The following is a 143,842-nucleotide window of genomic DNA, read 5'->3' as shown; positions in this document are numbered from 1 at the left end:
TTATGCCTGTTTCTGTGCTGTACACACTGTTTCTGGGATATACAGCCTGTTTCCTGGCTATACAGCCTGTGTCTGTGTACAGCCTGCTTCTGTGCAATACTGCATGTTTCTGGGCCAAACAGACTGTTTCTGTGCTATACAGTCTGTCTCTGTTCTATACAGCCTGATTCTGGTCTAAACAGCCTGTTTCTATTCTGTACAGACTGTCTCTGTTCTATACTGCCTGCTTCTGTGCCGCACAGCCTGTTTCTGTGCCATTCTGCCTGTTTTTGTGCTATACCCCCTGGTTTTGCGCTTTGCTGCCTGTTTCTGTGCTATACAGCCTATTTCTGTGCTGTACTGCCTTTTTCTGTGCTATACCACCTATCTATGTGCTGTACAGCTTGTTTCTGTGCTGTTCTGACTGTTTCTGTGCTATAAAGCCTGTTTCTGGGTTTTACAGCCTGTTTCTGTGCCGTTCTGCCAGTTTTTGTGCTATAAACCCTGTTTCTGTGCTATACAGCCTGTTTATGTGCTGTACTGCCTTTCTCTGCACTATACAGCCTGTTTCTGTGCTGTTCTGCCGTTTTCTGTACTATACAACCTATTTCTGTGCAGTACTGCCTTTTTCTGTGCTATACCGCCTATCTATGTGCTGTACAGCTTGTTTCGGTGCTGTTCTGACTGTTTCTGTGCTATAAAGCCTGTTTCTGGGTTTTACAGCCTGTTTCTGTGCTGTACTGCCTGTTTCTGTGCTGTACTGCCTTCGTTTGTGCTATACAGACTATTTCTGTGCTGTACAGCTTGTCTCTGTGCCGTTCTGCCTGATTCTGTGCTATAAAACCTGTTTCAGGGTTATACAACCTGTTTCTGCGCTGTACAGCCTGTTTCTGTGCTATACAGCCTCTGTGTTGTACTGCCTTTTTCTGTACTATACAGCCTGTTTCTGTGCTGCACTGCCTGTTTCTGTGCTACACAGCCTGTTTCTGTGCTGTACTGCCTGTTTCTGTGCTATACAGCCTGTTTCTGTGCTATAAAGCCCGTTTCTGGGGTTTACAACCTGTTTCTGTGCCACACAGCCTGTTTCTGTGCCATTCTGCCTGTTTTTGTGCTATACCGCCTGGTTTTGCGCTGTGCTGCCTGTTTCTGTGCTATACAGCCTATTTCTGTGCTTTACTGCTTTTTTCTGTGCTATACAGCCTATTTCTGTGCTTTACTGCTTTTTTCTGTGCTATACCGCCTATCTATGTGCTGTACAGCTTGTTTCTGTGCTGCTCTGACTGTTTCTGTGCTATAAAGCCTGTTTCTGGGTTTTACCGCCTGTTTCTGTGCTGTACTGCCTGTTTCTGTGCTGTACTGCCGTTTTCTGTACTATACAGCCTATTTCTGTGCTGTACTGCCTTTTTCTGTGCTATACCGCCTATCTATGTGCTGTACAGCTTGTTTCTGTGCTGTTCTGACTGTTTCTGTGCTATAAAGCCTGTTTCTGGGTTTTACAGCCTGTTTCTGTGCTGTACTGCCTGTTTCTGTGCTGTACTGCCTTCGTTTGTGCTATACAGACTATTTCTGTGCTATACAGCCTGTTTATGTGCTGTACTGCCTTTCTCTGCACTGTACAGCCTGTTTCTGTGCTGTTCTGCCTTTTACTGTACTATACAGCCTGTTTCTGGTCTATACAGCCTGTTTCTGTGCTGTACAGCCAGTTTCTGGGCTATACAGCCTGTTTCTGGACTATACAGCCTGCTTTTGTGCCCTACTGCCTGTTTCTGTGCTCTACAGCCTGTTTCTCTGCTGTACAGCCTGTTTCTGTGCTGTACAGCTTGTTTCTGTGCTATACAGCCTGTTTCTGGGCAATACAGCCTGTTTCTCTGCTGTACTGCCTGTTTCACGGCTATACAGCCTGTTTCTGTTTATGCCTGTTTCTGTGCTGTACACACTGTTTCTGGGATATACAGCCTGTTTCCTGGCTATACAGCCTGTGTCTGTGTACAGCCTGCTTCTGTGCAATACTGCATGTTTCTGGGCCAAACAGACTGTTTCTGTGCTATACAGTCTGTCTCTGTTCTATACAGCCTGATTCTGGTCTAAACAGCCTGTTTCTATTCTGTACAGACTGTCTCTGTTCTATACTGCCTGCTTCTGTGCCGCACAGCCTGTTTCTGTGCCATTCTTCCTGTTTTTGTGCTATACCGCCTGGTTTTGCGCATTGCTGCCTGTTTCTGTGCTATACAGCCTATTTCTGTGCTGTACTGCCTTTTTCTGTGCTATACCGCCTATCTATGTGCTGTACAGCTTGTTTCTGTGCTGTTCTGACTGTTTCTGTGCTATAAAGCCTGTTTCTGGGTTTTACAGCCTGTTTCTGTGCTGTACTGCCTGTTTCCGTGCTGTACTGCCTTCTTCTGTGCTATACAGACTATTTCTGTGCTGTACAGCTTGTCTCTGTGCCGTTCTGCCTGTTTCTGTGCTATAAAGCCTGTTTCTGGGTTTTACAGCCTTTTTCTGTGCTGTACTGCCTGTTTCTGTGCTGTACTGCCTTCTTCTGTGCTATACAGACTATTTCTGTGCTGTACAGCTTGTCTCTGTGCCGTTCTGCCTGTTTCTGTGCTATAAAGCCCGTTTCTTGGTTTTACAACCTGTTTCTGTGCCGTTCTGCCAGTTTTTGTGCTATAAACCCTGTTTCTGTGCTATACAGCCTGTTTATGTGCTGTACTGCCTTTCTCTGCACTACGCAGCCTGTTTCTGTGCTGTTCTGCCTTTTTCTGTACTATACCGCCTGTTTCTGTGCTGTACTGCCTGTTTCTGTGCAATACAGCCTGTTTCTGTGCTGTTCTGCCTTTTACTGTATTATACAGCCTGTTTCTGGTCTATACAGCCTGTTTCTGTGCTGTACAGCCAGTTTCTGGGCTATACAGCCTGTTTCTGGACTATACAGCCTGTTTTTGTGCCCTACTGCCTGCTTCTGTGCTCTACAGCCTGTTTCTCTGCTGTACAGCCTGTTTCTGTGCTGTACAGCCTTCTTCTGTGCTATACAGACTATTTCTGTGCTGTACAGCTTGTCTCTGTGCCGTTCTGCCTGATTCTGTGCTATAAAACCTGTTTCAGGGTTATACAACCTGTTTCTGCGCTGTACAGCCTGTTTCTGTGCTATAAAGCCCGTTTCTTGGTTTTACAACCTGTTTCTGTGCCGTTCTGCCAGTTTTTGTGCTATAAACCCTGTTTCTGTGCTATACAGCCTGTTTATGTGCTGTACTGCCTTTCTCTGCACTATACAGCCTGTTTCTGTGCTGTTCTGCCGTTTTCTGTACTATACAACCTATTTCTGTGCAGTACTGCCTTTTTCTGTGCTATACCGCCTATCTATGTGCTGTACAGCTTGTTTCTGTGCTGTTCTGACTGTTTCTGTGCTATAAAGCCTGTTTCTGGGTTTTACAGCCTGTTTCTGTGCTGTACTGCCTGTTTCTGTGCTGTACTGCCTTCGTTAGTGCTATACAGACTATTTCTGTGCTGTACAGCTTGTCTCTGTGCCGTTCTGCCTGATTCTGTGCTATAAAACCTGTTTCAGGGTTATACAACCTGTTTCTGCGCTGTACAGCCTGTTTCTGTGCTATACAGCCTCTGTGTTGTACTGCCTTTTTCTGTACTATACAGCCTGTTTCTGTGCTGCACTGCCTGTTTCTGTGCTATACAGCCTGTTTCTGTGCTGTACTGCCTGTTTCTGTGCTATACAGCCTGTTTCTGTGCCGTTCTGCCTGTTTCTGTGCTATAAAGCCCGTTTCTGGGGTTTACAACCTGTTTCTGTGCCACACAGCCTGTTTCTGTGCCATTCTGCCTGTTTTTGTGCTATACCGCCTGGTTTTGCGCTGTGCTGCCTGTTTCTGTGCTATACAGCCTATTTCTGTGCTTTACTGCTTTTTTCTGTGCTATACCGCCTATCTATGTGCTGTACAGCTTGTTTCTGTGCTGCTCTGACTGTTTCTGTGCTATAAAGCCTGTTTCTGGGTTTTACAGCCTGTTTCTGTGCTGTACTGCCTGTTTCTGTGCTGTACTGCCTTCGTTTGTGCTATACAGACTATTTCTGTGCTGTACAGCTTGTCTCTGTGCCGTTCTGCCTGATTCTGTGCTATAAAACCTGTTTCAGGGTTATACAACCTGTTTCTGTGCTGTACAGCCTCTTTCTGTGCTATAAAGCCCGTTTCTAGGTTTTACAACCTGTTTCTCTGCCGTTCTGCCAGTTTTTGTACTATAAACCTGGTTTCTGTGCTATACAGCCTGTTTATGTGCTGTACTGCCTTTCTCTGCACTACACAGCCTGTTTCTGTGCTGTTCTGCCTTTTTCTGTACTATACAGCCTGTTTCTGTGCTGTACAGCCTGTTTCTGGGCTATACAGCCTGTTTCTGGACTATACAGGCTGTTTTTGTGTCCTACTGCCTGTTTCTGTGCTCTACAGCCTGTTTCTCTGCTGTACAGCCTGTTTCTGTGCTGTACAGCCTGTTTCTGTACTATGCAGCCAGTTTCTGTGCTGTACAGCTTGTTTCTGTGCTATACAGCCTGTTTCTGGGCAATACAGCCTGTTTCTCTGCTGTACTGCCTGTTTCACGGCTATACAGCCTGTTTCTATTTATGCCTGTTTCTGTGCTGTACACACTGTTTCTGGGATATATAGCCTGTTTCCTGGCTATACAGCCCGTGTCTGTGTACAGCCTGCTTCTGTGCAATACTGCATGTTTCTGGGCCAAACAGACTGTTTCTGTGCTATACAGTCTGTCTCTGTTCTATACAGCCTGATTCTGGTCTAAACAGCCTGTTTCTATTCTGTACAGACTGTCTCTGTTCTATACTGCCTGTTTCTGTGCCGCACAGCCTGTTTCTGTGCCATTCTGCCTGTTTTTGTGCTATACCCCCTGGTTTTGCGCTTTGCTGCCTGTTTCTGTGCTATACAGCCTATTTCTGTGCTGTACTGCCTTTTTCTGTGCTATACCGCTTATCTATGTGCTGTACAGCTTCTTTCTGTGCTGTTCTGACTGTTTCTGTGCTATAAAGCCTGTTTCTGGGTTTTACAGCCTGTTTCTGTGCTGTACTGCCTGTTTCTGTGCTGTACTGCCTTCTTCTGTGCTATACAGACTATTTCTGTGCTGTACAGCTTGTCTCTGTGCCGTTCTGCCTGTTTCTGGGTTTTACAGCCTGTTTCTGTGCCGTTCTGCCTGATTCTGTGCTATAAACCCGTTTCTGGGTTTTACAACCTGTTTCTGTGCCGTTCTGCCAGTTTTTGTGCTATAAACCCTGTTTCTGTGCTATACAGCCTGTTTATGTGCTGTACTGCCTTTTTCTGTACTATACAGCCTGTTTCTGTGCTGTACTGCCTGTTTCTGTGCTATACAGCCTGTTTCTGTGCTGTTCAGCCAGTTTTTGTGCTATAAACCCTGTTTCTGTGCTATACAGCCTGTTTATGTGCTGTACTGCCTTTCTCTGCACTATACAGCCTGTTTCTGTGCTGTTCTGCCAGTTTCTGGGCTATACAGCCTGTTTCTGGACTATACAGCCTGTTTTTGTGCCCTACTGCCTGCTTCTGTGCTCTACAGCCTGTTTCTCTGCTGTACAGCCTGTTTCTGTGCTGTACAGCCTTCTTCTGTGCTATACAGACTATTTCTGTGCTGTACAGCTTGTCTCTGTGCCATTCTGCCTGATTCTGTGCTATAAAACCTGTTTCAGGGTTATACAACCTGTTTCTGCGCTGTACAGCCTGTTTCTGTGCTATAAAGCCCGTTTCTTGGTTTTACAACCTGTTTCTGTGCCGTTCTGCCAGTTTTTGTGCTATAAACCCTGTTTCTGTGCTATACAGCCTGTTTATGTGCTGTACTGCCTTTCTCTGCACTATACAGCCTGTTTCTGTGCTGTTCTGCCGTTTTCTGTACTATACAGCCTATTTCTGTGCAGTACTGCCTTTTTCTGTGCTATACCGCCTATCTATGTGCTGTACAGCTTGTTTCTGTGCTGTTCTGACTGTTTCTGTGCTATAAAGCCTGTTTCTGGGTTTTACAGCCTGTTTCTGTGCTGTACTGCCTGTTTCTGTGCTGTACTGCCTTCGTTAGTGCTATACAGACTATTTCTGTGCTGTACAGCTTGTCTCTGTGCCGTTCTGCCTGATTCTGTGCTATAAAACCTGTTTCAGGGTTATACAACCTGTTTCTGCGCTGTACAGCCTGTTTCTGTGCTATACAGCCTCTGTGTTGTACTGCCTTTTTCTGTACTATACAGCTTGTTTCTGTGCTGCACTACCTGTTTCTGTGCTATACAGCCTGTTTCTGTGCTGTACTGCCTGTTTCTGTGCTATACAGCCTGTTTCTGTGCCGTTCTGCCTGTTTCTGTGCTATAAAGCCTGTTTCTGGGGTTTACAACCTGTTTCTGTGCCACACAGTCTGTTTCTGTGCCATTCTGCCTGTTTTTGTGCTATACCGCCTGGTTTTGCGCTGTGCTGCCTGTTTCTGTGCTATACAGCCTATTTCTGTGCTGTACTGCTTTTTTCTGTGCTATACCGCCTATCTATGTGCTGTACAGCTTGTTTCTGTGCTGTTCTGACTGTTTCTGTGCTATAAAGCCTGTTTCTGGGTTTTACAGCCTGTTTCTGTGCTGTACTGCCTGTTTCTGTGCTGTACTGCCTTCGTTTGTGCTATACAGACTATTTCTGTGCTGTACAGCTTGTCTCTGTGCCGTTCTGCCTGATTCTGTGCTATAAAACCTGTTTCAGGGTTATACAACCTGTTTCTGTGCTGTACAGCCTGTTTCTGTGCTATAAAGCCCGTTTCTAGGTTTTACAACCTGTTTCTGTGCCGTTCTGCCAGTTTTTGTACTATAAACCTGGTTTCTGTGCTATACAGCCTGTTTATGTGCTGTACTGCCTTTCTCTGCACTACGCAGCCTGTTTCTGTGCTGTTCTGCCTTTTTCTGTACTATACAGCCTGTTTCTGTGCTGTACTGCCTGTTTCTGTGCTATACAGCCTGTTTCTGTGCTGTTCTGCCAGTTTTTGTGCTATAAACCCTGTTTCTGTGCTATACAGCCTCTGTGCTGTACAGCCTGTTTCTGTGCTGTACTGCCTTCTTCTGTGCTATACAGACTATTTCTTTGCTGTACAGCTTGTCTCTGTGCCGTTCTGCCTGATTCTGTGCTATAAAACCTGTTTCAGGGTTATACAACCTGTTTCTGCGCTGTACAGCCTGTTTCTGTGCTATAAAGCCCGTTTCTGGGGTTTACAACCTGTTTCTGTGCCGCACAGCCTGTTTCTGTGCCATTCTGCCTGTTTTTGTGCCATTCTGCCTGTTTTTGTGCTATACAGCCTATTTCTGTGCTATACAGCCTGTTTATGTGCTGTACTGCCTTTCTCTGCACTGTACAGCCTGTTTCTGTGCTGTTCTGCCTTTTACTGTACTATACAGCCTGTTTCTGGTCTATACAGCCTGTTTCTGTGCTGTACAGCCAGTTTCTGGGCTATACAGCCTGTTTCTGGACTATACAGCCTGTTTTTGTGCCCTACTGCCTGTTTCTGTGCTCTACAGCCTGTTTCTCTGCTGTACAGCCTGTTTCTGTGCTGTACAGCCTGTTTCTGTTCTATGCAGCCAGTTTCTGTGTTGTACAGCTTGTTTCTGTGCTATACAGCCTGTTTCTGGGCAATACAGCCTGTTTCTCTTCTGTACTGCCTGTTTCACGGCTATACAGCCTGTTTCTGTTTATGCCTGTTTCTGTGCTGTACACACTGTTTCTGGGATATACAGCCTGTTTCCTGGCTATACAGCCTGTGTCTGTGTACAGCCTGCTTCTGTGCAATACTGCATGTTTCTGGGCCAAACAGACTGTTTCTGTGCTATACAGTCTGTCTCTGTTCTATACAGCCTGATTCTGGTCTAAACAGCCTGTTTCTATTCTGTACAGACTGTCTCTGTTCTATACTGCCTGCTTCTGTGCCGCACAGCCTGTTTCTGTGCCATTCTGCCTGTTTTTGTGCTATACCCCCTGGTTTTGCGCTTTGCTGCCTGTTTCTGTGCTATACAGCCTATTTCTGTGCTGTACTGCCTTTTTCTGTGCTATACCACCTATCTATGTGCTGTACAGCTTGTTTCTGTGCTGTTCTGACTGTTTCTGTGCTATAAAGCCTGTTTCTGGGTTTTACAGCCTGTTTCTGTGCCGTTCTGCCAGTTTTTGTGCTATAAACCCTGTTTCTGTGCTATACAGCCTGTTTATGTGCTGTACTGCCTTTCTCTGCACTATACAGCCTGTTTCTGTGCTGTTCTGCCGTTTTCTGTACTATACAACCTATTTCTGTGCAGTACTGCCTTTTTCTGTGCTATACCGCCTATCTATGTGCTGTACAGCTTGTTTCTGTGCTGTTCTGACTGTTTCTGTGCTATAAAGCCTGTTTCTGGGTTTTACAGCCTGTTTCTGTGCTGTACTGCCTTCGTTTGTGCTATACAGACTATTTCTGTGCTGTACAGCTTGTCTCTGTGCCGTTCTGCCTGATTCTGTGCTATAAAACCTGTTTCAGGGTTATACAACCTGTTTCTGCGCTGTACAGCCTGTTTCTGTGCTATACAGCCTCTGTGTTGTACTGCCTTTTTCTGTACTATACAGCCTGTTTCTGTGCTGCACTGCCTGTTTCTGTGCTACACAGCCTGTTTCTGTGCTGTACTGCCTGTTTCTGTGCTATACAGCCTGTTTCTGTGCTATAAAGCCTGTTTCTGGGTTTTACAGCCTGTTTCTGTGCTGTACTGCCTGTTTCCGTGCTGTACTGCCTTCTTCTGTGCTATACAGACTATTTCTGTGCTGTACAGCTTGTCTCTGTGCCGTTCTGCCTGTTTCTGTGCTATAAACCCGTTTCTGGGTTTTACAACCTGTTTCTGTGCCGTTCTGCCAGTTTTTGTGCTATAAACCCTGTTTCTGTGCTATACAGCCTGTTTATGTGCTGTACTGCCTTTCTCTGCACTACGCAGCCTGTTTCTGTGCTGTTCTGCCTTTTTCTGTACTATACCGCCTGTTTCTGTGCTGTACTGCCTGTTTCTGTGCAATACAGCCTGTTTCTGTGCTGTTCTGCCTTTTACTGTATTATACAGCCTGTTTCTGGTCTATACAGCCTGTTTCTGTGCTGTACAGCCAGTTTCTGGGCTATACAGCCTGTTTCTGGACTATACAGCCTGTTTTTGTGCCCTACTGCCTGCTTCTGTGCTCTACAGCCTGTTTCTCTGCTGTACAGCCTGTTTCTGTGCTGTACAGCCTTCTTCTGTGCTATACAGACTATTTCTGTGCTGTACAGCTTGTCTCTGTGCCGTTCTGCCTGATTCTGTGCTATAAAACCTGTTTCAGGGTTATACAACCTGTTTCTGCGCTGTACAGCCTGTTTCTGTGCTATAAAGCCCGTTTCTTGGTTTTACAACCTGTTTCTGTGCCGTTCTGCCAGTTTTTGTGCTATAAACCCTGTTTCTGTGCTATACAGCCTGTTTATGTGCTGTACTGCCTTTCTCTGCACTATACAGCCTGTTTCTGTGCTGTTCTGCCGTTTTCTGTACTATACAACCTATTTCTGTGCAGTACTGCCTTTTTCTGTGCTATACCGCCTATCTATGTGCTGTACAGCTTGTTTCTGTGCTGTTCTGACTGTTTCTGTGCTATAAAGCCTGTTTCTGGGTTTTACAGCCTGTTTCTGTGCTGTACTGCCTGTTTCTGTGCTGTACTGCCTTCGTTAGTGCTATACAGACTATTTCTGTGCTGTACAGCTTGTCTCTGTGCCGTTCTGCCTGATTCTGTGCTATAAAACCTGTTTCAGGGTTATACAACCTGTTTCTGCGCTGTACAGCCTGTTTCTGTGCTATACAGCCTCTGTGTTGTACTGCCTTTTTCTGTACTATACAGCCTGTTTCTGTGCTGCACTGCCTGTTTCTGTGCTATACAGCCTGTTTCTGTGCTGTACTGCCTGTTTCTGTGCTATACAGCCTGTTTCTGTGCCGTTCTGCCTGTTTCTGTGCTATAAAGCCCGTTTCTGGGGTTTACAACCTGTTTCTGTGCCACACAGACTGTTTCTGTGCCATTCTGCCTGTTTTTGTGCTATACCGCCTGGTTTTGCGCTGTGCTGCCTGTTTCTGTGCTATACAGCCTATTTCTGTGCTTTACTGCTTTTTTCTGTGCTATACCGCCTATCTATGTGCTGTACAGCTTGTTTCTGTGCTGCTCTGACTGTTTCTGTGCTATAAAGCCTGTTTCTGGGTTTTACAGCCTGTTTCTGTGCTGTACTGCCTGTTTCTGTGCTGTACTGCCTTCGTTTGTGCTATACAGACTATTTCTGTGCTATACAGCTTGTCTCTGTGCCGTTCTGCCTGATTCTGTGCTATAAAACCTGTTTCAGGGTTATACAACCTGTTTCTGTGCTGTACAGCCTCTTTCTGTGCTATAAAGCCCGTTTCTAGGTTTTACAACCTGTTTCTGTGCCGTTCTGCCAGTTTTTGTACTATAAACCTGGTTTCTGTGCTATACAGCCTGTTTATGTGCTGTACTGCCTTTCTCTGCACTACACAGCCTGTTTCTGTGCTGTTCTGCCTTTTTCTGTACTATACAGCCTGTTTCTGTGCTGTACTGCCTGTTTCTGGGCTATACAGCCTGTTTCTGGACTATACAGGCTGTTTTTGTGTCCTACTGCCTGTTTCTGTGCTCTACAGCCTGTTTCTCTGCTGTTCAGCCTGTTTCTGTGCTGTACAGCCTGTTTCTGTACTATGCAGCCAGTTTCTGTGCTGTACAGCTTGTTTCTGTGCTATACAGCCTGTTTCTGGGCAATACAGCCTGTTTCTCTGCTGTACTGCCTGTTTCACGGCTATACAGCCTGTTTCTATTTATGCCTGTTTCTGTGCTGTACACACTGTTTCTGGGATATATAGCCTGTTTCCTGGCTATACAGCCTGTGTCTGTGTACAGCCTGCTTCTGTGCAATACTGCATGTTTCTGGGCCAAACAGACTGTTTCTGTGCTATACAGTCTGTCTCTGTTCTATACAGCCTGATTCTGGTCTAAACAGCCTGTTTCTATTCTGTACAGACTGTCTCTGTTCTATACTGCCTGTTTCTGTGCCGCACAGCCTGTTTCTGTGCCATTCTGCCTGTTTTTGTGCTATACCCCCTGGTTTTGCGCTTTGCTGCCTGTTTCTGTGCTATACAGCCTATTTCTGTGCTGTACTGCCTTTTTCTGTGCTATACCGCTTATCTATGTGCTGTACAGCTTCTTTCTGTGCTGTTCTGACTGTTTCTGTGCTATAAAGCCTGTTTCTGGGTTTTACAGCCTGTTTCTGTGCTGTACTGCCTGTTTCTGTGCTGTACTGCCTTCTTCTGTGCTATACAGACTATTTCTGTGCTGTACAGCTTGTCTCTGTGCCGTTCTGCCTGTTTCTGGGTTTTACAGCCTGTTTCTGTGCCGTTCTGCCTGATTCTGTGCTATAAACCCGTTTCTGGGTTTTACAACCTGTTTCTGTGCCGTTCTGCCAGTTTTTGTGCTATAAACCCTGTTTCTGTGCTATACAGCCTGTTTATGTGCTGTACTGCCTTTTTCTGTACTATACAGCCTGTTTCTGTGCTGTACTGCCTGTTTCTGTGCTATACAGCCTGTTTCTGTGCTGTTCTGCCAGTTTTTGTGCTATAAACCCTGTTTCTGTGCTATACAGCCTGTTTATGTGCTGTACTGCCTTTCTCTGCACTATACAGCCTGTTTCTGTGCTGTTCTGCCAGTTTCTGGGCTATACAGCCTGTTTCTGGACTATACAGCCTGTTTTTGTGCCCTACTACCTGCTTCTGTGCTCTACAGCCTGTTTCTCTGCTGTACAGCCTGTTTCTGTGCTGTACAGCCTTCTTCTGTGCTATACAGACTATTTCTGTGCTGTACAGCTTGTCTCTGTGCCATTCTGCCTGATTCTGTGCTATAAAACCTGTTTCAGGGTTATACAACCTGTTTCTGCGCTGTACAGCCTGTTTCTGTGCTATAAAGCCCGTTTCTTGGTTTTACAACCTGTTTCTGTGCCGTTCTGCCAGTTTTTGTGCTATAAACCCTGTTTCTGTGCTATACAGCCTGTTTATGTGCTGTACTGCCTTTCTCTGCACTATACAGCCTGTTTCTGTGCTGTTCTGCCGTTTTCTGTACTATACAGCCTATTTCTGTGCAGTACTGCCTTTTTCTGTGCTATACCGCCTATCTATGTGCTGTACAGCTTGTTTCTGTGCTGTTCTGACTGTTTCTGTGCTATAAAGCCTGTTTCTGGGTTTTACAGCCTGTTTCTGTGCTGTACTGCCTGTTTCTGTGCTGTACTGCCTTCGTTTGTGCTATACAGACTATTTCTGTGCTGTACAGCTTGTCTCTGTGCCGTTCTGCCTGATTCTGTGCTATAAAACCTGTTTCAGGGTTATACAACCTGTTTCTGCGCTGTACAGCCTGTTTCTGTGCTATACAGCCTCTGTGTTGTACTGCCTTTTTCTGTACTATACAGCTTGTTTCTGTGCTGCACTGCCTGTTTCTGTGCTATACAGCCTGTTTCTGTGCTGTACTGCCTGTTTCTGTGCTATACAGCCTGTTTCTGTGCCGTTCTGCCTGTTTCTGTGCTATAAAGCCTGTTTCTGGGGTTTACAACCTGTTTCTGTGCCACACAGCCTGTTTCTGTGCCATTCTGCCTGTTTTTGTGCTATACCGCCTGGTTTTGCGCTGTGCTGCCTGTTTCTGTGCTATACAGCCTATTTCTGTGCTTTACTGCTTTTTTCTGTGCTATACCGCCTATCTATGTGCTGTACAGCTTGTTTCTGTGCTGTTCTGACTGTTTCTGTGCTATAAAGCCTGTTTCTGGGTTTTACAGCCTGTTTCTGTGCTGTACTGCCTGTTTCTGTGCTGTACTGCCTTCGTTTGTGCTATACAGACTATTTCTGTGCTGTACAGCTTGTCTCTGTGCCGTTCTGCCTGATTCTGTGCTATAAAACCTGTTTCAGGGTTATACAACCTGTTTCTGTGCTGTACAGCCTGTTTCTGTGCTATAAAGCCCGTTTCTAGGTTTTACAACCTGTTTCTGTGCCGTTCTGCCAGTTTTTGTACTATAAACCTGGTTTCTGTGCTATACAGCCTGTTTATGTGCTGTACTGCCTTTCTCTGCACTACGCAGCCTGTTTCTGTGCTGTTCTGCCTTTTTCTGTACTATACAGCCTGTTTCTGTGCTGTACTGCCTGTTTCTGTGCTATACAGCCTGTTTCTGTGCTGTTCTGCCAGTTTTTGTGCTATAAACCCTGTTTCTGTGCTATACAGCCTGTTTATGTGCTGTACTGCCTTTCCCTGCACTATACAGCCTGTTTCTGTGCTGTTCTGCCTTTTACTGTACTATACAGCCTGTTTCTGGTCTATACAGCCTGTTTCTGTGCTGTACAGCCAGTTTCTGGGCTATACAGCCTGTTTCTGGACTATACAGCCTGTTTTTGTGCCCTACTGCATGTTTCTGTGCCCTACAGCCTGTTTCTCTGCTGTACAGCCTGTTTCTGTGCTGTACAGCCTCTTTCTGGGCAATACAGCCTGTTTCTCTGCTGTACTGCCTGTTTCACGGCTATACAGCCTGTTTCTGTTTATGCCTGTTTCTGTGCTGTACACACTGTTTCTGGGATATACAGCCTGTTTCCTGGCTATACAGCCTGTGTCTGTGTACAGCCTGCTTCTGTGCTATACTGCATGTTTCTGGGCCAAACAGACTGTTTCTGTGCTATACAGTCTGTCTCTGTTCTATACAGCCTGATTCTGGTCTAAACAGCCTGTTTCTATTCTGTACAGACTGTCTCTGTTCTATACTGCCTGTTTCTGTGCCGCACAGCCTGTTTCTGTGCCATTCTGCCTGTTTTTGTGCTATACTTCCTGGTTTTGCGCTGTGCTGCCTGTTTCTGTGCTATACAGCCTATTTCTGTGCTGTTGATGCACCATCAATAACTCACAGTGAGACGTAAGGCGAGATATCGGCTTTTATTGACTGGAAGAAGGAACCAGGAGTGAGTGTCTATCATACAATGTCTTGGAGACTGAGGCCGAGCGTCAGGCCGCAGATCTCCTTTATACAGGGGCCTGTGGGAGGAGCCACAGGAGCAGTTAGCAGGGGCGTGTCCCGACAGGCACATAGTTCACCACATTCACCCCCCCTTCGTTTGAAAAAAAAGTCCTCATGTGGCGAAGTTTCTTACAAGTCAAGTCTATCAGGTGGTCGAATCTGTCGCTGCGATCTACGTAGCACCGGCTATGACTGCATAGATGCCGGCAACATCGGTGATTGCACAGGGGACGGTGGTTGCGCGTGTTCTTGCCCACTAGGCGCCGGTGATCCCTCATGCATGTGGTATAAATGCGTACGAAACGCCCGGTATACAAGTGTCATGAGGAGTCTGTGTAGGGCCTGGTGAGCACGGTGTCAACTCTGGTGCAGGGTTCATAGTTACCGGAGAGCCTTCAGGGTAGTGGTCTGCTGCACCTGCGGGTGCCAGATCGCGGATGGAGACCGTGTCCTCCCGCCCATCAGGTAAGACCACGTTAGCATACTGGGGGTTCGCATGTAGAAGGTGAACCCTCTCCACCAGCGGGGAGTATTTATTGCTCCTCACATGTTTCCGGAGCAGCACTGGCCCCGGGGACGTCAGCCAAACTAGTAGGGTGGTCCCAGTGACAGACTTCCTGGGTAAAGAGAATACGCGTTCGTGAGGGGTGGCATTGGTGGACGTACATAACAGAGAGCGGATAGAGTGCAGTGCCTCAGGGAGGACCTCCTGCCATCGAGAGACCGGCAACCCTTTTGACTTAAGGGCTAAAAGTGTGGCCTTCCACACTGTGGCATTCTCCCGCTCCACCTGGCCATTACCCCGGGGATTATAACTCGTGGTCCGACTGGTAGCAATGCCCCTAGCTAGCAAGTACTGGCGCAGCTCCTCACTCATAAAGGAGGACCCTCTATCACTGTGGATATAGCAGGGATACCCGAACAGAGTGAAGAGCTGGCGCAGGGCTTTTATGACGGACGTGGCAGTGGTGTCGGGGCAGGGGATGGCAAAGGGGAACCGTGAGAACTCGTCGATAACACTGAGAAAATAGACATTGCGGTCGGTGGAGGGAAGGGGGCCCTTAAAGTCAACACTCAGGCGTTCAAAAGGGCGGGTGGCCTTGACAAGTTATGCCGTGTCAGGACGGGAGAAGTGCGGTTTGCACTCGGCGCAAATTTGGCAGTCCCTGGTCATCGTCCTGATGTCCTCCAGGGAGTATGGCTTTCACAAAATGGTAAAATCGGGTGACCCCCGGATGGCAAAGTTGTGCATGAAGGGCGTACAGCTGGTCGAGCTGTGTGCTAGCACATGTTCCCCGGGATAGGGCATCAGGGGGCTCATTGAGTCTGCCAGGCCGGTACAGGATATCATAGGTGTAGGTGGAGAGTTCTATCCTCCACCGCAAAATCTTATCATTTTTGATCTTGCCCCGCTGTTGGTTGCTGAACAGGAACGCAACCGAGCGCTGGTCGGTCAGCACAGTGAACCTTTTGCCAGCAAGATAGTGCCTCCAGTGCCTAACAGCCTCCACTATGGCCTGGGCTTCTTTCTCCACCGCGGAGTGCCGAATTTCGGAGCCTTGGAGGGTGCGAGAAAAGAATGCTACTGGTCTGCCTTCCTGATTGAGGGTAGCAGCCAGAGCGAAATCGGAGGCATCACACTCCACTTAGAAGGGAGCGGTCTCGTCCACTGCATGCATCGTAGCTTTGGCAATGTCCGCTTTAATGCAGTTGAAGGCCGCGCAGGCCTCAGCAGAGAGGGGAAACGAGGTAGACTTGACCAGGGAGCGAGCCTTGTCTGCGTAATGGGGGACCCATTGGGCATAATAGGAAAAAAAACCCAGGCACCGTCTGAGGGCCTTGAGAGTGGTGGGAAGAGGGAGTTCTAACAGGGGGCGCATACGTTCGGGATCAGGGCCAATAACCCCGTTTTCCACGACATACCCAAGTATAGCAAGGCGGGTGGTACCAAACACACACTTGTCCCTGTTATAAGTAAGGTTCAGAGCTGCGGCCACTTGGAGAAATCGTTGGAGGTTGGCGTCGTGATCTGGCCTGTCGTGACCACAGATGGTTATGTTATCCAGATAGGGAAATGTGGCCTGCAGTTGGTACTGGTCCACCATCCGGTCCATTTCCCTCTGGAAGACAGAGACACCATTCGTGACACCGAAAGGGACGCGCAGGAAGTGATAGAGCCTGCCGCCCGCCTCGAAGGCGGTGTAGGGGCGGTCCTCTGGGCAGATGGGGAGCTGGTGATAAGCGGATTTCAGATCTATTGTCGAGTACACCTTGTACTGAGCTATCTGGTTGACCATATCCGCGATGCGGGGTAGGGGGTATGCGTCAAGCTGCGTAAACCTATTGATGGTTTGACTATAGTCCACCACCATCCTATCTTTCTGCCCAGTCCGAACAACAACTACCTGGGCCCTCCAAGGGCTTGAGCTTGGCTCAATGATCCCCTCCCTGAGCAGCCGCTGCACCTCCGACTGAATGAAGGCCCTGTCCCCCGCGCTGTACCTCCTGCTTTTGGTTGCCACAGGTTTACAGTCGGGGGTCAGGTTGGCGAACAGCGGTGGGGGAGGGACCTTGAGAGTGGAGAGGCTGCAAGTGTCGGTAGCGCAGCTGTCGGCATGGTGCTGGATGGGATGTGTGTGCCCGTGTTTGTGTGTGGTCAGTAGCGGGGTATGTGAAGAAGTCCCACCAAACTGAGGATTCCTGACAGTGAGTGGTGGGAGGGGCCCGTCGTATACCATAGTCACACTTTCGAGATGGCTCTGGAAGTCCAGCCCCAATAGCACAGGTGGGCACAGATTAGGCATGACCAGCAGCTCAAAGTCCCGATATTCTGTGCCTTGCACCACCAATGTTGCTATACAACCCGCCCGGATGTCTGTGGACTGCGACCCAGAGGCCAAGTGGAACCTCCGACTGACCGGCCGCGTTGCGAGTCCGCAGCGTTGCACTGTGTCCGGGTGAATAAAACTCCCAGTGCTGCCCGTGTCAAACAGGCATCCAATCCAGTGCCCCTCCACCTGGATGTCCATCATGGACCTTGCAAGCTGGTGTGGGGCGCTTTGGTTGAGGGTTACAGTGGCCAGAGACCCGGTCAGCATCGGAGGGCCGGGGGCGGGGCATGCTGACGCCGACAAAGATGGCCGCTCACATCCGGGGTACCCGGTAAGCATCGGGGGGTCGGGGGCGGGGCGTGCTGACGTCGACAAAGATGGCCGCCCACATCCAGGCATGCAAGATGGCGGCCCCCACGTTTCACCCGCAGCGCTGCACTCCGCTCGAGGTTGAGACTTACAGACCTTGGCGAAATGGCCCCGCTTTCCGCAGCTGGAGCAGGTCGCTTCTCGCGCTGGACAGCGTTGTCGAGGGTGTTTCTTTTGGCCACAGAAATAACACATGGGCTTCTGACAGGCCACCGCCGTGGTCAGGGTCTGGGAGCTCGTGGAATCGCGACTGGCGGCGGCGTTGGCGAACTCGCTCCCGGGAGCCGGCGGTGGCGGGGTCTGAGGAGTCCACGGAACCGGCGGGGAATCGCGCGACTGGACAGCGTTGGCGTTATGCAGCGCAGCTTCTAGAGCATTGGCCGTCTCTATCGCCGAGCTTAAGGTAAGGTCTGAGTTTTCCAGCAGCCGCTGGCGCATGTACACTGACCTCAGTCCCGTCACAAAGGCGTCTCGCACCAGCAGCTCCGCATGTTGTTCTGCCGTGAGCGTCTTGCAGTCGCAAGGTCGGACGAGTGTCTGTAGTGCTCGGAGAAACTCAGCGCACGATTCGCCAGGCCGCTGTTGCCGGGTAGCTAAACGATGTCTTGCGTAGACGGTGTTCACCGGCCGCAGGTACTGTCTTTTGAGGGCGTCCAGTGCCCCATCGTAGGTCGGCAGGTCCCGGATAATGGAGTAAACTTTGGAGGAGACCCTCGAGAGTAGGATTCTGTGCATAACGGCGGGTTCAGTCGCACGAAGCTCCGCCAAGTACGATTGGAAGCATGCAAGCAAGTGTTCAAAAGCGAGAGCTGCGTCAGGGTCTTGAGGGTCCAAATCCAACCGGTCCGGATGCAAAACGGGCTCCATGTTTTAAAACTTCCAGTCAATAAAATTGATGCACCATCAATAACTCACACTGAGACGTAAGGCGAGATATCGGCTTTTATTGACTGGAAGAAGGAACCAGGAGTGAGTGTCTATCATACAATGTCTTGGAGACTGAGGCCGAGCGTCAGGCCGCAGATCTCCTTTATACAGGGGCCTGTGGGAGGAGCCACAGGAGCAGTCAGCAGGGGCGTGTCCCGACAGGCACATAGTTCACCACAGCTGTACTGCCTTTTTCTGTGCTATACCGCCTATCTATGTGCTGTACAGATTGTTTCTGTGCTGTTCTGACTGTTTCTGTGCTATAAAGCCTGTTTCTGGGTTTTACAGCCTGTTTCTGTGCTGTACTGCCTGTTTCTGTGCTGTACTGCCTTCTTCTGTGCTATACAGACTATTTCTGTGCTGTACAGCTTGTCTCTGTGCCGTTCTGCCTGATTCTGTGCTATAAAACCTGTTTCAGGGTTATACAATCTGTTTCTGCGCTGTACAGCCTGTTTCTGTGCTATAAAGCCCGTTTCTGGGTTTTACAACCTGTTTCTGTGCCGTTCTGCCAGTTTTTGTGCTATAAACCCTGTTTCTGTGCTATACAGCCTGTTTATGTGCTGTACTGCCTTTCTCCGCACTATACAACCTATTTCTGTGCTGTTCTGCCGTTTTCTGTACTATACAGCCTATTTCTGTGCTGTACTGCCTTTTTCTGTGCTATACCACCTATCTATGTGCTGTACAGCTTGTTTATGTGCTGTTCTGACTGTTTCTGTGCTATAAAGCCTGTTTCTGGGTTTTACAGCCTGTTTCTGTGCTGTACTGCCTGTTTCTGTGCTGTACTACCTTCGTCTGTGCTATACAGACTATTTTTGTGCTGTACAGCTTGTCTCTGTGCCGTTCTGCCTGATTCTGTGCTATAAAACCTGTTTCAGGGTTATACAACCTGTTTCTGCGCTGTACAGCCTGTTTCTGTGCTATAAAGCCCGTTTCTGGGTTTTACAACCTGCTTCTGTGCCGTTCTGCCAGTTTTTGTGCTATAAACCCTGTTTCTGTGCTATACAGCCTGTTTATGTGCTGTTCTGCCTTTTTCTGTACTATACAGCCTGTTTCTGTGCTGTACTGCCTGTTTTTGTGCTATACAGCCTGTTTCTGGTCTATACAGCCTGTTTCTGTGCTGTACAACCAGTTTCTGGGCTATACAGCCTGTTTCTGGACTATACAGCCTGTTTTTGTGCCCTACTGCCTGTTTCTGTGCTGTACAGCCTGTTTCTCTGCTGTACAGCCTGTTTCTGTGCTGTACAGCCTGTTTCTGGGCTAAACAGACTTTTACTCTGCTGTACAGTCTGTCTCTGTTCTATACAGCCTGCTTCTCTGCTATACAGTCTGTCTCTGTTCTATTCAGCCTTGTTTCTGTGCTGCACAGCCTGTTTCTGGGTTTTACAGTCTGTTTCTGTGTACAGCCCGTTTCTGTGCTGTACTGCCTGTTTCTGGGCTATAAAGCCTGTTTCTGGGTGATACAGCCTGTTTTTGCGCTATATAGCCTGTTTCTGTTTATGTCTGTCTCTCTGCTGTAAACAATGTTTCTGGGCTATACAGCCTGTTTTCTGGTTATACAGCCTGTTTCTGTGTACAGCCTGACTCTGCTCTGTACAGTCTGTTTCTGGGCTAAACAACCTGTTTCTGTGCTATACAGTCTGTCTCGCTTCTTGCAGCTGGTTTCTGTGCTATACTGCCTGTTTCTGTGCTGTACCATCTGTCTCTGTTCTATACAGCCTGTTTCTGTGCTGTACAGCCTGTTTCTGGGCTATACAGCCTGTTTCTGTGCTATACAGTCAGTCTCTGTTCTATACAGCCTGTTTCTGTGCTGTACAGACTGTTTCTGGGCTATACAGCCTATTTCTGTGCTGTACTGCCTTTTTCTGTGCTATACCGCCTATCTATGTGCTGTACAGCTTGTTTCTGTGCTGTTCTGACTGTTTCTGTGCTATAAAGCCTGTTTCTGGGTTTTACAGCCTGTTTCTGTGCTGTACTGCCTTCTTCTGTGCTATACAGACTATTTCTGTGCTATACAGCTTGTCTCTGTGCCGTTCTGCCTGATTCTGTGCTATAAAACCTGTTTCAGGGTTATACAATCTGTTTCTGCGCTGTACAGCCTGTTTCTGTGCTATAAAGCCCTTTTCTGGGTTTTACAACCTGTTTCTGTGCTGTTCTGCCAGTTTTTGTGCTATAAACCCTGTTTCTGTGCTATACAGCCTGTTTATGTGCTGTACTGCCTTTCTCTGCACTATACAGCCTGTTTCTGTGCTGTTCTGCCTTTTACTGTACTATACAGCCTGTTTTTGTGCCCTACTGCCTGTTTCTGTGATATAAACCCTGTTTCTGTTCTGTACTGCCTCTTTCTGTGCTGTACAGCCTGTTTCTGTACCATACAGCCTGTTTCTGTGCTGTACAGCCTGTTTCTGTGCTATACAGCCGGTTGCTGTGCTTTGCTGCCTGTTTCTGTGCTATACAGCCTATTTCTGTGCTGTACTGCCGGTTTATGTGCTATACAGCCTGTTTCTGTGCTGTACAGCCTGTTTCCATTCTGTACAGTTTGTTTCTGTGCTGTACTGCATCTTTCTATGATATAAAGCCTTTTTCTGGGTTATACAGCCTGTTTCTGTGCTGTACTGCCTGTTTCTGTGCTGTACTGCCCTTTTCTGTGCTATACAACCCATTTCTGTGCTGTACAGCTTGTTTCTGTGCCTTTCTGCCTGTTTCTGTGATATAAACCCTGTTTCTGTTCTGTACTGCCTCTTTCTGTGCTGTACAGCCTGTTTCTGTGCTGTTCTGCCTGTTTCTGTACCATACAGCCTGTTTCTATGCTGTACTGCCTTTTTCTGTACTATACAGCCTGTTTTTGTGCTGTACAGCTTGTTTCTGTGCCGTTCTGCCTGTTTCTGTGCTATACAGCCGGTTGCTGTGCTTTGCTGCCTGTTTCTGTGCTATACAGCCTGTTTCTGTGCTGTACTGCCGGTTTCTGTGCTATACAGCCTATTTCTGTGCTGTACTGCCTGTTTCTGTGCTATAAAGCCAGTTTCTGGGCTATACAGCCAGTTTCCGTTCCATACAGTTTGCTTCTGTTATGTACTGCGTCTTTCTGTGCTATAAAGCCTTTCTGGGTTATACAGCCTGTTCCTGTGCAGTACTGCCTGTTTCCGTGCTATACAGCCTGTTTCTGTGCTGTACTGCCTTTCTCTGTACTATACAGCCTGTTCCTGTGTAGTACTGCCTGTTTCCGTGCTGTACAGCCTGTTTCTGTGCTGTACTGACTTTTTCTGTACTATACAGCCTGTTTTTGTGCCGTTCTGCCTTTTTCTGTGCTGTACAGCCTGTTTCTGTGCTATACAGCCTGTTTCTGTGCTGTACAGCCAGTTTCCGTTCCATACAGTTTGCTTCTGTTATGTACTGCGTCTTTCTGTGCTATAAAGCCTGTTGCTGGGTTATACAGCCTGTTCCTGTGCAGTACTGCCTGTTTCCGTGCTATACAGCCTGTTCCTGTGTAGTACTGCCTGTTTCCATGCTGTACAGCCTGCTTCTGTGCTGTCCTGCCTGTTTTTGTGCTATAAAGCCTGTTTCTGGGCTATACAGCCTGTTTCCATTCTGTACAGTTTGTTTCTGTGAAGTACTGCGTCTTTCTGTGCTATAATGCCTGTTTCTGGGTTATACAGCATGTTTCTCTGCTATACAGACTTTTTCTGTGCCGTTCTGCCTGTTTCTGTGCTATACAGCCTGTTTCTGTGCCGTTCTGCCTGTTTCTGTGCTATACAGCCGGTTGCTGTGCTTTGCTGCCTGTTTCTGTGCTATACAGCCTGTTTCTGTGCTGTACTGCCGGTTTCTGTGCTATACAGCCTATTTCTGTGCTGTACTGCCTGTTTCTGTGCTATAAAGCCAGTTTCTGGGCTATACAGCCTGTTTCCGTTCCATACAGTTTGCTTCTGTTATGTACTGCGTCTTTCTGTGCTATAAAGCCTGTTTCTGGGTTATACAGCCTGTTCCTGTGCAGTACTGCCTGTTTCCGTGCTATACAGCCTGTTTCTGTGCTGTACTGCCTTTTTCTGTGCTATACCGCCTATCTATGTGCTGTACAGCTTGTTTCTGTGCTGTTCTGACTGTTTCTGTGCTATAAAGCCTGTTTCTGGGTTTTACAGCCTGTTTCTGTGCTGTACTGCCTTCTTCTGTGCTATACAGACTATTTCTGTGCTGTACAGCTTGTCTCTGTGCCGTTCTGCCTGATTCTGTGCTATAAAACCTGTTTCAGGGTTATACAATCTGTTTCTGCGCTGTACAGCCTGTTTCTGTGCTATAAAGCCCTTTTCTGGGTTTTACAACCTGTTTCTGTGCCGTTCTGCCAGTTTTTGTGCTATAAACCCTGTTTCTGTGCTATACAGCCTGTTTATGTGCTGTACTGCCTTTCTCTGCACTATACAGCCTGTTTCTGTGCTGTTCTGCCTTTTACTGTACTATACAGCCTGTTTTTGTGCCCTACTGCCTGTTTCTGTGATATAAACCCTGTTTCTGTTCTGTACTGCCTCTTTCTGTGCTGTACAGCCTGTTTCTGTGCTGTTCTGCCTGTTTCTGTACCATACAGCCTGTTTCTGTGCTGTACAGCCTGTTTCTGTGCTATACAGCCGGTTGCTGTGCTTTGCTGCCAGTTTCTGTGCTATACAGCCTATTTCTGTGCTGTACTGCCGGTTTATGTGCTATACAGCCTGTTTCTGTGCTGTACAGCCTGTTTCCATTCTGTACAGTTTGTTTCTGTGCTGTACTGCATCTTTCTATGATATAAAGCCTTTTTCTGGGTTATACAGCCTGTTTCTGTGCTGTACTGCCTGTTTCTGTGCTGTACTGCCCTTTTCTGTGCTATACAACCCATTTCTGTGCTGTACAGCTGGTTTCTGTGCTATACTGCCTGTTTCTGTGCTGTACCATCTGTCTCTGTTCTATACAGCCTGTTTCTGTGCTGTACAGCCTGTTTCTGGGCTATACAGCCTGTTTATGTGCTATACAGTCAGTCTCTGTTCTATACAGCCTGTTTCTGTGCTGTACAGACTGTTTCTGGGCTATACAGCCTATTTCTGTGCTGTACTGCCTTTTTCTGTGCTATACCGCCTATCTATGTGCTGTACAGCTTGTTTCTGTGCTGTTCTGACTGTTTCTGTGCTATAAAGCCTGTTTCTGGGTTTTACAGCCTGTTTCTGTGCTGTACTGCCTTCTTCTGTGCTATACAGACTATTTCTGTGCTATACAGCTTGTCTCTGTGCCGTTCTGCCTGATTCTGTGCTATAAAACCTGTTTCAGGGTTATACAATCTGTTTCTGCGCTGTACAGCCTGTTTCTGTGCTATAAAGCCCTTTTCTGGGTTTTACAACCTGTTTCTGTGCTGTTCTGCCAGTTTTTGTGCTATAAACCCTGTTTCTGTGCTATACAGCCTGTTTATGTGCTGTACTGCCTTTCTCTGCACTATACAGCCTGTTTCTGTGCTGTTCTGCCTTTTACTGTACTATACAGCCTGTTTTTGTGCCCTACTGCCTGTTTCTGTGATATAAACCATGTTTCTGTTCTGTACTGCCTCTTTCTGTGCTGTACAGCCTGTTTCTGTGCTGTTCTGCCTGTTTCTGTACCATACAGCCTGTTTCTGTGCTGTACAGCCTGTTTCTGTGCTATACAGCCGGTTGCTGTGCTTTGCTGCCTGTTTCTGTGCTATACAGCCTATTTCTGTGCTGTACTGCCGGTTTATGTGCTATACAGCCTGTTTCTGTGCTGTACAGCCTGTTTCCATTCTGTACAGTTTGTTTCTGTGCTGTACTGCATCTTTCTATGATATAAAGCCTTTTTCTGGGTTATACAGCCTGTTTCTGTGCTGTACTGCCTGTTTCTGTGCTGTACTGCCCTTTTCTGTGCTATACAACCCATTTCTGTGCTGTACAGCTTGTTTCTGTGCCTTTCTGCCTGTTTCTGTGATATAAACCCTGTTTCTGTTCTGTACTGCCTCTTTCTGTGCTGTACAGCCTGTTTCTGTGCTGTTCTGCCTGTTTCTGTACCATACAGCCTGTTTCTATGCTGTACTGCCTTTTTCTGTACTATACAGCCTGTTTTTGTGCTGTACAGCTTGTTTCTGTGCCGTTCTGCCTATTTCTGTGCTATACAGCCGGTTGCTGTGCTTTGCTGCCTGTTTCTGTGCTATACAGCCTGTTTCTGTGCTGTACTGCCGGTTTCTGTGCTATACAGCCTATTTCTGTGCTGTACTGCCTGTTTCTGTGCTATAAAGCCAGTTTCTGTGCTATACAGCCTGTTTCTGTGCTGTACTGCCGGTTTCTGTGCTATACAGCCTATTTCTGTGCTGTACTGCCTGTTTCTGTGCTATACAGCCTGTTCCTGTGTAGTACTGCCTGTTTCCATGCTGTACAGCCTGCTTCTGTGCTGTCCTGCCTGTTTTTGTGCTATACAGCCTGTTTTTGTGCCCTACTGCCTGTTTCTGTGATATAAACCCTGTTTCTGTTCTGTACTGCCTCTTTCTGTGCTGTACAGCCTGTTCCTGTGCAGTACTGCCTGTTTCCGTGCTATACAGCCTGTTCCTGTGTAGTACTGCCTGTTTCCATGCTGTACAGCCTGCTTCTGTGCTGTCCTGCCTGTTTTTGTGCTATAAAGCCTGTTTCTGGGCTATACAGCCTGTTTCCATTCTGTACAGTTTGTTTCTGTGAAGTACTGCGTCTTTCTGTGCTATAATGCCTGTTTCTGGGTTATACAGCATGTTTCTCTGCTATACAGACTTTTTCTGTGCCGTTCTGCCTGTTTCTGTGCTATACAGCCTGTTTCTGTGCCGTTCTGCCTGTTTCTGTGCTATACAGCCGGTTGCTGTGCTTTGCTGCCTGTTTCTGTGCTATACAGCCTGTTTCTGTGCTGTACTGCCGGTTTCTGTGCTATACAGCCTATTTCTGTGCTGTACTGCCTGTTTCTGTGCTATAAAGCCAGTTTCTGGGCTATACAGCCTGTTTCCGTTCCATACAGTTTGCTTCTGTTATGTACTGCGTCTTTCTGTGCTATAAAGCCTGTTTCTGGGTTATACAGCCTGTTTCCGTGCTATACAGCCTGTTTCTGTGCTGTACTGCCTTTTTCTGTGCTATACCGCCTATCTATGTGCTGTACAGCTTGTTTCTGTGCTGTTCTGACTGTTTCTGTGCTATAAAGCCTGTTTCTGGGTTTTACAGCCTGTTTCTGTGCTGTACTGCCTTCTTCTGTGCTATACAGACTATTTCTGTGCTGTACAGCTTGTCTCTGTGCCGTTCTGCCTGATTCTGTGCTATAAAACCTGTTTCAGGGTTATACAATCTGTTTCTGCGCTGTACAGCCTGTTTCTGTGCTATAAAGCCCTTTTCTGGGTTTTACAACCTGTTTCTGTGCCGTTCTGCCAGTTTTTGTGCTATAAACCCTGTTTCTGTGCTATACAGCCTGTTTATGTGCTGTACTGCCTTTCTCTGCACTATACAGCCTGTTTCTGTGCTGTTCTGCCTTTTACTGTACTATACAGCCTGTTTTTGTGCCCTACTGCCTGTTTCTGTGATATAAACCCTGTTTCTGTTCTGTACTGCCTCTTTCTGTGCTGTACAGCCTGTTTCTGTGCTGTTCTGCCTGTTTCTGTACCATACAGCCTGTTTCTATGCTGTACTGCCTTTTTCTGTACTATACAGCCTGTTTTTGTGCTGTACAGCTTGTTTCTGTGCCGTTCTGCCTATTTCTGTGCTATACAGCCGGTTGCTGTGCTTTGCTGCCTGTTTCTGTGCTATACAGCCTGTTTCTGTGCTGTACTGCCGGTTTCTGTGCTATACAGCCTATTTCTGTGCTGTACTGCCTGTTTCTGTGCTATAAAGCCAGTTTCTGGGCTATACAGCCAGTTTCCGTTCCATACAGTTTGCTTCTGTTATGTACTGCGTCTTTCTGTGCTATAAAGCCTTTCTGGGTTATACAGCCTGTTCCTGTGCAGTACTGCCTGTTTCCGTGCTATACAGCCTGTTTCTGTGCTGTACTGCCTTTCTCTGTACTATACAGCCTGTTCCTGTGTAGTACTGCCTGTTTCCGTGCTGTACAGCCTGTTTCTGTGCTGTACTGACTTTTTCTGTACTATACAGCCTGTTTTTGTGCCGTTCTGCCTTTTTCTGTGCTGTACAGCCTGTTTCTGTGCTATACAGCCTGTTTCTGTGCTGTACAGCCAGTTTCCGTTCCATACAGTTTGCTTCTGTTATGTACTGCGTCTTTCTGTGCTATAAAGCCTGTTGCTGGGTTATACAGCCTGTTCCTGTGCAGTACTGCCTGTTTCCGTGCTATACAGCCTGTTCCTGTGTAGTACTGCCTGTTTCCATGCTGTACAGCCTGCTTCTGTGCTGTCCTGCCTGTTTTTGTGCTATAAAGCCTGTTTCTGGGCTATACAGCCTGTTTCCATTCTGTACAGTTTGTTTCTGTGAAGTACTGCGTCTTTCTGTGCTATAATGCCTGTTTCTGGGTTATACAGCATGTTTCTCTGCTATACAGACTTTTTCTGTGCCGTTCTGCCTGTTTCTGTGCTATACAGCCTGTTTCTGTGCCGTTCTGCCTGTTTCTGTGCTATACAGCCGGTTGCTGTGCTTTGCTGCCTGTTTCTGTGCTATACAGCCTGTTTCTGTGCTGTACTGCCGGTTTCTGTGCTATACAGCCTATTTCTGTGCTGTACTGCCTGTTTCTGTGCTATAAAGCCAGTTTCTGGGCTATACAGCCTGTTTCCGTTCCATACAGTTTGCTTCTGTTATGTACTGCGTCTTTCTGTGCTATAAAGCCTGTTTCTGGGTTATACAGCCTGTTTCCGTGCTATACAGCCTGTTTCTGTGCTGTACTGCCTTTTTCTGTGCTATACCGCCTATCTATGTGCTGTACAGCTTGTTTCTGTGCTGTTCTGACTGTTTCTGTGCTATAAAGCCTGTTTCTGGGTTTTACAGCCTGTTTCTGTGCTGTACTGCCTTCTTCTGTGCTATACAGACTATTTCTGTGCTGTACAGCTTGTCTCTGTGCCGTTCTGCCTGATTCTGTGCTATAAAACCTGTTTCAGGGTTATACAATCTGTTTCTGCGCTGTACAGCCTGTTTCTGTGCTATAAAGCCCTTTTCTGGGTTTTACAACCTGTTTCTGTGCCGTTCTGCCAGTTTTTGTGCTATAAACCCTGTTTCTGTGCTATACAGCCTGTTTATGTGCTGTACTGCCTTTCTCTGCACTATACAGCCTGTTTCTGTGCTGTTCTGCCTTTTACTGTACTATACAGCCTGTTTTTGTGCCCTACTGCCTGTTTCTGTGATATAAACCCTGTTTCTGTTCTGTACTGCCTCTTTCTGTGCTGTACAGCCTGTTTCTGTGCTGTTCTGCCTGTTTCTGTACCATACAGCCTGTTTCTATGCTGTACTGCCTTTTTCTGTACTATACAGCCTGTTTTTGTGCTGTACAGCTTGTTTCTGTGCCGTTCTGCCTGTTTCTGTGCTGTACAGCCAGTTTCTGGGCTATACAGCATGTTTCTGGACTATACAGCCTGTTTTTGTGCCCTACTGCCTGTTTCATGTGCTGTACAGCCTGTTTCTCTGCTGTACAGCCTGTTTCTGTGCTGTACAGCCTGTTTCTGTGCTATACAGCCGGTTGCTGTGCTTTGCTGCCTGTTTCTGTGCTATACAGCCTATTTCTGTGCTGTACTGCCGGTTTATGTGCTATACAGCCTGTTTCTGTGCTGTACAGCCTGTTTCCATTCTGTACAGTTTGTTTCTGTGCTGTACTGCATCTTTCTATGATATAAAGCCTTTTTCTGGGTTATACAGCCTGTTTCTGTGCTGTACTGCCTGTTTCTGTGCTGTACTGCCCTTTTCTGTGCTATACAACCCATTTCTGTGCTGTACAGCTTGTTTCTGTGCCTTTCTGCCTGTTTCTGTGATATAAACCCTGTTTCTGTTCTGTACTGCCTCTTTCTGTGCTGTACAGCCTGTTTCTGTGCTGTTCTGCCTGTTTCTGTACCATACAGCCTGTTTCTATGCTGTACTGCCTTTTTCTGTACTATACAGCCTGTTTTTGTGCTGTACAGCTTGTTTCTGTGCCGTTCTGCCTGTTTCTGTGCTATACAGCCGGTTGCTGTGCTTTGCTGCCTGTTTCTGTGCTATACAGCCTGTTTCTGTGCTGTACTGCCGGTTTCTGTGCTATACAGCCTATTTCTGTGCTGTACTGCCTGTTTCTGTGCTATAAAGCCAGTTTCTGGGCTATACAGCCAGTTTCCGTTCCATACAGTTTGCTTCTGTTATGTACTGCGTCTTTCTGTGCTATAAAGCCTTTCTGGGTTATACAGCCTGTTCCTGTGCAGTACTGCCTGTTTCCGTGCTATACAGCCTGTTTCTGTGCTGTACTGCCTTTCTCTGTACTATACAGCCTGTTCCTGTGTAGTACTGCCTGTTTCCGTGCTGTACAGCCTGTTTCTGTGCTGTACTGACTTTTTCTGTACTATACAGCCTGTTTTTGTGCCGTTCTGCCTTTTTCTGTGCTGTACAGCCTGTTTCTGTGCTATACAGCCTGTTTCTGTGCTGTACAGCCAGTTTCCGTTCCATACAGTTTGCTTCTGTTATGTACTGCGTCTTTCTGTGCTATAAAGCCTGTTGCTGGGTTATACAGCCTGTTCCTGTGCAGTACTGCCTGTTTCCGTGCTATACAGCCTGTTCCTGTGTAGTACTGCCTGTTTCCATGCTGTACAGCCTGCTTCTGTGCTGTCCTGCCTGTTTTTGTGCTATAAAGCCTGTTTCTGGGCTATACAGCCTGTTTCCATTCTGTACAGTTTGTTTCTGTGAAGTACTGCGTCTTTCTGTGCTATAATGCCTGTTTCTGGGTTATACAGCATGTTTCTCTGCTATACAGACTTTTTCTGTGCCGTTCTGCCTGTTTCTGTGCTATACAGCCTGTTTCTGTGCCGTTCTGCCTGTTTCTGTGCTATACAGCCGGTTGCTGTGCTTTGCTGCCTGTTTCTGTGCTATACAGCCTGTTTCTGTGCTGTACTGCCGGTTTCTGTGCTATACAGCCTATTTCTGTGCTGTACTGCCTGTTTCTGTGCTATAAAGCCAGTTTCTGGGCTATACAGCCTGTTTCCGTTCCATACAGTTTGCTTCTGTTATGTACTGCGTCTTTCTGTGCTATAAAGCCTGTTTCTGTGCTATACAGCCTGTTTCTGTGCCGTTCTGCCTGTTTCTGTGCTATACAGCCGGTTGCTGTGCTTTGCTGCCTGTTTCTGTGCTATACAGCCTGTTTCTGTGCTGTACTGCCGGTTTCTGTGCTATACAGCCTATTTCTGTGCTGTACTGCCTGTTTCTGTGCTATAAAGCCAGTTTCTGGGCTATACAGCCAGTTTCCGTTCCATACAGTTTGCTTCTGTTATGTACTGCGTCTTTCTGTGCTATAAAGCCTTTCTGGGTTATACAGCCTGTTCCTGTGCAGTACTGCCTGTTTCCGTGCTATACAGCCTGTTTCTGTGCTGTACTGCCTTTCTCTGTACTATACAGCCTGTTCCTGTGTAGTACTGCCTGTTTCCGTGCTGTACAGCCTGTTTCTGTGCTGTACTGACTTTTTCTGTACTATACAGCCTGTTTTTGTGCCGTTCTGCCTTTTTCTGTGCTGTACAGCCTGTTTCTGTGCTATACAGCCTGTTTCTGTGCTGTACAGCCAGTTTCCGTTCCATACAGTTTGCTTCTGTTATGTACTGCGTCTTTCTGTGCTATAAAGCCTGTTTCTGTGCTATACAGCCTGTTTCTGTGCCGTTCTGCCTGTTTCTGTGCTATACAGCCGGTTGCTGTGCTTTGCTGCCTGTTTCTGTGCTATACAGCCTGTTTCTGTGCTGTACTGCCGGTTTCTGTGCTATACAGCCTATTTCTGTGCTGTACTGCCTGTTTCTGTGCTATAAAGCCAGTTTCTGGGCTATACAGCCTGTTTCCATTCTGTACAGTTTGTTTTTGTGATGTACTGCGTCTTTCTGTGCTATAAAGCCTGTTTCTGGGTTATACAGCCTGTTCCTGTGCAGTACTGCCTGTTTCCGTGCTATACAGCCTGTTTCTGTGCTGTACTGCCTTTCTCTGTACTATACAGCCTGTTCCTGTGTAGTACTGCCTGTTTCCGTGCCGTACAGCCTGTTTCTGTGCTGTCCTGCCTGTTTTTGTGCTATAAAGCCTGTTTCTGGGCTATACAGCCTGTTTCCATTCTGTACAGCTTGTTTCTGTGCCGTTCTGCCAGATTCTGTGTTATAAAGCCTGTTTCTGTGCTGTACTGCCTGTTTCTGTGCTGTACAGCTTGTTTCTGTGCTGTACTGCCTGTTTTTGTGCTATACAGCCTATTTCTGTGCTGTACATCTTGTTTCTGTGCCATTCTGCCTGTTTTTGTGCTATAAAACCTGTTTCTGGGTTTTACAACCTGTTTCTGTGCCGTTCTGCCAGTTTTTGTGCTATAAACCCTGTTTCTGTGCTATACAGCCTGTTTATGTGCTGTACTGCCTTTCTCTGCACTATACAGCCTGTTTCTGTGCTGTTCTGCCTTTTACTGTACTATACAGCCTGTTTCTGGTCTATACAGCCTGTTTCTGTGCTGTACAGCCAGTTTCTGGGCTATACAGCATGTTTCTGGACTATACAGCCTGTTTTTGTGCCCTACTGCCTGTTTCTGTGCTGTACAGCCTGTTTCTCTGCTGTACAGCCTGTTTCTGTGCAGTACTGCCTGTTTCCGTGCTATACAGCCTGTTTCTGTGCTGTACTGCCTTTCTCTGTACTATACAGCCTGTTCCTGTGTAGTACTGTCAGTTTCCGTGCTGTACAGCCTGTTTCTGTGCTGTACTGACTTTTTCTGTACTATACAGCCTGTTTTTGTGCCGTTCTGCCTTTTTCTGTGCTGTACAGCCTGTTTCTGTGCTATACAGCCTGTTTCTGTGCTGTACAGCCAGTTTCCGTTCCATACAGTTTGCTTCTGTTATGTACTGCGTCTTTCTGTGCTATACAGCCTGTTTCTGTGCCGTTCTGCCTGTTTCTGTGCTATACAGCCGGTTGCTGTGCTTTGCTGCCTGTTTCTGTGCTATACAGCCTGTTTCTGTGCTGTACTGCCGGTTTCTGTGCTATACAGCCTATTTCTGTGCTGTACTGCCTGTTTCTGTGCTATAAAGCCAGTTTCTGGGCTATACAGCCTGTTTCCGTTCCATACAGTTTGCTTCTGTTATGTACTGCGTCTTTCTGTGCTATAAAGCCTGTTTCTGTGCTATACAGCCTGTTTCTGTGCCGTTCTGCCTGTTTCTGTGCTATACAGCCGGTTGCTGTGCTTTGCTGCCTGTTTCTGTGCTATACAGCCTGTTTCTGTGCTGTACTGCCGGTTTCTGTGCTATACAGCCTATTTCTGTGCTGTACTGCCTGTTTCTGTGCTATAAAGCCAGTTTCTGGGCTATACAGCCTGTTTCCGTTCCATACAGTTTGCTTCTGTTATGTACTGCGTCTTTCTGTGCTATAAAGCCTGTTTCTGTGCTATACAGCCTGTTTCTGTGCCGTTCTGCCTGTTTCTGTGCTATACAGCCGGTTGCTGTGCTTTGCTGCCTGTTTCTGTGCTATACAGCCTGTTTCTGTGCTGTACTGCCGGTTTCTGTGCTATACAGCCTATTTCTGTGCTGTACTGCCTGTTTCTGTGCTATAAAGCCAGTTTCTGGGCTATACAGCCAGTTTCCGTTCCATACAGTTTGCTTCTGTTATGTACTGCGTCTTTCTGTGCTATAAAGCCTTTCTGGGTTATACAGCCTGTTCCTGTGCAGTACTGCCTGTTTCCGTGCTATACAGCCTGTTTCTGTGCTGTACTGCCTTTCTCTGTACTATACAGCCTGTTCCTGTGTAGTACTGCCTGTTTCCGTGCTGTACAGCCTGTTTCTGTGCTGTACTGACTTTTTCTGTACTATACAGCCTGTTTTTGTGCCGTTCTGCCTTTTTCTGTGCTGTACAGCCTGTTTCTGTGCTATACAGCCTGTTTCTGTGCTGTACAGCCAGTTTCCGTTCCATACAGTTTGCTTCTGTTATGTACTGCGTCTTTCTGTGCTATAAAGCCTGTTTCTGTGCTATACAGCCTGTTTCTGTGCCGTTCTGCCTGTTTCTGTGCTATACAGCCGGTTGCTGTGCTTTGCTGCCTGTTTCTGTGCTATACAGCCTGTTTCTGTGCTGTACTGCCGGTTTCTGTGCTATACAGCCTATTTCTGTGCTGTACTGCCTGTTTCTGTGCTATAAAGCCAGTTTCTGGGCTATACAGCCTGTTTCCATTCTGTACAGTTTGTTTTTGTGATGTACTGCGTCTTTCTGTGCTATAAAGCCTGTTTCTGGGTTATACAGCCTGTTCCTGTGCAGTACTGCCTGTTTCCGTGCTATACAGCCTGTTTCTGTGCTGTACTGCCTTTCTCTGTACTATACAGCCTGTTCCTGTGTAGTACTGCCTGTTTCCGTGCCGTACAGCCTGTTTCTGTGCTGTCCTGCCTGTTTTTGTGCTATAAAGCCTGTTTCTGGGCTATACAGCCTGTTTCCATTCTGTACAGCTTGTTTCTGTGCCGTTCTGCCAGATTCTGTGTTATAAAGCCTGTTTCTGTGCTGTACTGCCTGTTTCTGTGCTGTACAGCTTGTTTCTGTGCTGTACTGCCTGTTTTTGTGCTATACAGCCTATTTCTGTGCTGTACATCTTGTTTCTGTGCCATTCTGCCTGTTTTTGTGCTATAAAACCTGTTTCTGGGTTTTACAACCTGTTTCTGTGCCGTTCTGCCAGTTTTTGTGCTATAAACCCTGTTTCTGTGCTATACAGCCTGTTTATGTGCTGTACTGCCTTTCTCTGCACTATACAGCCTGTTTCTGTGCTGTTCTGCCTTTTACTGTACTATACAGCCTGTTTCTGGTCTATACAGCCTGTTTCTGTGCTGTACAGCCAGTTTCTGGGCTATACAGCATGTTTCTGGACTATACAGCCTGTTTTTGTGCCCTACTGCCTGTTTCTGTGCTGTACAGCCTGTTTCTCTGCTGTACAGCCTGTTTCTGTGCAGTACTGCCTGTTTCTGTGCTATACAGCCGGTTGCTGTGCTTTGCTGCCTGTTTCTGTGCTATACAGCCTGTTTCTGTGCTGTACTGCCGGTTTCTGTGCTATACAGCCTATTTCTGTGCTGTACTGCCTGTTTCTGTGCTATAAAGCCAGTTTCTGGGCTATACAGCCTGTTTCCGTTCCATACAGTTTGCTTCTGTTATGTACTGCGTCTTTCTGTGCTATAAAGCCTGTTTCTGGGTTATACAGCCTGTTCCTGTGCAGTACTGCCTGTTTCCGTGCTATACAGCCTGTTTCTGTGCTGTACTGCCTTTCTCTGTACTATACAGCCTGTTCCTGTGTAGTACTGCCTGTTTCCGTGCCGTACAGCCTGTTTCTGTGCTGTCCTGCCTGTTTTTGTGCTATAAAGCCTGTTTCTGGGCTATACAGCCTGTTTCCATTCTGTACAGTTTGTTTCTGTGAAGTACTGCGTCTTTCTGTGCTATAATGCCTGTTTCTGGGTTATACAGCCTGTTTCTCTGCCTTACAGACTTTTTCTGTGCCGTTCTGCCTGTTTCTGTGCTATACAGCCTGTTTCTGTGCCGTTCTGCCTGTTTCTGTGCTATACAGCCGGTTGCTGTGCTTTGCTGCCTGTTTCTGTGCTATACAGCCTATTTCTGTGCTGTACTGCCTGTTTCTGTGCTATAAAGCCAGTTTCTGGGCTATACAGCCTGTTTCCATTCTGTACAGTTTGTTTTTGTGATGTACTGCGTCTTTCTGTGCTATAAAGCCTGTTTCTGGGTTATACAGCCTGTTCCTGTGCAGTACTGCCTGTTTCCGTGCTATACAGCCTGTTTCTGTGCTGTACTGCCTTTCTCTGTACTATACAGCCTGTTCCTGTGTAGTACTGCCTGTTTCCGTGCCGTACAGCCTGTTTCTGTGCTGTCCTGCCTGTTTTTGTGCTATAAAGCCTGTTTCTGGGCTATACAGCCTGTTTCCATTCTGTACAGCTTGTTTCTGTGCTGTTCTGCCTGATTCTGTGTTATAAAGCCTGTTTCTGTGCTGTACTGCCTGTTTCTGTGCTGTACAGCTTGTTTCTGTGCTGTACTGCCTGTTTTTGTGCTATACAGCCTATTTCTGTGCTGTACATCTTGTTTCTGTGCCATTCTGCCTGTTTTTGTGCTATAAAACCTGTTTCTGGGTTTTACAACCTGTTTCTGTGCCGTTCTGCCAGTTTTTGTGCTATAAACCCTGTTTCTGTGCTATACAGCCTGTTTATGTGCTGTACTGCCTTTCTCTGCACTATACAGCCTGTTTCTGTGCTGTTCTGCCTTTTACTGTACTATACAGCCTGTTTCTGGTCTATACAGCCTGTTTCTGTGCTGTACAGCCAGTTTCTGGGCTATACAGCATGTTTCTGGACTATACAGCCTGTTTTTGTGCCCTACTGCCTGTTTCTGTGCTGTACAGCCTGTTTCTCTGCTGTACAGCCTGTTTCTGTGCTGTACAGCCTGTTTCTGTGCTATACAGCCGGTTGCTGTGCTTTGCTGCCTGTTTCTGTGCTATACAGCCTATTTCTGTGCTGTACTGCCGGTTTATGTGCTATACAGCCTGTTTCTGTGCTGTACAGCCTGTTTCCATTCTGTACAGTTTGTTTCTGTGCTGTACTGCATCTTTCTATGATATAAAGCCTTTTTCTGGGTTATACAGCCTGTTTCTGTGCTGTACTGCCTGTTTCTGTGCTGTACTGCCCTTTTCTGTGCTATACAACCCATTTCTGTGCTGTACAGCTTGTTTCTGTGCCTTTCTGCCTGTTTCTGTGATATAAACCCTGTTTCTGTTCTGTACTGCCTCTTTCTGTGCTGTACAGCCTGTTTCTGTGCTGTTCTGCCTGTTTCTGTACCATACAGCCTGTTTCTATGCTGTACTGCCTTTTTCTGTACTATACAGCCTGTTTTTGTGCTGTACAGCTTGTTTCTGTGCCGTTCTGCCTGTTTCTGTGCTATACAGCCGGTTGCTGTGCTTTGCTGCCTGTTTCTGTGCTATACAGCCTGTTTCTGTGCTGTACTGCCGGTTTCTGTGCTATACAGCCTATTTCTGTGCTGTACTGCCTGTTTCTGTGCTATAAAGCCAGTTTCTGGGCTATACAGCCAGTTTCCGTTCCATACAGTTTGCTTCTGTTATGTACTGCGTCTTTCTGTGCTATAAAGCCTTTCTGGGTTATACAGCCTGTTCCTGTGCAGTACTGCCTGTTTCCGTGCTATACAGCCTGTTTCTGTGCTGTACTGCCTTTCTCTGTACTATACAGCCTGTTCCTGTGTAGTACTGCCTGTTTCCGTGCTGTACAGCCTGTTTCTGTGCTGTACTGACTTTTTCTGTACTATACAGCCTGTTTTTGTGCCGTTCTGCCTTTTTCTGTGCTGTACAGCCTGTTTCTGTGCTATACAGCCTGTTTCTGTGCTGTACAGCCAGTTTCCGTTCCATACAGTTTGCTTCTGTTATGTACTGCGTCTTTCTGTGCTATAAAGCCTGTTGCTGGGTTATACAGCCTGTTCCTGTGCAGTACTGCCTGTTTCCGTGCTATACAGCCTGTTCCTGTGTAGTACTGCCTGTTTCCATGCTGTACAGCCTGCTTCTGTGCTGTCCTGCCTGTTTTTGTGCTATAAAGCCTGTTTCTGGGCTATACAGCCTGTTTCCATTCTGTACAGTTTGTTTCTGTGAAGTACTGCGTCTTTCTGTGCTATAATGCCTGTTTCTGGGTTATACAGCATGTTTCTCTGCTATACAGACTTTTTCTGTGCCGTTCTGCCTGTTTCTGTGCTATACAGCCTGTTTCTGTGCCGTTCTGCCTGTTTCTGTGCTATACAGCCGGTTGCTGTGCTTTGCTGCCTGTTTCTGTGCTATACAGCCTGTTTCTGTGCTGTACTGCCGGTTTCTGTACCATACAGCCTGTTTCTATGCTGTACTGCCTTTTTCTGTACTATACAGCCTGTTTTTGTGCTGTACAGCTTGTTTCTGTGCCGTTCTGCCTGTTTCTGTGCTATACAGCCGGTTGCTGTGCTTTGCTGCCTGTTTCTGTGCTATACTGCCTATTTCTGTGCTGTACTGCCTGTTTCTGTGCTATAAAGCCAGTTTCTGGGCTATACAGCCAGTTTCCGTTCCATACAGTTTGCTTCTGTTATGTACTGCGTCTTTCTGTGCTATAAAGCCTTTCTGGGTTATACAGCCTGTTCCTGTGCAGTACTGCCTGTTTCCGTGCTATACAGCCTGTTTCTGTGCTGTACTGCCTTTCTCTGTACTATACAGCCTGTTCCTGTGTAGTACTGCCTGTTTCCATGCTGTACAGCCTGTTTCTGTGCTGTCCTGCCTGTTTTTGTGCTATAAAGCCTGTTTCTGGGCTATACAGCCTGTTTCCATTCTGTACAGTTTGTTTCTGTGAAGTACTGCGTCTTTCTGTGCTATAATGCCTGTTTCTGGGTTATACAGCCTGTTTCTCTGCCTTACAGACTTTTTCTGTGCCGTTCTGCCTGTTTCTGTGCTATACAGCCTGTTTCTGTGCCGTTCTGCCTGTTTCTGTGCTATACAGCCGGTTGCTGTGCTTTGCTGCCTGTTTCTGTGCTATACAGCCTGTTTCTGTGCTGTACTGCCGGTTTCTGTGCTATACAGCCTATTTCTGTGCTGTACTGCCTTTCTCTGTACTATACAGCCTGTTCCTGTGTAGTACTGCCTGTTTCCATGCTGTACAGCCTGTTTCTGTGCTGTCCTGCCTGTTTTTGTGCTATAAAGCCAGTTTCTGGGCTATACAGCCAGTTTCCGTTCCATACAGTTTGCTTCTGTTATGTACTGCGTCTTTCTGTGCTATAAAGCCTTTCTGGGTTATACAGCCTGTTCCTGTGCAGTACTGCCTGTTTCCGTGCTATACAGCCTGTTTCTGTGCTGTACTGCCTTTCTCTGTACTATACAGCCTGTTCCTGTGTAGTACTGCCTGTTTCCGTGCTGTACAGCCTGTTTCTGTGCTGTACTGACTTTTTCTGTACTATACAGCCTGTTTTTGTGCCGTTCTGCCTTTTTCTGTGCTGTACAGCCTGTTTCTGTGCTATACAGCCTGTTTCTGTGCTGTACAGCCAGTTTCCGTTCCATACAGTTTGCTTCTGTTATGTACTGCGTCTTTCTGTGCTATAAAGCCTGTTGCTGGGTTATACAGCCTGTTCCTGTGCAGTACTGCCTGTTTCCGTGCTATACAGCCTGTTCCTGTGTAGTACTGCCTGTTTCCATGCTGTACAGCCTGCTTCTGTGCTGTCCTGCCTGTTTTTGTGCTATAAAGCCTGTTTCTGGGCTATACAGCCTGTTTCCATTCTGTACAGTTTGTTTCTGTGAAGTACTGCGTCTTTCTGTGCTATAATGCCTGTTTCTGGGTTATACAGCATGTTTCTCTGCTATACAGACTTTTTCTGTGCCGTTCTGCCTGTTTCTGTGCTATACAGCCTGTTTCTGTGCCGTTCTGCCTGTTTCTGTGCTATACAGCCGGTTGCTGTGCTTTGCTGCCTGTTTCTGTGCTATACAGCCTGTTTCTGTGCTGTACTGCCGGTTTCTGTGCTATACAGCCTATTTCTGTGCTGTACTGCCTGTTTCTGTGCTATAAAGCCAGTTTCTGGGCTATACAGCCTGTTTCCGTTCCATACAGTTTGCTTCTGTTATGTACTGCGTCTTTCTGTGCTATAAAGCCTGTTTCTGGGTTATACAGCCTGTTCCTGTGCAGTACTGCCTGTTTCCGTGCTATACAGCCTGTTTCTGTGCTGTACTGCCCTTTTCTGTGCTATACAACCCATTTCTGTGCTGTACAGCTTGTTTCTGTGCCTTTCTGCCTGTTTCTGTGATATAAACCCTGTTTCTGTTCTGTACTGCCTCTTTCTGTGCTGTACAGCCTGTTTCTGTGCTGTTCTGCCTGTTTCTGTACCATACAGCCTGTTTCTATGCTGTACTGCCTTTTTCTGTACTATACAGCCTGTTTTTGTGCTGTACAGCTTGTTTCTGTGCCGTTCTGCCTGTTTCTGTGCTATACAGCCGGTTGCTGTGCTTTGCTGCCTGTTTCTGTGCTATACAGCCTGTTTCTGTGCTGTACTGCCGGTTTCTGTGCTATACAGCCTATTTCTGTGCTGTACTGCCTGTTTCTGTGCTATAAAGCCAGTTTCTGGGCTATACAGCCAGTTTCCGTTCCATACAGTTTGCTTCTGTTATGTACTGCGTCTTTCTGTGCTATAAAGCCTTTCTGGGTTATACAGCCTGTTCCTGTGCAGTACTGCCTGTTTCCGTGCTATACAGCCTGTTTCTGTGCTGTACTGCCTTTCTCTGTACTATACAGCCTGTTCCTGTGTAGTACTGCCTGTTTCCGTGCTGTACAGCCTGTTTCTGTGCTGTACTGACTTTTTCTGTACTATACAGCCTGTTTTTGTGCCGTTCTGCCTTTTTCTGTGCTGTACAGCCTGTTTCTGTGCTATACAGCCTGTTTCTGTGCTGTACAGCCAGTTTCCGTTCCATACAGTTTGCTTCTGTTATGTACTGCGTCTTTCTGTGCTATAAAGCCTGTTGCTGGGTTATACAGCCTGTTCCTGTGCAGTACTGCCTGTTTCCGTGCTATACAGCCTGTTCCTGTGTAGTACTGCCTGTTTCCATGCTGTACAGCCTGCTTCTGTGCTGTCCTGCCTGTTTTTGTGCTATAAAGCCTGTTTCTGGGCTATACAGCCTGTTTCCATTCTGTACAGTTTGTTTCTGTGAAGTACTGCGTCTTTCTGTGCTATAATGCCTGTTTCTGGGTTATACAGCATGTTTCTCTGCTATACAGACTTTTTCTGTGCCGTTCTGCCTGTTTCTGTGCTATACAGCCTGTTTCTGTGCCGTTCTGCCTGTTTCTGTGCTATACAGCCGGTTGCTGTGCTTTGCTGCCTGTTTCTGTGCTATACAGCCTATTTCTGTGCTGTACTGCCTGTTTCTGTGCTATAAAGCCAGTTTCTGGGCTATACAGCCTGTTTCCATTCTGTACAGTTTGTTTTTGTGATGTACTGCGTCTTTCTGTGCTATAAAGCCTGTTTCTGGGTTATACAGCCTATTTCTGTGCTGTACAGCTTGTTTCTGTGCCGTTCTGCCTGATTCTGTGTTATAAAGCCTGTTTCTGTGCTGTACTGCCTGTTTCTGTGCTGTACAGCTTGTTTCTGTGCCATTCTGCCTGTTTTTGTGCTATACAGCCTATTTCTGTGCTGTACATCTTGTTTCTGTGCCATTCTGCCTGTTTTTGTGCTATAAAACCTGTTTCTGGGTTATACAGCCTGTTTCTGTGCTGTGCTGCCTGTTTCTGTGCTGTACAGCCTATCTCTGTGCTGTACAGCTTGTTTCTATGCCATTCTGACTGTTTCTGTGCTATAAAACCTGTTTCTGGGCTATTCAGCCTGTTTCCATTCTGTACAGTTTGTTTTTGTGATGTACTGCGTCTTTCTGTGCTATAAAGCCTGTTTCTGGGTTATACAGCCTATTTCTGTGCTGTACTACCTATTTGTGTGCTGTACTGCCTTTTACTGTGCTATACAGCCTATTTCTGTGCTGTACAGCTTGTTTCTGTGCCGTTCTGCCTGATTCTGTGTTATAAAGCCTGTTTCTGTGCTGTACTGCCTGTTTCTGTGCTGTACAGCTTGTTTCTGTGCTGTACTGCCTGTTTTTGTGCTATACAGCCTATTTCTGTGCTGTACAGCTTGTTTCTGTGCCATTCTGCCTGTTTCCATGCTATACAGCCTGTTTCTGTGCTGTACTGCCTTTCTCTGTACTATACAGCCTGTTCCTGTGTAGTACTGCCTGTTTCCGTGCTGTACAGCCTGTTTCCGTTCTATACAGTTTGTTTCTGTTATGTACTGCGTCTTTCTGTGCTATACAGCCTATTTCTGTGTTGTACTGCCTGTTTCTATGCTATAAAGCCTGTTTCTGGGTTATACAACCTGTTTCTGTGCTATACAGCCTGTTTCTGTGCTGTACTGCCTGTTTCTGTGCTGTTCAGCCTGTTTCTGTGCTATACAGCCGATTTCTGTGCTGTACTGCCTTTTTCTGTGCTATAAAGCCTGTTTCTGGGCTATACAGCCTGTTTCTGTGCTGTACATCCTGTTTCTTTGCTGTACTGCCTGTTTCTGTGCTATAGGTTGTGGAATCAGTTTAGAGTTGTGGTGTGTGAATGTGTCCATGCTGGTACATGAGCCTGCTTGTTGAAGCTGGTGGTGTGGGGCCTAAGGCTTTCACACCTACTATCCAATGGTTATAGCGATGGAATAGGCTGTATCCAGCATTCTCTTCTGGCTTTATATAACCATATTTCAATTACTGCACAAAAACAGGCCATCTTGGCCCTTCTAGTCCATGCCGAACGCTTACTCTCACCTAGTCCCACCGACCTGCACTCAGCTCATAACCCTCCATTCCTTTCCTGTCCATATTCCTATCCAATTTTACTTTAAATGACAACATCGAACCTGCCTCTACCAGTTCTACTGGAAGCTCGTTCCACACAGCTACCACTCTCTGAGTAAAGAAGTTCCTTCTCATGTTACCCATAAACTTTTGCCCCTTAACTCTCAACTGATGTCCTCTTGTTTGAATCTCCCCTACTCTCAATGGAAAAAGCCTGTCTACGTCAACTCTATCTATCCCCCTCATAATTTTAAATACTCTATCAAGTCCCCCCTCAACCTTCTACGCTCCAAGGAATAAAGACCTAACTTGTTCAACTTTCTTTGTAACTTAGTTACTGAAACCCAGGTAACATTCTGGTAAATCTCTGTACTCTCTCTATTTTGTTGACATCTTTCCTATAATTCAGTGACCAGAACTGTACACAATACTCCACATTTGGGCTTACCATTGCCTTGTACAATTTTAACATTACATCCCAATTCCTATACTCAATACTCTGATTTATAAAGGTCAGCATACCAAAAGCTTTCTTCACCACCCTATCCACGAGATTCCACCTTCAGGGAACTATGCACCATTATTCCTAGATCACTCTGTTCTCCTGCATTCTTCAATGCCCTACCATTTACCATGTATGTCCTACTTTGATTAGTCCTACCAAAATGTACCACCTCACACTTTTCAGCATTAAACTCCATTAAGCATTAAGCTTATTAGTGTTTCCATACTAGGCTTTGATAACATCCATTATTTTTCTCAAATGTGATGATGAGCAGTTGAATTTTCTCTTATCACATGATCCAAGTACTCTGGCAAATGCTGAACCACACCCTTTGGCACAGTTCCTTCCTCACTCCTCCACAGATGCCTCTGGACGCACAGAGAAGAACACAGATTGTGTGGTGTTCACAGATTTCCACTGATGTCAGTAGTTGGGACCACACTGCCCTCCTGTGACTGTTTGTTGTATTGAAATTGTCACATGCTCCAAGATACAGAGAAAGCTTGTCCAGCATACTGTTTATAGTCAGTCCAATTCATTATACAGTGTACACAAAATGCTGCTGGAACACAGTAGGCCAGGCAGCATCTATAAGGAGAAGCACTGTCAACATTTTAGGTCAAGACCCTTCGTCAGGACTAACTGAAAGGAAAGATACTAAGAGATTTGAAAGTAGTGTGGGGAGGGGGAAATGCAAAATGATAGGAGAAGACCGGAGGGGGTGGAATGAAGCTAAGAGCTGGAAAGGTGATTGGCGAAAGTGATACAGAGCTGGAGAAGGGAAAGGATCATGGGAAGGCCTTGGGAGAAAGAAAGGGGGAGGGGGAAAGCACCAGAGGGAGATGGAGAACCGGCAGAGAGAGAGAAAAAAACAAACTAAATATGTCAGGGATGGGGTAAGAAGGGGAGGAGGGGCATTAATGGAAGTTAGAGAAGTCAACGTTCATGCCATCAGGTTGGAGGCTACGCAGCCGGTATATAAGGTGTTGTTCCTCCCTCACCACCATTCAGGGCCCCAGACAGTCCTTCCAGGTGAGGCGACACTTCACCTGTGAGTCGGCTGGTGTGGTATACTGCGTTCGGTGCTCCCGGTGTGGCCTTTTATATATTGGTGAGACCCGACGCAGACTGGGAGACCTTTTCGCTGAACACCTACGCTCGGTCCGGCAGAGAAAGCAGGATCTCCCAGTGACCACACATTTTAATTCCACGTCCCATTCCCATTCTGAAATGTCTATCCATGGCCTCCTCTACTGTCAAAATGAAGCCACACTCAGGTTGGAGGAACAACACCTTATATACCGGCTGGGTAGCCTCCAAACTGATGGCATGAACGTTGACTTCTCTAACTTCCGTTAATGCCCCTCCTCCCCTTCTTACCCCATGTTGTTTGTCTGCCTGTTCTCAATCTCCCTCTGGTGCTCCCCTCCCCCTTTCTTTCTCCCTAGGCTTCTCGTCCCATGATCCTTTCCCTTCTCCAGCTCTGTCTCACTTTCGCAATCACCTTTCCAGCTCTTAGCTTCATCCTACCCCTTCCAGTCTTCTCCTATCATTTCACATTTCCCCTTCCCCCCACTACTTCCAAATCTCTTAGTATCTTTCCTTTCAGTTAGTCCTGACGAAGGGTCTCGGCCCGAAACGTCGACAGTGCTTCTCCTTATAGATGCTGCCTGGCCTGCTGTGTTCCACTAGCATTTTGTGTGTGTTGTTTGAATTTCCAGCATCTGCAGATTACCTCATGTTTGCTCATTATACAGTGTCTTGAGGTAAACTGATAACAATGTGGAATAAAGCCACTGAAAAAGTGCAGTGCTGCAGTGCAGGTAAACAATAAAGTGCAAGATCATAATGAGGCAGATAACACCAAAATGCTGGAGGAACTCAGCAGGACAGACAGCAGCTATGGAGATAAATAGAGTCAACTATTCTTGCACTGTATTGATCATTGATGCACTGTGTTGGTCCCAAACACAATTCTCGCTGGAAGCATGACGACACACACGGATTGTTCCAAGCACATTTCTCGCACTGTATTAGTCATTGATGCAAATGACACATTTCAATGTACATGTGACAGAAACTAATCTTTCTCTTTAAGAGGAGAAATGGGGAAGCAAAAATGGAAGTGGATGGACAGTGGAGGAGAGGTGAGGTGACAGGGCTGTGTGGACAAACACACCACTGACAAGTGATGGACAAGAAAATCTGGTTTTAATCATAATTAATCTACAGACAGCATTGACAAAACAGTGATCGATTCAGACCCACTGGGACAGAGAGAGGTATGTAACGGAGAATTTCAGTCTTGTCCCAACATGGGTGTATTGCCCTGGTCCCTGATTAAGTGTGCCAATGTCATCACGCACTCTCACCCTCATACACATTGATACAGCTCCTCTCAACAGCAACTGCCCACTCTCCCCTGTAATGGAGAGGAACGCCCAAGAGGTGGGTTGTAGAAACAAGAACACCCACTTACGTACAAGCTCAAAAGCCCCCAACTTAGTGGTGAGCCTAGCTCCTGAAAGGTTAACTGGGGCACCAGTAAGTCAGGGTGTGGATTACCCCAATTAAACATTACCTGCCATTCTCACATGTCAGTCAGGGTCAGTGTGTGTACATGGGACCCATTCCCCAGTGAAGGTCAGTGTGTAGGATTGTATCATTGATTGAGATATGCCCCTGTCTCCAGGGCAGTGGTGTGTGTGTGCATGTGCGTGTGGGTGCGTGTGCGTGTGCGCGCGTGTGTGTGTGTGTGTGTGTGTGTGTGTGTGTGTGTGTGTGTGATTTTGGATCCAGTACCACTCCTCCTCGAGTTACTCGGCCTTCTTGACCTTCTCTGGGTGGATGCCCCAATAGTAGATGAGCTGGGCAGCAATTACCCCGTTGAAGAAGGATGAGACCACGTAGGTGAGGATCAGCAGCGAGTCCCCTGTCTCCTGTGGGGGAGGAAGTGGATTGGAATACGGTTTGTTATTGTCACAGGTACAATAAAACTCAGCAACACACACCAAAACTGCTGGAGGAACTCAGCAGGTCAGGGAGCACCTATGGAGGGGATAAAACAGTCGGCATTTTGGGCTGAGACCCTTCATTAGGACTAGATAAGGAGGGGTCTGAAGACAGAAATAGGGGGAGGGGAGGGGATGCTGGCAGGTTAGGAGGGAGGTGGTTGAGGGAGGAGTGATGTGAGAAGCTGGGAGGTGATAGGTGGAAGAGGTGACGGAATCTGATAGGAGAGAGGGAAGGAGGAGCAGACCCGAGGAAGGTGACAGCTGGACATGAGGGTGGGTGAGAGGGTAACCAGAATGAGGGAAAACAAAGGATGGGAGATGGAAAATAGAGGGGAGTGGTTACTTTCATGCTGCCATACCAAGCTGTGGTGCATCTGCTCTGCCTGTGGTTGCAAAAAAAAGCTCAGTCCATTACAGAAACCAGCCTCCCCACCATGGAATCTGTCTATACTTCCTACTGCAGCCAGCATAATCAAAATCCCCACCCCACCCTAGAACTTCATTCTTCTCCCCCTCCCTTTGGGCAGAAGATACAGAAGCCTGAAAGCTCGTAGCACCAGGCTCAAGGATAGCTTCTATTCCACTGGTACCAAACACTTGAACAGACAGCTTGTGCCATAAGATAAAACTTTATTATTGTCACACAAACCAAGGTACAGGAAGTACCTGTCTTGCAAATAGTTTCTACAGATCAAATCATTACACAGTCCATTGAGCTAGAATAAGTAAAACAATAGCAAAGCATAAGCCGATAACGCGTAGGGGCAGAATTAAGCTATTTATCCCATCGAGTCTGCTCTGCCATTTCATCATGGCTGATCCAATTCCCTCTCAACTCCATTCTCCTGCCTTCTCCCTACAATCTTTCATGCCCTAACTAATCAAGAAACCATCAACTCATCAACCTCCACCTTAAATACACAGATTCACCACTCTCTGGCTGAAGAAATTCCTCCTCATCTCCGCTCTAAATGGACGTCCATCTATTTTGAGGTCATGCCCACTGGTCTTAGACTCCCCAGCCGAAGGAAACATCCTCTTCGCATCTAGGCTTTTCAACATTCGAAGGGTTTCAATCTTCTAAATTCTAGTGAATTTAGAATTTGTAAATTCCAGAAGTTGTAGCGCTGTGGAGAAAGTGCAATGCAAGCTTATAACAAGGTGGATTATGAGGCTGAGAGTTCACAGAGGGGATGTGCTGAGCTCTATCTACAAATCAAACACGAGGAAATCTGCAGGTCTCACCAATCTATAAAAGGCCACACTAGGAGCACCGGACGCAGTATACCACACCAGCCTGTGATACTGCATCCGGTGCTCCCAGTGTGGCCTTTTATATATTGGTGAGACCCGAAGCAGACTGGGAGACCGTTTCACTGAACACCTACGCTCAGTCCACCAGAGAAAGCAGGATCTCCCAGTGGCCACACATTTTAATTCCGCGTCCCATTCCCATTCTGATATGTCTATCCATGGCCTCCTCGACTGTCAAGATGAAGCCACACTCAGGATGGAGGAACAACACCTTGTATACCGGCTGGGTAGCCTCCAAACTGATGGCATGAACATTGATTTCCCTAACTTCCGTTAATGTCCCTCCTCCCCTTCTTACCCCATCCCTGACATAATTAGTTGTTTGTTTTTTTCTCTCTCTCTGCCCATCACTCTACCTATTCTTCATCTCCCTCTGGTGCTCCCCTCCCCCTTTCTTTCTCCTGAGGCCTCCCGTCCCATGATCCTTTTCCTTCTCCAGCTCTGTATCACTTTCGCCAATCACCTTTCCAGCTCTTAGCTTCATCCCACCCCCTCCGGTCTTCTCCTATCATTTCACATTTCCCCCTCCCCCACTACTTTCAAATCTCTTAGTATCTTTCCTTTCAGTTAGTCCTGACGAAGGGTCTCGGCCCGAAACATCGACAGTGCTTCCCCCTATAGATGCTGCCTGGCCTGCTGCGTTCCAGAAGCATTTTGTGTGTGTATCTACAACTCCACAGTTCACTGCAGTCTTGGACAGAGCAGTCGACCATAGTGTAATGTGGGTTTCTTTACTGTGCACAAGTTCCAGAGATAAGTGTAGGGCCAGGAAGATGAAACCATCATGTCCCTGGGGAGAGAAAGTTTGGGTGAATTGGGATGGAAGCCTGGTGGAGGGTACAGAGCAGGATCGGGGGACTCATCAGTGGTTGGCAGTCAGGAATCAGGATTCTGGCCAGGGTCAGAGGTTGGGGTTCACCAGGGGTTGCAGGGTCCGGCCATGGCTGAGATCAGAAGTTGGACTTTCAGCCATGGTTGGGGTCAGGAGTCAGGCTCATGGATTAGGGGTTACTATTCAGCAATGTGCTCACTGACCTGTATGGAGGTGAAGATGCGGGCGAGGGAGCCAGCAAAGAGCAGGAACACAGTAATGGATGACAGTTGCCCCGTGTGCCCATTCCTGTAGTTGGTGATGATCTGGATCAACTGTGGGGACAGAGCAGAGATGTCAACATCAGAGTCGCTTGCCTGGGCAACTGGACCTTCACACTTCTCTTGCTGAGAATCCCCCCCCCCCACTGACTCACCCCAGAAACCCCATCTCCTTCTCCGGAAACAACCCTCATCCGATCACACACCAACATGGCAAAGTCGGTAGAGTCACTGCCTCACAGCCCGAGAGAGTGGGGTGTGATCGCAACCTCCTGTGCTGTCTGTGTGGAGTTTGCACGAGCTTCCCGTCACCATGTGGATCTCTGGTTCCATCTCACAACCCAATGACGTGCAGGGGCCATGATGCAGGTTAATCGTGTAGGTGAGGAGAAGGCTCTGCGGGAATTGATGGGGATGTGGCAAGCAAAGACGGTGTGACAGGGGACTGGTCATAGATTAAATGGGTTGAATGGCTTTCAGGTGGAATGTAGACGTTTAACATTGATTCCACCCACAGCTAGATACCTGATTAGACGTTCTCAAAATCCAGTTTAATAGCCCCCATTCTGACTGAGGGATCGTCACAATGGGAGCAGCGATACTGAGGTAAGGTCACACTGTGGGACAGTCAAACCGTGGGAGGAGTGATACTGAGGTAAGGTCACACTGTGGGACAGTCAAACCGTGGGAGGAGTGATACTGAGGGAGGTTCACACTATAGGGGTGGTGGTACTGAGGGAGGGTCACACCAGAGGAGGGTCACCCTGTGGGGGGGTGGTACTGAGGGAGGGTCGCACTGTAGGAGGAGTGCTACTGAGGGAGGGTCACACTGTGGGAGGGGTGATACTGAGATACTGAGGGAGGGTCACACTATGGGAGGGGTGGTACTGAGGAAGGGTAACACTGTGGGAGGGGTGATACTGAGGGAGGGTCACACTGTGGGAGGGGCTGGAATGAGGGAGAGTCACACTTTGGGAGGGGTGATACTGAGGGAGGGTCACATTGTGGGAGGGGTGGTACTGAATGATGGTCACACTGTGGTAGGGTGTTACTGAGAGAGGGTCACTGTGGGAGGGGCGGGAATGAGGGAGAGTCACACTTTGGGAGGGGTGATACTGAGGGAGGGTCACACTATGGAAGGGGTGGTACAGAGGGAGGGTCACACTGTGGGAGGGGTGGCACTGAGGGAGGGTCACACTATGGAAGGGGTGGTACTGAGGGAGGGTCACATTGTGGGAGGGGTGGTACTGAGGGAGTGTCACACTATGGAAGGAGTGGTACTGAGGAATGGTCACACTGTGGGAGGCGGTGACACTGAGGGAGGGTCACACTGTAGGACAGGTGGCACTAAGGGAGGGTCACACTGTGGGAGGGCTGGTACTGAGGGAGGGTCACAGTGGGAGGGATGGTACTGAGGGAAGGTCACAATGTGGGAGGGGTGGTACTGTGGGAGGGTCACCCTGTGTGAGGGGCAACACTGAGAGAGGGTCACACCAGAGTAGGGTCACCCTGAGGGTGGGTGGTACTGATGGAGGGTCGCACTGCGGAAGGGGTGGTACCGAGGGAGTGTCACACAGTGGGAGGGATGGTACTGAGGGAGGGTCACAGTGTGGGAGGGGTGGTACTGAGGGAGGGTCACACTTCGGGAGGGGCGGTACTGAGGGTCATACCATGTGAGGGGTGGTACTGAAGGAAGGTCACTGTGGGAGGGGTGGTACAGAGGGGGGGTCACGCTGTGTGTGATCTGAGGGAGAGTCACACTGTGGGTGGGGTGATTGTGAGGGAGGGTCACACTGTGGGAGGGGTGATACTGAGATACTGAGGGAGGGTCACACTATGGGAGGGGTGGTACTAAGGGGGGTCACACTGTGGGTGGGGTGATCTGAGGGAGTGTCACACAGGGAGGGGTGATACTGAGGGAGGGTAACACTGTGGGAGGGGTGATACTGAGGGAGGGTCACACTGTGGGAGGGGCTGGAATGAATAAGAGTCACACTTTGGGAGGGGTGATACTGAGGGAGGGTCACATTGTGGGAGGGGTTGTACTGAATGATGGTCACACTGTGGTAGGGTGTTACTGAGAGAGGGTCACTGTGGGAGGGGCGGGAATGAGGGAGAGTCACACTTTGGGAGGGGTGATACTGAGGGAGGGTCACACTATGGAAGGGGTGGTACAGAGGGAGGGTCACACTGTGGGAGGGGTGGCACTGAGGGAGGGTCACACTATGGAAGGGGTGGTACTGAGGGAGGGTCACATTGTGGGAGGGGTGGTACTGAGGGAGTGTCACACTATGGAAGGAGTGGTACTGAGGAATGGTCACACTGTGGGAGGCGGTGACACTGAGGGAGGGTCACACTGTAGGACAGGTGGCACTAAGGGAGGGTCACACTGTGGGAGGGCTGGTACTGAGGGAGGGTCACAGTGGGAGGGATGGTACTGAGGGAGGGTCACAATGTGGGAGGGGTGGTACTGTGGGAGGGTCACCCTGTGTGAGGGGCAACACTGAGAGAGGGTCACAAAAGAGTAGGGTCACCCTGAGGGTGGGTGGTACTGATGGAGGGTCGCACTGCGGAAGGGGTGGTACCGAGGGAGTGTCACACAGTGGGAGGGATGGTACTGAGGGAGGGTCACAGTGTGGGAGGGGTGGTACTGAGGGAGGGTCACACTTCGGGAGGGGCGGTACTGAGGGTCATACCATGTGAGGGGTGGTACTGAAGGAGGGTCACTGTGGGAGGGGTGGTACAGAGGGGGGGTCACGCTGTGTGTGATTGTGAGGGAGGGTCACACTGTGGGAGGGGTGATACTGAGATACTGAGGGAGGGTCACACTATGGGAGGGGTGGTACTAAGGGGGTCACACTGTGGGTGGGGTGATCTGAGGGAGTGTCACACAGGGAGGGGTGATACTGAGGGAGGGTAACACTGTGGGAGGGGTGATACTGAGGGAGGGTCACACTGTGGGAGGGGCTGGAATGAGGGAGAGTCACACTTTGGGAGGGGTGATACTGAGGGAGGGTCACATTGTGGGAGGGGTTGTACTGAATGATGGTCACACTGTGGTAGGGTGTTACTGAGAGAGGGTCACTGTGGGAGGGGTGGGAATGAGGGAGAGTCACACTTTGGGAGGGGTGATACTGAGGGAGGGTCACACTATGGAAGGGGTGGTACTGAGGAATGGTCACACTGTGGGAGGGGGTGACACTGAGGGAGGGTCACACTGTAGGACGGGTGGTACTGAGGGAGGGTCACACTGTGGTAGGGGTGCTACTGAGGGAGGGTCACACAGTGGGAGGGATGGTACTGAGTGAGGGTCACAATGTGGGAGGGGTGGTACTGAGGGAGGGTCACAATGTGGGAGGGGTGGTACTGAATGATGGTCACACTGTGGTAGGGGTGCTACTGAGGGAGGGTCACACAGTGGGAGGGATGGTACTGAGTGAGGGTCACAATGTGGGAGGGGTGGTACTGAGGGAGGGTCACCCTGTGTGAGGGGCAACACTGAGAGAGGGTCACACCAGAGTAGGGTCACCCTGTGGATGGGTGGTACTGAGGGAGGGTCACATTGTGGGAGGGGTGGTACTGAGGGAGGGTCACACTATGGAAGGAGTGGTACTGAGGAATGGTCACACTGTGGGAGGGGGTGACACTGAGGGAGGGTCACACTGTAGGACAGGTGGCACTAAGGGAGGGTCACACTGTGGGAGGGGTGGTACTGAGGGAGGGTCACACAGTGGGAGGGATGGTACTGAGGGAGGGTCACAATGTGGGAGGGGTGGTACTGTGGGAGGGTCACCCTGTGTGAGGGGCAACACTGAGAGAGGGTCACACCAGAGTAGGGTCACCCTGAGGGTGGGTGGTACTGATGGAGGGTCGCACTGCGGAAGGGGTGGTACCGAGGGAGGGTCACACAGTGGGAGGGATGGTACTGAGGGAGGGTCACAGTGTGGGAGGGGTGGTACTGAGGGAGGGTCGCACTGCGGAAGGGGTGGTACCGAGGGAGGGTCACACAGTGGGAGGGATGGTACTGAGGGAGGGTCACAGTGTAGGACAGGTGGCACTAAGGGAGGGTCACACTGTGGGAGGGGTGGTACTGAGGGAGGGTCACCCTGTGTGAGGGGCAACACTGAGAGAGGGTCACACCAGAGTAGGGTCACCCTGTGGATGGGTGGTACTGAGGGAGGGTCACATTGTGGGAGGGGTGGTACTGAGGGAGGGTCACACTATGGAAGGAGTGGTACTGAGGAATGGTCACACTGTGGGAGGGGGTGACACTGAGGGAGGGTCACACTGTAGGACAGGTGGCACTAAGGGAGGGTCACACTGTGGGAGGGATGGTACTGAGGGAGGGTCACAATGTGGGAGGGGTGGTACTGTGGGAGGGTCACCCTGTGTGAGGGGCAACACTGAGAGAGGGTCACACCAGAGTAGGGTCACCCTGAGGGTGGGTGGTACTGATGGAGGGTCGCACTGCGGAAGGGGTGGTACCGAGGGAGGGTCACACAGTGGGAGGGATGGTACTGAGGGAGGGTCACAGTGTGGGAGGGGTGGTACTGAGGGAGGGTCGCACTGCGGAAGGGGTGGTACCGAGGGAGGGTCACACAGTGGGAGGGATGGTACTGAGGGAGGGTCACAGTGTGGGAGGGGTGGTACTGAGGGAGGGTCACACTTCGGGAGGGGGTGACACTGAGGAAGGGTCACACTGTAGGACGGGTGGTACTGAGGGAGGGTCACACTGTGGGAGGGGTGGTACTGAATGATGGTCACACTGTGGTAGGGGTGCTACAGATGGAGGGTCGCACTGCGGAAGGGGTGGTACCGAGGGAGGGTCACAATGTGGGAGGGGTGATACTGAGGGAGGGTCACCCTGTGGGAGGGATGGTACTGAGGGAGGGTCGCACTGCAGGAGGGGTGCTACTGAGGGAGGGTCGCACTGCGGGAGGTGTGGTACCGAGGGAGGGTCGCAATATGGGGTGATACTGAGGGAGGGTCACACTGTGGGAGGGGCTGGAATGAGGGAGAGTCACACTTTGGGAGGGGTGTTACTGAGAGAGGGTCACTGTGGGAGGGGTGGGAATGAGGGAGAGTCACACTTTGGGAGGGGTGGTACTGAGGGAGGGTCACACTATGGAAGGGGTGGTACTGAGGGAGGGTCACACTATGGAAGGGGTGGTACTGAGGGAGGGTCACACTATGGAAGGGGTGGTACTGAGGAATGGTCACACTGTGGGAGGGGGTGACACTGAGGGAGGGTCACACTGTAGGACGGGTGGTACTGAGGGAGGGTCACAATGTGGGAGGGGTGGTACTGAATGATGGTCACACTGTGGTAGGGGTGCTACTGAGGGAGGGTCACACAGTGGGAGGGATGGTACTGAGGGAGGGTCACCCTGTGGATGGGTGGTACTGAGGGAGGGTCACACTGCGGGAGGTGTGGTACCGAGGGAGGGTCGCAATGTGGGAAGGGTGGTACTGAGGGAGGGTCACCCTGTGGGAGGGGTGATAATGAGGGAGGGTCACACTGTGGGAGGGGTGATACTGAGGAAGGGTCACACTGTAGGAGGGGTGACACTGAGGGAGGGTCACACTGTGGGAGGAGTGGTACTGAGGGAAGGTCACACTGTGGGAGGGGTCGTACTGAGGGAGGGTTTGTGGGAGGTGCGGGACTGAGGGAGAGTCACACTGTGGGAGGGGTGATACTGAGGGAGGGTCACACTGTGGGAGGGTTTGTACTGAGGGGGGGTCACACTGTGGGAGGGGTGATAATGAGGTTGGGTCACACAGTTGGAGGGGCAACACTGAGAGAGTGTCACACCACGGGATGGTCACACTGTGGGAGGGGTGATACTGAGGGAGTGTCACACTATGGGAGGGGCGGTACTGTGGGAGGGTCACACTGTGGGAGGGGTGGTATTGAGTGAGGGTCACACTGTGGGAGGGGCGGGAATGAGGGAGAGTCACACTTTGGGAGGGGTGATACTAAGGGAGAGTCACACTGAGGGGTAATACTGAGGGAGGGTCACACTGTGGGGGGGTGTTACTGGCGAAGTTCACACTGTAGGAGGGGTGTCACTGAGGGAGGGTCACACTGGAAGGGGTAGTACTGAGGGAGGGTCACACTGGGAGGAGCGGGACTGAGGGAGAGTCACACTGTGGGAGGGGTGATACTGAGGGAGGGTCACACTGTGGGAGGGGTGGTACTGAGGGAGGGTCACACTGTGGGAAGGGTTGTACTGAGGGGGGGTCACACTATGGGAGTGGCAGTACTGACGGATGGTCACACAGTGGGAGGGGCAACACTGAGAGAGGTTCACACCACGGGAGGGTCACACTGTGGGGGGGTGCTACTGAGGGAGAATCAAACTGAGGGAGGGGTGATAATGAGGGAGGGTCACACAGTTGAGGGGCAACACTGAGAGAGTGTCACACCACGGGATGGTCACAGTGTGGGAGGGGTGGGACTGAGGGAGAGTTACACTGTGGGAGGGGTGATACTGAGGGAGTTTCACACTATTGGAGGGGCGGTACTGTGGGAGGGTCACACAGTGGGAGGGGTGGTACAGAGAGGGTCACACTGTGGGAGGGGCGGTACTGAGGGAGGGTCACACTATGGGAGGGGTGGTACTGAGGTATGGTCACATTGTGGGAGTGGTGATACTGAGGGAGGGTCACACTATGGGAGGGGCAGTACTGTGGGAGGGTCACACAGTGGGAGGGGTGGTACTGAGAGAGGGTCAGTGTGGGAGGGGTGGTATTGAGGTATGGTCGCATTGTGGGAGTGGTGATACTGAGGGAAGGTCACACTGTGGGAGGGGCAGTACCAAGGGAGGGTCACACTGTGGGAGGGGTGGTACTGAGGGAGGGTCACTGTGGGAAGGGTGGTACTGAGGTATGGTCACATTGTGGGAGTGGTGATACAGGGAGGGTCACACTGTGGGAGGGGTGGTACTGAGGGAGGGTCACACTATGGAAGGGGTGGTACTGAGGAATGGTCACACTGTGGGAGGGGGTGACACTGAGGGAGGGTCGCACTGTAGGACGGGTGGTACTGAGGGAGGGTCACACTGTGGTAGGGGTGCTACTGAGGGAGGGTCACACAGTGGGAGGGATGGTACTGAGTGAGGGTCACAATGTGGGAGGGGTGGTACTGAGGGAGGGTCACAATGTGGGAGGGGTGGTACTGAATGATGGTCACACTGTGGTAGGGGTGCTACTGAGGGAGGGTCACACAGTGGGAGGGATGGTACTGAGTGAGGGTCACAATGTGGGAGGGGTGGTACTGAGGGAGGGTCACCCTGTGTGAGGGGCAACACTGAGAGAGGGTCACACCAGAGTAGGGTCACCCTGTGGATGGGTGGTACTGAGGGAGGGTCACATTGTGGGAGGGGTGGTACTGAGGGAGGGTCACACTATGGAAGGAGTGGTACTGAGGAATGGTCACACTGTGGGAGGGGGTGACACTGAGGGAGGGTCACACTGTAGGACAGGTGGCACTAAGGGAGGGTCACACTGTGGGAGGGGTGGTACTGAGGGAGGGTCACACAGTGGGAGGGATGGTACTGAGGGAGGGTCACAATGTGGGAGGGGTGGTACTGTGGGAGGGTCACCCTGTGTGAGGGGCAACACTGAGAGAGGGTCACACCAGAGTAGGGTCACCCTGAGGGTGGGTGGTACTGATGGAGGGTCGCACTGCGGAAGGGGTGGTACCGAGGGAGGGTCACACAGTGGGAGGGATGGTACTGAGGGAGGGTCACAGTGTGGGAGGGGTGGTACTGAGGGAGGGTCGCACTGCGGAAGGGGTGGTACCGAGGGAGGGTCACACAGTGGGAGGGATGGTACTGAGGGAGGGTCACAGTGTAGGACAGGTGGCACTAAGGGAGGGTCACACTGTGGGAGGGGTGGTACTGAGGGAGGGTCACCCTGTGTGAGGGGCAACACTGAGAGAGGGTCACACCAGAGTAGGGTCACCCTGTGGATGGGTGGTACTGAGGGAGGGTCACATTGTGGGAGGGGTGGTACTGAGGGAGGGTCACACTATGGAAGGAGTGGTACTGAGGAATGGTCACACTGTGGGAGGGGGTGACACTGAGGGAGGGTCACACTGTAGGACAGGTGGCACTAAGGGAGGGTCACACTGTGGGAGGGGTGGTACTGAGGGAGGGTCACACAGTGGGAGGGATGGTACTGAGGGAGGGTCACAATGTGGGAGGGGTGGTACTGTGGGAGGGTCACCCTGTGTGAGGGGCAACACTGAGAGAGGGTCACACCAGAGTAGGGTCACCCTGAGGGTGGGTGGTACTGATGGGGGGTCGCACTGCGGAAGGGGTGGTACCGAGGGAGGGTCACACAGTGGGAGGGATGGTACTGAGGGAGGGTCACAGTGTGGGAGGGGTGGTACTGAGGGAGGGTCGCACTGCAGAAGGGGTGGTACCGAGGGAGGGTCACACAGTGGGAGGGATGGTACTGAGGGAGGGTCACAGTGTGGGAGGGGTGGTACTGAGGGAGGGTCACACTTCGGGAGGGGGTGACACTGAGGAAGGGTCACACTGTAGGACGGGTGGTACTGAGGGAGGGTCACACTGTGGGAGGGGTGGTACTGAATGATGGTCACACTGTGGTAGGGGTGCTACAGATGGAGGGTCGCACTGCGGAAGGGGTGGTACCGAGGGAGGGTCACAATGTGGGAGGGGTGATACTGAGGGAGGGTCACCCTGTGGGAGGGATGGTACTGAGGGAGGGTCGCACTGCAGGAGGGGTGCTACTGAGGGAGGGTCGCACTGCGGGAGGTGTGGTACCGAGGGAGGGTCGCAATATGGGGTGATACTGAGGGAGGGTCACACTGTGGGAGGGGCTGGAATGAGGGAGAGTCACACTTTGGGAGGGGTGTTACTGAGAGAGGGTCACTGTGGGAGTGGTGGGAATGAGGGAGAGTCACACTTTGGGAGGGGTGGTACTGAGGGAGGGTCACACTATGGAAGGGGTGGTACTGAGGGAGGGTCACACTATGGAAGGGGTGGTACTGAGGGAGGGTCACACTATGGAAGGGGTGGTACTGAGGAATGGTCACACTGGGAGGGGGTGACACTGAGGGAGGGTCACACTGTAGGATGGGTGGTACTGAGGGAGGGTCACAATGTGGGAGGGGTGGTACTGAATGATGGTCACACTGTGGTAGGGGTGCTACTGAGGGAGGGTCACACAGTGGGAGGGATGGTACTGAGGGAGGGTCACCCTGTGGATGGGTGGTACTGAGGGAGGGTCACACTGCGGGAGGTGTGGTACCGAGGGAGGGTCGCAATGTGGGAAGGGTGGTACTGAGGGAGGGTCACCCTGTGGGAGGGGTGATAATGAGGGAGGGTCACACTGTGGGAGGGGTGATACTGAGGAAGGGTCACACTGTAGGAGGGGTGACACTGAGGGAGGGTCACACTGTGGGAGGAGTGGTACTGAGGGAAGGTCACACTGTGGGAGGGGTCGTACTGAGGGAGGGTTTGTGGGAGGTGCGGGTCTGAGGGAGAGTCACACTGTGGGAGGGGTGATACTGAGGGAGGGTCACACTGTGGGAGGGTTTGTACTGAGGGGGGGTCACACTGTGGGAGGGGTGATAATGAGGTTGGGTCACACAGTTGGAGGGGCAACACTGAGAGAGTGTCACACCACGGGATGGTCACACTGTGGGAGGGGTGATACTGAGGGAGTGTCACACTATGGGAGGGGCGGTACTGTGGGAGGGTCACACTGTGGGAGGGGTGGTATTGAGTGAGGGTCACACTGTGGGAGGGGCGGGAATGAGGGAGAGTCACACTTTGGGAGGGGTGATACTAAGGGAGAGTCACACTGAGGGGTAATACTGAGGGAGGGTCACACTGTGGGGGGGTGTTACTGGCGAAGTTCACACTGTAGGAGGGGTGTCACTGAGGGAGGGTCACACTGGAAGGGGTAGTACTGAGGGAGGGTCACACTGGGAGGAGCGGGACTGAGGGAGAGTCACACTGTGGGAGGGGTGATACTGAGGGAGGGTCACACTGTGGGAGGGGTGGTACTGAGGGAGGGTCACACTGTGGGAAGGGTTGTACTGAGGGGGGGTCACACTATGGGAGTGGCAGTACTGACGGATGGTCACACAGTGGGAGGGGCAACACTGAGAGAGGTTCACACCACGGGAGGGTCACACTGTGGGGGGGTGCTACTGAGGGAGAATCAAACTGAGGGAGGGGTGATAATGAGGGAGGGTCACACAGTTGAGGGGCAACACTGAGAGAGTGTCACACCACGGGATGGTCACAGTGTGGGAGGGGTGGGACTGAGGGAGAGTTACACTGTGGGAGGGGTGATACTGAGGGAGTTTCACACTATTGGAGGGGCGGTACTGTGGGAGGGTCACACAGTGGGAGGGGTGGTACAGAGAGGGTCACACTGTGGGAGGGGCGGTACTGAGGGAGGGTCACACTATGGGAGGGGTGGTACTGAGGTATGGTCACATTGTGGGAGTGGTGATACTGAGGGAGGGTCACACTATGGGAGGGGCAGTACTGTGGGAGGGTCACACAGTGGGAGGGGTGGTACTGAGAGAGGGTCAGTGTGGGAGGGGTGGTATTGAGGTATGGTCGCATTGTGGGAGTGGTGATACTGAGGGAAGGTCACACTGTGGGAGGGGCAGTACCAAGGGAGGGTCACACTGTGGGAGGGGTGGTACTGAGGGAGGGTCACTGTGGGAAGGGTGGTACTGAGGTATGGTCACATTGTGGGAGTGGTGATACAGGGAGGGTCACACTGTGGGAGGGGTGGTACTGAGGGAGGGTCACCCTGTGGGAGGGGTGATACTGAGAGAGGGTCACACCACGGGATGGTCACTGTGGGAGGGGTGATACTGAGGGAGAGTTACACTGTGGGAGGGGCGGTACTGTGGGAGGGTCACACTGTGGGAGGGTGGTATTGAGTGAGGGTCACACTGTGGGAGGGGCGGGAATGAGGGAGAGTCACACTTTGGGAGGGGTGATACTAAGGGAGAGTCACACTGAGGGGTAATACTGAGGGAGGGTCACACTGTGGGAGGGGTGATACTGGCGAAGTTCACACTGTAGGAGGGGTGTCACTGAGGGAAGGTCACACTGGAAGGGGTAGTACTGAGGGACAGTCACACTGTGGGAGGGGTTGTACTGAGGGAGAGTCACACTGTGGGAGGGGTGATACTGAGAGAGGGTCACACTGTGGGAGGGGTTGTACTGAGGGAGAGTCACACTGTGGGAGGGGTGATACTGAGAGAGGGTCACACTGTGGGAGGGGTGATACTGAGAGAGGGTCACACTGTGGGTGGGGTTGTACTGAGGGAGAGTCACACTGTGGGAGGGGTGGTACTAAGGGAGAGTCATACTGTGGGAGGGGTGATACTGAGAGAGGGTCACACTGTGGGAGGTGTTGTACTGAGGGAGAGTCACACTGTGGGAGGGGTTGTACTGAGAGAGAGTCACACTGTGGGAGGGGTGATACTGAGAGAGGGTCACACTGTGGGAGGGGTTGTACTGAGGGAGAGTCACACTGTGGGAGGGGTGGTACTAAGGGAGAGTCATACTGTCATAGCAGCTGGTGCTGCAGGAAGTTCACACAGTGGGAGGAGCGACACTAACAGAGGGTCAAACCCTGCATGTTCCTCACCCGGCTGACGATGACAGCAGGCATGTTGAGGGCCTGGAGGAAGGCCACAGCCACCAGTGGGGTGATAGATGACAGCAGGAGCCCGAGCAGAAGAGAGTAAATGAGCAAAAATATCGTGCCTGTTGGAGAGGGAGCAAAGAGAGATCAAACAATCCCTTTACCGAGGCTGCAGCTCCCCGGCCAACACAAACCCTTGGCCCACAACCACCCCCTCTCTCACCACCTTCAACACACAAGCTGTTGCCCCACACAGTCACTGAGAATGTCTACAAAGACCTTAACAATCAGCAAACTGTTACAAGTTCACATTAACCAGCACACCATCCCTCTCTCATTCCCAACCCAGTCAGTCAGTCAGGTCTCTGTATCCCTGGATGAGACCACACTGGGAAGAAGAGTGCACAAAGCTCTCAGTTCATTGACATTCAGATCTTACCTCTACAAGCTCAGAGCCTGCATCGTATGGGATAAGGGGAGAGGGAGGTGAGCTGAGCTTTAAAATGGTGAAAGTTCCACAAGTGAGGGAACCAGTGGGAGGTTTGTTTTAATTGTTGAGGTAATAGATAGAACAAAGACAATGTCTGTGACTGGGGTCAGGAGCTGTAGTTGATGCTGAAGAGATATTCCCTTCCGCATCTCTTCCCCAACACGTTATCTCACCTTCCCACTTCTGACGCAGGTCCACAACCTGAAAAGTTATCTCAGTTTAACTTTCCACAGACGCTGCCTGACCTGCTGAGTGTTTTAGATCACAGGACATTGAATAGTATGGCACAGTATAGGCCCTTCAGCCCACGATTTCATGCCGTCCGTTTAACCTACTCTAAAATCAATCTAATCCTTCCTTCCCACATAGCGCTTCATTTTCTTGTCATCCTTGTGTCTCTCTGAGTTTCTTGTATGTCCCTAATATATTTTCCTCTACCACCACCCTAGCAATGTGATCCACACACCCACCACTCTCTAGGTAAACATCCCCCCCCCCTATACTTTCTGCCAATCTCCTTAAAATTACATCTTCTCTATTTCTGCCCTGGAAAAGGTCTCTAGCTATTCACTCGAACTAGGCCTCTTATCGTTTCATACACGTCTATCAGTCTATCAAGTCACCTCTCATCCTCCCCCTCCTTCACGCCAAAGAGAAAAGCCCTAGTTTGTCTTATTATTCCTGATAAGACAAATTGTTTCTCCTTGTTCTAGATCAGTGCTCTGATCTATATGAACAGTAGGCACAAGTTTTTCCACTGTATCTTGTCACATGTGGCAATAATAAACCAACACTGCTACCCATTCCAAAACCTGGATTGTTTTCTCTGGCTGTGGGGAACCAGACAGAGGTTTAAAAAATAATAGTGCTTCTATCCCACTGCTATCAGACTCTTGTCTGATAAGACGGACTCTTGGCCTCACAATCTACCTTGTTATGATTCTGACATTTTAATCGTTCAGCTGCACTGCACTTTCTCTGTGGCTGTTACACTTGATGACTTGATGACTCAGGGAGATAGTCACTCCTAGGAGTCAGGAGACAGGTAGGTGGGTGACTGTCAGGAGAGGGAAGGGGAATAGACAGGAAGAGCATTAAGCCCATATTGTAAAAGGGATGGATGGTTTGGAGTTTGTAAAATGTGTGCAGGGTAGTTTCTTTGCAGCAATACATAGAGGTACCAACTAGAGAAGGGGCAGTGTTGGATCTTCTGTTAGGGAATGAAACAGGTCAGGTGACGGAGGTATGTGTTGAGGAGCACTTCAGGTCCAGTGATCACAATGCCATTAGTTTCAATATAATTATGGAGAAAGATAGGACTGGACCCAGGGTTGAGATTTTTGATTGGAGAAAGGCTAACTTTGAGGCGATGCGAAAGGATTTAGAAGGAGTGGATTGGAACAATTTGTTTTATGGAAAGAATGTAATAGAGAAATGGAGGTCATTTAAAGGTGAAATTTTGAGGATACAGAATTTTATGTTCCTGTTAGGTTGAAAGGAAAGGTTAAAAGTTTGAGGGAGCCATGGTTTTCAAGGGATATTGGAAACTTGGTTAGGAAAAAGATTTTTATGTACAATAAATATAGGCAGCATGGAGTAAATCAGGTGCTCGAGGAATATAAATAATGTAAGAAGAATCTTAAGAAAGAAATTAGAAAAGCTAAAAGAAGATATGAGGTTGCTTTGGCAATTAAGGTGAAAATAAATCCAAAGGGTTTCTACAGTTATATTAATAGCAAAAGGATAGTGAGGGATAAAATTGATCCCTTAGAGAATCAGAGTGGACAGCTATGTGTGGAGCCGAAAGACATGGGGGAGATTCTGAACAATTTCTTTTCTTCAGTATTCACCAAGGAGAAGGATATTGAATTGTGTAAGGTAACGGAAACAAGTTGGGAAGTTACAGAAACTATGATGATTAAAGAGGAGGAAGTACTGGCACTTTTAAAGAATATAAAAGTGGATAAATCTCCGGGTCCTGACAGAATATTCCCTAGGACCTTGAGGGAAGTTGGTGTAGAAATAGCAGGGGCTCTGACAGAAATATTTCAAATGTCATTAGAAACGGGGATGGTGCTGGAGGATTGGCGTATTGCTCATGTGGCTCCATTGTTTAAAAAGGGTTCTAAGAGTAAACCTAGCAATTATAGGCCTGTCAGTTTGACGTCAGTGGTGGGTAAATTAATGGAAAGTATTCTTAGAGATGGTATATATAATTATCTGGATAGACAGGGTCTGATTAGGATTTGTGCATGGAAGGTCATGTTTGACAAATTTTATTGAATTTTTTGAAGAGGTTACGAGGAAAGTTGACGAGGGTAAAGCAGTGGATGTTGTCTATATGGACTTCAGTAAGGCCTTTGACAAGGTTCTGCACGGAAGGTTAGTTAGGAAGGTTCAATCATTCGGTGTTAATATTGAAGTAGTAAAATGGATTCAACAGTGTCTGGATGGGAGATGCCAGAGAGTAGTGGTGGATAACTGTTTGTCAGGTTGGAGGCCGGTGACTAGTGGTGTGCCTCAGGAATCTGTACTGGGTCCAATGTTGTTTGTCATTTACATTAAAGATCTGGATGATGGGGTGGTAAATTGTATTAGTAAGTATGCAGATGATACTAAGGTAGGTGGCGTTGTGGATAATGAAGTAGGTTTTCAAAGTTTGCAGAGAGATTTAGGCCAGTTAGAAGAGTGGGCTGAATGATGGCAGATGGAGTTTAATGCTGATAAGTGTGAGATGCTAAATTTTGGTAGGAATAATCCAAGTAGGACATACATGGTAAATGGTAGGGCATTGAAGAATGCAGTAGAACAGAGTGATCTAGGAATAATGGTAAACACGAGGAAATCTGCAGATGCTGGAAATTCAAGCAACACACACAAAATGCTGGTGGAACGCAGCAGGCCAGGCAGCATCTATAGGTAGAAGTGCTGTCGACGTTTTGGGTCAAGACCCTTCGTCAGGACTAACTGAAAGGAAAGATAGTAAGAGATTTGAAAGTAGGAGGGGGAGGGGAAAATGCGAAATGATAGGAGAAGGAGGGGGTGGGGTGAAGCTGAGAGCTGGACAGGTGATTGGCAAAAGGGATACAGAGCTAGAGAAGGGAAAGGATCATGGGATGGGAGGCCTAGGCAGAAAGAAAGGGGGAGGGGAGCACCAGTGGGAGATGGAGAACAGGCAGAGTGAAGGGCAGAGAAAGAAAAAAGAAAAACTAAATATATCAGGGATGGGGTAAGAAGGGGAGGGGCATTAACGGAAGTTAGAGAAGTCAATGTTCATGCCATCAGGTTGGAGGCTACCCAGCTGGTATATAAGGTGACCATCAGGTTGGAGCGCAAACATGAGGAAATCTACAGATGCTGGAAATTCAAACAACACACAGAAAATGCTGGTGGAACACAGCAGGCCAGGCAGCATCTATAAGGAGAAGCACTGTTGATGTTTCAGGCCGAGACCTGACAAAGGGTCCAGCATTTTGTGTGTGTTATCAGGTTGGAGGCTACCCAGCCGGTATATAAGTATACCGGCTGGGTAGCCTCCAACCTGATGGCATGAACATTGACTTCTCTAACTTCCGTTAATGCCCCTCCTCCCCTTCTTACCCCATCCCTGATATATTTATTTTTCTTTTTTCTTTCTCTGCCCTTCACTCTGCCTCTTCTCCATCTCCCTCTGGTGCTCCCCTTCCCCTTTCTTTCTCCCTAGGCCTCCTGTCCCATGATCCTTTCCCTTCTCTAGCTCTGTATCCCTTTTGCCAATCACCTTTCTGGCTCTTAGCTTCATCCCAGCCCCTCCCGTCTTCTCCTATCATTTCACATTTTCCCCTCCCCCACTACTTTCAAATCTCTTACTATCTTTTCTTTCAGTTAGACCTGACGAAGGGTCTCGACCTGAAACATCGACACCGCTTCTCCCTATAGATGCTGCCTGGCCTGCTGCGTTCCACCAGCATTTTGTGTGTGGTGTAGGAATATTGGTGCGTAGTTCCCTGAAGGTGGAATCTCATGTGGATAGGGTGGTGAAGAAAGCTTTTGGTATGTTGGCCTTTATAAATCAGAGCATTGAGTATAGGAGTTGGGATGTAATATTAAAATTGTGCAAGGCATTGGTAAGGCCGAATTTGGAGTATTGTGTACAGTTCTGGTCACTGAATTATAGGAAAGATATCAACAAAATAGAGAGAGTACAGAGAAGATTTACTAGAATGTTACCTGCGTTTCAGCACCTAAGTTACAGGGAAAGGTTGAACAATTTAGGTCTTTATTCTTTGGAGCGTAGAAGGTTGAGGGGGTCTTGTTGATAGAGGTATTTAAAATTATGAGGGGGATAGATAGATTTGACATGGATAGGCTTTTTCCATTGAGATTCAAGCAAGAGGACAAGAGTTGAGACTTAGGAGGCAAAAGTTTAAGGGTAACATAGGGCGGAATTTCTTTACTCAGAGAGTGGTAGCTGTGTGGAATGAGCTTCCAGTAGAAGTGGTAGAGGCAGGTTCGGTATTGTCATTTAAAGCAAAATTGGATAGGTATATGGACAGGAAAGGAATGGAGGGTTATGGGCTGAGTGCAGGTCGGTGGGACTAGGTGAGAGTAAGCGTTCGGCACAGACTAGAAGGGCCGAGATGGCCTGTTTCCATGCTGTAATTGTTATATGATTCTGCATTGTCATTGCTTTTCCTTGTTCTACCCCAGCACACTGTGTAGTGATCTGATCTGTGTGAACAGTGTGCATGACAAGTTTTTCACTGTATCATGGTGTATCTGACAATAATAGACCAATTCCGATACCAGTTCTGACAGGAAACTCACTTCAAAGGTGATGCTCTCCACAGGGCCTGCCTGACTAACCAAACCTACTAAACATTTTCTGTTTTTCACAACAGTTCAGTATGAACAGTTTGGTGGAATTTCATTTAATTCAGTTCTCCCTGTCCCATTTTCTGGCCTCAGCTTTCCACCCTGTGTTTTCACCATCCCCTCTTCCTTTTCTATCTCTGAAGCCCAGCGATAGATCCTGAGCCCAGGTCTCAGCTGTGGTCCCGACACCCTCACCCTACTGAATTCTGGGTGACAGTGACGAGGACCTCTTCTCTATAGCCCATCTTTTGGGCCGAGTCTATTGTTCCTCTTTCACTTGAGCCACCTGAACCTTCTCTCTGGTCTTTTCCGGATGGAACATCAACTGATGTCAACTGATGTTCTTGGAATGAAAGGGTTAACAATGTGAAGCAATTAATTGCTCTGGAGCTTAGAAGAATGCAGGCAGTGGGGGAAAGTGGAAGGCAACCTCACTGAAACCAAGAGAATATTGAAAAGCTTATAGAGAGTGAAGGACCAGAAGGCACAGGCGCAGAGTAGAAGGATGTCCCTTTAGAACAGAAATGAGGAGGAATTTCTTTAGCCGGAGTGTGGTGAAGTTGTAGAATTCTCTTCTACAGACAGCTGTGAGGTTGATAGATTCTTGATTAGAAATGGTGAACAGGGAGAAGGATAATAAATCGGCAGGCTGAATGGCTTAATTCTCCTAATTTTGTTTTTATGTCTTATGGTCTTAGACCTTGATTTCTGCACACCACCCCTTCACACATTCTAACCTTTCCCAGTCTGATAATGGATTACAGCACAGGGCCAGGGTTTATGCACTATGTTAGGAAGGATCAAGGTGTAGGATATTTTCTAAATGGGGAGAGAATTGGTGCAAAGGGACTTTGGAATCCTCATGAAGGATTCATGCAAGGTTAACTTGTAGGTTGAGTTGGTAAAAATTAAAGATTAGTGTAATTTGTCACATGTACATCGAAGCATAGTGTGAAATAAGTCACTTTCATCAACATCCAACACAGCCTGAGGATGTGCTGGGGACAGCCCAGAGGTTTCACCACGCTTCCGGTGTCAACTTAGCATGTCCACAACTTCCTACCCATGTTTTTTGGAATGTGGGAGGAAATCAGAGTACCCAGAGGAAACACATGTGGTCATGGGGTGAACATATAAACTCCCTACAGCAGTGGGAATTGAACCCAGATCGACATTGTTACCAATGTAAAGTATTACACTAACTACTAGTAACTTTTTTTTAGCGTGTTGCACCAGTCAGCCAGCCATTCTTGACTGGTGCATGGCGTCAGGATTGGTCTCCTTTCAGATCAACCGGGTCACGATATGAAAGTTCCTGACTCGACCCTTGTATTTTTTACAAGGCTGAATGGCTAGCTCAACGCTCAACCCAGCACAGATAGAAAGCGAGCTTGGGGGTGGCCCAATTTGGATTCGAACTCGGGAGTCCAGCAGTGATGCCTCTATGCCTCCAGCCTGCCTATCACTAGAAACTGTGTTGGTAGTAAAGACTGCTATCTTATTAATATTATTATTAAAATTATTATCTTATTAATACAATATTAACATTCATTTGCAAACAAGAGAAAATCTGCAGATGCTGGAAATCCAAGCAACACACGCAAAATGCAGGAGGAACTCCGCAAGCCAGGCAGCATCTATAGAAAAGAGTCCGGGTGAAAGGTCTCAGCCTGAAACATCAACTGTTTACCCTCTTTGCATAGATGCTGCCTGGCTTGCTGAGTTCCTCCTGCATTTTGCATATGGAATATTGAAAGTAATTTTGGGCCCTGTATTCTAGGAAAGATGTGCTGGCCCAGGAAAGGGTGCAGAGGGGATTCACAATAATGCCAGGATGAAAGGCTTCACATATGCAAAAGTGCTTGATGTCTCTGGATCTGTATTTGATGGAGTTCAGAAGGATGAGGGAGAGGATCTCATTAAAATCTAATGAATGCTGAAAGCTCTGGCTGGATAGACTGGATATGGAGATGATCAATAGGAGAGTCCAATAGGACCAGAGGGCACAGCCTCAGAATAGAGGGATGTCTCTTCAGAATTGAAATGAGGGGGGAATTTCTTTAGCCAGAAGATGATGAATTGATGGACTTCATTGCCACAGATAGCTGTGGAGGCCAAGTCATACAATGCCTTTAAGGCAGAGTTTGATCTTTATTGGTGGGGTGGGGGTGAGGATTACAGGGAGAATGCCATCTTCCTCACTCCCCTTCCCTCCCTATCTCCATCCTCTTCCTCTCCCTCCATCATCTCCATTCTCCTCAGTCCCCTCCCTCCGTCATCTCCATTCTCCTCACTCCTCTCTCCCTTTTATCCATCATCCTCATTTCCCCTCACTCTCCCAGCTTCAAGCTCTCTCCCTCCCTCCATCTCCATACACCCCTCCCTCCATCCCTCCCTCATATCCATCCTGCTGACTCTACTCCCTCATTTCAACCCTCCTCACTCCCCTCTCTCCCCATCTCCATCCCTCCCTCTAGATCCTCATCCGCTCCCTCCCTCATCTCCATTCTTCTCACCCCCTCTCTCCACAAACGCCATCCTCCTCACTCCCCTCCCTCATCTCCATCCTCCTCATTCCCCTCCCTCTCTCATCTTCACGCCCCTCCCTATCTCCATCCTCCTCACTCTACTCGCTCCCTCATCACCAGCTTTCTTCCTCACATCTCCTTTTAAAAGGGGAACTTTCAAAGATAAAACTTAGCTTTATTTGTCACATGTATATCAAAACATACAGTGAAGTGAGTCACACACAAAATGCTGGAGGAGTTCAGCACCTCAGGACCTGCTGAAGGGTCTCAGTTCGAAACATCGACTGTACTCTTTTCCACAAACGTTGCCTGATTTGCTGAATTCCTCCAGCATTTTGCGTGTGTTGCTTAGATTTCCAGCTTCTGCAGATTTTCTCTTGTTTGTGAAATGAGCATGTCACTGTCACGTGCATCTTTGGGATGCAGGAGTAAACTGCAGCAGCCGGAAGAATCCCGCACGGTCACAGGAAGAACATACAAATTCCTTAAAGGCAGCAGTGGCTCACTGGTGCTGTACCCTGAAAGAGAGCAGATGGCCATGACTGGACATGGGCTCACAGGGCATAATGACCTAGGGGCAACTGTACTGAAATGCCAACAAACTGATATAATCATGAAAAAGACACATCAGCAGCTCTACTTCATTAGGAGCTTGAAGAAATTGATATGTCACCAAAGGCTCTCAAACTTCTACAGATGTACGAAAGAGAACACTCCTACTTGTTGTTACACAGCCTATTATGGAGGTTCCAATGTACAGGGTTGCAAGAGGCTACAGAGCCTGTAAACTCAGCCAGCTCCACTAAGGGCACTAACCTCCCCACCATCGAGGATAGCTTCAAAGGGTGGTGCCTCACAAAGGTGGCGTCCATTGTTAAGGACTTTAACCATCCAGGACAAGACCTCTTCTCATTACTACCATCAAGGAGGGGCTTCTTCCCATCTGCCATCATATTTCTGAACGGTCCATGAACACACCAAATGCTGGAGTGAACTCAGCAGGTCAGGCAGTCTTGATGAAGAGTGTCGGCCTGAAATGTCGAGTCTTTACTCCTTTCCATAGATGCTGCCTGACCTGCTGAGTTGCCTATTATCCACTTTTTGCATTACATTTATCTGTAACTTTATATCTTTGCATTGTGCTGCTGCAAATATCATTTCATGTTCCATTAAACAGTGATAATAAATTTAGTCCTAATTCTCAGTCCAGGATGCTTGACCCTGTGATGTCCCAGAGCACCATTTGTGACGAGCTTCTAGAATCAGAATCAGAATCAAAATCAGGTTTATTATCACTGGTATGAGACATGAAATTTGTTAACTTAGCAGCAGCAGTTCAATGCTGAAGAGAAGAAAAAATAATCTAGAAGAGAAAAAAATTAATAAAACAATAATAATGAAATAAGTAAATTGATTACAGTATACGTATATTGAATATTTAAAAACGTGCAAAAATCAGAAATACTGTATATTTTAAAAAGTCAGGTAGTATCCAAGGGTTCAATGTCCATTCAGAAAATGGATGGCAGAGGGGAAGGCGCTGTTCCTGAATCGCTGAGTGTGTGCCTTCAGGTTTCTGTATCCCCTACCTGATGGTAACTGTGAGAAATGGGCATGCCCTGGGTGCTGGGGGTCCTTAATAATGGGACGCTGCCTTTCTGAGACATCGCTCCTTGAAGATGTCCTGGGTACTAGAAGAGCAAACAAGTGATTCCCCAAAGCAACAGTACCTTGATATGTCCGGCCAGCGTAGTACTGAATCAGGAAACCAATGGTCAGGGTCTGTAACATAAGGAACAGCGCCTCACCCCACGAGCTGTGACAGGAGGGGAGGGGAGAGGAGTGAGGAGTGGGAAGGGGGGGAGAGGGAGGGGGAGGGGGGTGGAGGGGGAGAGGGAGAGGGAAGAGGGGTTGGAGTGGGAGACGGAGAGGGAGGAAGGGGAGGGGAAAGGGAGGAGGGGACAGAGGGATGGGGGGAGAGAGAGGGAGGAGGGGAGGAGGAGGGAGAGGGGTGGAGGGGAGGAAAGGTGGAGAGAATGGAGAGAAATGAGAAGGAATTTCTTCAGCCAGAGAATCAGAATCAGGTTTATTATCACCGGCATGTGACATGAAATTTGTTAACTTGGCAGCAGCAGTACAATGGAATACATAATCTAGCAGAGAGAAAAAATAAAATATATAATAAAACAATTACGTTCATTGAATAGATTAAAAAACATGCAAAAAGTGAGGTAGTGTCCAAAGATTCAATGTCTATTTAGGAATCGGATGGCAGAGGGGAAGAAGCCAAATCTGTGGAAATCATTGCCACAGATGGCTGTGGAAGCCAAGTCATTTGGTATATTTAAAAAAGAGACTGACAGTTTCTTGATTAGTAAGGGCATCAAAAGCTGGAGGATGGCCTGATTGAATGATGGTGCAGAGTTGATGAACTGAATGGTCTTAAGTCTGCTCCTATCTCTTACTTTTTAAACAGCTTTCTGTTGGAGGGATCATACCATAAGACACGGGAGTGTATGTGAAACAACAAAAGTCACAACATATTCCTGTGATATTAAATCTGATCAGGCCATTCAGCTCATTGGGAAATGTGCACTGATGGCAGAACTCTCTTAACACAGAGGGTGCAGGATTTTTTGAACCCTCTACACTAGCGCCTTGTGGAGGATCCATGTTTGAATCCTTTCTGAACAATTGTGTTCAGATGAGTTGGGGGACCTGTGGAAAGGGGCAGGGAGTGGGAGCAGAGGTGTAAAATGATTCTGGAGAAGATCCGAAGGGCTGTCAGCTCACACCAGTGTCTGCTTACTCTGTCCAAGCAAGGTTGGTGAGGAAGCCTTGTCCACGTGCATCATGTCTTTCAGTGACCAGCAATGTTCCTTGTCACAAAGAGGCACCAGGAATCATTCTGCACTACAGATATCATTATGATGGATTAACTAAATGAGAACCTGCTCTCAGAAAATAAAATTGAACTTCCAACTGATACTTGGTGGCTGGTGAATGGGTATGGGACGGTCAGATTCTGTCCCATTGAAACAACTTATGTAGGTGAACACTCCTGGCATTAGCTCATTGTTGGATGTGTATCACTGACACTTAATGCACAGGTCTGTTTGGTCACTTAGGCTACGTCCACACTAGACCAGATAAATCTGTAACCAAAGCTTTTTCTCTTTGTTTTAACCCACACTGAAGCAACGTTTTACTCCCCCTAAAACGGAACTTTTCTAAAATGCTCTCCAGAGTGTGTAAATCTGAAAATGCCAATTGAGCAGTGTAATGGGTACGGGTAATGGGAGCTTTTTAAAAATGCTGTCATGACATGCCGGAACAGATGGTAGCGGCAGCACGCAGAACGTTACTGCAGCTTTGCAGTATGACAGAGAACTTCAACCCCCACATAACATAACAATTTCAGAACAGACAGCAACGAGACTGAAGCCAGAAGAGTTAGAAATGTACTCACCAAATACTTTGACCCATAACTTACTGAATTAATAAGTATACTCACTTTGCCCTGTTTTCTGTCCTTGCTCGTATGAAGGTGGTTTACCTATTTATGCAAGTACTTCTCTGACAATAGATGTGTAACAGCCTAATGTAACATTGTTTGGAAATACAAGATAACACTGATGCCGACATGTTTTATACATTTAACAAGGTGTTTTATTAATGTATTGCTTGTGCAAACATTCAATAAGTGCAATTGTCACTACTTCCAAAATATAATTTTTAAATAGCTGCTTATTTTTGGCATAGACATGAAAATGTTAAGGCCAAAAAGGGAAAATTGTAAGTTTCACTTTTACTCAGGTAAAAATAAAATCACTTTTGCCCAGTAACTCGTTTTATTGCACGTTAAGTACAACAAAATAATACAAAAAGACATGACAAAAGTAAAGGCAAACAAATGAGGTAACAACAAATTACACTTTTGCCCAGTAACAAGCCTTACTGCATTTAGTTGTCCCTTTCATCGGTGAAGAGACTATGGTTGTAGGAAACATTCCCAGGGTGACCCCTCTGGGGAGTGGGGAAGATGTTGGTGGGGCCACCCAGGGGTTTCTGTGTCCGTATGTGAATTGTAGTGGCTGTGAGGCTGGTATTGCGGCGGTGAAAAGCATTGGGGGGGAGCCATCATATTCCTCATCATTGCAAATCCCTCTGCAACAGAGTTAGTCAGTTTTCCAATTTTTGTCGTCAGCCGGGTCAATCTGTCTGTGAACTCCCTATACACTCCATACACATACACTCCATACACTCCAGTATTTGTTTTTTTTAGTTTTAAGTCCTCCTGTGCAAGAGCCAACAGCTGTCCGTCTTTTGGTAATTTCCTAAGTTTTTCTAGTCTGTAACTGGACAAAAGTCTTTAACGGCGAGATTCAACACCAAACCAATCGCTTGTTTTCTGTAGAAGTGTCTTGCGCATGCCCAGCAGGAGATTCGCCCAAATACCCAGTTTAATGTGGATGGAGGTATTTTCAAAAATGCCTATCATTTATACACGAAACCAGCATTATCAAAATTATCCAGTCTAGTGTGGATATAGCCTCAACCTTCTGGTTAGTCCTGTATCCATGGAGCCATTCCCCAAGACTAACAAAAGAGCTGTCTGGGGTTTGTTATCCAAGACTTTCAGAACGAACACAGCATTGAGTATTCAAAGGGTATGCTGCCATTGTAGGGTTATTGTTATTTGTTTAGAGATACAGCATGGTATAATAAGCCCGCGCTGCCAGTGGCAACAATATAAAACTCTGGTTAGGCCACATCTAGGGTACTGCATACCCCCACTGTTCACCCACTATAGGTGCAGGAGAGGTTTACCAGGATGTTGCCTGGTTTAGAGGGCAAGTACTATGACGAGAAGCTGGAAAAACTTGGGCTGTTTTCTCTGGAGTGGCGGAGGCTGAAGGGAGATATGATAGAGGTTTATAAGGTTATCGGAGTATCTGTCTCCCAGGATTGAAAAGCCTAAACCAGAGAGCATGCACTGAACGTAAGAAAGGGCAGATTCATGGGGGATGTGAGGGGTAAGTGTTTACTCAGAGCGTCATGGATACCTAGAATGCACTGTTGGTGTGGTGGTGGAGGCTGTTGAGAGACGTTTGGATTGGCACATGAATGTGAGGGATACGGACATGGTGTAGGTAGAAGGGATTAGTATTTCAGTGTTATTGTGTTTTAGTTGGTTTGGCTGAACAACCTGTTCTGTGCTGTACTATTCTATTTTCTTACACCCAGGTGAAAAATTAACCCACAAATGTGAGAGGAAACAGTAACACCCAGAGGAAACCCACACAGTCACAGGGAGCAGAGACCATGCCCTTATAGTCACCAGATCGCTGTCACTCTGTCGGGAACGGCGATAAGACAACCGTCACTCCACCGGGAACGGCGATAGGACGACCGTCACTCCGCCAGGAACGGCCATAGGGCGACCGTCACTCCGCCGGGAACGACCATCACTCTACTCGTAACGGCGATATGAGGACCGTCAGTCCACTAGGAACGGCCATAGGGCGACCGTCACTCCACCGGGAACGGCGATAGGACGACCGTCACTCCGCCGGGAATGACCATCACTCTACTCGTAACGGCGATATGAGGACCGTCAGTCCACTGGGAACGGCCATAGGGCGACCGTCACTCCGCCGGGAACGACCATCACTCCACTGGGAACGACCGTCACTCCGCCGGGAACGACCATCACTCCACTGGGAACGGCGATAGGAGGACCGTCACTCCGCCGGAAACGACCGTCACTCCACTGGGAACGGCGATAGGATGACCGTCACTCCGCCGGGAACGACCATCACTCCACTGGGAACGGCGATAGAAGGACCGTCACTCCGCCAGGAACGGCGATAGGAGGACCGTCACTCCGCCGGAAACGACCATCACTCCACTGGGAACGGCAATAGGACGACCGTCACTCCGCCAGGAACAACCGTCACTCCACTGGGAACGGCGATAGAAGGACCGTCACTCCGCCGGTAATGACCATCACTCCACTGGGAACAGCGATAGGACGACCGTCACTCCGCCGGTAATGGCCGTCACTCCACCGGGAACGACCGTCACTCCGCTGGGAACGACCATCACTCCACTGGGAACGGCGATAGGACGACCGTCACTCCGCCGGTAATGACCGTCACTCCACTGGGAACGGCGATAGGATGACCGTCACTCCGCCGGGAATGACCATCACTCCACTGGGAATGGCGATAGAAGGACCGTCACTCCGCCGGGAACAGCGATAAGAGGACCGTCACTCCGCCGGTAATGACCGTCACTCCGCCGGGAACGGCGATAGGACGACCGTCACTCCACTGGGAAAGGCGATAGGAGGACCGTCACTCCACTGGGAAAGGCGATAGGAGGACCGTCACTCCGCCGGTAATGACCGTCACTCCACTGGGAACGGTGATAGGAGGACCGTCACTCCGCCGGGAACAGCGATAAGAGGACCGTCACTCCGCTGGGAACGACCGTCACTCCGCCGGGAAAGGCGATAGGACGACCGTCACTCCGCCGGTAATGACCGTCACTCCGCCGGGAACAGCGATAAGAGGACCGTCACTCCGCCGGTAATGACCGTCACTCCGCCGGGAACGGCGATAGGACGACCGTCACTCCACTGGGAACGGCGATAGGACGACTGTCACTCCACTGGGAAAGGCGATAGGAGGACCGTCACTCCGCCGGTAATGACCGTCACTCCACTGGGAACGGTGATAGGAGGACCGTCACTCCGCCGGGAATGACCATCACTCCACTGGGAACGGCGATAGAAGGACCGTCACTCCGCCGGGAACAGCGATAAGAGGACCGTCACTCCGCCGGTAATGACCGTCACTCCGCCGGGAACGGCGATAGGACGACCGTCACTCCACTGGGAAAGGCGATAGGAGGACCGTCACTCCACTGGGAAAGGCGATAGGAGGACCGTCACTCCGCCGGTAATGACCGTCACTCCACTGGGAACGGTGATAGGAGGACCGTCACTCCGCCGGGAACGATCATCTGTCCACTGGGAACGGCGATAGGAGGACCGTCACTCCACTGGGAAAGGCGATAGGAGGACCGTCACTCCGCCGGTAATGGCCGTCACTCCACCGGGAACGACCGTCACTCCGCTGGGAACGACCATCACTCCACTGGGAACGGCGATAGGACGACCGTCACTCCGCCGGTAATGACCGTCACTCCACTGGGAACGGCGATAGGATGACCGTCACTCCGCCGGGAATGACCATCACTCCACTGGGAACGGCCGTCACTCCGCCGGGAACGACCATCACTCCACTGGGAACGGCGATAGGAGGACCGTCACTCCGCCGGAAACGACCGTCACTCCACTGGGAACGGCGATAGGATGACCGTCACTCCGCCGGGAACGACCATCACTCCACTGGGAACGGCGATAGAAGGACCGTCACTCCGCCAGGAACGGCGATAGGAGGACCGTCACTCCGCCGGAAACGACCATCACTCCACTGGGAACGGCAATAGGACGACCGTCACTCCGCCGGGAACAACCGTCACTCCACTGGGAACGGCGATAGAAGGACCGTCACTCCGCCGGTAATGACCATCACTCCACTGGGAACAGCGATAGGACGACCGTCACTCCGCCGGTAATGGCCGTCACTCCACCGGGAACGACCGTCACTCCGCTGGGAACGACCATCACTCCACTGGGAACGGCGATAGGACGACCGTCACTCCGCCGGTAATGACCGTCACTCCACTGGGAACGGCGATAGGATGACCGTCACTCCGCCGGGAATGACCATCACTCCACTGGGAATGGCGATAGAAGGACCGTCACTCCGCCGGGAACAGCGATAAGAGGACCGTCACTCCGCCGGTAATGACCGTCACTCCGCCGGGAACGGCGATAGGACGACCGTCACTCCACTGGGAAAGGCGATAGGAGGACCGTCACTCCACTGGGAAAGGCGATAGGAGGACCGTCACTCCGCCGGTAATGACCGTCACTCCACTGGGAACGGTGATAGGAGGACCGTCACTCCGCCGGGAACAGCGATAAGAGGACCGTCACTCCGCTGGGAACGACCGTCACTCCGCCGGGAAAGGCGATAGGACGACCGTCACTCCGCCGGTAATGACCGTCACTCCGCCGGGAACAGCGATAAGAGGACCGTCACTCCGCCGGTAATGACCGTCACTCCGCCGGGAACGGCGATAGGACGACCGTCACTCCACTGGGAACGGCGATAGGACGACTGTCACTCCACTGGGAAAGGCGATAGGAGGACCGTCACTCCGCCGGTAATGACCGTCACTCCACTGGGAACGGTGATAGGAGGACCGTCACTCCGCCGGGAATGACCATCACTCCACTGGGAACGGCGATAGAAGGACCGTCACTCCGCCGGGAACAGCGATAAGAGGACCGTCACTCCGCCGGTAATGACCGTCACTCCGCCGGGAACGGCGATAGGACGACCGTCACTCCACTGGGAAAGGCGATAGGAGGACCGTCACTCCACTGGGAAAGGCGATAGGAGGACCGTCACTCCGCCGGTAATGACCGTCACTCCACTGGGAACGGTGATAGGAGGACCGTCACTCCGCCGGGAACGATCATCTGTCCACTGGGAACGGCGATAGGAGGACCGTCACTCCACTGGGAAAGGCGATAGGAGGACCGTCACTCCGCCGGTAATGGCCGTCACTCCACCGGGAACGACCGTCACTCCGCTGGGAACGACCATCACTCCACTGGGAACGGCGATAGGACGACCGTCACTCCGCCGGTAATGACCGTCACTCCACTGGGAACGGCGATAGGATGACCGTCACTCCGCCGGGAATGACCATCACTCCACTGGGAACGGCCGTCACTCCGCCGGGAACGACCATCACTCCACTGGGAACGGCGATAGGAGGACCGTCACTCCGCCGGAAACGACCGTCACTCCACTGGGAACGGCGATAGGATGACCGTCACTCCGCCGGGAACGACCATCACTCCACTGGGAACGGCGATAGAAGGACCGTCACTCCGCCAGGAACGGCGATAGGAGGACCGTCACTCCGCCGGAAACGACCATCACTCCACTGGGAACGGCAATAGGACGACCGTCACTCCGCCAGGAACAACCGTCACTCCACTGGGAACGGCGATAGAAGGACCGTCACTCCGCCGGTAATGACCATCACTCCACTGGGAACAGCGATAGGACGACCGTCACTCCGCCGGTAATGGCCGTCACTCCACCGGGAACGACCGTCACTCCGCTGGGAACGACCATCACTCCACTGGGAACGGCGATAGGACGACCGTCACTCCGCCGGTAATGACCGTCACTCCACTGGGAACGGCGATAGGATGACCGTCACTCCGCCGGGAATGACCATCACTCCACTGGGAATGGCGATAGAAGGACCGTCACTCCGCCGGGAACAGCGATAAGAGGACCGTCACTCCGCCGGTAATGACCGTCACTCCGCCGGGAACGGCGATAGGACGACCGTCACTCCACTGGGAAAGGCGATAGGAGGACCGTCACTCCACTGGGAAAGGCGATAGGAGGACCGTCACTCCGCCGGTAATGACCGTCACTCCACTGGGAACGGTGATAGGAGGACCGTCACTCCGCCGGGAACGATCATCTGTCCACTGGGAACGGCGATAGGAGGACCGTCACTCCACTGGGAAAGGCGATAGGAGGACCGTCACTCCGCCGGTAATGGCCGTCACTCCACCGGGAACGACCGTCACTCCGCTGGGAACGACCATCACTCCACTGGGAACGGCGATAGGACGACCGTCACTCCGCCGGTAATGACCGTCACTCCACTGGGAACGGCGATAGGATGACCGTCACTCCGCCGGGAATGACCATCACTCCACTGGGAACGGCGATAGAAGGACCGTCACTCCGCCGGGAACAGCGATAAGAGGACCGTCACTCCGCCGGTAATGACCGTCACTCCGCCGGGAACGGCGATAGGACGACCGTCACTCCACTGGGAAAGGCGATAGGAGGACCGTCACTCCACTGGGAAAGGCGATAGGAGGACCGTCACTCCGCCGGTAATGACCGTCACTCCACTGGGAACGGTGATAGGAGGACCGTCACTCCGCCGGGAACAGCGATAAGAGGACCGTCACTCCGCTGGGAACGACCGTCACTCCGCCGGGAAAGGCGATAGGACGACCGTCACTCCGGCGGTAATGACCGTCACTCCGCCGGGAACAGCGATAAGAGGACCGTCACTCCGCCGGTAATGACCGTCACTCCGCCGGGAACGGCGATAGGACGACCGTCACTCCACTGGGAACGGCGATAGGACGACCGTCACTCCACTGGGAAAGGCGATAGGAGGACCGTCACTCCGCCGGTAATGACCGTCACTCCACTGGGAAAGGCGATAGGAGGACCGTCACTCCGCCGGTAATGACCGTCACTCCACTGGGAACGGTGATAGGAGGACCGTCACTCCGCCGGGAACGACCGTCTGTCCACCGGGAACGGCCATAGGAGGACCGTCACTCCGCCGGGAACGACCGTCACTCCGCCGGGAACGACCATCACTCCACTGGGAACGGCGATAGGAGGACCATCACTCCGCTGGGATCGACCATAGAAGGACCGTCACTCCGCCGGGAACAACCGTCACTCCACTGGGAACGGCCATAGAAGGACCGTCACTCCGCCGGGAACAACCGTCACTCCACTGGGAACGGCGATAAGAGGACCGTCACTCCGCCAGGAACGGCGATTGGACAACTGTCACTCCGCCGGGAACGACCGTCACTCAACTGGGAACGGCGATAGGAGGACCGTCACTCCGCCGGGAACGATCGTCTGTCCACTGGGAACGGCGATAGGAGGACCGTCACTCCACTGGGAACGATCGTCTGTCCACTGGGAACGGCGATAGGAGGACCGTCACTCCACTGGGAACGATCGTCTGTCCACTGGGAACGGCGATAGGAGGACCGTCACTCCGCCGGGAACGACCGACACTCCACCAGGAATGGCCGTCACTCCACCGGGAACGACTGTCACTCCGCCGGGAACGACCATCACTCCACTGGGAACGGCGATAGGAGGACCATCACTCCACTGGGAACGGCGATAGGAGGACCATCACTCCGCCGGAAACGACCGACACTCCACCGGGAACGGCCGTCACTCCACCGGGAACGATCATCTGTCCACTGGGAACGGCGATAGGAGGACCGTCACTCCGCCGGGAACAACCGTCACTCCACTGGGAACGGCGATAGGAGGACCGTCACTCCGCCGGGAACAACCGTCACTCCACTGGGAACGGCGATAGGAGGACCGTCACTCCACTGGGAACGATCGTCTGTCCACTGGGAACGGCGATAGGAGGACCGTCACTCCGCCGGGAACGACCGACACTCCACCAGGAATGGCCGTCACTCCACTGGGAACGGCGATAGGAGGACCGTCACTCCGCCGGAAACGACCGACACTCCACCGGGAACGGCCGTCACTCCATCGGGAACGATCGTCTGTCCACTGGGAACGGCGATAGGAGGACCATCACTCCGCCGGGAACGACTGTCACTCCGCCGGGAACGACCATCACTCCACTGGGAACGGCGATAGGAGGACCGTCACTCCGCCGGAAACGACCGACACTCCACCGGGAACGGCCGTCACTCCACCGGGAACGATCGTCTGTCCACTGGGAACGGCGATAGGAGGACCATCACTCCGCCGGGAACGACCGACACTCCACCGGGAACGGCCGTCACTCCACTGGGAACGACGATAGGACGACCGTCACTCCACTGGGAACGGCGATAGGACGACCGTCACTCCGCCGGGAACGGCGATAGGAGGACTGTCACTCCGCCGGGATCGACCGTCTGTCCACCGGGAACGGCCATAGGAGGACCGTCACTCCGCCGGGAACGACCATCACTCCACCGGGAACGACCGTCACTCCGCCAGGAACGACCATCACTCCACTGGGAACGGCGATAGGAGGACCGTCACTCCGCCGGGAACGACCGTCACTCCACCGGGAACGAACGTCACTCCGCCGGGAACGACCGTCACTCCACTGGGAACGGCGATAGGAGGACCATCACTCCGCTGGGATCGACCATCACTCCACCAGGAACGGCCGTCACTCCACCGGGAACGGCCATAGAAGGACCGTCACTCCGCCGGGAACAACCGTCACTCCACTGGGAACAGCGATAAGAGGACCGTCACTCCGCCGGGAATGACCATCACTCCACTGGGAACGGCCATAGGAGGACCGTCACTCCGCCAGGAACGGCGATAGGAGGACCGTCACTCCGCAGGGAACGACCGTCACTCCACCGGGAACAGCGATAAGAGGACCGTCACTCCGCCGGGAACAACCGTCACTCCACTGGGAACGGCCATAGGAGGACCGTCACTCCGCCAGGAACGGCGATAGGAGGACCGTCTCTCCACAGGGAACGACCGTCACTCCACTGGGAACGATCGTCTGTCCACTGGGAACGGCGATAGGAGGACCATCACTCCGCCGGGAACGACCAACACTCCACCGGGAACGGCCGTCACTCCACTGGGAACGGCCATAGAAGGACCGTCACTCCACCGGGAATGACCGTCACTCCACTGGGAACGTCCATAGGAGGACCGTCACTCCACTGGGAACGACCATCACTCTGCCGGGAACGGCACTAAGCTAATTGCTACACTACCGCTCCACATTCCAAATATTCATGTTAAATAGATGATTATAACAATTGAAATGACAGTTAATGGTTTATTGTTGAAGTAAAAACATTGTGCCACGAGAGTGAGATTTATAAGACCATAAGACAGAGGAGTATAATTAGGCCATTTGGCCCATGAAGTCTGTTTAATCATGGCTGATCATTTTTTTCCCCTCCTCAACAGGAGATCATGTCGAGAACACCTCTCTTTGCATTATTGCTTTGCTTCCAGTCAGGGTCATTGTCGATGAATACTGCAAATTTCAAAGAGGTGTCAACATCAACCTGCTCACCAGCTTCCAAACTCTGTATCACTTGCAGTTTCATATCCCTGCTAATGTTTTTCCTAGACATCTTCAATGTACTACCCTCATAAGTAGTTGCAGGTCATTTTCCAGACATTATAGAAGATATTGGCGAGAGAGCAAGAATGTTTACATACATGGGGGAGAAAGCGTGAACTAATACGTCATTGGCTGTGAGTGGCTCAGAGAGTATGTAAATTGCTCCCATAGGCTGATTAAATGTATACTGTAATGGCTGCCGCTCTTGAGAAGTTTAAGTGTTGTCTGGAATGATTTTTTGTCATTTAAAAAAATGTCAATAAAGAATTGAATAACCACATTGTAATGAATCAGTACTATGCGGGATCTGAGTGTAGTTTAATGTGAATGCAGGATCAAGGTAGCTTCCCAGTGATTTAAAGGGAGGGAGGGAATTGGAACTCTGGGTAGTTTAATGCGAATGCAGGATTGGGACCCCAAAGAATCAGGAGGGAATGACAGAGCAGCACCAATAAACCCAGTGAGGAATTTCCTTCTCCAAACAATGTAGCTCAGTAGTGTAGTAATTAGCACAATCACTTAACAGCAACAGCCATAAGACTGGGTTCAATTCCTGGCGCTGCCTGTAATAAGTTTGTATGTTCTCCCTGTGACAGTGTGGGTTTCCTCCGGGTACTCCGGTTTCCAAAACTCGGTACAGGTTACAATTAGTAAGTTGTGAGCATGCTATGTTGGATCTGAGAGCACGGCAACACCTACCGGCTGGCCCCAGCACATTGCCGCTGATCTGCTTTGCTTTACTGTAGGTTTCAGCATTTCGATGTAAATGTGATAAATAAAACTAATCTTTATCTTTAACACAAGGAAGTCTGCAGATGCAAAAGAAATTGATGAGGGTAGGGCAGTGGATGTGATCTACATGGACTTTAGCAAAGCATTTGACAAAGTCCCTCATGAGAGACTCATCCAGAAAGTCATGAGACATGGGATAAGTGGAACCTTGGCTGTTTGGATAAAAAATTGGCTTAAAGGAAGAAAGCAGAGGGTAGTTGTGGAAGGAAAGTATTCTGCCTGGAGGTCGGTGACTAGTGGAGTGCTGCAGGGATCCGTCCTGGAACCCCTGCTATTTGTGACTTTTATAAATGACCTGGATGTAGAGGCGGAAGGATGGGTGAGTAAGTTTGCGGATGACACGAAGATTGGAGGAGTTGTGGATGGAGCTGTAGGTTGTTGGTTACAAGGGGATATAGACAGGCTGCAGAGTTGGGCAGAAAAATGGCAGATGGAGTTCAATCCAGACAAGTGTGAGGTGATACATTTTGGAAGGACAAACCAGAAGACTGAGAACAGGATTAATGGTCAATTACTTAAGAGTGTGGATGAACAAAGGGACCTTGGGGTTCAAATCCATCCGTCCTTCAAGGTCACTGCACAGGTTGATAGGGTAGTTAAGAAGGCCTATGGGATGCTAGGCTTCGTTAACAGGGTGATTTGAGTTCAAGAGTAGAGAGGTCATGTTGCAACTCTACAAATCTCTGGTGAGACCGCACCAGATCGTGTTCAATTCTGGTCACCTCATTATAGGAAGGATGTGGAAGCCATGGAGAGGGTGCAGAGGAGATTTACCAGGATGTTGCCTGGTTTGGAGAACAAGTCATATGAAACAAGGTGAGCAGAGCTGGGACTTTTCTCTTTGGAGCGTAGACAAATGAAAGGGGACTTGATAGAAGTCTACAAGATTATGAGAGGCATAGATAGGGTGGATAGTCAGTACCTGTTTCCCAGGGCACCAATAGCAAACACCAGAGGGCATATGTACAAAATTAAGGGAGGGAAGTTTAGGGGAGACATCAGGGGTACACTTTTTACACAGAGGGTTGTGAGTGCCTGGAATGACTTGCCAGGGATGGTGGTGGAGGCTAAAACATTAGGGTATTTAAGAGCCTCTTGGACAGGCACATGGATGAAAGAAAAATAGAGGGTTATGGGGTAGTGTGGGTTTAGTACCTTTTTTTTAAGGATTATATGGGTCGGCACAACATGGAGGGCTGAAAGGCCTGTATTGTGCTGTAGTGTTCTATGGTTCTATGGTTAGAACACACACAAAACGCTCGAGGGACTCAGCAAGCCAGACAGCATCTATGGACATGAATAAACGGTTGATGTTCAGGCTGAGACCCTTCATCAGGACTGAAAAGGAAAGGGGAAGATGCTAGAATAAAAAGGCAGGGGAGGGGAAGGGGGATAGCTGGAAGGTGATAGGTGAAGCCAGGTGGACAGGGAAAATAAAGGGCTAGAGAGGAAGGAATCTGAGAGGGGGCAGGAGTGGGGTCTTGGGGTGGGGGAAGCAGAGGGAATGATATGGCCAGAGTGGTGAATAGAAGAAATGGGAAGGGCAGGGGAGGGAATTTTCTTTACCGGAAGAAGAAATCGAAGTTCATGCCATCAAGTTGGAGGCTACCCAGATGGAGTATAAGATGTCACTCCTCCATCCTGAGGGTGGCCTCATCTTGGCATGTTGGAACAGGAATGGGAATCTTTATCTTTATCAATTGGGTTGTGAGGGGGAATTCCAAAGAAGTTGGATCCACGGTACATAGAGAGATTTTATTCCTTGGAACATTGGAGATCGAAGAGATCCTTATGGAAGTGCGTACAAAACTACGAAGGGCACAGAGAGATTCTGCAGATACTGCAAATCAAAGTAACACTCACAAAGTACTGGAGGAACTCAGCAGGTCTGGCAGCATCTATGGAAAAAAGTAAACAGTTGACATTTTGGGCCGAAACCCTTTGGCAGGACGGGGCAGATAAATGCACAGTCTTTATGGATTAGCTTTATTTGTCAGGAGTACATCACAACACACTCTGAAATATGTTGTTTACGTACCGTGCTTCTGGTAGCAACACAAGATGTGCACAACTCACTAACCCTGACCCATACACCTTTGGGATGTATTTACTGCGATGCAGCACAGAATGGGCCCCTCTAGCCCGACCAGATACACTGCCTGCAGACCTGCCTGTTTAACACTAGCCTAACCACTGGACAATTTATCTAGAAACTCGGACTGTGGGAGGAAACCAGAACACTCAGAGGACACCCGCATAGTCACAGAAAGAACATACATACAGCGGCAGGAGTCAAACCCTGATCCTACAGCTGCCACTGTAAAGTGTTATGCCAACCCTACTTTTCCACAGGGTTAGGAAATTAAGAATGAGAGAGCACATGTTTCAGGTGAGAGGGAAGAGATTTAATAGGAACCTGAGGGGCAACTCTTTCATCCAGAGGGCTCAAATTCATATGATTTATTCCTTCCAGAAGTTGAGGCCTAATGGCCGGAACCTTGAGCCTGCAAGTCTCTGCAGCTCCTCTGGGGAAGTGGAAAGCGCAGTGTCTGTAAATGCAGTGTATGAATGCACAGCATCTGAGAATGCACAGAGTCTGTGAAAGCACAATGTCTGTGAAAACACAGTGTCTGAATGCACAGAGTCTGTGAACGCACAGTGTCTGTGAATGCACAAGTCTGCTGAAGGTTGACAGCCTGTTTTGGGATTAGATGACTGCGTGTGTTTGTGGATAGGTGGATGGGAGTAAGGAGAGGAATGGGGCTTGTTTATTTGTTGAGATATAGAACAGACTAGGCACTCCCCCCTTCAAACTGCACCATCAGCAAACCGAGATTTAAGCCTAATCACATGGCAATTTACAATGACCAATTAACCTACTAACAGGTACACCTTTGGACTGTGAGAGGAAACCCATGCATTCAACAGGGAGGATATACAAAGGATGCCAGGATTGAACTCCACACTCAAGCTGCAAGAGCACTACGCTACAGTGGCGCCCATTTGGCTGTTGTTGCTTTGTTTATTTGGTTGTTCAGTTTCAATGCATTCTGCATTGCTCTCCCAAGCATAGTGGTGTGTCATGCTACAGAGTCTCAGAGTTGTACACCATACAAAAGGCCTTTCAGCCCACCATGCTGTCCCTCTTTGCCCACCTCTATAAATCCCATTTACCCACATTAAGACAATATTCTTGCATGTCTTGCCTATCTAAGTCCCTCTAAACATGTGAGTACATATAATTTCACCAGTGAGTTCCACATATCAAGACGTGAAACTTGTCATTCTGCGTTAACACCGTAATTTGTGGCAACAATTTTGGGTGTTGGTTGTTAACACAAATGACACATTTCACTGTATATTTTGATGTACATGTGACAATTAAATCTGCCATCTGGTCAGCATTGATGGGTTGAGCCAAACAGCCTGATTCCCTGTGAGAAGCAGAAATGTCAGAGCTGAGATGAAAAACAAGTGGTCACGAGGCTGCAGCTTGACAGAACGGTACCTGAAGGGGAAGTGGTTTCTGATGCTGTATGTCATGGTGCCCGTGATGGCTAACACCTCCAGCAGGACCGACTTGAAACTCAGACCTGCTGTGCTCTTTGCCCGGAGGATTTTAAAAATCTGCGGCAGTTTCACTAGAATGAGAAAGAAAACCCTGATTCAAAGGAGTTTATTGTCAAACACAGCAGGATGCAATGACATTCTATCTTGTGAGAAGCTCACAGAGGGAACATGGTAAAAATAAATACAATAACCACATTACAGGCACTAAACAAAGATCTCCCAGTGCCCACCCACTTTAATTTGACTTCCTATTCCCGTTCCAACACATAGGCAGTTTAAATTGTTCAGCACAGAATAGATAGGCCAAAGAGTCCATTTTTGTGCTGTTTTCATGTCTTTATTAACACATTGTTCAATCATTCACAGTCCAGGCTGGAAAAAAATCATAGAACCATATAAATCTACAGAACATTACAGACCCTTCGGCCCACAATGTTGAGCTGACCATGTAACCTACTCTAGAAATCGTCGAGAATTACCTGACCCTATAGCCCTCCATTGGAAAATGCATGGTCATGCACTTTAGTAGTAGAAATAAATGTGCGGACTATTTTCTAAACGGGAAGAAAATCCAGGAATCTCAGATGCAGAGGGACTTGGGAGTCCTTGTGCATGACACCCTGAAGGTTAACTTGCAGGTTGAGTTGGTGGTGAGGAAGGCAAATGCCATGTTAACATTCATTTCAAGCAGTCTAGAATACAAGAGGCTTTATAAGGCACTGGTGAGGCCTCACCTTGAATATTGTGAACAGTTTTGGGCCCTTCATCTTAGAAAAGATATTCTGACATTGGACAGGGTCCAGAGGAGGTTCACAAGGATGATTCCAGGAATGAAAGGGTTATCATACGAGGAACATTTGATGGCTCTGGGTCTGTACTCACTGGAATTCAGAAAGATGAGGGGCGATCTCATTGAAACCTTTCGAATGTTGTAAGTCAGAGTACATGTGGAAAGGATGTTTCCCAATGGTGGGAGAGGGCACAGCATCAGGATACATGGCCACCCTTTCAAACAGAGATGTGGAGAAATTTCTTTAGCCAAAGGGTGATGAATTTGTGGAATTTGTTGCCACATGCAGCTGTTGAGGGATATATTTAAGGCAGAGATTGATAGGTTCTTGATTGGACATGGCATCAAAGGTTACGAGGAGAAGGCTGGGAACTGAAGTTGAGGAGGAGATAAAAAGACATGATTGAATGGCAGAGCAGTCTCAATGGGCCAGATGGCCTAATTCTGCTCCTATGTCTTATGGTCTATTTTTCTAAGCTCCATGTACCTATCTAAGAGTCTCTTAAAAGACCCTGTTGTATCCGCCTCTACCACTGTCGCTGGCAATGCATTCCACGCACCCACCACTCACTGTATAAAAAACTTACCTCTGACATCTCTCTTGTATCTACTTCCAAGCACCCTAAAACCATGCCCCCTCATGTTAGCCATTTCAGCCCTGGGAAAAATCCCTCTGGCTATCCACACGATCAATGACTCATCAACTTATACATCTCAATCACGACACCTCCGTCGCTCCAAGGAGAAAAGGCCAAGTTCACTCAAACTATTTTCATAAGGCATGCTCTGCATCCAGACAACGTCCTTGTAAATCTCCTCTGTACTATCAATATCCGCTGTAACCTCTGACAACCCTCCAGACTATCCACAACAACCCCAACTTTTGTGTCATCAGCAAACTTACTAACCCACCCTTCTACTTCCTCATTCAGGTCATTTATAAAAATCACAATGAGGTGGGGTCCCCCAGAACAGATCCCTGTGGAACACCACTGGTCATTGTCCTCCTAGCAGAAGATGAACTACCCTTTGCCTTTTGTCGGCAAGCCAATTCTGGATCCACAAAGCAAGGTCTCCTTGGATCTCATGCCTCATTACTTTCTGAATAAGCCTTGCATGGGGAACCTCATCAAATGCCTTGCTAAAATCCATATGCACTACATCTTCTCTGCCTTCACTAGTGTGCTTTGTTACCTCCTCGAAGAATTCAGTTAGGCTCATAAGGCACAACCTGCCCTTGACAAAATCATGCTGACTATCCCTAATCAGATTATATCTCGCCAAATGCTCATAAATCGTGCCTCTCAGGATCTTCTACAACAACTTGCTCACCACTGAAGTCAGACTCACTGGTCCATAATTTCCTAGGTTATCTCTACTCCCTTTCTTGAATAAGGGAACATTTGCAACCTTCCATTCTTCTGATACTTCTCCCGTCCCTATTGATAATGCAAAGATCATCGTCAGAGGCTCAGCAATCTCCTCCCTTGCTTCCCACAGTACTCTGAGGTATATCTCATCTGGTATTAGCAACTTACTTAACTTAGTACCTTTCAACAGCTCCAGCACATCCTTTTTCTTAACGTCTATACACTCAAGCATTTCAGTCCACTTTAAGTCATCCCCACAATTGCCCTTTCCCCTGGTGAATACTGAAGCAAAGTACTCATTAAATACCTCCGCTACCTCCTCCAACTCCAAGCATGTTTCCACTATCGCACCTGATTCTCACACGGCTCATCCTCTTGCTCTTCACGTACTTGTAGAATACCTTGAGGTTTTCCTTCATCCTGCTTGCCAAGGTCTTCTCATGGCCCTTTCTAGCTCTCCTGACTCCATTCTTGAGCTCCTTCCCTGCACCCTTGTAATCTTTTAGAGCTCTAAAAGCACCTAGTTTCATGAACATTTTGTAAGCTTTTCTTCTTAACTAGATTTTCTACATCCTTTGTACAGCATGGTTCTTTGACACTACCATCTTTTCTGTGCCTCAATGGAACATACCTATGCAGAACGCCATGAATACTTGCAACATTTCTGCCATGCATTTCTCTGAGAACATCTGCTCCCAAGTTCCTGCCTAATGGCATCATATTTCTCCCTACCCCAATTTAAATGTTTTCCAAAATTGTCTGCTCCTATCCCTCTCCAGCGCCATAGTAAAGGACATAAGAGTTGTGATCACTACCTCCAAAATGCTCTCCCACCAAGAGATCTGACACCTGACCAGGTTCATTTCCCAATACCAAATCAAGTACAGACTCTGCTCTAATAGGCTTACAGCCTCTCCTCTAACAAACTCCACCCCATCCAAACCCCTCGCTTTAAGGAGATGCAAATCAATATTAGGAAAGTTCAAATCTCCCATCACAATAACCCTATTATTATTGCACCGTTCCAGAATCTGCCTCCCTACCTGCTCCTCGATATCCCTGTTACCATTTGGGAGTCTATAAAAAGCACCTAGTCGAGTTATCACCCCTTTCCTGTTTCTGCCTTCCACCCACCCTGACTCAGCAGACCATCCCTCCGTGAGTTCCTCCTTTCCTGCAGCCGTGACACTATCCGTAATTAGCAGTGCCACGCCCCCACCTCTTTCACCTTCCTCTCTGTTCTTTTTGAAACATCTAAAGCCTGGCACACTCAGCAGCCATTTCTGCTCCTGAGACATCCAAGTCTATGTAATGGCCAAAATGTCACAGTTTCACGTATTGATCCAAGCTCTAAGTTTATCCCCCTTGTTTATGATACTCCTTGCATTAAAATAGACACATCCCAAACCATCTGGCTGAGTACATCTTTGCTTTATCATCTGCTTATTTGTCCTCACAAACTCCCTACAGGCTGTCACCACTTATGGGCCAGCCACCCCATCCTCTGCTTCCTCACTTCAGTTCCCACCCCCTTTTAAAACTAGTTTCAACCCTCACCAATAGCATAAGCAAACCTCTCTCCAAGATATTGGTTCCCCTCCAGTTCAGATGCAACCCATCCCACTTGTACGGGTCACCCCTACAATGATCCAAGAACTTGAAACCCTGCTCCCTGCACCATCTTCTCAGCCACTCATTCATCTACACTATCTTCCTGTTCTGACCTTCCCTAGGTTGTGGCACTGGAAGTAATCCAGAGATTACCAACTTGGAGGTCCTGCTCTTCAGCCTGCTTTCTAACTCCCTAAACTTACTGCACAGGACCTCTACTCTTCTCCTGCCTATATCATTGGTATCAACATGTACCACAACCTCCAGCTGTTCACTCTCCCCTTCCAGAATATTCTGCAACCAGTCAGAGACATCCTGGACCCTAGCACCTAGGAGGCAACACATTATCCTGATGTCTCTTTTGCTGCAGCAGAATCTCCTATCTGTCCCGCCAACTATCGAGTCCCTATGACTTTTGCTCCACCTTCTGAGGTTCAGAACCAACCACAATGCTATTGGCCTGGCTGCTGCTTCTTTGCCCAGATAGGTCATCCCCCTCAGCAGTATCCAAAGGGGTATACCTGTTGCTGAGGGGAATGGCCCCAGGGGAATCCTGGGCTGATTTCTTTCTCTCTTTACGTCACTCAGTGTTCACTCATCTACTCCCTGAATTCTGCACTCTGGGTGTAACCACTTGCTCAAGGGTCATAGCTATCAAATGCTCTGCCTCTTGGATGATCCTAACCTCATTCAACTCCAGCTCCAGCTCCTTAATGCAGTCTTTCATGAGCTGGAGTTGACTGCACTTCCCGCAGGTGTAGTCATCAGGGAGACCATAAGGTTCCATGAATTCCCTCACCCTACAGGAGCATTCCACTGCCATATCCGCTATCCTGTCTGCACTGTACAATGGGCAACCCAGACCAAGTCCTCTAACCTGTTTCTTTGGCCTCAGCCTCTTCTTGTTGAAGCCTCTTGAGTCAAAGTCTTATACTCCCACTTCCACTCTCACTGCTGACCCACTCCCACCAATGGCTGCCCCACTTATCCTTTCTGTACTTTTATTTACTTCGAAGTGCTCTGTTCTCTGCTGCTGATTGGGCCTCTGGAATGTCCAAATGCCTGCAAAGCTCTCCTTTTAAACAAACGTCACTGATCTGCGAGTAACCTCCTCGAAGTGCTCTGTTCCCGCCGTTGATTGGGCCTCCGGAATAAAAGGACCTTGTTGGCAGTTATGCACAGCCCTCAAATCAGTAGCTGGAATGTGGACCTCAGATTACAACAGGAAATAGAAAAGGCTTGTCAAGAGGGCAATGTTATGATAGTCATGGGAGATTTCAACATGCAGGTCAATTGGGAAAATCAGGTTGGTACTAGATCTCAAGAGAATGAGTTTGTTGCTGAGCCTACCAGATCAGCTATACTGGATTGGGTGTTCCCTTGTATTTAATAACTAGTAGAACCCCTTTTAGCAGCAATAACCTCTACAAACATTTCCTGTAGCAGCTAATCAGACTTGCGCAACAGCAAGCAGGAACTTCGACCATTCCTCCATACAACACTTTCAGTTCATCAATATTTCTGGGAAACCTTGCATTAACAGCCCTCCTCAAGCCATGCCACACTATCTCAATTGGGTTAAGGTCTGGACTCTGACTTGGTCATTCCAAAAGAGTAATTTTCTTTTTTTAGACCATTCTGTTGTTGATTTACTTTTGGTTTCTGATCATTGTCTTGTTGCATTATCCAATTTCAATTAAGCTTTGGTAACAGACACTACCCTGACATTCTCCCGTAAAATGTATTGATGCAAATTTGAATTCATTGTTCCCTCAACGATTGCAAGCTGTCCATACACTGAGGCAGCAAAGCAGCCCCAAACCATGATGCTCCTTCCACCATGCTTCACAGTTCAGATGAGGTTTTGGTGTTGGTGTGCAGTGCCCATTTACTTCCAAAAGTTTTTGCATTTCTGCCAAAAGGTTCAACTTGTTTCTCATCTGTCTATAGAACATTGTCCCAGAAGAATTGTGGAACATCCAAATGGTCTTTTGCAAACTTAAGACGTGCAACAATATTTTTTTGGACAGCAACTGTTTCCTCTGTGGTGTCCTTCCATGAACACCATTCTTGTTCAGTGTTGTTATAATAGTGGACACACGAACAGAGACTTTATCAATTTCTAGCGATTTCTGCAGGTCTTTTGCTATTCCCTTTGGGTTCATTTTCACCTCCTTCAGCATTGCATGCTGGGTTCTTGGTGTGATCTTTGCAGGATGCCCACTCCTAGGGAGAGTAGCAACAGTACTGAGTTTCCTCCATTTGTAGACAATTTCTCTCACTGTGAACTGATTAACACTCAGGTCTTTAGAAATGCTTTTGTAGCCTTTTCCATCTTGATTCATCTCTACAATTCTTATTCTAAGGTCCTCTGAAAGTTGTTTTGATTGAGGAGTGGTGTACATAAACTGACTTTTTTTGAGAAGAACAGGCTTTGTCAGTAACCTATGTGTGTCTTTTTAATAGGCAGGGCACCCCTACAACCCACACCTCCAATCTCATCTCATTGATTGGAACACCAAATAGCTTTTGTAGAAGGGGTTAACATACTTTTTAACCCTAGACTGCGATTGTTTCAATGGTGTACTCATTATTGATAAGAACAAGTACAACTGTTTGTGTGTTATTAGTTTAGGCAGATTGTGTTTGCCTGTTATTGTGACTTAGATGAAGATCAGGCCACATTTTATGAGTGATTTACTGCAAAGGGCTCACAAACTTTCTCTCTATAACTCTGTCTCAGTTCATGACCTCCAGAATGAGTCCATGATGAGTCCACACTCGAGTTGGAGAGGCAACACTACATATTCTGTCTGGGTAGCCTCCAACCTGACTATATAAAAGTCAATTTCTCAAACTTCTGGTAATTTCTTTCCCCTCTTCTCTTTTTTTAATTTCTTGTTCTGATTACCCTCTCACTCCTTTTCTTCTCCTCACCTGACTGTCACCCACCTCTTGTGCCCCTTATCCTTCCCTTTCTTGCATGGTCCACTGTCCTTTCTGATCAGATTCCATCTTCAACCCTTTACCTCTTCCATTTATCACCTGCCAGCTTCTTACTTCATCCCACCTCCCCACCCAGCAACCTTCCTCCCTCACTTGGTCTCACCTGTCACCTGCCAGCTTGTGCTCCTTTCCATCTCCCACCTTCTTTTTCTGGCTCCTTCCCCCTTCCTTCTCAGTCCTGAAGAAACGTCAATTGTTTATTCATTTTCATAGCCTGACCTGACCTGCTGAGCTCCAACATTTTGTACTTGTTGCTCTGGATTTCCAGCATTTGCAGAATCTCTGGTGTTCATGGCGCAGGGGTTCTAGTACAGTCTGGCGTAGTGCAAAGACAACAGAAAGAGGAGGATTGTACGGTCCGAGAATGTGGCAGCCCCACCAGGAAGATGGTATGAAAGAGGTGACTGCTTCAAAATATGTCAGTATATGCCACCTTAATTTTCTTGCGAGCATTTACAGAAAAATATAGTGGCATGCAAAAGTTAGGGCACCCCTGGTCAAAATTTCTGTTACGGTGAATAGCTAAGTGAGTAAAAGATGACCTGATTTCCAAAACTCCCCCTTTGGCAAGTATCACAGCTTGTAAATGCTTTCTGCAGCCAACTAAGAGTCTTTCAATTCTTGTTTGGGGGATTTTCGCCCATTCTTCCTTGCAAAAGGCTTCTAGTTCTGTGAGATTCTTGGCCTGTCTTGCATGCACTGCTCTTTTGAGGTCTATCCACAGATGTCCGATGATGTTTAGGTCAGAGGACTATGAGGGCCACAGCAAAACCTTCAGCTTGCACCTCTTGAGGTAGTCCATTGTGGATTCTGAGGTGTGCTTAGGATCATTATCCTGTTGTAGAAGCCATCCTCTTTTCATCTTTAGCTTTTTTACAGACGGTGTGATGTTTGCTTCCAGAATTTGCTGGTATTTAATTGAATTCATTCTTCCCTCCACCACTGAAATGTTGCCCGTGCCATTGGCTGCAACACAAGCCCAAAACATGATCGATACACCCCGTGCTTAACATTTGGAGAGGTGTTCTTTTCATGAAAAGAAACTTTTCTCTTTTCTGCACCCTTGGTGCATGAAATTCTGCACCCTTTTTTCTCCAAACATACCTTTGCTTACTGTGGCCAAAAAGTTCTATTTTAACTCCATCAATCCACAGGACTCGTTTCTAAAATGCATAAGGCTTAATTAGATGTTCCTTTGCAAACTTCTGATGCTGAACTTTGTGGTGAGGACACAGGAAAGGTTTTCTTCTGATGACACTTCCTGAAGGTCTTTTGCCGTCAGACGGGGGTTTTGATTTGCCTTTCTAGCAATCCTACGAGCAGTTCTCTCAGAAAGTTTTCTTGGTCTTCCAGACCTCAACTTGACCTCCACCGTTCCTGTTAACTGCCATTTCTTAATTACATTACAAACTGAGAAAACAGTTACCTGAAAACACTTTGCTATCTTCTTATAGCCTTCTACTGCTTTGTGGGCATCATTTATTTTAATTTTTAGAGTGCTAGGCAGCTGCTTAGAGGAGCCCATGGCTGCTGATTGTTGGGACAAGGTTTGAGGAGTCAGGGTATTTATAAAGCTTTGAAATTTGCATCACCTGGCCTTTCCTAACGCTGACTGTGAACAAGCCATAGCCCTAACAAGCTAATTAACGTCTGAGACCTTAGTAAAATTTATCTGAGAGCTCAAATCTCTTGGGGTGCTCAAACTTTTGCATGGTGCTCCTTTCCTTTTTTTCACTATGAAATTGTACAAAACTAAAATAATACACTACTCTTGCTTAAAATGTTGAAAAGAATGTTTCATCTTTAACTTTATGACTTTTGGAGATCAGTTCATCTTCTACTCACTTAACTATTCACAGTAACAGCAATTTTGACCAGGGGTGCCCAAACTTTTGCATGGATTAGAGATGTGTTGGTCAGGGGGAACATGCAACAAAAACCCAGGGGAGGGTTTGTGTGTATGTGACCACGGACCCACTGAAGCGGGTGTCTGCCCCCCAGATTCGACACTGATCGAACACTGTTTTCAAAGACTGAACTTAAACTGGTGCCCTCATACTTTGAGCACAACCTCCCTGGGAAAAAGACTATATCCCTCTCAACCCCATTCTCCTGTCTTCTCACTGTAATCTTCGATACCCTCACTAATCAAGAACTCTACTTTAAATATACCCAATGACTTGACCTCCACAACCATCTGTGGTAATGAATTCCACAGATTCACCACCATGTGGCTAAAGAAATTCCTCCTCATCTCTGTTCAAAAGCAAAATCCTTCTGTTCTGAGGCTGTGACCTCTGGAAGGATGTGTACTAGGGCAGGGTAGTTGGTCGGGGTTGGATATTGTCCACAGGACGTAGGTCCCCCTACTGCAAGCTGCTCTTCTGGAGAAAACACCACACCACTTAGACCAGGGATGGCACTCTCCATTTCCCCCTCCCACTGCCCATCCCTCACTGCAAACTGCAAAATGTTAGGGGAACTCAGTGACTCAAGCAGCCTCTGTAGAAACTGAGGGATGGCCACTGTTGTGAGTCCAACTCTCCATCTTCACAGATACTGCTCAACCCACAGCCTTCTTTCAGCACTTTACCAGCCCCATTTGACACAGAACACAGAGAACTTCAGCACAGTACAGGCCCTTCAGCCCATAGTGTTGTGCCAGCCTTTTGACCCACTCTAAGATCAATCCAATCCTTCCCTCCCACAGAGCCTCCAGTTTCTATCACCCAAGATATGTGCCTATCCAAGAGTCTTTGAAATGTCTTTATCAGTACTCCTGGCAGCAGGTTCCACACATCCACCCTTCTCTGTGTAAACAAAACTTACCTCCAACACCCCCTCCCATACTTTCTTCCAATCACCCTAAAATGACATCCTCCTGTATTAGTCATTTCCACCCTGGGCAAAAGTCTCTGGCTGTTCACTTTGTCTGTGCTTTTTATCATCTTGTACACCCCTCTTCCTCCTTGGCTCCAGAGAGAAAAGCCCCAGAACTAATCCAGACAGCATCCTGGTAAATCTCCTCTGCACCCTCTCTAAAGCTTCCACATCCTTGCTATAAATAGGTGACCAGAACTGAACACAGTACTCCAAGTGTGTTCTATCTGTGTGTTGTAGAGCTGCAACATTACCTCACAGCTCTCAAACTCAATCCCCTGACTAATGAAGGGACCAGAACTAAACACAATATTCCGTCTAGGATGAGATTTATCCGATTTGGTGTACATCAGTCCCAGAATGCCTCCGTGGTGCCCATGGATACCGCGTGTTCCTTCTCCATCATTACCCAGGAATGGACGTACCCCGGAGCATTGTCACTCAGGAAATCCCTCCTCTGCCAGCTTCGAGCACCCAGGGAGGGCTAGCTTTGCCTGCCCCACCAGCAAGTTTCTTAGTACATCCTCACCCTCCTTACTGGACAGAGTAGGGCTAAAAGGCAACCGGAAGCTGAGGAGCAGGCCCTGCAGGTAGGCAATAGAGACTGCAGCTTTGCACTATCCATGTACATATGGTATACTGTCTCTTCCAGCCCACGGAAGTGACAGGACAGACACCAGGGAGATCCATGTCCTAACTCATGAACCTGTTACAAGGGCAGCTCTCTATTCAGCACCCTCGACTCTAGAAACCTGAGATACAAGAGGAGGTCACCCTCATAAAAGTGTCTTCCAATGGGAACACCCCTCTCTATCAGGGATAAACCAACTGCAAAGGCGTATCTGGTCAGCGGAAGGGGCGAGGAGATGGAAGGTGTGGAGCAGCAGCCCTTACAAATATCTCCTACCTGCATCTCTCAATGAGACACAAGGTGTCAATGAAAAAGATGTGGGGGATCGGCTCCCAGAGAACAGGTCTCCAGCTCAAGGGCCAGGGCAGGCAGCAGGACAGATCTTGTCTTCACAAGGAAGAGTGGATACTGGAATCAGGGCCAAGAACTCAGCAGGTCAGGCAATACCAGTGGAGCAAAATGAACACTTGACATTTCAGTTTGGGACCCTTTGCAAGTACAGGTGAATGGGACCAACCAACAATGTCAACTGTCCATTTCTCTCCTGATGTACTGAGTTCTTCTAGCAGTTCTTGCACGACTGCGCAAGCATGTGAAGGTCTGAGATCAGCAGGAGAGTTTAAAAAGTGAGCAGATTAACAGAGTGGGGGACAGAGTAGGAAGGCTTTGGCTCGAGAAGCTTTGGGGAGCAGAGGCTGAGGACGAGCTTGCTCCCAGTCAGGTAAGGCTGGGTAAGATCCTTTAATTAATCTAATTGGCTTAGGAGTAGGTAATGGAGGCAGCAGTTAGGGCAGTCGAGTGCTCCGTTTGTAGTACGTGGGAAGTCAGGGCGAGCACAGCTGTCCCTGATGACTACACCTGCAAAAGGTGCATCCAGCTGCAGCTCCTGATAATCCGAGTTAGGGAACTGGAGGTGGAGTTGGATGAAATTCAGATCATTTGGGAGGTAGAGGCAGAAATAGATGGGAGTTTCAGGGAGATAGTCATCCCTAAGAGTCAGGTGACAGGTAGCTGAGTGACTGTCAAGAGAGGGAAGGGGAATAGACAGAATGAGCAAAGCCCCCTGTGGCCATTCCCATCAATAATAAGTATACTGTTTTGGATACTGTTGGTGGGGACGATCTACCAGGAACAAGTTGCAGTGGTTGCGTCTCTGGCACCGAGACTGGACCCTCAGCTCAGAAGGGAAGGAGGGAAAAGAGGAGGGCAGTAGTGACAGGGAATTTGATAGTTAGGGGGACAGATAAGAGGTTCTGTGGAAGAGATCGAGATCTCAGATGGTTTGTTGTCTCCCTGGTGCCAGGGTCCGCGATATCTCAGATCGAGTTCTCAGTATTCTCAAGAGGGAGGGTGAGCAGCCGGATGTCGTGGTCCATGTAGGGACCAATGACGTGGATAGGAAGAAGGAGGAGGTCCTGCAAAGAGAGTTTAGGGAGTTAGGTGCAAAGTTGAAGGACAGGACCTCCAGGATTGCAATCTCAGGATTGCTACCCATGCCACGTGCTAGTGAGGCCAGAAATAGGAAGATAATGCAGCTAAATGCGTGGCTAAGGAGATGGTGCAGGAGCTTCATGTTTCTGGACAATTGAGCCTTGTTCCAGGGAAGGTGGGACCTGTTCCAATGGGACAGGTTGCACCTGAACTGGAGGGGGACAATCATCCTTGCGGGAAGGTTTGCTATTGCTGCTCCGGGGGGGTTTAAACTAGATTTGAAGGGGGAGTGGAACCTGAGTATTAGAGCAGATAGTGAGGTGGAGGAGGATAAAGGTCATGCAAGAGCTGCAAGTATAGTGCATGGAGTAAAGCCAGATCTAGCATATAAAGAGGCTTTGAGGAAAGAGAAACAGAATAAAGGGTGTAAAGGTAGTAAGGTAGAAGGGCTGAAGTGTGTGTACTTCAATGCAAGAAGCATCAAGAACAAAGGTGATGAACCGAGAGCTTGGATACATACATGGAATTATGATGTAGTGGCCATTACGGAGACTTGGCTGGCACCAGGGGAGGAATGGATTCCGAATATTCCTGGATTTCAGTGATTTAAAAGGGATAGAGAGGGGGGAAAAGGGGAGGAGGGGTGGCATTACTGGTCGCAATACTAATCCAGCTACAGAAAGGGTGGATAATGTAGCAGGATCCTCTTTTAAGTCAGTATGGGTGGAAGTCAGGAACAGGAAGGGAGCAGTTACTCTATTGTGAGTATTCTATAGGCCCCCTGGTAGCAACAGAGATACCGAGGAACAGATTGGGAGGCAGATTTTGGAAAGGTGCAAAAATAAAAGGGTTGTTATCTTGGGTGACTTTAACTTCCCTAATATTGATTGGCACCTGATTAGTTCCAATGGTTTAGATGGGGCAGAGTTTGTTAAGTGTGTCCGGGTCGGATTCCTGTCACGGTATGTTGACAGGCCAACTAGGGGAAATGCCATACTAGATCTAGTATTAGGTAACGAACCGGGTCAGCTCACAGATCTCTCAGTGGGTGAGCATCTGGGGGACAGTGACCACTGCTCCCTGACCTTTAGCATTATCATGGAAAAGGATAGAATCAGAGAGGACAGGAAAATTTTTAATTGGGAAGGGCAAATTATGAGGCTATAAGGCTAGAACTTGCGGGTGTGAATTGGGATGATGTTTTTGCAGGGAAATGTACTGTGGATATGTGGTCAATGTTTAGGGATCTCTTGCAGGATGTTAGGGATAAATTTGTCCCGGTGAGGAAGATAAAGAATGGTAGGGTGAAGGAACCATGGGTGACAAGTGAGGTGGAGAATCTAGTCAGATGGAAGAAGGCAGCATACGTAAGGATTAGGAAGCAAAGATCAGATGAGTCTATTGAGGAATATAGGGTAGCAAGAAAGGAACTTAAGAAGGGACTGAGAAGAGCAAGAAGGGGGCATGAGAAGGCTTTGGTGAGTAGGGTAAAGGAAAACCCCAAGGCATTCTTCAATTATGTGAAGAACAAAAGGTTGACAGGAGTGAAGATAGGGCCGATTAGAGATAAAGGTGGGAAGATGTGCCTGGAGGCTGTGGAACTGAGCAAGGTCCTCAATGAATACTTCTCTTCAATATTCACCAATGAGAGGGAACTTGATGATGGTGAGGACAATATGAGTGAGGTTGATGTTGTGGAGCATGTTGAAATTAAGGGAGAGGAAGTGTTGGAGTTGTTAAAATACATTAGGACGGATAAGTCCCCCGGGCCTGACGGAATATTCCCCAGGCAGCTCCACGAGGCAAGGGAAGAGATTGCTGAACCTCTGGCTAGGATCTTTATGTCCTCGTTGTCCATGGGAATGGTACCAGAGGATTAGAGGGAGGCGAATGTTGTCCCCTTGTTCAAAAAAGGTAGTAGGGATAGACCGGGTAATTATAGACCAGTGAGCCTTATGTCTGTGGTGGGAAAGCTGTTGGAAAAGATTCTTAGAGATAGGATCTATGGGAATTTAGAGAATCGTGGTCTGATCAGGGACAGTCAGCGTGGCTTTGTGAAGGGCAGATCGTGCCTAACAAGCCTGATAGAGTTCTTTGAGGAGGTGACCAGGCATATAGATGAGGATAGTGCAGTGGATGTGATCTACATGGATTTTAGTAAGGCATTTGACAAGGTTCCACATGGTAGGCTTATTCAGAAAGTCAGAAGGCATGGGATCCAGGGAAGTTTGGCCAGGTGGATTCAGAATTGGCTTGCCTGCAGAAGGCAGGGGGTTGTAGTGGAGAGAGTACTTTCAGATTGGAGGGTTGTCCCACAAGGATCTGTTCTGGGACCTCTACTTCTCGTGATTTTTATTAACGACCTGGATGTGGGGGTGGAAGGGTGGGTTGGCAAGTTTGCAGATGACATAAAGGTTGGTGATGTTGTGGATAGTGTTGAGGATTGTCGAAGATTGCAGAGAGACATTGATGGGATGCAGGAGTGGGCTGAGAAGTGGCAGATGGAGTTCAACCTGGAGAAGTGTGAGGTGGCACACTTTGGAAGGACAAACTCCAAGGCAGAGTACAAAGTAAATGGCAGGTTACTTGGTAGTGTGGAGAAGCAGAGGGATCTGGGCATACATGTTCACAGATCCCTGAAAGCTGCCTCACAGGTAGATATGGTAGTTAAGAAAGCTTATGGAGTGTTAGTTTTCATAAGTCAAGAGATAGAGTTTAAGAGTCACGGGATAATGATGCAGCTCTATAAAACTCTGGTTAGGCCACACTTGGAGTACTGTGTCCAGTTCTGGTTGCCTCACTATAGGAAGGATGTGGAAGCATTGGAAAGGGTACAGAGGAGATTTACCAGGATGCTGCCAGGTTTAGAGAGTATGGATTATGATCAGAGATTAAGGGAGCTAGGGCCTTACTCTCTGGAGAGAAGGAAGATGAGAGGAGACATGATAGAGGTGTACAAGATATTGAGAGGAATAGACAGAGTGGACAGCCAGCACCTCTTCCCCAGGGCACCACTGCTCAGTACAAGAGGACATGGCTTTAAGGTATGGGGTGGAAAGTTCAAGGGGGATATTAGAGGAAGGTTTTTTACTCAGAGAGTGGTTGGTGTGTGGAATGCACTGCCTGAGTCAGTGGTGGAGGCAGATACACTAGTGAAGTTTAAAAGACCACTAGACAGCTATATGGAGGAATTTAAGGTAGAGAGTTATATGCGGGGAAGGTTTGAGGGTCGGCACAACGTTGTGGGCTGAATGGCCTGTACTGTGCTGTATTGTTCTTTGTTCTTTGCTCAGTTCATGGAGACTGGGACAGGGATGGGTAGGTGTCCCTGAGACAATGCAATAGGGCTGGAAAGGTGTCCCTGGAGCAATAGAACAAGGACAGATGGGTGTTCCTGGGGCTTTGGGATGGTATTAGGTAGGTTTTTCTGGAGTAAAGCACTAGTGAATGTGGGAGTGGGGTATTTCTGGAGTGATACCAATCCTGAGGTTGATTGCCTCTCTGTGTCCCACTCCTTTCCCCATGTACGATAAAGAGCTCACTTCACCATGTTTTGCAACCGTTGGGACAAACATTTGAAGTTGAACAACTCTTCGGTGGTAATTTCCTTCGCTGGCCGTGTATCTGAGGACAAACACACTTTGCCTGGTGGTTAATATTTGATAGAGTGAGGCTGATGGCTCTCTCTGAGCTGCCTCCCATCCACCAGGGAGATTATTTTTACTTATCACATGTACATCAAAGGATTGAAACGTACAGTGCTATTTGCAGCAACAACCAACACAGTCTGAAGATGTGCTGGTGGCAGCCCACAAGTTCCACCGTGCTTCCAGAGCCAACACCGAATGGTCATAACGACCTAACCCAGTGTACGTCTTTGATATGTGGGAGGAAACCCATGTGGTGATGAGGAGAATCTCCACCTCCCCCCACCCCCTCCCCCGGATTCAGTCAGCGTGCCAGGTGTTTGGCCTCCGAGGACACCAGTCTCCATTGCAAAAACCTTCAGCCTTTGTCCTGCTGAATCGTCGGCAGTTCAAGGCTCATATTTACTGGTCAATGTCCAACATTCAGTGGTTGGGAAATGACTTTCATGCTGATATAAGGACACACTTCTAACCCAGGGGAAGACTCTGCTTGTGTGCCTGTGACCATGGGAGCTTTGAAACTGCTGTCTGCCCTCAGCATCCTCTCCGCCGTCAATACTGACCTAACGCTATTCCAAAGAGTGGGGCCGGTGACTTCAGAGAGGGTAATGTAGACTGGAATTGGTTCGTTATTGTCACATGTACTGAGATACAGTGAGAAACTTGTACACACTGTCCATACAGGTCAGACCATTACACAGTGCATCAAGAAGCAACTTCATTGGCCACCTACACTTACAGTGGCATGCAAAAGTTTGGGCACCCCGGTCAAAATTTCTGTTACTGTGAATAGCTAAGTGAGTAAAAGATGACCTGATTTCCAAAAGTTAAAGATGACACAGTTCTTTAATATTTTAAGCAAGATTATTTTTTTCCCATCTCTTACAGTTTCAAAATAACAAAAAAAGGAAAAGGGCCCGAAGCAAAAGTTTGGGCACTCTGCATGGTCAGTAATTAGTAACACCCCCTTTTGCAAGTATCACAGCTTGCAAATGCTTTCTGTAGAATCTTTCAATTCTTGTTTGGGGGATTTTCTCCCATTCTTCCTTGCAAATGGCTTCTAGTTCTGTGAGATCCTTGGGCCGTCTTGCATACACTGCTCTTTTGATGTCTATCCACAGATTTTCGATGATGTTTAGGTCAGGGGACTGTGAGGACCATGGTAAAACCTTCAGCTTGTGCCTCTTGAGTAGTCCATTGTGGATTCTGAGGTGTGTTTAGGATCATTATCCTGTTGTAGAAGCCATCCTCTTTTCATCTTCAGCTTTTTTACAGACTGTGTGGTGCTTGCTTCCAGAATTTGCTGGTATTTAATTGAATTCATTCTTCCCTCCACCAGTAAAATGTTCCCCATGCCACTGGCTGCAACACAAGCCCAAAACATGATTGATCCACCCCCATGCTTAACAGTTGGAGAGGTTTTCTTTTCATGAAATTCTGCACTTTTTCTCCAAACATATCTTTGCTCATTGCAGCCAAGAAGTTCTATTTTAACTCCATCAGTCCACAGGACTTGTTTCCAAAATGCAACAGGCTTATTTAGATGTTCCTTTGCAAACTTCTGATGCTGAATTTTGTGGTGAGGACGCAGGAAAGATTTTCTTCTGATGACTCTTCCATGAAGGTCATATTTGTGCAGGTGTCACTGCACAGTAGGACAGTGCACCACCACTCCAGAGTCTGCTAAATCTTCCTGAAGGTCTTTTTCAGTCAGATGGGGGTTTTGATTTGCCTTTCTAGCAATCCTACGAGCAGTTCTCTTGGAAAGTTTTCTTGGTCTTCCTGACCTCAACTTGACCTCGCCACTCCTGTTAACTGCCATTTCTTAATTGAGGAATGAAGGAATCGAGGAACTGAAGAAACGGCTACCTGAAAATGCTTTGCTATCTTCTTATGCCCTTCCCCTGCTTTGTGGGCATCATTTATTTTAATTTTCAGAGTGCTAGGCAGCCGCTTAGAGGAGCTCAAGACTGCTGATTGTTGGGACAAGGTTTGAGGTTTCAGGGTATTTATAAAGCTTTGAAATTTGCATCACCTGGCCTTTCCTAACGCTGACTGTGAACAAGCCATAGCCCTAACAAGCTAATTAAGGTCTGAGACCTTGGTAAAAGTTATCTGAGAGCTCAAATCTCTTGGGGTGCCCAAACTTTTACACAGTGCTACTTTCCTTTTTTTTCCCCACTCTAAAATTGTGCAGAACTAAAGTAATACACTAATCTCGCTTAAAATGTTGAAAAGAGTGTTTCGTCTTTAACTTTATGACTTTTGGAGATCAGTTCATCTTCTACTCACTTAACTATTCACAGTAACAGCAATTTTGACCAGGGGTGCCCAAACTTTTGCATGCCACTATAAAGAAAAACAATAAAATTTATGAAAAAAAACTACACATAAATAAAAACTGACCAACAATCAATATGCAAAAGACAAATTGTACAAATAACAAAAATACTGAAAAAAATGAGGTGTTATAGACAATAGACAATAGGTGCAGAAGTAGACCATTTGGCCCTTCGTGCCAGCACCGCCATTTTGAGATCATGGCTGATCGTCTCCTATCAATACCCGGTTCCTGCCTTGTCCCCATATCCCTTGATTCCCTTGAGGCCTTGAAAGTGAGACTGCAGCTTGTGAAATCAGTTCACTGTTGAGATGAGTGAAGTTATCCAAACTGGTTCAAGAGCCTGATTTTTGAAGGGTAATAATTGTTCCTGAATCTGTGGTGTGAGACCCGAGGCTCCTGTACCTAATGCCCAGTCGTAACAGTGAGTACAGTGCGTAGCCTTTGAGAAGGCAGAAGAGAGAAAACAGTATAACAATACTGTCTGTCCTCCTGAAGCAACATACTGTGAATGGCCTGGAGTTGGGGAGCCACAGAAGGTGGTGTAGGACAAAACCTCTGCAGATCCACAGTAACTCACCATCTCTGAGGAGAAGCCTCCAATAAGTGTTGGAGGGGAGACTGGAAATCCAGAGTTTACTGTGTTTACTTTGTTCTATAATAGAAGCTTGGTCACAACCGAGGAACTCCACAGGGAGGAAGCTTTATATTCATTGTCTACCTGCCTCAGTTTCCCAACTACACCCCATCTTCTTCTCCCTAGAACATAGAATAGTACAGCACATTACAAGCCCTTCGGCCCACAATGTTGTGCCGACCCTCAAACCCTGCCTCCCATATAACCCCCCACCTTAAATTCCTCCATATACCTGTCTAGTAGTCTCTTAAACTTCACTAGTGTATCTGCCTCCACCACTGACTCAGGCAGTGCCTTCCACGCACTGTCCTCTTTTACACACTTCCCATTTCCATCCAACAATTTGGGCTCCTGCCTCACCCCTTCCCTTCACCGTAAGACATAGGAGTAGAATTAGGCCATTTTGGCCCATCAGATCTGCTCTGCCATTTAATCGTGTTTGGTCCTTTCCTTTCTCTCCTCAGCCCCACAACCCGGCCTTTGGTGCCATGTCCAATCAAGAACCTGTCAATCTCTGCCTTAAGTATACTCAACGCCCTAGGTGTGGCTGTTGCCTGTGGTAATAAATTCCACAAATACAACAATCTCTGGCTAAAGAAATTTCACTGCATCTCTGTTTTAAATGGATGCCCCTCTTGTCCTAGACCTTGGGAAACATCCTTTCCACATCTACTCTGTCTAGGCCTTTCAACATCCGAAAGATTTCAAAGAGATCCCCTCCCCATCCTTCTAAATTCCAGTGAATACAGACCCAGAGCCATCAAATGTTCCTCGTATGATAACCCTCTCATTCCAGGAATCATTCTAGGAATCATTCTTGTCAATCTCCTCTGAACCCTCTCTAATGCTAGCAGAGCCTCAGCATAACATCCCTGTTCTTGTATTCTAGACCTCTTGAAATGAATGTTAATATTGCATTTGCTTTCTTCACCACCATCTGAACCTGCAAGTTAACCTTTAGAGTGTCTGTACAAGGACTCCCAGGTTCCTTTGCATCTCAGATTTTTAGATTTTCTCCCCATTTAGAAAATAGTCTGCACACTTACTTAAAGCATAAGATATAGGAGCAGAAGTAAGCCATTCAGCCCATCGAGTCTGCTTTGTCGTTCACTTCATCCAGTCATCCCCACTCCCCTGCTTTCACCCTATACCCTTTGATGCCCTGACTAATCAAAAACCTATCTATCTCTGCCTTAAATACACCTAGTGACTTGGCCTCCACAGCCACTCGTGGCAGCAAGTTCCACAGATTTACCACCCTCTGACTAAAGTAATTTATCCACATCTCTGTTCTAAAAGGACATCCTACAATCCTGAAGTTGTGCCCTCTTGTACTAGAATCCCCTACTATGGGAAATAACTTTGCCATATCTAATCTGTTCAGACCTTTTAACATTTGGAATGTTTCTATGAGATCCCCCCTCATTCTCCGGAACCCCACCAAAGTGCATGACCATGCATTTTCCAACATTGTATTTCATTTGCCACTTTCTTGCCCATTCTTCTAATCTTCAGTGGCTTTCCTGTTTCCTCAACACTACCTGTCCCTCCAGCAATCTTTGCATCATCTGCAAACTTGGCAACAAAACCTTCTATTCCATCATCTAAATCATTGATATATAGCATAAAAAGAAACGGTTCCAACATCGGCCCATGTAGAACACCACTAGTCACTGGCAGCCAAACAGAAAAGGATCCTCTTACTCCCACTCACTGCCTCCTACCAGTCAGCCAATGGTCTTACATGCCAGTAACTTCCCTGTAATATCTGGGCTCATAGCTTAGTAAGCAGCCTCATGAGTAGTACCTTGTCAAAGGCCTCTGGAAGTCCAAATATACAACATCCACGACATCCCCTTTACCTATCCTACTTGTAATTTCAAAGATTTCCAACAGATTTGTCAGGCAAAATTTTCCCTTAAGGAAACCATGCTGACTTTGTTCTATCTTGTCCCGTGTCACCAAATGCTCCACAACCTCATCCTTAACAGTTGACTCCAACATCTTCCCAACCACTAAGGTCAGGCTAAACTGGTCTATAATTTCCTTTCTGCTGCCTTCCTCCTTTCTTAGAGTGGAGTGACATTTGCAATTTTCCAGTCATCTGGCATCATGCCAGAGTCCAATGATTTTTGAAAGATCATTCCTAATGCCCCCACAATCTATAACACTACCTGTTTCAGAACTTTAGCATGCAGCTTATCTGGTCCGGATGTCTTATGTACCCTAAGGTCTTTCAGCTTTTTGAGCACTTTCCCTCTTGGAATAGTAACTGCACTCACTTCTCTTCCCTCACACCCTTCAACACCTGGCACACTGCTCGTGTCTTCCACAGTGACACTACAAAATACTCATTTAATTCATCTGCCATCTCCTGGTCCCCCGTTATTATTTCTCTAGCCGCATTTTCTAGAGTTCCTAGATCTACTCTCATCTCTCTTATGTTTTACATATTTGAAAAAGCTTTTATTATCCATTTTTACGATGTTTGCTAGCTTGCTTTCATATTTCATCTTTTCCCTCCTAATGATTCCCTTAGTTGTTCTCTGTAGGTTTTTGAAAGCTTCTCAATCCTCCACCTTCCCACTAATTTTCGCTCTGTTGTATGCTCTCTCTCTTTTGCTTTTACGTTAGCTTTGACTTCCCTGGTCAGCCACAGTTTTGCTATTTTACCATTTTTGGACTACATCAGTCCTGCACCGTCCTCATTTTTCCCAGAAACTCGCACTATTGCTGCTCTACTGACATTCCCGCCAGCATCTCCTTCCAATTTACCTCTCTCATACCACTGAAATTTCGCTTGCTCCACTGAAATACTGCTACGTCAGCAGTACAACCCACAAGGATTCAACATCTTCTGATCTAATGTCACACCATTCTAAAGATTTGATGCCATTCTTTATCTGCAGAGCCAGGCCACCCCTCTGCCTACCTCCCTATCCCTCTGGTACAATGTGTAACCTTGGACATTCAGCTCCCAACTACAACCATCCTTCAGCCATGATTCAGTGATGGCCACATCATGCCTGACAATCTGTATTAGTGTAATAAGATCATCCCCCTTATTTATTAAACTCTGTGCATTGAGATATAATACTCTGAGTACCGGCTTTCTCCCTTCCTGATGTAGAAATTTGACCCTATGTGATGACAATTCTTTCCCCACCTCACCAACCCACTCAGCTGCATCCCAACAGCAGAACCTTTGTTGCTCCAGGTTCCCATACCAGTCTCTCTTGTCTACAAGAAACAAGAGGAGTAGACCCCTGTAGCCTAACCCGCCACTCAATCTGGGTTGCTGGAGCTGGGGGAGACAACAGCACTCACTGGGGCCTCTCTGCCTTCCCATTCACAAGGTGCTCATCAGGGTGAAACATTAACATTGCTTCTCATTCTGTGAATGGCAGTCCCAGGCCTTACATAGAACATGGAACAGTACAGCACAGTATCGGCCCTTCGGCCCACAATATTATGCTGAACTCTTAAACTTCCCCAAAATTAATCTACCCCTTCCCTCCCACATAGCCCTCTATTTTTCTATCATCAATGTGTCTATCATGTTGCACATATCTAGCACTCTGTGGAAACTTACCCCTGATGTCCGTTCGTTATGTACGACATGGACGATCACGGTTTTTCCCTGACATTGATTGCTCCTGGCAAATTTTTTGACAGAAATGGTTTGCCACTGTCTTCTTCTGGGCAGTGTTTTTACAAGACAGGTGACCCCAGCCATTATGAATAGTCTGTAGAGATTGTCTGCCTGGCATCATTGTGGTCGCACAACCAGGACCTATGATCTGCAACAGCTGCTCCCACCACCCACCACCTGGTCCCATGGCTTCACATGACCCTGATCGGGGGCTAAACAGGTGCTACCCAAGCCAAGGGTGACCTACAGGCTACCAGAGGGATGGAGCGTCTTATACCTTCTTTGATAGAGACATATCTCCATCCTGTCACTCAGCTCTGACATCTCCCCTAAACCTTCCTCCAAACACCTTAAATTATGCCCTCTCATATTTGCCACTTCTGCTATGGGGAAAAGGTGCAGGCTGGCCACTCGTTCTACATCTCTTATCATCCTGTACACCACCTCTCACCTTTCTGCTCTCCAAAGCTCGCTCAAACTATCCTCATAAGACATGCTCTCTAATCCAGGCAGCATCCTGGTAAATCTCCTCTGCACCCTCTCTAATCCAGGCAGCATCCTGGTAAATCTCCTCTGCACCCTCTCTAATCCAGGCAGCATCCTGGTAAATCTCCTCTGCACCCTCTCTAATCCAGGCAGCATCCTGGTAAATCTCCTCTGTACCCTCTCTAATCCAGGCAGCATCCTGGTAAATCTCCTCTGTACCCTCTCTAATCCAGGCAGCATCCTGGTAAATCTCCTCTGCACCCTCTCTAAAGTTTCCACATCCTTTCTATAAAGAGGTGAGCAGAACTGAACATTATACTCCAAGCAACACACACAAAATACCGGAAGAATTCAGTAGGTCAGGCAGTATTTATGGAGATGAGTTTGTAGTTTAGAGCTGAGACCATGGTCCGACCATGGTTTTATAGAGCTACAACTTTACCTCATGGCTCTTGAACTCAATCCCTGACTAATGAATGACAACTCTACTTAGTAGTGGATTTTGCCTTAGTGGTATTAGGTTCAGGTGTACTCACCCATCACCGATCCCGCAATGATGCCCAGCCCCAAGATCTTGCTGAGGAGGATTTTCAAACATGGAACTGGAAGGAATGGAAGATAAAATGTTACATTTCACCTGCACAGAGCCTGAATAAAAATACAGTTTACTGCAGGCTGGACAGCATCTGTGGGAGAGTTAACATGAACTGGGATATCAGATTCAGATTCAATTTATTGCCATTTAGAAACCACAAATGCAATGCAGTTAAAAAATGAGACAACGTTCCTCCAGAATGATATCACAAAAGCATATAACAAAACAGACTACACCAGAAAATCCACATAATGTTTGGCAATCCCCAATCCAGAGTCCAGAGGGGCTGCTGCGTATTAATATCGCGCTACTGTCTTAGCGCGTTCCCCGGAAAGGAGCTCCAAATCCACCAGACAAAAGACCAAAAACTAAAACTACAAGACCTGCACAAAACCACATAGTTACAACAGTGCGAACAATAGCATAATTGATTAAATAAAACAGACCATGGGCACAGTAAAAATAGTCCAAAGATGTTAAGGGACTGTAAGTTCAAAAGAAATCACCACACAGTTTCCACAAATCCCCAGGGTCCCCACAGACTCGCCATCCCACACCAGCGGCAGAAGGGAAAACCCCCTCTATGGACTTCCACGGCGCCGCCCAACTCAGCCTCGCAGACGCAGCACACAATGAAGCTCCATCAAAACTAGCCTCACAGACGCAACACACCGAAAGCGACCTGACCGCAGCGGACTCCGAGTCCGTTGAACCTCCGAGCCGATGACCATCCCCTCCGGCACAGCTTCTCCGAGCACCATCCTCTGCTGAGCGTATTAAGACGGCCCCACCAACGGCCATCGGCAACGCGACCCCGAGGACTGGGGGCCTGTTCTTCCCAGCAGACCTCACAGCAGCAGCAGCAACGAAGAAGGTCTTCCTGGAGATTTCCCGATGTTCCTCCGTGCTCCCACGTCCGTTTTCAATCGATTATGATTGCGCATGGCACCCCACTTCACAAATAACAGATAATCAGCTACGGAGTGGCCGCTGCAAGCTGCGTCGCGCCGCCATCTTGGATTTCAGCACACCTGATATGGTGTTTTATGTGGTAAGGAAGGAGTGAACAACGGGGATTTTTGTCAGATCAGGACAGCATGTTCATAGTGCTTTTCCCCAGTGTCAGGGATCATAAACTAGCGGTCATAGGTTCCAGGTGAAAGAGCAAAGGTAAAACCTTTTCACACAGTTAATGTACATTAATAGAACAAGAAACTGGAGGAAGTGTCGAGCTAGATATGATTGCAATATTTTCAATTTGGACAGGTTCCTAGATAGCAAATAGGACAAGCTCAGGAAGGCACCTTGACCAGCATGGAAGAGTTTGTCTGAAAGGCCTGCTTCTATGTTTTGCTTTGTGAAGGATGGTAGCACAGGGAGGTGGATCAGGGTAACGCAGGCTAGGTGGTTATTCCTACTCCTTTTTCTACTGGAGAAGTTGGCACCATCCAACCAAGCATCCTTCAGACAGTTCACGGAACCACCGCTTTTGCTTTTTCTTCTTTCAAATATGAATCTGCTACTGTGTTTTACATCTTGCTGGTGTTTTCAGACCGAATGAACAATCTGGCATTTTGCTCTCTCTGAGAGAGGTCAATGAGGTTTCAAGTGAAGAGCATGGACTGGAGGTAAATAAGACTGGATTAACTCCATTTCTCTCCGAGGAAGACTGAAATCAATGAGGACGAGAGCAGAAGGTTCAGCACCGTCTGCCTGAGCTTGACTGGTCTCTTTCTAGCTCAATGCTTCCAAAGGAGCATGCCTGCTTTCAAACAATCTCCCATTCCCTTTCGCTCAATGGTGCTGGAGTATTGGGTCTTTGGTAAGATGTTAATCAACACAGTTTGTGAACTGGCCCCTGTAGATCATGTTGCTGTGTCACTCCTTTTAATCTGTTGCTAGTCTGTGCAATTTTGTTCGGGGTGGATCGGCTTGGTGGGCTATAGTCAACGAACAACACAGCACTAAATTGAACTGAACCGTCCTGGACTGTTTCAATGACTTTGTGGTTTTATGTTTTATATTCTTTTCGCTAGTTTTTTTGCCATTGTTCTTGTTCTCTGCTCTTTTTTGTGCATTGGGGGTTTGATGTTTTTCTTCGAACAGCTAACGCGGGTTTTTTTTTGTTTTGTGGTTGTCTGTGGGACGACGGGTTGCCTAATCCATACATATTTTGATAATAAATATACTTTGAATCTTTAAGTTAAATAGATCTACAACATTACACGTAAAATATTATAATAAATAAAAATCGCCAGCCGACCGACGGATTGTGGATTGGCGCGGTCCCAACAGCACCAAGCAGTCTGGGCTCCGCTAGTGATTGACACCCAACTCCACCAATTAGAGGCGAGCGGATTTGGTCACAGTGAGCCAATCGAGTGCCGGGATCGGAATTCACCCAAGCGGATGGCCCGCAGAGAGTCGGCTTGCCATTGTCGCGCGGTTAAGGCGATGGACACCCACCATGCAGGAAATTCAGCTCCAGGAGGAGTTTATCGTAGCATCGCTCGGTGAGCAGGAAGTTTATCAGGAATGTCTTCAGCAACTCGGCGGCCGCCATCTCCGCAGACCTCCCGCCCAATGGCGTCCACTGTGTCGCGTTCCGGACTGTCCGTGCGGAAACAAACTGATCCGATGTCAAAGGTTCCTACCCGCCTGGCCTTTGGTGCAACAAATATCCTTCCCCTTCTCTTCTATATAATAGCTAATCATAACTTTAACTTCAAAGAAGTAGGGGTTTATTTGCCTAGTCCGGCTGTTTGGTGCTGCAGCAATAATCAAAACTAAAACGGCGCCCACCCGTCTCAAACAGATGCTGGAAATCCAGAGTAACACACACAATGCTGGAGCTCAGACAACATCTGTGGAAGAGAACCGAGGCCTCGGGCCAAGATGCTGCCTGACCCTGAATGTCCGGGCAGCGCCTTTTGTACGGCTCCGGCTCAATAGCAGTTTGAGGAGCCTCTTGCCGTATGACGAGGGCATTCTGCCTGGTTGCACAGGATGCAAGGGGATTGTCGCGCACTGAAATCCAGTGAAGAGCTCGTATACACTTCCTACGGATCGGGTCACTACACAGTACAAGGTAAAACAATAGCAATAATCACCGAGTTATGAACACCTACGCGGCTGCTGTGCTCCGTGCCCGCTAACATGATGAACTGATAAACGAGGCTTTGGGCCTACTCCAGGGTTCGGATCTAAGGACTAATTTTGGTTCAGAATGTTGTTGCTTCTATTGTTTGCATCATCTCTTTTTTTCTCTCTGCGCATCGGGTGTTGGTGTTTATCTTTTTAATAGGGTTATTTCGGGTTTCTTGCTTTGTGGCTGCCTGTAAGCAAACACATCTCAAGGCAGTATAATTTATACATTCGTTGATAATAAAAATGAACTTTGAATACAGAATAATGTGTCATAGCTACAGAGAAAATGGAGTGCATGTATACAATAAGGTGCAAGATCATAATAAGGTTGATGCACCATCAATAACTCTCGGAGACGGGTGGCAAATGATAGGCTTTTATTAGCTGCAAAAGTGACCACAACATCCTGGAGACTGAGGGAGGAGCAGTGCCTCCAATCGCCTTTATACAGGGGTCTGTGGGTGGAGCCACAGGAGCAGTCAGCAGAGGGGTGTGGTCAGACAGGTATACACATAGTTTACCACAAAGGTAGAGCAGTGGATGTGATATGCGGCACGGGACCCAGGGAAACTCGGCTGGAAGATGTGGCTTTGTGGGAGGGAAGGGTTAGATCGATCTTGGAGTAGGTTAATAAGTCAGCCTAAATCGTGGGACGAAGGCAGAACAGGCACAGTAGTGTTCTATGCACTGTGTTAATGTTTCCTCACTCCACGGGTATGCCTGGCCTACAGAGAGCTTCCAGCATTGTCGGGGTTTATTTGATTGTCTTTGTATTTTAAAAAAACGTTTTAACACAGGAAGCACTTTGGGGAAGTTGCCGAGTTACGGGAACATTCTGTGCAGTCTTCCTGCCATGTGAGTGTGACTATGTGGGTGTGTGTGTGTTTGTTCAGTTCTGGTCAACTCAGAGGAGATTTACCAGGATGTTTCCTGAATTGGAGCGTTTGACTTATGACGATGGGTTGAGCGAGCTTTTCCCTTTTAGAATGTAGGACCGTGAGAGGACACGATAGAAGCGTACAATACGAGAGGCATAGGTAGAGTGCCCAACAAGAGACTGGGCAGAAATGGCCAATACAAGGGGCCATGATTCTAAGGTGATTGAAGGAAAGTATAGAGGGGATGTCAGAGGTATAGGTTTCACACAGACAGTGGTGGGTTCATGAAACAGCCTGCCAGAGACAATAGGAACATTTAAGAAACTCTTAGATAGGCACATGGATGAAAGAAAAATGGAGGGTTTTGAGGGAGGGAAGGGTTAGATTTGTCTTGGAGCAGGTTAAAAGCTTGGCACAACACTGTGGCTGAAGAGCCTGTACTGTGCTGTCTACATTCTTTTTCAGGATCATCTGTAAATAGGTGAGGAAATAGAAATTGAGTCTTGAGCTGACAAACCAACACAAAGATGACAGAACTGCTTACTTCATATACACATCTCTGGAATAATTAACAATGAAGAAGTTCATTTAAACAGGAAGAGTTTATATTCCATAAATCAGACTGTGGATAAAGCCAGGGTCTGAATGAACTGCATCCACACATTTTGGGAACAGTCAGTGGAGGCATTAGTAAACAAATTTAACTTGCATGAAAAAAGATATAGAGTGGCAAAACAACAATCAATTTGCTGCAGGATCAGTGGGGGAAGGAGTTACCAGTCTCATTCCACTACAGATGCTGCTTGAGCTGCTGAGTCCCTCCAGCAGTTTGTTTGTTGTTCCAGATTCCAGCGTTTGCTGTGTTTTGTGTCTCCATACTGAGGCTTATGTCAGTCATGAGTTGACCATGGATAATGCGTCCTAGCTGTCTAGATACACAAGAATGTAGCGAGCTCCCCCTCTCCACATGTCTGATGAACCCAAAGGAAAGATACAGACCAATACAGTTTAGCACCAGCAGTTGCCAGTAAGCATTCAACTCAACGTAGAATTGTCTTAGGATCTCCAGCTCCATAGTTTTTCTTTTGGGTTTACTCCCAAAGCCTTCCTCATGAGTGGGTATAGCCGTAGGGCAGTGGAGGTTCGAGATCGGAGTTTTCCTTCTAGCTGAGCTGCAAACCACGGCTAACAAGCCCCATCTGCCCAAAGTGACTGGTTTTAAGGAGCCAGAAACCTGCCTTTGCCCCTTCTCACATCAGTAGAAACAGTACCACCGGGATTAGTAGCTAAGCCACACATGAAGTCCAGCCAGGAGCTGGACTTAGTTGTCAGAGGCTCTTTGAGGTGCACACCATTGAAAGGATTTAATGGGTAGGGGAAGCTTGTCCCCACACAGTTAGAGAATTGGTGGAGAGTTTTAAAAAATTACTGAGGAAGAGGGGTGGAACACATCCGGGAAATCAAAGAGCTGTCAGTTTACCGGTAACTGACTGGTGGTATAGTGGTATCCTCACTGATCTTTGAGGTGAGTGGTCCCAGGGTCGAATCCTTACATGCTTTCCATCTCTGCTGGGTTGAGCTAGCAACTCAGCCTCATAAAACATTTTTAAACACTAAAGAAACAGCAAGGTCACTGCCCAGTGTGCCACAAGGCTGGAGAGGAAAATCAGTTTACCAGTGGTGTTGGGGAAAAATTGGAATCTTTACCCAAGAAGGGATTAGACAGTATGTGGGTATAGAAATAGTCAGTTTCATCTTCAAAAAGGAAACATTTTGTTTGTCCAGCCTTATTGAACTCTGCAGAGCTGGGCTGAAAAGTGGCAGTGCTCAGTTGGCAAAGTGTGAAGTGTTTCACTTTGACAGGATATAGGGTTAAAGACAGGAATCTTCGCCATGTGGAGGAACAGGGGGATCTTGAGGTCCATGTTCATAGTTCCCTCAAGGTTGCCTTACAAGTTGATAGGGTGTTTAAGAAGGTTGGCCTTCATTAGATGTGAGGGTAGCTCTAAAAACAATGGTCAGACCACACTTGGAGTATTGTGGTCAGTTCTGGTCACTCCATTATAGGAAGGATGTGGAAGACTTGGAGAGAGTGCAGAGGATGCTGCCTGGTTTAGGGAACATGTCTTGTGAGGATAGGTTGAGCAAGGAAGGGCTTTTCTCTTTGGAATGAAGGAGAGTTGGAGGGGGTGACATGATAGAGGTGTACAAGATTATTAGAGCAATAGATCAAATGGACAGCAGTGCCTTTTTCCTGGGGGCAATACAAGAATACAAGGGAGCATAATTTTAAGATGATTGGAGGAAAGGATAGGGGAGATGTTAGAGGTAGATTTTTTTTATATAGAGTGTTGCCCAGGGCAGTGGTAGGGGCAGATATGTTAAGAGATAAACACATGGATGAAAGAAAAATGGAGGTCTAAATGGAAGGGAATGGTTAGATTAATCGTGGAGTCTGTTAAAAAGTAGGTACAATGTTGTGGGCCAGTCCTTTACTGTATTGGTCTGTGTTCTATATTGAATTTTTGAATGGAGTGTAGACAATGGTGATATAGTTAATCAGGAGTTTCAGTAAAGCTGTGTATAATACACAAAAAGTATGGGATTGTGGAATGTGGAGTCAGAGAATGAATAATTAAAGGAGAAGGCACTGGAAATACTCAGGAGGTCAGGAGCACCAGGTCACAGTTTGCTGCACTGACTAGGTCTTCCTCTCCAACCTCCTGTGTATTTCCATCACCTTCTGTTCTTATTTTAGATTCCTGCCATCTACAAGTTTTTGATTTGCATTTGCGGGTGGAGGAAAAGAAGGTACCCATACCCAGAAGTGAGAGGCTGGCTGGGATGTTCCACGGGGATCTGCAGACAATGTCACTGCATGCTGCAAGGAATCAAGAGCACATATTCTGCATTGGGATTTATGCCAGCTTGTTCGTTGTATGTGATGACGTCACCCCCAGTTTCACTGCGTCTTGCGGGTAAGTTCCAATTTGGAGAAGGTGGAACGGTGGAGCCATGTATGCAGCATCATCGTGTAGAGCTCCATGTCTACCCACAAAGAAGCATTATAGAAACAATGCCAGAAGTTCATATGACAGTATTTTGAAGTAAAAATGTTAACGTGGATTCTGTTAAAGGAAGCGGCTGTTGGAGCAGCGCACATGGCGGCTTTTCAATTTCAAACGTGGGGGTCAGCAGCAGTTTTACGCGACCCCAGGCGGCTGAAGACACTCGCTGAAAGAAGAGCGAGTGTGGTCTCAAGAATGAAACACTGTATATATTTTGTATTATTTTAACAACAGTTTTCACCATACGTTAATGTGGAAGAGTGTACAGTAAACGGTTAATCTTACTGCGACTGTCTTCATTGACTCCAGTTTAACTTGGTGTTTAGTCAGAGTTTCAACACACTGTGCGAGAACACTACAATGGTCTTAAACGAAGGTATTACATAGATACTGCCTGATCTGCTGACTCCCTCCAGCTGTGTGTGTGTGTGCGTCCATGCTTACGGGGGTTGCATTAAGCCAGACTCAGACCTTGGGGAGACCAACACGTAGAGTTTGTCAGATGGAGGGGAATACCCACAGTGTGGGGGATTCTGCTTGGGGAGTGGAAGGATCCAGCTGAGTCACTGTCCCTGAGAGACAAAGCTGAAGGAAGACCTAATGGAGGTAGTGGGTGTTTGCGCCCTTCAGCCCATCTTGTCTGTGTGAACCATTTAAACTGCCTAGTCCCATTATCCTGCACTCGGACCATAGTCCTCTCATCCACCCACCTATCCAAACTTACCTTAAATGTTGAAATTGAAATTGCATCCACCATTTGCACTGGCAACTTGTTCCACACTCTCACCACCCTCTGAGTGAAGAAGTTTCCCCTCATTTCCTTTTAGCCATGACCTCTAGTCTTTCCCAACCTCAGTGGAAAAAGCCTGCTTGCATTTAGCCTACCTCATAATTTTGTATACCACTTTGCCTCACTTCTAAAAACTCTGTGGTCATCTCCCAATACAATGCAAAAAATTCATTGAATATCTCCTTCACCTCTTTTGACTCCACACATTCTGATTTTCCAGAGACCAATTTTGTCCCTTGCAATCCTTTTTCTGTTAACATATCTGTAGAAGTCATTAGGATTTACCTTTTTTGCTGGAACAACTTCATGCCTTCCTTTAGTCCTCCTGATTTCTCTCAAGTGTTTTCTTGCATTTCTTATACTCCTTAGGTACAATACCTCATTTGTTCCTAGCTGCCTGCACTTGCTATGTACATCCTTTTGCTTCTCAACTATGACCTCAACATCTCTTGGAAAAAAAGGTTCCTAAACGTGTTATCATTGCCTTTTATTCTGACAAACACATAAGCCTTGTACTCTCAAAAGTTCACTTTTGAAGGCCTCCCACTTTTCAAGTACACTTCTGCTGGAAAACAGCCTGTCCCAATCCACACTTGCCAGATCCTTTCTGATAACATTGAAATTGGCCTTTCTCCAGTTCACAATCTCAACCCACAGACCAGACTTATCTTTTCCATATTTACCTTGAAACTATTGGCATTATGATCACTAGAGCAAAGCGTCTGTCACCTGTCTCATTCCCTAAAAGGAGATCAAGCATTGCACACTCTCTCATTGAGACTTTACATACTGATTCAGGAAACCTTCCTGAACACATTTGACCAACTCTATCCCATCTATTACACTATGGAAGTCCCAGTCACTATGTGGAAAGTTACTCACCTTCTATAACAAACTCATAGTCTGCAATCTCTCTACAAATTTGTTCCTGTAATTCCCAGTAACGTTCTGCAATATAGCACCATTAACATGGTCATACATTTATTTCTCAGTTTCCCCCCAGAAAGCCTCAATAGATGAGTCCTGACCGGGCACTCAGATGACATTTTCCCTGACTGGTAACACCAACCCTCCCCCTGTAATTTCTCCCATTCTAACCCACCTAAAACAATTAAATGTTCTAATTGGCCAGTGGCCCCGCTCTGAATTCACACAGTCCAATAAGATGGCTTAGTCAGTGGCACACCTCTTATTGGTTGGTGAATGGCCCCATTGAGTTGCAGCCCTAAACCTGGTGAGGTTCTGGACCTGGGGCCAGAAGGATGCTACTCTGCTACCCCGTGGCTCATAAATTAGGCTAGCAGAGAAAAAGACACAGAACAATTGGGTGCAGAAGTTTACCATTTTTATTACAAACACAATTTTGAAGATAGTTGGAGTTGGGTTTGACTGACTCTTGCTGTCCCCTGGCATAATTCTGACCCTCCCTCCAGGACATGCCTCTCCCTCCCCACCCACCCACCCACCACTACCTCTCTCTGCACCATGTGAGAGCCCCTGAGCCCCTCCCCCTCTCCAAACAGGATGTCCTGGGGTCCTCAAAGGGTGGGTCAAAAAGAGATGGTGTGCTGAACAGCAGGTCACTCAACCCACTGAGCCTGTGCTAGCCCTGGCCTGCTACTTTTAGTCCATTTTATTCCTACCCCATCCCACCCCAACACTACCCTTTCCAATCTCAATTCCCCACCCTGCTACCACTGAGCTGAGAAAGGTCTCCAGAGCGGAGGTGTAGGGGTGCCAGTGCTCTCATTGTAGATTCTTTAGACATTAACTTTCCACCCCTCCCCCCCATCACACTATTGAAAACAGCAGGCACTGAGAGTTGGAATGGGGTGGGGGGGGGAGGAGAGATCATTTCAGAACAATGCCCCCTGCAAAATGAAGCAAAACAAAGCACACAAGCACACAGACCTGGTGGATCTGGTTTCCGATCATCACCATGTGAAGCAGAAATAGTCCCAGGTCCTAGCACGGGAAGCACCTTCCCCCCCCACCCCCCACCCCCCACCCCCAATTCCTTCATCCCCACACCCCAACAGAAGTTGCACTAACAGCAGAACTGGCCGGGTGCGGTCAGAGGCTCTGGTAGCCGGCAGGGCTGCGCTTCCGGTGGATCAGGTAGACGATAACGATGATAATGATCAGCAGCAACAGCAAGACCACCACCACGATGGCGACTACGGGCAGCTTGTGGTCCCGAGGACACACGTCAGCTGTGGGCATAGGCATCGGTTCAATACAGCAGCAGGAACACCCAACCAGCACCGATTCCCTCTCCGTCCCACACCTGCCTACAACCCTCCCCAATTCATCATCACTCCTCCTCTCCTAACATTCCCTCCTCCATTCATCATAACCCCTCCCCATTCACCACCCCTACCAACCCCAATCCCTCCCCTCCCCATTCATTATCACCCCTCCCCTCCTAACACACCTCCCTATTCATCACCCCTCCCCTCCTAACACCCCTCCCCACTCATCACCACCCCTACCAACCCCAATCCCTCCCCTCCCCATTCATCATTACACTTACCAACCCCCAATCCCTCCCCTCCCCATTCATTATCACCCCAACCCTCTAAACCCTCCCCTCCCCATTCATCATTACCCCTACCAACACCCTAAACCCTCCCCTCCTAACACCCCACCCCAATTCATCATCACCCCTACCAAACCACGAACCCTCCCCTTCCCAACTCCGCTTCCCTATCATCATCCCGCCTACCAATCTGTAAACCCTCCCCCCTAACTCCCCTCCTCCATTCATCATCCTTACCAACTCCCTAAACCCTCCCTCATTCATCATTACCCCTACTGAGTTGTTAAGGGGTTAAAGGATTAATTTGTCCTGCTAACATGTAAGAAATTAGATGTTAAACTATGTCACGGGCATCCTTGTCTCAAATGCACGAGGTGGCAATCTAATTATACTTTGCTCTCTGAAAATGCTGAATAAGATACTTCGGTTGAAAAATAAGGAATGGTTTAATAACCATATAAAACCATATAGCAATTACAGCATGGAAACAGGCCATCTCAGCCCTTCTAGTCTATGCCGAACGCTTACTCTCACCTAGTCCCACTGACCCGCACTCAGCCCATAACCCTCCATTCCTATCCTGTCCATATACCTATCCAATTTTACTTTAAATGACAATACCGAACCTGCCTCTACCACTTCTACTGGAAACTCGTTCCACACAGCTACCACTCTCTGAGTAAAGAAATTCCCCCTCATGTTACCCTTAAACTTTTGCCCCTTAACTCTCAAGTCATGTCCTTTTGTTTCAATCTCCCCTACTCTCAATGGAAAAAGCCCAACCACGTCAACTCTATCCCCCTCATAATTTTAAATACCTCTATCAAGACACCCTCAACCTTCAATGCTTCAAAGAATAAAGACCTAACTTGTTCAACCTTTCCCTGTAATGTAGGTGCTGAAACCCAGGTAATATTCTAGTAAATCTTCTCTGTACTCTCTCTATTTTGTTGACATCTTTCCTATAATTCAGTGACCAGAACTGTACACAATACTCCAATTTCAGCCTTACCAATGCCTTGTACAATTTTAACATTACATCCCAACTCCTATACTCAGTGCTCTGATTTATAAAGGCCAGCATACCAAAAGCTTTCTTCACCACCCTATCCACATGAGATTCCACCTTCAGGGAACTATGCACCATTATTCCTAGATCACTCTGTTCTACTGCATTCTTCAATGCCCTACCATTTACCATGTATGTCCTATTTTGATTATTCCTACCAAAATGTAGCACTTCACATTTATCAGCATTAAACTCCATCTGCCATCATTCAGCCCACTCTTCTAACTGGCCTAAATCTCTCTGCAAGCTTTGAAAACCTACTTCATTATTCACAACACCACCTACCTTAGTATCATCTGCATACTTACTAATCCAATTTACCACCCCATCATCCAGTTCATTAATGTATATGACAAACATTGGACCCAGTACAGATTCCTGAGGCACACCACCAGTCACCGGCCTCCAACCTGACAAACAGTTATCAATACCGAACGATCTAACCTTCCATGCAGAACTTTGTCAAAGGCCTTACTGAAGTCCATATAGACAACATCCACTGCTTTACCCTCGTCAACTTTCCTCATAACCTCTTCAAAAAATTCAATAAGATTTGTCAAACATGACTTTACACGCACAAATCCATGTTGACTGTTCCTAATCAGACCCTATCTCTAAGAAATCCTTCCATTAATTTATCCACCATCGACGTCAAACTGACAGGCCTATAATTGCTAGGTTTACTCTTAGAGCCCTTTTTAAACAATAGAACCACATAAGCAATATGCCAATCCTCCAGCACCATGCCTGTTTCTAATGACATTTGGAATATTTCTGTCAGAGCCCCCTGCTATTTCTACAGTAACTTCCGTCAAGGTCCTAGGGAATATCCTATCAGGACCCAGAGATTTATCCACTTATATTCCTTAAAAGCACCAGTACTTTCTCCTCTTTAATTATCATAGTTTCCATAACTTCCCTACTTGTTTCTCTTACCATACCAATATCCTTTTCCTTAGTGCATACCGAAGAAATTGTTCAAAATCTCCCCTATCTCTTTCAGCTCCATACATAGCTGTCCACTCTGATTCTCTAAGGGACCAATTTTATCCCTCACTATCCTTTTGCTATTAATATAACTAGAAACCCTTCAGATTTATTTTCTCCTTACTTGCCAAAGCAACCTCGTATCTTCTTTTAGCTTTTCTAATGTCTTTCTTAAGATTCTTTTTACATTCTTTATATTCCTCGAGCACCTCATTTACTCCATGCTGCCTATATTTATTGTAGATATCTCTCTTTTTCCTAACCAAGTTTCCAATATCTCTTGAAAACCACGGCTCTCTCAAACTTTTAACCTTTCCTTTCAACCTAACAGGAACATTAAGATTCTGTACCCTCAAAATTTCACCTTTAAATGACCTCCATTTCCCTATTACATCCTTCCCATAAAACAAATTGTCCCAATACACTCCTTCTAAATCCTTTCGCATCTCCTCAAAGTTAGCCTTTCTCCAATCAAAAATCTCAACCCTGGGTCCAGTCCTATCCTTCTCCATAATTATAAAGAAACTAATGGCATTGTGGTTACTGGACCCGAAAGTGCTCCCCAACACATACCTCCGTCACCTGGCCTATTTCATTCCCTAACAGAAGATCCAACACTGCCCCTTCTCTAGTTCGTACCTCTATGTATTGCTGCAAAAAAAACTATCCTGCACACATTTTACAAACTCCAAACCATCAATCTCTTTTCCACTCATCCCTTCCCAGTCTATGTGAGGAAAATTAAAATCTCCCACAATCACAACCCAATCACAAATCTTGCCTATTGTTCTTGGGTGGCTGACCTTTACTGCTGCTTTAGGTGATTAAGTGTCCTTTGTCTCGTATTGTCTCTCTTACTGAGCATGTGTCCTGGGGTGTGGCAAAACTGTATCTTGTGTATGTGACTAAGCTGCCTTGCAAATAGTATATAAAAGAAAGAATTGTTCCCCTGTTCAGAGAGTATTGCTTGTCTGAATTCTGCACACGCTGCAGAGTTTAGGTGAGCAGTTCTACCGGGCAAGCTTGCGCTGGTTTAAATAAACCATTATAAGTTACAGATTTCGGTGTCTTGCATTTGTATCAAGTGTAAAAGGGTCTTGGAAAAACAAACATGACAATTGGCGACGAGGATGGGATTCCAACATATATGGCGGTTCCGGACGGACTGAGTAAGCGATCGCCTGTGTGATGGTGACTTGGGACGGATGGGCCCACAAAGTAAGATTTACCTTGATCTCTCGCATTAACCTATCACTCAGCCGACCCCTCGTCTTCTAGACTCTATATTGACGGAATCCCTGAGATAACTTATACACTTGGACACCGACGAGGTCACTTTAAGGGAGGTTCGAGTCCCCCTGGAATTTGGAAGTTAGAGTCCTCCTCTACCCTCAATCATCATCACCCCCACCAACCCCCTAAACCCTTCCCCTCCTAACTCCCCTACCCATCCTACAACTCCACCCCTCTGCACCCTCCCAATCTCCAACCCCACATTCCCTACCCATGCAGTGCAACCTTCTCTCCCTCCATTGTCCTCACCACCTCTTCTCCCTCACCCACTAATACTTCCAGCCCAGTTCTGTGCCCCTGACCCCCACCCCCTACCCCGAATACCTGGGCCGAAGGTCTGTGTTCTTGGGACTTCAAAGACCTGCACCTCCTGGTCCACGAGATCAACCCAGAAGGAGTGTCCAGCCTCCAGCGAGAGGTTGGAGCACCGAGAGCAGTGGCCTAGCGCCGTCTCCATCACCACCAGCGCTGTGTTGTTGGCTGTAAACTTCATGGATCCTGTGAGAACAACCAGAAAACGTAAGACCCAAGCCTCCTCCCCCAGCTCTCTGTTTCCTGTGACCTCAGAGCCAGGTTGGTTCAGGGCCTGGGAAAGTCCATCCAAAACAAGCGATCCCTCACATCCAGCTCCCACTCTCTTTGTCTGTTCCTCCCTACATCTTTCTCCCTACCCTTTTCACAGACTTCTCTTTGTCTCTCCCTGCCCACCCTCTAAAAGAACAGTGCTGGGGGGTCACATTGAAATCTACTGAATATTGAAAATCCTAGATAGAGTAAATGCAGAGAAAATGGCAAAGATCCTGAGAAGCTGGATTTTTGAACATTTGGAGGGATATGATTAGGAATAGTCAACATGGCTTTGTCAAAGGCAGATCGTGCTTGTGAGCCTTATTGAATTTTTTGAGGATGTGACTAAACACACTGATGAAGGAACAGCAGTAGATGTAGTGTATATAGATTTCAGCAAGGCATTTGATAAGGTACCCCATGCAAGGCTTATTGAGAAAGTAAGGAGGCATGGGATCCAAGGGGACATTGCTTTGTGGATCCAGAACTGGCTTGCCCACAGAAGGCAAAAGAGTGGTTGTAGATGGGTCATATTCTGCATGGAGGTCAGTCACCAGTGGTGTGCCTCAGGAATCTGTTCTGGGACCCTTACTCTTCATGGTTTTTATAAATAATCTGGATAAGAAAGTGGAGGGATGGGTTAGTAAATTTGCTGATGACACAAAGGTTGGAGGTGTTGTGGATAGTGTGGAGGGCTGTCAGAGGTTACAGCGGGACATTGATAGGATACAAAAGTGGGCTGAGAAGCGGCAGATGGAGTTCAACCCAGCTAAGTGTGAGGTGGTTCATTTTGGTAGGTCAAATATGATTGCAGAATACAGTACTAATGGTAAGACTCTTGGCAATGTAGAGGATCAGCAGGATCTTGGGGTCCGAGTCCATCGGACGCTCAAAGCTACTGTGCAGGTTGACTGTGTGGTTAAGAAAGCATATAGTGCATTGACCTTCATCAACCATGGGATTGAGTTTAGGAGCCGAGAGGTAATGTTACAGCTATATAGGGCCCTGGTCAGACCCCACTAAGAGTACTCAGTTCTGGTCACCTCACTACAGGAAGGATGTGGAAGCCATAGAAAGGGTGCAGAGGAGATTTACAAGGATGTTGCCTGGATTGAGGAGCATGCCTTATGAGAATAGGTTGAGTGAACTCAACCTTTTCTCCTTGGAGTGACGGAGGATGAGAGGTGACCTGATAGAGTGTATAAGATGATGAGAGGCATTGATCGAGTGGATAGTCAGAGGCTTTTTGCTTGGGTTGAAATCGTTAACACAAGAGGGCACAGTTTTAAGATACTTGGAGGTAGGCATAGAGGAGATGTCAGGGGCAAGTTTTTTTCATGCAGAGAGTGGTGAGTGCATGGAATGGGCTGCTGGTGACGGTGGTGGAGGCAGATACAAAAGGGTCTTTTAAGAGACTCCTCAATAGGTACATGGAGCTTAGAAAAATAGAGGGCTATGGGTAACCCCAGGTAATTTCTTAAGTAAGAACATGTTCGGCACAGCTTCGTGGGCCAAAGGGCCAGTATTGTGCTGTAGGCTTTAAAAACATCCCACAAAACAAACCTGCAGACACACCAAACCTGATCAAGGCTCACTAAATGGAGGGAATGAAGAGATGGTGAGAGGGAGGGGACAGAAAGAGGATGAAAACAAAAGCGTGAGGGACGGAAAGAAGGTGAAAACGACGGGGAGACTGAGAGAAGTTGAAAATGACGGAGAGGGACAGAGGGAAGGTGAAAACGACAGGGAAAGACGGAGAGAAGGTGAAAAAGACGGAGGGACGGAGAGATGGTGAAAACGATGGGGAGAAGGAGAGAAGGTGAAAACAACACGGGGAGAAGAAGAGAAGGTGAAAACAACAGGGGAGGGAGAAAAGGTGAAAATGACAGGGAGACGGTGAAAACTACAGGGGCGGGGACGGAGAGAAGGTGAAAATGACAGGGCGAGAGATGGGGAGAAGGTGAAAATGACAGGGAAAGACGGAGAGAAGGTGAAAATGACGGGAAGACTGAGAGAAGGTGAAAACGACGGAGAGGGACAGAGAGAAGGTGAAAACGACAGGGAAAGACAGAGAAGGTGAAAAAGACGGGAAGACGGAGAGAAGGTGAAAACAACAGGAGAGAGACGGAGAAGGTGAAAACAACAGGGGGAGAGACAGAGAGAAGGTGAAAATGACAGGGAGACGGAGAGAAGGTGAAAACTACAGGGGGAGGGACGGGGAGAAGGTGAAAACGACAGGGGGAGGGACAGGGAGAGGGACGGAGAGAAGGTGAAAACGACAGAAAGACGGAGAGAAGGTGAAAATGACGGAGAGGGACAGAGAGAAGGTGAAAACGACAGGGAAAGACAGAGAAGGTGAAAAAGACAGGGGAAGACGGAGAGAAGGTGAAAACGGGGAGAGACAGAGAGAAGGTGAAAACGACGGGGAGAAGAAGAGAAGGTGAAAACGACGGGAGAAGAAGAAAAGGTGAAAACGACAGGGAGACGGAGAGAAGGTGAAAACTACAGGGGAGGGACGGAGAGAAGGTGAAAACGACGGGGAGAGACAGAGAAAAGGTGAAAACGACAGGGAAAGGGACGGAGAGAAGGTGAAAACGACGGGGGAGACGGAGTGAAGGTGAAAACGATGGGGAGAGGGACGGAGAGAAGGGATGAGATGGAGTTAGTGAAAATGAGAGAAATATGGATAAAAAGGGGGAAAGGGAGAGTCAGGAAGGGGTAGAGGAGATGTGAAGATGGAGGAGTGTTGGGAGAAGGAGGGGCTGTGGAGTTGGTTCCAGAGATGAACGGTTGGTTAGAGGATGTGAAAGTGTCAGAAGACATTTTGTGAAAAGCATGAGCAGCTGAATCCGCCAGGCATTGCTCAATCTCCCTCCGCACATTCAACCAGCAGCACCGATCAGTCAGAGAAAATTAAAACATCAGAAATACTCAGTGGGTCAGGGATCGTCTGTGGAGACTGAATCAGTAAGTGACTCACGTTAATCTGCAGAATATTTCTATGGGGTCTTGGATCTGAAAAACTGACTCGTTTCCCTGATGTTGCTGGATCAGATTCCAGGGCTTTCTTGGGATCTAGTGGGGCAGAGATGTGGGAGAGAGCAGATGGGGTCAGCCCAGGCTAGAAGCATTTGGGACTGGAATGAGAGAGAGCAGCGAGTGTCTCAGGACTTTAGCCCAGGTATGATTGGCTGAGTGGCCTCTTCCCCGGTGGCTGAGGGCAGTTGCCCGGATGTAAAAGTATCAGACCCACATAATCTGCAGCCTGCCCTCTGTATTCACTTTAATTCACTCACACCCACCTCCCTTCGGTACATCCACTTTCCCGTCTCTGTAAACCCCTCCGCCCCCAACCTTCCCCCCAATCTCTGTTACGACCTTCAGTCCAACATCCCTCCCCGTCTCTGTAACCCTCACCAGCCCCTACACCCCACCCCATCACTGTAAACCCCTCCAGCCCCTACACCCCTCCCCATCTCTATAACCACCAGCCCCTACACCCCTCCCCATCACTGTAATCCCCACTAGCCCCTACACCCCTCCCCATCTCTGTAAACCCCTCCAGCCCCTACACCTCTCCCCATCTCTGTAAACCCCTCCAGTCCCTACACCCCTCCCCATCTCTGTAAACCCCTCCAATCCCTACAACCCTCCCCAACTCTGTAATCCCACCAGCGTCTAAACCCCTCCCCATCTCTGTAAACCCCTCCAGTCCCTACACCCCTCCCCATCTCTGTAAACCCCTCCAGCCCCTACACCTCTCCCCATCTCTGTAATCCCCACTAGCCCCTACACCCCTCCCCATCTCTGTAATCCCACCAGCGTCTAAACCCCTCCCCATCTCTGTAAACCCCTCCAGTCCCTACACCCCTCCCCATCTCTGTAAACCCCTCCAGCCCCTACACCCCTCCCCATCTCTATAACCACCAGCCCCTACACCCCTCCCCATCACTGTAATCCCCACTAGCCCCTACACCCCTCCCCATCTCTGTAATCCCACCAGCGTCTAAACCCCTCCCCATCTCTGTAAACCCCTCCAGTCCCTACACCCCTCCCCATCTCTGTAAACCCCTCCAGCCCCTACACCTCTCCCCATCTCTGTAAACCCCTCCAGTCCCTACACCCCTCCCCATCTCTGTAAACCCCTCCAATCCCTACATCCCTCCCCATCTCTGTAATCCCACCAGCGTCTAAACCCCTCCCCATCTCTGTAAACCCCTCCAGCCCCTACACCTCTCCCCATCTCTGTAAACCCCTCCAGTCCCTACACCCCTCCCCATCTCTGTAAACCCCTCCAGTCCCTACACACCTCCCCATTTCTGTAACCCCCACCAGACCCTACACCCCTCCCTATCTCTGTAACCCCCACCAGCCCCTAAACCCCTCCCCATCTCTGTAACCCCCACCACTCCCTACACCCCTCCCCATCTCTGTAAACCCCTCCAATCCCTACAACCCTCCCCATCTCTGTAATCCCACCAGCCCCTACACCCCTCCCCATTTCTGTAACCCCCACCAGACCCTACACCCCTCCCTATCTCTGTAACCCCCACCAGCCCCTAAACCCCTCCCCATCTCTGTAACCCCCACCAGTCCCTACACCCCTCCCCATCTCTGTAAACCCCTCCAATCCCTACACCCCTCCCCATCTCTGTAATCCCACCAGCCCCTAAACCCCTCCCCATCTCTGTAAACCCCTCCAATCCCTACACCCCTCCCCATCTCTGTAACCCCACCAGCCCCTAAACCCCTCCCCATCTCTGTAAATCCCAACAGCCCCTAAACCCCTCCCCCTCTGTAATCCCCACCAACCCCTACACCCCTCCCCATCTCTGTAATCCCACCAGCCCCTACACCCCTCCCCATCTCTGTAATCCCCACCAGCCCCTACACCCCTCCCCATCTCTGTAAACCCCTCCAGTCCCTACACCCCTGCCCATCTCTGTAAACCCCTCCAGCCCCTAAACCCCTCCCAATCTCTGTAATCCCCACCAACCCCTACACCCCTCCCCATCTCTGTAATCCCAGCAGCCCCTACACCCCTCCCCATCTCTGTAATCCCCACCAGCCCCTACACCCCTGCCCATCTCTGTAAACCCCTCCAGTCCCTACACCCCTGCCCATCTCTGTAAACCCCTCCAGCCCCTAAACCCCTCCCCATCTCTGTAACCCCCACCAACCCCTACACCCCTCCCCATCTCTGTAATCTCCTCCAGCCACTACACCCCTCCCCATCTCTGTAAACCCCTCCAGCCCCTACACCCCTCCCCATCTCTGTAATCTCCTCCAGCCACTACACCCCTCCCCATCTCTGTAACCCCCACCAGCCCCTACACCCCTCCCCATCTCTGTAACCCCCACCAGACCCTAAACCCCTCCCCATCTCTGTAACCCCCACCAGTCCCTACACCCCTCCCCATCTCTGTAAACCCCTCCAATCCCTACACCCCTCCCCATCTCTGTAACCCCCACCAACCCCTACAACCCTCCCCATCTCTGTAAACCCCTCCAGTCCCTACACCCCACCCCATCTCTGTAAACCCCTCCAGCCCCTACACCCCTCCACATCTCTGTAACCCCCAGACCCTACACAACTCCCCATCTCTGTAACCCCCACCAGTCCCTACACCCCTCCCCATCTCTGTAAACCCCTCCAATCCCTACACCCCTCCCCATCTCTGTAATCCCCACCAGCCCCTACACCCCTCCCCATCTCTGTAAACCCCTCCAGTCCCTACACCCCTGCCCATCTCTGTAAACCCCTCCAGCCCCTACACCCCTCCCCATCTCTGAAATCTCCTCCAGCCACTACACCCCTCCCCATCTCTGTAAACCCCTCCAGCCCCTACACCCCTCCCCATCTCGGTAATCCCACCAGCCCCTACACCCCTCCCCATCTCTGTAAACCCCTCCAGTCCCTACACCCCTCCCCAACTCTGTAAACCCCTCCAGCCCCTACACCCCTCCCCATCTCTGTAATCCCACCAGCGTCTAAACCCCTCCCCATCTCTGTAAACCCCACCCCTCCCCATCTCTGTAAACCCCTCCAGCCCCTACACCCCTCCCCATCTCTGTAACCCCCACCAGACCCTACACAACTCCCCATCTCTGTAAACCCCTCCAGTCCCTACACCCCTCCCCATCTCTGTAACCCCCACCAGACCCTACACCCCTCCCTATCTCTGTAACCCCCACCAGCCCCTAAACCCCTCCCCATCTCTGTAACCCCCACCAGTCCCTACACCCCTCCCCATCTCTGTAAACCCCTCCAATCCCTACACCCCTCCCCATCTCTGTAATCCCACCAGCCCCTACACCCCTCCCCATCTCTGTAATCGCCACTAGCCCCTACACCCCTCCCCATCTCTGTAAACCCCTCCAGTCCCTACACCCCTGCCCATCTCTGTAAACCCCTCCAGCCCCTAAACCCCTCCCCATCTCTGTAACCCCCACCAACCCCTACACCCCTCCCCATCTCTGTAACCCCACCAGCCCCTAAACCCCTCCCCATCTCTGTAAATCCCAACAGCCCCTAAACCCCTCCCCATCTCTGTAACCCCCACCAGCCCCTACACCCCTCCCCATCTCTGTAACCCCCACCAGCCCCTACACCCCTCACCATCTCTGTAAACCCCACCAGACCCTACACCGCTCCCCATCTCTGTAATCCCACCAGCCCCTACACCCCTCCCCATCTCTGTAACCCCCACCAGCCCCTACACCCCTCACCATCTCTGTAAACCCCACCAGACCCTACACCGCTCCCCATCTCTGTAATCCCACCAGCCCCTACACCCCTCTCCATCTCTGTAATCCCCACCAACCTCTACACCCCAACCCATCTCTGTACCCCAAGGGACAGAACAATCAGGGCTTGTCTCCTGCTGCTCTCGGTGGATCAGGAATGTGGGAACTCACTGGTAGAACCCGGGAATTTATAGGTGAGCTGGGTCTCGATCTGGTGAAGGTGATAACTCCTGTCCTTGTCCTGTTGAGACAGAATCACCGAATAAACAATAATCACCAATAACCCATACCCAAGAGCTCAAGGTAAGCCCCACAGAGATGACCAGTATATTTCTGTAACCCCTTCCCATTGCCTCACTGCATACAGCATTCTATATTGCCTCCTGATGACTCCTGCTCCCCACCCCCAACACTGACCCCAGGGTCAGAGAGGGTTCCTGTTCCCCATCCCAGTCTATAGGTACACTCTCCGAATTCATACTCACCTTTTTAAAGCCGAAAGTCAGGAACCCTTGCGGGTAGGTCAGGGTCATGCTCACAGTGTCTTTCTCACAGGCTCCCGATGCCTTGGTGTGGTTGGGTTGGATGAAAAATGTTCCCCACTGCAAAAAGAGTGCACTGTAGTCACCAATATTTAAACCCCAATGCCCACCCCCACTACTCTCTCAATGATAGTTCTTGGCCCCTGCAACTGGAGTGATGGCAGTGCAATCAAGTTCAGGGGTGAGCCCAAAACCTTCCCACTTAAGGAGGTCAGACACAGAAGGATCTGGGATTGGCAGGAAAGAGGTTGCCAAACAGACATGGATCTCTCCCTTTGTGTCTAACCCTGTCCTAGGAGTATGTGATGGGACGGTGTGGAGGGAGCTTCACTCCGTGTCTAACCCCGGGAGTGTGTGATGGGACAGTGTGGAGAGAGCTTCACTCTGTGTCTGACCCCGGGAGTGTGTGATGGGACGGTGTACAGGGAGATTCACTCTGTGTCTGACCCCGGGAGTGTGTGATGGGACGGTGTGTTGGGAGATTCACTCTGTGTCTGACCCCGGGAGTGTGTGATGGGACGGTGTGGAGGGAGCTTCACTCCGTGTCTAACCCCGGGAGTGTGTGATGGGACAGAGTGGAGAGAGCTTCACTCTGTGTCTGACCCTGGGAGTGTGTGATGGGACAGTGTGGAGGGAGCTTCACTCTGTGTCTGACCCCGGGAATGTGTGATGGGACGGTGTGGAGGGAGCTTCACTCCGTGTCTAACTCCAGGAGTGTGTGATGGGACAGTGTGGAGAGAGCTTCACTCTGTGTCTGACCCCGGGAGTGTGTGATGGGACGGTGTGGAGGGAGCTTCACTCTGTGTCTGACCCCGGGAGTGTGTGATGGGACGGTATGGAGGGAGCTTCACTCTCTCTGACCCCGGGAGTGTGTGATGGGACGGTATGGAGGGAGCTTCACTCTGTGTCTGATCCCGGGAGTGTATGATGGGACGGTGTGGAGGGAGATTCACTCTGTTTCTGACCCTGGGAGTGTGTGATGGGACGGTGTGGAGGGAGTGTCATTAAAGACTTTTACAAATTTCTGCAGATGTACCAGGAAAGCATTTTGACAGGTTTGCATCACCTTTCTCTATGAGGGGCCACTGCACGGGATTGGAAAAAGCTGCAGAGGGTTGTAAACTCAACCAGCTCAATCACAGGCACAAGCTGCCCCCATCATAGGTAACACCCATTATTATAAAGCACCATCACCCAGAGAGTGCCTCATTGTGATGTCTTGCGCTGTACTACTGGTGCAAAACCAACAAATGTTATGACATTTGTCAGTATTAATAAACCTGATTGTGGAGGGAGCTCTGTCTCTGTGGCCCAACCCCTGCTCACCCTGCCGGTCTCATACTCGACACGCAGCTCGATCTTCAGTGTTGCCAAGGCACAGATCATTTTGTCATTGGACACCTTGTACGTTCCCTTTGTCAGCACTGGAGGGCCTGTGGGAGTTGGGACTGAATGGGTGGTGTGATTGGTTGGAATTGGTGTGGTGTGATTGGTTGGTGATGTATGATTGGCTTGTGTTGGTGTATGGGTAGTGTGATTGGCTGATGTTGGGGTGTGAGTGGTGTGATTGGCTGGTGTTGGGGTGTGAGTGGTGTGATTGGTTGGTGTTGGGGAATGGGTGGTGTGTTTGGTTGGTGTTGGGGAATGGGTGGTGTGTTTGGTTGTTGTTGGAGTGGGAGTTGTTTGGTTGGTTGTAATGCCTGGACTCAGTGACCCAGGAGTTGGAGGCAAAACCGAGGTAGCAGGAATGAGTGTGCCTAATGTCGGCCGACAGTTAGTCCCCTCACACAGAGGGTCAGATCTTCCTGCAAAGAAAACACAAACAGAAGCATTATGTCTCTCCAATAGTAATGGAGCACCACAGCACAAAAACAGGCCCTTCAGCTTATCTGGTCCATGCCGAACTGTTACTTTGCCTCGTCCCATCGACCTGCACTGAGATCACACTCTCAATACCACTTGCATCCATGTACTCATCCAAACATCTCTTGAAGATTTGCACTTCAGAAAAGTATCCTGCATTTTACTTCAGCTGTCAGCTCATTCCACACTCATGCCAGCCTGAGTGATGTTCCCCTTTCACCCTTAACCTATGACCTCTAGTTCATGTCTCACTTAACCTCAGTCGAAAAAGCCTGCTTGCATTTGCCCTATCTTTCCCCCTCATAATTCTGAAAACCTCTATCAAATTTCCCCTCATTCTCCTCTGCTCCAGCGAATAAAGTCGTAATCTATTCAATTTTCCTTATAACTCAGGTCCTCAAGTCCCAGCAACATCCTTGTAAGTTTTCTCTGTACTCCAATCATATTGGTATCTTTCCTGTAGGTAGATGACCAAAACTGTGCACAATACTCCAAATTTGGCCTCAACATCATCTTGTACAACTTCAACATACATCCAAATTCCTGTACTCAGCACTCTGATGTATGAAGGTCAATGTGCCAAAAGCTCCCTTTACAAACCTGTCCACCTGTGACACAACTTTCAAAAAATTATGGATCTGTATTCCCGGATCCTTCTGTTTTGCCACACTAGTCAGTGTCCTACCGCTCACGTGCAATGTATGAGCCAGCCGAGAGCACATGACCAAGGCACAGTCAGTGTCACTAGCCCACCAGATCAAAACCCAGCATTCTGACTGATCAAGAGACCAGCAGTCACTTGTTGCTCAGGGCCCTTGTCAGACCCCACTTGAGGTACTGTGCTCAGTTCGGGTCGCGTCACTACAGGAAGGATGTGGAAGCCATAGAAAGGGTGCAGAGGAGATTTACAAGGATGTTGCCTGGATTGGGGAGCATGTCTTATGAGAATAGGTTGAGTGAACTCGGCCTTTTCTCCTTGGAGTGACGGAGGATGAGAGGTGACCTGACAGAGGTGTATAAGATGATGAGAGGCATTGATCGTGTGGATAGTCAGAGGCTTTTTCCCAGAGCTGAAATGGTTGTCACAAGAGGACACAGGTTTAAGGTGCTGGGGAGTAGGTACAGAGGAAATGTCAGGGGTATGTTTTTTTTTGTTTTTTTTATATAAACGCAGAGTGGTGAGTGCATTGAATGGGCTGCCAGGAACGGTGGTGGAGGCGGATACAATACGGTCTTTTAAGAGACTTTTGGACAGGTACATGGAGCTTAGAAAAATAGAGGGCCAGAGGTAAGCCTAGTAATTTCTAAGGTAGGGACATGTTCAGCACAACTTTGTGGGCCAAAGGGCCTGTAATGCGCTGTAGGTTTTCTATGTTTGTAAGATCAATCAAAGATATTGAGATTTAACACCCTCCCAAAACTGAAGCCTGCAGCACTGTGTGGAGATAACTTTGGGCTGAAGCAGGACTCTGTATTGAAACAATTCTCAGAAGGAATTGTGTTTGTCTCTGGGAGTATGTGATGGGACAGGTTGGAGGGAGCTTCACTCTGTGTCTGACCCTTCTTGCTTAATACAAAATTCCTTTATTACAAAAATCGGAGCTAAAAGTATATACAAAACAGTGACTAACACAATTACTTCACTACAAATAGACTATAGACATTACACCAAAATGTTTCCATCTCTATCAACGATGGCATTTACACCCTGCGGAGCCCAACGGTCTCGACACTCCTCTCAGGTCGCCATGGACTGTGTGTTCAATATTTACCCGGGCACGAACATACCCCCTAAACATTGCCAGGCAGTCTGCCCGGGCAGCTCCTCCCGCCACTCGTTTCCAAGACCCATGGATGGCTGTTTTCACCAGGACAAGGAGCAAGCTAACAAGGACATCCTCATCCCTCCATGCCCCCCTCCTTACTGGATGACCATATGTAAATAGGGTGTGGCTAAAATGTAGCCAGAAGGCGAGAAACAGCCCACGCAAGTACGCAAAGAGGGGCAGCAGCCTCGCACACTCCAGGTACATGCGGTACACGGTCTCCTCCAGCCCACAGAAGTGACATGCGGATGGGAGATCTGTGTACAAACTGAAGAACTTGTTGCAGGGCACCGCTCTATGCAGCACCCTCCAGCCGAGATCCCCCAGGTGCATGGGAAGAACCCCCTCGTAAAGGGACTTCCAGTGGGGACCCTCCTCACCTGCAGGAGGAAAGACCGAACACCATGGCATGTCGGGACGGTGAACAAGAACAAGGAAGTGGAGGGTGTGAAGCAGCAGCCCAAACAGATACCTCCTACTTGCATCCCTGAATGGGATTGTGGGTGTCGAGGAGAGACCGATCAAGTTGTGTGGACTCGGCTCTCGGATAAGATTGCGGGGTCTCCACACACCTGAGCCGCACCGACATCCACTGAGGACTCTGCCAGAGGAGGGGATTCCCGGCCGGAGGCAACCAGAAAGACTCAGGTAGACTCCCAGATAGAGGAGACGTCTAGTGCTCTACTCAAAAGCTCTCATCTCCATCAGCAGGGAGTCCACCTGCCACTGACCCACTAAGAGTCCGGAATATTTCGCCTAGCTGATCCCGTGAGTGTGTATTGGGATGGTGTGGAGGGAGCTTCACTCTGTGACTGACTCTGGGGGTGTCATGGGAGAGTGTAGAGGGAGCTTCACTCTGTGTCCGATCCCGGGAGTGTGTATTGGGATGGTGTGGAGGGAGCTTCACTCTGTGACTGACCCTGGGGGTGTCATGGAAGAGTGTAGAGGGAGCTTCACTCTGTGTCTGACCCCGGGAGTGTGTATTGGGATGGTGTGGAGGAAGCTTCACTCTGTGTCTGACCCCGGGAGTGTGTGATGGGACAGTGTAGAGGGAGATTCACTCTGTGTCTGACCCCGGGGGTGTGTGATGGGATGGTGTGGAGGGAGCTTCACTCTGTGTCTGACCTTGCTGATCCAGCTCTGGGAGAGTTGAGTTTCTAGAACAGAAGTTTTCCTCAATCAGATGAGATCTGGAGTAACATCATCCAATAGCACCATTGTGGTTCTCACCTTCAGAGACCGTTAGTCACAGTTCTGAAGGAAGCTGAGGTCAGGGTGGCTCTGCAGTGTGTGGCAGCAGAGATGCAGAGACTGAACTGACCAAATGTGTCATTCTATCTGGGGGGAGATGTTTCTGGATAATCTATTAGGGTTCCTGCTCACATTGTGTGAGTTTAAGAAGATTTGGTATGTCATCAAACTCTAGCAGATGTACCGTGGAGAACATCCTCACTGTCTGGTATGGAGGGGCTACTTCTCAGGCTTGGAAAAAGCTTCAGAAGGTTGTAATCTCAGCCAGCTCCATCATGGGCTCAAGCCTCTACAACATCCAGAACATCTTCAAAAGACAATGCCTCACGAGTGAGGCATCCGTCATGAAGGACCCTCACCACTCAGGACGTGTCCTCTTCTAATTACTACCATCAGGGAGGAGGTACTGGAGCCTGAAGACACACACTCAAATGTTTCAGCAAAAGCTTGGTCCCCTTAGCCATCAGTTTTCTGAACGGTCCATGAATTCATGAACACTTACTCGCTTTTTTGCTCTCTTTTTACACTACCTACACTTTTTTAATGTTTCCCTTTTTGTAGCTTATAGTACTTTCTATGAATTGCACTATATTGCTGATTCTAAATCTCATCTGGGCTGTGCCTGAAGTCTAACCTTCTACTGCCAGCAATTTCCTGTCTACCTGACAGAGCCTTTGAATGCCACCGTCTATCTGCTTCCATCTCCATTAGACCATAAGACATAGGCCCATCAAGCCTGCTCCACCTGCAACATGGCTGATATCCCTCTCAACCCCAACCTCCTGCCTTTCCTCCATAACCTTATCAACTATAATCTACCATAACTATAACCATAATCTTACCAACTACTGCATTAAATATACCCAATGACTTAGCCTCTTTAGCCATCTGTGGCAACAAATCCAGAGTCACCACCCTCAGGCTAAAGTAATTCCTCCTCACCTCTGTTCTAAAGGGACATCCTCCTATTCTGAGTGTCTCCTCTGATTCTAGACTCTACAAAACAGGAAACATCCTCTCCACATTCACCCTACCTAGGTGTATCAATATTCATTAGGTTTCAATGAGATCTCCCTCATTCTTCTCATCTCCAGCAAGCACACACAAAAAAAATGTCAAACAGTCCTCATTCCTGGAATCATTTTCGTGAACCTCCTCCGGACCCTCTCCAATGCCAGCATATCCTTTCTCAGATGTGGGTCCCAAATTGCTCACAATGTTCCAGATGTGGTCTGGCCAACACCCTGTTAAGCCCCAGTGCTCATCCTCTCAAAATGCATGCTAACATTGCATTTGCTTTCAAGCTTCAAGGTAACCTTTAGGGAACCGTGCCCATTTACAAACTGCTCTACATTCCTTCTACCTAGGTGCATGACCATCTCCTCTGGCAGCCTGCCCCAGGCACCCACCATTCTATTGTAAACTTGCCGACCACATTCCTTTCATCTTCCTCCTTGTCTCAAATTCATGATCTCTAGTATTTGCCTTTTTCACCCTTTGTGAACAATTTTGACTGTCCAGCCTATCTATGCCTCTAATCATTTTATAAACCTCGCAACACACACAAAATGCTGGAGGAACTCAGCAGGGCAGGCAACATCTGTGGAAGAGTACAGTCGATGTTTCGGGCCGAAACCATTCAGCAGGACTGCAGTAAAAAAGACGGGTAACCAGAACTTACTTCACAGCCTGATACTAGAGTGTTGAGGGGAGGGCGAGGTGGGGTGCAGAGGAGGAAGAGGGGAGGTAGGGGGGCAGGGGTGGGGGAGGGGAGGTGGGGGTGCAGAGGAGGGGAGGTGGAAGACAGAGGGGGGGAGGTGGAGGGCAGAGAAGGGGGGGAGGTGGAGAACTGAGGAGGAAGGGGGAGGTGCAGGACAGAGGAGGGGGAGGGGAGGTGGAGGGCAGAGGAGGATGAGGGGAGGAGAGGGCAGAGGAGGATGAGGGGAGGAGAGGGCAGAGGTGGAGAGTAGTTTGCAGACAGTTGCACATGTGTTTCATTGAAAAGGCACAATGGTGGAGATGAGAGAGACTGTAGAGGAGGAGGAGAGTAGTTCTGGGTGCCCTGTGTACTGTACTGATGTAAGGAATGTCCTCATACCCTGTGCAGTTCACCGAGAGCCAGTGCACTCAAATATCTGATTCATATTCTCTCTCTCTCTCTCTCTCTCTCCCTCCCTCCCTCCCTCCCCCTGCCCTCTTACTCCACCAGGAAACCCTTCAGATCAGGAGGATGCGAGGGCTCAGCAGAGGAGGCTGTAAAACTGCAGAGTATTTTGCTGTCAGCAGTTGAGTTTCGGCTGCAGCTTGCCTGGGCCACTTCTCCTTTCATCTCTGGGCAGAGAGCTCTGGCAAGGGTTTGTTCCTCGGAGGAGGAGACTGCAAAATCTGCGGAGTCAGGGAAAGGGGAGGAGCAACAGGGGTAAAGGGCAACGAGGGAGAGGCAGCAAAGCGGTGAGATAAGCAGGCAGGAACAATAAAATAGATATGGGACAGAACGAGGGAGGGTATGAATGAAAGGTGGGAGTAGATGGAGAGAGAGAGCAGGGAAGATGGAGAGGAGGGAGGGAGGGAGGAGGGAGGGACGGAGATGGAGAGAGGAGGGAGAGGGAGAGAGGAGGGAGGGAGATGGAGAGAGGAGGGAAGATGGAGAGAGGAGGGAGGGAGATGGAGAGAGGAGGGAGGGAGATGGAGAGAGGAGGGAGGGAGATGGAGAGAGGAGGGAGAGGGAGAGAGGAGGGTGGGAGGATGGAGAGGGAGGGAGAGGGAGAGAGGAGGGAGGGAGATGGAGAGAGGAGGGAGGAAGATGGAGAGTGGAGGGAGGGAGATAGAGAGGAGGGAGGGAGATGGAGAGAGGAGGGAGGGAGATGGAGAGAGGAGGGAGGGAGATGGGATAAAGAGGTGGAGTAAGAGGCAGAAGAAGGACAGAGGGGAGAATGGGTAGAGAGGATAGAGAGGGGTGACAAATGAGGGAAGGGGAGGGATGTGGAGTGGGAGGGAGGGAGGGGAGGTGGAGAGGAAAGGGGTGGAAAGTGGAGGAGGGAGTTGGAGAGGGGTTGGGAGGGGTGGAGAGGGAGGGAGGGGTAGGATGGGAATTGGAGATGGAGGGTAGTGGAAGTGGAGATGGAGAGGGGTTGGGGATAGCTGAGGACTAGGCCTTTAGCCTACCCACATTCACCATGACCCACTGTGTTTCCACTCACCCCCCTATCCCTCCCATTCACTGAATGCTCAGTAATCCATCCATCCAATTCGAGTAAACTTTGCGACCTCACAGCCCTCAGGGAGGAGGATTCCAAAGCATCACCTTTCTTTGAGGAAAGAAATCTTTCCTCAGCCCTTGACCGGCCTTCGCTCTAATCCCTTCTGGTCCTCGGAGGTAATAGGTTTTCCATGTCCATCGAATCCTCTCCTGTTCATTGTCTCTCTCTTCCAAAAACCTCCCTCTCTCACTGTTTCTCTTCCCTCCTACTCAATTATTCTCTCCTATCCACAACCCCGGTGTCTGTCCCCACAACTCTCTCCTCCATACCCCTGTTCTCTCTCCACTGCCTCCCTTTTCCTTTCCCCCTCTCTTTCTCTTTATCTGCCTGTCTCTCTCGTTCAAAGACACCCACCTTCTTTCCAACATTTACAGTACTAAGTCTGTGACCACCTTAAAAACTGACTTTGCTAATCACGCAAAATGCTGCAGGAACTCAGCAGGCCAGGCAGCATCGATGGAAAAGAGTAAACAGTCGACGTTTCAGGCCAAGATCCTTAATCAGGACTCTGTTGAGGGTTTCAAAGTAGAGTTGTTCACTTTTTATTGCACGTTGTACATAACTGTCTTTGTTAGTTCACCAACTTCCTCACTATGCTAGAAAAATTTGGTCTGTCCTCTTTAACCCTATCCAGTGTTTATTGATGCATCCTATCTGAACACATCGCAGCTTGGTACGGCAACTGCTCTGCCTGGGACCACAGGAAACTGCGGAGTTGTGGACACAGCTCAGAAACCAGCCTCCCCTCCATGGACTCTTGTTTACACATCTTGCCCCTTTAGTAAACCAGACTCCACCACCCCAGATATTCTCTGTTCTCCCCTCCCATTGGGCAGAAGATACAAAAGACTGAAATTATACACCATCAGGCTCAAGGACAGCTTCGACCCCACCTCTTGTACAATAAAACGGACTCCCATCAGTCTGGCCATTCTCCTCTGACCTCTCTCATTTTCACCATCACTCACTGGATTGTCTTCATTTCTCCCACCATTCTCTGTAAGCTCCAGAGACTGTGTGTGAAAATCCCAGAGGAGCAGCAGTTTCTGAGATACTCAAACCACCCTGTCTGGCACCAGCAATCGTTCCATGGCCAAAGTCACTTACATCACGTTCCTTCCCCATTCTGGTGTTTGGTCTGAACAAGAACTGACCGACATATCTGCATGCTTTCATGCACTGAGTTGCAGCCACATGACTGGCTGTTAAGATATTTGCATTAAAGAGTAGGTGTACCAGATCGAGTTCTCACTGAGTGTACATGGTGAATAAAGTTGACAGTTGGATCTGTATTCATCGATTATGGAAAATATAATCCATACAGGTTGTGTTAGGATCAGAACCAGGTTTACGATCACTAAACAACATATGCACGTTGTTTGGCAACACTATTACAGTCCATCACATATTTTAAAAATTACAATAAGTGTAAGAGTGTGTGTGTGTGCACGCGCACGTGCGTCTGCCCTTAACTCCTGGTGGAGTTGTCAGGGTGCCGTCATGACAAGCTTCTTGCACCGATCTTTTTGGTGATTGCTCATCATACGGTGTGGCTTGGGCATCTGAAACCTGGCGGAGCCCATCCCTCTCCAGGTTTTTATTCACGAGGTTGAGTTGCTAGCTCGACACTCAACCCAGGCACGGATGGAGAGCGTACAAGGGAGCTGGCCAGATTCGAACTCGGGACCTCTCGCCCCAAAGTCCAGCGCTGATGCCATGAAAATAGGCCATGTCCTGGGTTCTAGGAGTTAACGATCAGTCACAGCCTGAATTACTCCCAAACATTTACCAGTTTCTCACCTCCAGCATCCTCTGTGACACAATGTCCAAAGAAAAACCCAGTAAAGGGGCCCCCTTGTCTATTCTGTTGAATGCATCCTCGAAGAACTCCAGTAGATCAGCCAAAGGGAGTGGAAATGGGCCAGAGTGAGTGGAAGGTAAAAGTGCTGAGCTCTGAGCGTGTTGCAAGCACAGTCAGGGAGAGGGTGGGATGTCTACAGGGTGTGGGGGAGGTGCTAAGGAGGATTGGCAGAGGCAATCAGTTCTCACAGCCAGGGACAACATTCATCACCTGTGGAGGGGCTGTTCGGAGTAACGCGGAGTGTCCGTAGATAGTGCATGTTGTGGCCATATGCTTTGGTGGTGGAGAGAGAGAGTGGACTGGGTGTCAGTAAAGAGGGTTGTACAAACAGAAAATATAGAATAGTACAGGCCCTTTGGCACACAATATCATGTTGACATTTTAACGTACTCTAAAATCAATCTAACGCTTCCCTACAGAGCCTCTTAGCATCTTGAACATCCTCCTTTGCCCTAGCTCACTCAACCTATCCTCATAAGCCATGCTCTCCATTCCAAACAAGACACTGCTGAATCTCCTCTGCACCCTCTCTAAAGCTTCCACATCCTTCCTATAATGAGGTAACCAGAGCTGAACACAATATTCCAAGTGCGGTTTAAGCAGAGTTTTATAGAGATGCAACATTACCCTACAGCTCTTGACTCAAGCTCCTGACTAGTGAAGACTAACAACGTGTGGCAATGTTGACAGATCTATGGACATGGACCCTATTTATGAATCTCCCAATTAATCTCTTCTGCTCTTTCTCAAGTGCAATCATCAAGGGCCCTCACCATCAGACAATGCCCTTTTCTCATTACTGCCATCAAAGGAAGTACAGGAGGCTGGAGACGCATGCTCAATGTTTTAGGAACATTTCTACCCTTCCACCATCAGATTTCTGAAAGGTCCATGGACACTATCTCACTATTTTTGCTCTCTTTTTGCAATACTTCTTAAAAATATTTATTTTCTTAACTTACAGGGTTTTTAAAAATGTATTGCACTGTATTTCTGTTGCAAAACAAATTTCACAACATTGGTTAGTGATAATAACCCTGATTCTGATATGCAGCCCACGTTACTGAGTGAACCAATTTAATCTCACAATTTCACATAGCGCGTTTGCCTCTGCATCGACTGTGAACCATGTCTCAAAGGGCTTTTGTTTTAGGACTAGTCCAGGCTCACTGACACCGAAGGAGAATGCAGAGGGGCAATGCTGCCATGACAGTACCTTCTCGAGCAACAGCTCGCCCCAGTGCCCCCAGACGATGTTTACCACCTTTTCTAAGGTGCAATGATGGGATCTCACTTTGCAAAAAGCAAGCAGTGTGGTGTTTCCCACATCATTGGCTGCAACTTTCTGAGCGGGATGTGTGAAGTGCAAGTTCACGGGCTCTGTTGTTTGTAATTTGGGAGCCATTTAGAGTATCGGAGTTGGGCCTGGTTGGGTCACCTGGCCGAGACCAAACAGTTAGTGCCCCTGTCACATGCGTGTGCGGCATAGTAGCACAGCAGTCAGCGCTAGTGACCAGATTATTAAGATTCATTTCCTGCTGCTGTCTGTAAGGAGTTTGGACGTTTTTTTCTGTAACCATGTGGGTTTCCTTTGGGTGCTCCAATTTCCTCCCACAGCCCAAAGATATATGATTAGGATTATTTATTTATTGAGATCCAGTGCGGTATAGACCCTACCAGCCCTTCCAGCCATGTCACCCTGCAATCCCCCTGTTTAACCCATAGGATGATTTACAGTGACTGACCAGACTGTGGGAGGGAACCCTGCAGTCACGGGGAGAGCAGTGGGAAGTGAACTGTGATTCATAACCACACCTGTGAGCTGCGCCAGCACAACCCTCTGACTGTGTTGGTTGTTAATACAAACTCAAGATCACCATCACACACAAAATGCTGCTGGAACACAGCAGGCCAGGCAGCATCTATAGGGAGAAGCACTGTCAACGTTTCGGGCCGAGACCCTTCGTCAGGACTAACTGAAAGGAAAGATACTAAGAGATTTGAAAGTAGTGGGGAGAGGGGGAAATGTGAAATGATAGAAGACCGGAGGGGGTGGGATGAAGCTAAGAGCTGGAAAGGTGATTAGCGAAAGTGATACAGAGCTGGAGAAGGGAAAGGATCATGGGACGTGAGGCCTAGGGAGAAAGAAAGGGGGGGGGGGGAGCACCAGAGGGAGATGGAGAACAGGCAGGGTGATGGGCAGAGAGAGAAAGAAAAAAAAACAAACAACTAAATATATCAGGGATGGGGTAAGCAGGGGAGGAGGGGCATGAACGGAAGTTAGAGAAGTCATGAATGGGAATGGGACGTGGAATTTCCCATTCTGATATGTCTATCCATGGCCTCCTCTACTGTCAAGATGAAGCCACTCTCAGGTTGGAGGAACAACACCTTATATACCGGCTGGGTAGCCTCCAACCTGATGGCATGAACATTGACTTCTCTAACTTCCGTTAATGCCCCTCCTCCCCTTCTTACCCCATCCCTGACATATTTAGTTGTTTGTTTTTTTTCTCTCTCTCTGCCGGTTCTCCATCTCCCTCTGGTGCTTTCCCCCTCCCCCTTTCTTTCTCCCAAGGCCTTCCCATGATCCTTTCCCTTCTCCAGCTCTGTATCACTTTCGCCAATCACCTTTCCAGCTCTTAGCTTCATTCCACCCCCTCCGGTCTTCTCCTATCATTTTGCATTTCCCCCTCCCCACACTACTTTCAAATCTCTTAGTATCTCTCCTTTCAGTTAGTCCTGACGAAGAGTCTCGGCCCAAAATGTCAACAGTGCTTCTCCTTATAGATGCTGCCTGGCCTGCTGTGTTCCAGCAGCATTTTGTGTGCGTTGTTTGAAGTTCCAGCATCTGCATATTTCCTCGTATTTGCTCAAGATCACCATTTCACTTTACATACCATGTATTCATGACAAATAAAGCTAAAACTAATCTTGTAAACAAGAAATGTGCATGATGGTAGATGGAGTGGGTTTTCCCCAGGGTAGAAATGGTCAACAGCAGGGAGCATAATTTGAAGGTGATTGGAGGAAAGGGTCAGAGCAAGGTGTTTTACACACAGAGTGGTGCCAGGGTGGGTGGTAAAGGACTAAAGATATTTAAGGGACTCTTAGAGTACATGGATGATAGAAAAATGGAGGGTTGTGTGGAAGGGAAGGGTTAGATTGACCTTGGAGCAGCTATAAAATTTTGGCACAGTATTATGGGCCAAAGGGCCTGTACTGTTTTATGTTCTATCAAGAGCAAGTGCAATCACTGAACACAGTCATCTTCACACTGGGGAGTGTTCCACTATGTCTCAGGCAGCTGGCCACACTAGGTCCACAGGATGGTTTAGAAACCGTTAAGCAAAGGGTGACTGAGGTAGATACAGCGCTGATCCTGTCAAGACACTCAGAGTCAGGGGGTGGTGTTGTCAGTACTAAGAGGATGTGGTTCTGTGCATTGCCTTTAACACCTTCATGCTGTGTACTTTGAGGAAACCAGAGTGACCATTTTGTGGTGAAGCCTGGAACATCCTGTTCTTCACCCCATTCTCACTCTGACCTGCCTGTCTGTAAACCCCCCCCCCCCCAGGTCAGAGTTACATAGAACCCAGAACATTAAACAGTGTGGCCCTTCACCCATTATATTGTGCTGACCTTTAACCTACTCCAAGGTCAATCTCTCTTCTCTCCTACGTAGCCTCAATTTTTCCATAGCTATGTGCCAATTGAAGAGTTTCTTCAAATCCCTAACATATCTCCCCTAATGGAAGGTGTTCCACACAACTCCCACCCCCGATACTTTACTCCAGTTGCCTTAAAATTATGCCCCCCTCATGTTAGCCATTTGCCCTAGAAGAACGCCTTTATACATTTAATCTAGTTTATCATCTTGTACCCCTCTTATCTTCCTCCACTCTAGAGAACACTAGCTCACTCAATGCTTCCTCATAAGACGACCAGCAAACAACAAATTTCATGACTTATGCCAGTAACATTAAACCTGATTCTGATTTTTCTTACGCACCATCCCTAAAGTTTGCACATCCTGACATAATGAGGATACCTCAAAGGGTCTTATGGGAGACAGTGGACATTAAAGACTTTATGCACACAGTCTGGATAAGGCCAAGTGGTTACCTCCTGAATTGAGAAGCAGTAAATGTGGTTCAGAAACTCCAAGGCTTAGATAAAAGTATTTAAATAATTGAAACTGTAACTTTGCTCAGCACTGTGTCTATCGTTCCCCATCACCACCACCCCATCCTTCTCCACCTCCCTCTCTTGCAGACACCCCACTGTCCTCTCCAAAAACCTCCTCCTCAGGACTGACACCCCCTACACATTCCCCCTTACCAGCCAACCCCCCCACCCACCCTTCCTCCTGTCTCTCCCTCTCCCCTCCTTCTCTTCCTCCACTCTCCTATCTACCTCTGTCTCCCCTTCCCCCACCCTCCTCTCTCTGTAACTTGACACACCCTCTCTCTGTCTGACGAACCCCCCAACAGCCCCCTCCCCCAGTCCCCGCCTGCCCGGCTGACCTTTCCCAGCAGTTTATTCTCAATCCATTCGGTTCCAAACAATGAATCGACTGAACCAGCCGCAACCCCCACCCCGCGACCCCCCTCCGGGACCAGGAAACTCGAGTTGCCACTACAACCTGCACAGAGTAGCATGCAAGGTTTAGGCACAGATTGCTGAAAAACATTCTTCCCCGAAGAGGACCCGATTTGGTTATTCGAGCTACAAACTCACCCAGGGAGACGGAGGCAATGAGCAGGGAGAGGACGCAGAGAGACATTTTCCGCTAAGGGTGGAGATCTCACTGCGTGTACTCGACAACCAAATGAGAGAACCGTGAATCTGCTCGCTCTCTCTCTCTCTCTCTCTCTCTCTCTCTCTCTGCTCGACGACTTCAGGAAACGAAACTTTCGCCTGCACCAACCAATCGGAAAATTGAAAGCTTCTCAAGTAAGAGGCCCCTCCCAACCCAACGTTATTTGCCTCAGGAGTCACACCTCGCCGCCTCCTGCATTGGAGGACATTTCATTTCCCTCCAGGCGTGGACTTGGTTAGAGACTCAAAGGGACAGGCAGCAGCTGTGGAGAGAAATGCTTTGAGTCAAGAAGTTATCTGGGGACCTCAGGAAGGGGAAGCCAAGGGAACACACAACAGTTCTCACTGAGGAAAGGGAGAACATTTTCAAGTTCCTGGCTCAAATCAGTCATGCCAATTGGCAATATTTCATTAGGAGTTTGAATATGACATTACTCTCAGAAATTTCTACAGTTGGAGAGCATCACCATCTGGGACGGAGGGGCCACTGCACAGGATCAAAAAAAGCTGCAGAGGGTTGTAAACCCAGCCTCCCACCATCCAGGACATCTTCAAAAGGAGATGCCTCAAGAAAGCAGCACCCAGGACATGCCCTCTTCTCATTGCTACCATCGGGGAGGAAGTGCGCACTCAGCGTTCTAGGAACAGATTCTCTCTTCACCATCAGATTTCTCATCAGTCCATGAACACCACCT

The 143,842-nt window shown here is 48.5% G+C and overlaps 2 protein-coding genes across 2 annotated transcripts; both read right to left on the bottom strand.

The window, feature by feature from the left end:
• Positions 1 to 43,373: 43,373 nt before the first annotated feature.
• mpdu1b (mannose-P-dolichol utilization defect 1b) lies at positions 43,374 to 109,342 on the bottom strand. The gene is made up of 7 exons (XM_059975326.1): positions 109,105 to 109,342; positions 106,580 to 106,645; positions 83,500 to 83,632; positions 67,853 to 67,938; positions 58,254 to 58,372; positions 46,545 to 46,655; positions 43,374 to 44,120 (listed from the first exon to the last, which is right to left on the bottom strand). Exons 1-7 carry the CDS (start codon positions 109,199 to 109,201, stop codon positions 43,998 to 44,000), a joined length of 735 nt encoding a protein of 244 aa, XP_059831309.1. The 5' UTR covers positions 109,202 to 109,342; the 3' UTR covers positions 43,374 to 43,997.
• A 7,007-nt stretch (positions 109,343 to 116,349) lies between these two features.
• cd68 (CD68 molecule) lies at positions 116,350 to 143,224 on the bottom strand. Its single transcript, XM_059975324.1, has 6 exons — positions 143,067 to 143,224; positions 129,592 to 130,070; positions 128,209 to 128,325; positions 127,895 to 127,964; positions 120,734 to 120,907; positions 116,350 to 116,734 (listed from the first exon to the last, which is right to left on the bottom strand). The coding sequence occupies exons 1-6, from the start codon at positions 143,110 to 143,112 to the stop codon at positions 116,595 to 116,597; spliced, it is 1,026 nt and encodes a 341-aa protein (XP_059831307.1). The 5' UTR covers positions 143,113 to 143,224; the 3' UTR covers positions 116,350 to 116,594.
• Positions 143,225 to 143,842: the final 618 nt, after the last annotated feature.

This window comes from Hypanus sabinus, chromosome 7, assembly GCF_030144855.1.
Source record: "Hypanus sabinus isolate sHypSab1 chromosome 7, sHypSab1.hap1, whole genome shotgun sequence".
NCBI lineage: Eukaryota > Metazoa > Chordata > Chondrichthyes > Myliobatiformes > Dasyatidae > Hypanus > Hypanus sabinus.
The sequence above is the reverse complement of the archived record's forward strand: the minus strand, read 5'-3'. Positions and strand labels throughout refer to the sequence as shown.

What these genes read in the sequence shown, in the direction of transcription:
- mpdu1b (XM_059975326.1), bottom strand. Translation starts at nt 109,201, where the DNA reads ATGGCGGCCGCCGAGTTGCTGAAGACATTCCTGATAAACTTCCTGCTC. An exon ending in CATTGCGGGATCGGTGATGG is followed by an intron (nt 83,633 to 106,579) that starts GTGAGTACACCT and finishes TTCTCATTCTAG; the next exon opens with TGAAACTGCCGCAGATTTTT. An exon ending in CGCTGGCCGGACATATCAAG is followed by an intron (nt 58,373 to 67,852) that starts GTACTGTTGCTT and finishes CCTCTCCAACAG; the next exon opens with GCACGATATTTTTGCTCATT.
- cd68 (XM_059975324.1), bottom strand. Translation starts at nt 143,112, where the DNA reads ATGTCTCTCTGCGTCCTCTCCCTGCTCATTGCCTCCGTCTCCCTGG. An exon ending in CATTGCCTCCGTCTCCCTGG is followed by an intron (nt 130,071 to 143,066) that starts GTGAGTTTGTAG and finishes TTTTCTTTGCAG; the next exon opens with GAAGATCTGACCCTCTGTGT. An exon ending in TAAATTCCCGGGTTCTACCA is followed by an intron (nt 120,908 to 127,894) that starts GTGAGTTCCCAC and finishes TTGTTCTCACAG; the next exon opens with GATCCATGAAGTTTACAGCC.